At 57.5% G+C, this 136,718-nt stretch overlaps 4 protein-coding genes across 6 annotated transcripts in view; 3 read left to right on the forward strand and 1 right to left on the reverse strand.

The window, feature by feature from the left end:
* The first annotated feature begins 729 nt into the window (after positions 1 to 729).
* ZCCHC14 (zinc finger CCHC-type containing 14) lies at positions 730 to 52,507 on the forward strand. The gene is made up of 13 exons (XM_080827890.1): positions 730 to 1,318; positions 22,976 to 23,099; positions 33,228 to 33,301; positions 41,200 to 41,271; positions 43,959 to 44,068; positions 44,718 to 44,812; positions 44,895 to 44,949; positions 45,882 to 46,161; positions 47,895 to 47,986; positions 48,641 to 48,768; positions 49,622 to 49,762; positions 49,849 to 51,366; positions 52,355 to 52,507. Exons 1-13 carry the CDS (start codon positions 758 to 760, stop codon positions 52,408 to 52,410), a joined length of 3,306 nt encoding a protein of 1,101 aa, XP_080684016.1. The 5' UTR covers positions 730 to 757; the 3' UTR covers positions 52,411 to 52,507.
* Positions 52,486 to 70,202, reverse strand: MAP1LC3B (microtubule associated protein 1 light chain 3 beta). 2 transcript variants are annotated; one of them, XM_080827891.1, is made up of 5 exons: positions 70,026 to 70,202; positions 62,831 to 62,886; positions 59,985 to 60,091; positions 59,045 to 59,215; positions 52,486 to 52,797 (listed from the first exon to the last, which is right to left on the reverse strand). In XM_080827891.1, the coding sequence occupies exons 1-5, from the start codon at positions 70,063 to 70,065 to the stop codon at positions 52,722 to 52,724; spliced, it is 450 nt and encodes a 149-aa protein (XP_080684017.1). In that variant the 5' UTR covers positions 70,066 to 70,202; the 3' UTR covers positions 52,486 to 52,721. The 2 variants fall into 2 exon arrangements, with proteins under 2 accessions (XP_080684017.1, XP_080684018.1); XM_080827892.1 differs by lacking the exon at positions 52,486 to 52,797 and having other exon boundaries at positions 58,740 to 59,215.
* Positions 70,203 to 76,652: 6,450 nt separating this feature from the next.
* Positions 76,653 to 117,197, forward strand: FBXO31 (F-box protein 31). 2 transcript variants are annotated; one of them, XM_080828322.1, is made up of 10 exons: positions 76,653 to 77,007; positions 89,082 to 89,153; positions 92,412 to 92,498; positions 98,312 to 98,388; positions 104,057 to 104,224; positions 104,844 to 104,918; positions 110,456 to 110,565; positions 111,141 to 111,294; positions 112,440 to 112,810; positions 115,584 to 117,197. In XM_080828322.1, exons 1-10 carry the CDS (start codon positions 76,659 to 76,661, stop codon positions 115,804 to 115,806), a joined length of 1,686 nt encoding a protein of 561 aa, XP_080684448.1. In that variant the 5' UTR covers positions 76,653 to 76,658; the 3' UTR covers positions 115,807 to 117,197. The 2 variants fall into 2 exon arrangements, with proteins under 2 accessions (XP_080684448.1, XP_080684449.1); XM_080828323.1 differs by lacking the exon at positions 92,412 to 92,498.
* An 8,984-nt stretch (positions 117,198 to 126,181) lies between these two features.
* LOC308357941 (uncharacterized protein C16orf95 homolog) overlaps positions 126,182 to 136,718 on the forward strand; it is an 11,415-nt gene continuing 878 nt past the window's right edge. Inside the window, exons 1-7 of the mRNA XM_080827837.1 lie at positions 126,182 to 126,519; positions 127,089 to 127,140; positions 127,763 to 127,903; positions 131,222 to 131,368; positions 132,112 to 132,148; positions 135,287 to 135,491; positions 136,120 to 136,190. Of these exons, the coding sequence (XP_080683963.1) occupies positions 127,763 to 127,903; positions 131,222 to 131,368; positions 132,112 to 132,148; positions 135,287 to 135,491; positions 136,120 to 136,180 (591 nt within the window). The 5' untranslated portion in view covers positions 126,182 to 126,519; positions 127,089 to 127,140 and the 3' untranslated portion in view covers positions 136,181 to 136,190. The remainder of the gene's footprint in view (positions 126,520 to 127,088; positions 127,141 to 127,762; positions 127,904 to 131,221; positions 131,369 to 132,111; positions 132,149 to 135,286; positions 135,492 to 136,119; positions 136,191 to 136,718) is intronic.

Below are 136,718 nucleotides of genomic sequence, written 5' to 3' on the forward strand. Positions count from 1 at the left end.
CGAGGCCGCGCGAGTGCCGGCGCAGATCCCTCCGCCGCCGCCGCCACCGCAGCCGCCGCCGCCGCCGCCGCGCCCGCCAGTCCCTGCGCGCTCCGCGCCCGCCCGCCGCTCCCGACGCGCCCGCCCGCCGCCCGCGGCCTCCGACCCGGCAACGGCCGGCCGGCCCAGGCGCGGCGGCGGCGGCGGCGGCGGCGGCGGCGGAGGACGAGGAGGAGGAGCAGCGGCCGCCGCGGGCGGAGGAGGAGGCGGAGGCGGAGGCGGAGGAGGAGGCATGGCCCGGGCGGCTCCGGCGGGGGGCGGCCCGCAGTGACAGACCCTGCGGCGCGGGGGGAGATGGGGGCGGCCGCCTCCCGGGCGACGACGACGACGACGACGACGAGGAGCGGCCGCCGCCGCCGCCGCGCACCGGCCGCCGCCGCTGGGGACGGGCGCGGGCCAGGAGCCCGCCCGTGAGCGGGGGGCCCGCGGCCGCTCGCCGCCCCCGGCCGCCCCGGCCGCCCCGGGCCCCCCCGGCGCCCCGCGCGCGCCCGCCCGCCGGCCCCTGGCGGGGGTCCCGCCCGCGCCGCGCGTCCCCGGCTCCGGCCCCGGCGCGGCCCGCGGCGCCCGCCCGCCCTCGCCCGGCCCCGGCCCCGGCCCGCGCGCCCCCGGCCCCGGCGCGCCCCGGCCGCCCGCGCCCCCCGCCCGCGCCCGCCCGCGCCCCCGGCCCCGGCCGGCGGCGGCCCCCGGCCCCGGGGCGCGGCGCGGCGCGGGCGGCAGCATGGTGGAGAAGCGCTGCCCGCTGCAGAGGGACGGCGTGTACCGCTGGTTCTCGGAGCTGCCGTCGCCGCAGCGCGTGGAGTTCCTGTGCGGCCTGCTGGACCTGTGCATCCCGCTCGAGCTGCGCTTCCTCGGCTCGTGCCTCGAGGACCTGGCCCGCAAGGACTACCACTCGCTGCGCGACTCGGAGATCAAGGCCAACAACCCGGCCGACCTGGGCAGCCTCACCAACCTGACGGACGAGGTGGTGCGCAGCAAGCTGCTGGTGTCGCTGGCGCTGCTGGGCTCGGAGCAGCGCGAGGCGGCGGGCGTGCTCTACCGCACGCTCACGCACATCGACTCCATCATCCACAACTACGGGCTGCAGCTCAACGAGGGCCGCACGGGCGATGAGTTCCTGCTGCTCTTCACCATGGCCTCCAACCACCCGGCCTTCAGCTTCCACCAGAAGCAGGTGCTGCGCCAGGAGCTCACGCAGATCCAGAGCAGCCTCGGCGGCGGCGGCGGCGGCGGGGGCCACGGCGGCAAGAGCGCGCTGCCCACCTGCCCGGCCTGCCACAAGGTGCGCGACCCCCGCGTCCGCGTCCGCGCCCGGGGCCCCTCGGGGGCGACCCCCGCGTCCGCATCCGCGCCCCGGGGCCCCTCGGGGGCGACCCCCGCGTCCGCGCCCCGGGGCCCCTCGGGGGCGGTCGCACCGCGCCGCCTGGGCCCTGGGGAGGCCTGCCCGGGCGCAGTGCGCTGCCCCTTCGTGGCTCTCCCTCTCGCGTGCTGCGGCCGCAGGCGCGGTGAGGCCTTTGTCCCTTCCTCGGGCCCTTGGGCGACCGATCAGTCACGCTTGGTGTCGCCCCGGTTCTCCAGGCCTGGTGTTTCTTAGCGGGAAGGGAGGGCGCGGTGGGGAGGGGGCCTTAGCGGAGGGCGCGGGCGCCGTGCGGGGCCCTCCCGGCCTGCGTGTCCTTTCCCCTGGTGGGCCGGGTGCCGCCGCGGGGCCGGGTGCCGCACCGCACCGGACCCGCACAGAAACACGTCCGCAGCCTCGGACGCGTGCGGGCCGCCCGGAGTCCCGGGGTGCTGGTCTCCTAAGGAATGTTGGGTTCGCGGCTCGGTCTCCAAACTAAACAGGAAGGGCCTTGTGGTCACCCGCTTGGAAATGTGAACTTTTGTCTGCATGTTTTGAAACTATGTAAACACCAAGCGTTTGGGGCTCAAACTCCTTTTTCACAGCTCCTTGGGACCTAGTGCCAAAATGGTGCCCCGAGAGAAAGGGTTTCCCTTTGACCCGGTGCGGCCTGTGTTCAGATGACAGTGGGACTCCGGGGGACAGACTGCAGTCAGGACCCGTCGGGCTGTGTGCCTTTCTCCGTGTCAGAGCCGTTCTCGTGGAACCCTTGGGTTCTGTCCGTTTGCCGCTGGTGGTGGTCAGGCTGTCTCAAGCCTGGGCTGTGGCTCTTCTCCGGTGTTGTCTTCGGAGATGTGGTTGTGCCGTCCGCATTGGTTTGACCTGTGCCTTGTCTTTCTCCGGTGATGGGGAGCTCCGGGACGGTGGCTGTCCTGTCCTGTGTTGTTGTTGGCGTGTGTTTAAATGCCAGTGTGCACCTCAGGTTGTGCCCTGGTCGAAGGACGGTGATCCGGCTACAACAAAGGAGGAGCAGCGTCCTGGTAGGCGGTGTGGCTGTCGGTAGGGTGCCAGTGCCGGGTCCCCTGGTGGGCTCTCGGGCCCCGACGCGACGGTCAGCTGCACGAGCTGCCGGCCTCCTGTTGCGACGCCGGCCACTGAGGTCTGGGTTGCCCTGTGCCTGTTCGGCTCTTGAAGGCAATTCTTTGTGTCTACACATTCACCTCTTACAAAAGGGGAAGATGGCGATGATTATCTTGGTGGGGCAGGAGCTGATGTTAGAATGAAAATGTGCTTTATGAGAGAGCCTTTCTGTCAAGTGAGAAATCGCTCTGATGACCCCAAGGGCCAGGCTCCCCCTCACCCCTGCCCACGCGCTCAGAACTGGCCAGCTGTGTGACCTTGGCCAGAGTCCCGCCTCCGCTTGGTGTTTCCCTGTGGAGTCGATGGCAGGTTCCCTGCCCCCGGGCCTGTTGGAGGGCGACGTGCCATCACGTGTGACGTCCTCAGCCAGATGTGCAGGGACTGCTCCCTTCTCTGCCAGGTCCGGCCCCTCTGGGTTTTTGCGGAGGAGTGCTGACTTAGGCGAGGCCCGTCTTTACAGACTGAAATATTTATGTCTCAGAAGGTTCCTGTTTTCTAAATTGATTTTTGAATAGTCACTTGGAGCTGACCGTGTTTTCTCTTCATCCCTGGGAAACTGGAGAATTCTGCCTGACCCTTAATAACGACGTTGCGGTGAGTAATCTTAGGGTTGTTGCTTCCCTGGTTCAGAGCCACCGTGGTGTCTAGTTTTCCCTGCGTCCCCTCTGTCAGTCTCGTCCTCTTGACTTTGTTACTCTGGAGGCCTGGGGCACCCTCTGCGGCTCCTGCAGGCAGTTCCTCTGCCGAAATCTAACGGCCGAGCGGCTTCCCTTCTCGGTGTCTCAGGGTCTCACCTGTGCTGTCCCCCTGGGAGAGCAGCCCCGTTGGAGCCCTGCTCGCATCTGCTCTGGGAGCCGCTGTCCTTCTGTCTTGAACTCTGAGCTCAGAGCCCTCGCGTTTGTCCTTTAGGGATAAAGACACGGGTTCGATTTTTTTCTTCACTTTGTTTAAAGCGATAGTTCTCATAACCATGTTTTCTGAGATAGTCACGATTTGCAATCGCACTTCCCAACCCTCACTGTATTATTTGATCATTTTTCCTGCTCGGCAGACGAGCAGAAGGCGTTGAGGGAGCGAATGCGGTAAAATAGACGTCTTCATGTCCAGAGAGGAAAGCAGTCGGCGCGGCCAGGCTGACAGTAGACAGCAGGAGCATGGCTGTCCTCGCCGGCTGACGGGTGCCGGTTGCCTTAGGTACACTGTTTCTCGGGGTTCGGTGTGAGCATGTGATAAAGGTCGCCTGGGACTCTCCTTCTCTTCTTAGTTAAGTAAAAAGCTATACTTTGGGGAAAAGTTTAACTTTACTCTTTGCAGTCTTTTCTTTGTGTAAATGATTGTGGATTAGAAGTACATGGTTGTATTTTTTTAATTTTTGGGATTTAATTTTTAAAAATCATAAAATTCACCCTTTTGAAGCGTACATTTAAGTAGTTTTTAACATACTGACAAAGTTGTGTGACCATTACAACCGTGTCCTTCCAGAACAGTGTCATCACCCCCCAAAGAAACTCCACACCTATTGAGAATCCCTCCCCATTCCCTCTCCCCAGCCCCTGACGCCCAGTCGTCTGTGCTGTGCCTTTGCTTGTCCTGGACATTGTGGAAGTGGAGTCAGCCAGTGGGTGCCCTTCCGTGTCTGGTGGCGCTCACTCAGCATCATGTTCTCCAGGTTGACTCCTGGGGTAGCGTGTGTCAGTGCTTCTCTACCTTTTTAGGGTTGAGTACTGTTCACGGTGTGGGGAGACCCCGTTTTGTTTACCCACGTTTACCCACTTGTCCGTGGATGGACACTGGGGTTGTTGCACGAGCTTATTTGTGGCCACCCCCCACCCCCCCCACCCCCGTGGTTAATAGGCGCTTTTTCTCATCCCTTACCCTGCACATGGAACGAGTTGTCTTTGGAGCGCAGTGCACACGTGGCCGTCCGAGGGACCTCCTGGCGGTGATGCGAGCCCGCCTGGGGGGTGCGGGCGCCGTGCAAACCGTGGCCGTGGGTGGCAGGGAAGGCGCTGCTCTGACAGTCGAGGCCCGGCGCGGTGTGGAGTCCACATAATGGTCCAGAGCTGGGTGGCCGCGTCCGCTGTCGCCGGGCAGGGTGGCCGGAAGCTGCCCCAGCCTGGTGTTTCCCGATCCTCAGGACAAGGATCACAGCCGAACACCTGCTTGAGGATCTTGCCAGGGTATGGAGCCTCTCTGAAGGGCTGGCGGCGGGAGCGCCGTGGGCCCCCTTGGCGGGGGGTGGTGTTCTCTGGCACCCACCTGGGGCGCTCTGGAGTAAGCACCTTGGGAGCGGTCCGCACATGGTCCGCACATGGTCCGCACGTCCCGGCAGCGGGCCGCTAAGCAGGGCTGGCCCCGGGCGGGCGGCGCTCCGTCGCACTGCTTCCCGCCAGCGGTCGGAGATCCTTGGGTTCAGAGGTGGAAGCGTGGTCGTTTGTGCGCGGGTTGCTGCGTGAGGTCTGCATGGCCCCTTCCGGTGCTGCCGCTGACAGTGACGTGGCCCTCCCCGGGCAGGACTTTGTCGGGGCCGCCGGTGTCCGCCTGGTGTCCTGGAGGAGCTGGGACCTCAGGGCGCCGCGGGAGGCTCCAGCTTCAGCCCTCGTGCTCTGGCTGGGGGGGAGGGCGCGGGCCTGCGCTCACGGCTCAGTCTGGCTGCCTTCGCTTCCTTGGCTTTGTTGATGACGCTCCAGGAGATGATGTCCTCCCGTGTTCTGGATTCTTCATCTTGGGCCAGCCTTTATAGGCTCCCGGACTGCCCTCTTTTGATGGTGCGCACGTGATAGGCTCGCTGAGACGCGCCGGCATGCAGGGTTGCTTGGTGCAGGGGCCTCTCGTGGTGGAGATGGCGCTCCTCAGCAGATGTGCTGGGAGCTGGTGCCCACCGGAGGGGGAGCCGCCCCCCTGCAACATCAGGACCCCCATGTGCGCTGGTGCACCGGGGCTGTGTCCGACTCTGCCGAGGCTCGAGCCCCGCGGTGGAAGCTGCAGGTCATCTGTCCGCCTCTGCCGTAAGAAGTTAGAACGCAGTTACAGACCCACGTCCCGGTTACAGACCCACATCTGCCCTTGCCGAGTTCCTGAGGCGCTTGACCTTTACCCAGTATTGGGCTCGGGTTTGCACACTCCCTCCATTCTGCACACTTCCTGTACCTTCCCTTTGCACCGAGGACATTTGGGACTGATACATATTTACCCCCAAATCAACGTCTTAGGGCCTCAGCGGCAAGCTAGCAGAGGGTACATTTTTGTTGTTCAGTTGGTGGCCGCCAACCGCCCTGTTAGTAAGAAACAATTTCTGTTACGTTTGGGGAAAAATAGTTTCTATATAAGTGTGCTCGTTTTTTTTTTCCCTTGCCTTAGATGGATTATACTTCAGAAAAAAGATCCTTTGGAAGTTTCTTTCCTTTTTTTCTTATTTATTTATTTATTTATTTATTTTTGAGAAACCACCATTTAGGACACCAGTTCTCTTGTGGGTTTGGGACACGTTGCCACCAGCTCTCGGCGAGCGCACAGGTCACTTGAGGGATTCTGGTTGGACTCCAGCCCGCCCTGTGCCCTGCAGGGATCAGTGTCCGCCAGGTGGCTCGCCCCCCGCTCCTTGTAGAGCTGCTTCCCGTCGAGGTACAAAGCCGTAATCAAGAGCCTCATGAAATAGGTTAATGCTTACTCCTCTCTTTTGTTAGTACAGCCAGAGTTTGTCCCTTCTCTCTTGCACTGAGCAGATGGGCGTAAACTAGGTTCATTCTTAAAGTCTGTGTCGCGCTGAGTTAACGAGGCCTGGGGTTCTTTAGACTGAAGACGAGGCCGAGACTGATCACCTTTCCCGTAACTGACCCGCTAGCAGCCCCTTGCTAGCAGTCACCAGGGTGTAAAGAGGGGGGCCTGCACTCACTGTGCGGCCCCCAAGGACTGGCACAGACTTGGGGTCATATCCCAGCAGCAGCAAGGAGCACTCCGGGCCTTGGGGACGCTTCTCACCGAGTCTTGCCTCTGAATGGGGTCTGGGATTTTAGGTGGGTGTTTCTCAGGTCCATAGGAAAGTCATGAGCCCCTGGAAGGTCTCGTGGGTGCCCTTACCTTCCTCCCTTTTTCTCCTGGTTCTGAGACAGAGCGTTCTTTTGGTCACAGGCGAGGCCCCCAGTCTCTGTTCTGGTCACATCTCTCTGTTTCCTCAGGGGCGTTGCTAGCTCAGGCGTCTGGGCTTTGCCATTTCCTGCCCTCCCTGCTTCCCCCACCTCAGTCTTTGACCTCTGTTTTTCCACTTGGCACATAAATACGGTCACGGTTCCTCCCTTCAGCGTTGTCTGCCTCTGTCCGCTGCTCCTCTGTCCCATTGTCACCAAGTCCTGCCCCAGCCAACCTCACTCCTACTTGCCAGGGGTGGTCCGGTTTTCACAATCTGGTGTCTGTCCTTCTGATGTTTTAACGCACAACTGTGGTTCTTCTAAAACATTTAGTGCATGTATTTAAATAATACACTGTATACATGTATATTAAATAATACACTTCTGACGGGTGCCCTTGTGCATGCTGCCCCTGCCCCCCGAAACGGTGCACTGGAGCTCGCTCCCCTTCAGCCTGTGCCGCGGCCTCCTGGAACCTGGCTTTTGCCCCCAACTTCTTTGACGAAGTCTGTTTATAGTAAAGGGAATTCGATGATCTCTTTAAGTTAAAAAAAAATTAGATAATATAATCGGGTAAAAATTGATAAGATACAAGACAATATTCAGTGAAACATCTCCCTTTTCCCCCACACATTGGAGAAGGGCATGTGGGACGTTTCAAGGTGTGGGCAACGTTCTGTCCCTTCACCTGGGTGTTGATTCCTGTTACTTTGCATTTTAAAAGACAAGATTTCCTCCCCTTACCCCAGTCTGTCCCTGTCTTTGTTCCCTGTAGAAGCTTCCAGAGAAACTTGCTTTGTATTTGCAAATGGGTACTTGGCGTCTTCCTCCCGACACAGGCATGGGCCCTGCTTTCTTCTCCTGACAGCTCTGCTGGCCGTGCAGTCCGCGGCAGGCCGTGGACCGTCTTTATTCTGGTTCTGGCCAGCTGTTGAGTGAGTCCCTACCGGTGGACCTGTGGTTCCCGTGTTACTCTTTCGAACAACTCAGTCATTTGCAGATGATGTACGTGTCACCTGTACGGCAGGGTGTGTGGCCTTCTCGAAGCCTGGAGGTGGGGTTGATAGCGGACCAAAGGGCCGGAGCCTCTGTAATGATTTCGGACACTGTGGTGGCCCTGCCTCTGGCGCCCCCCAGCAGCGTGTGTGAGTGCCTGTCGGCTCGCCTCCGAGCAGTTTGGGGTGTGTGAGCTCCCCGCATCCCCGTCCCCGCCGGGGGCTGCCCCTGGCTGCGGGGGTGCCTCTCGGGGGCTGCAGTTTGCTTCACGGGCCCCCGATGAGTGAGGTGGGACATTTCAAGCGAGCTTTGTATTTTCGGCAGCTCGCCATAACCTTTGCCCATCGCGCTTGAGGTGTTGGTCTTTTCTCTGTTGTTAGGAACTCTTTAAGTTCCAGGGAAATTGTCCTTCTGTCGTTAGTAGAAGTGGCGGGAACTTGTTTTCTTGCCTGTTGACGTTACCGTGCAGTTCCTTTTTATCGGTCTTGCGCGGCTTCTGGGGTGCGCGTGTTACGGCTCGGGCCTCGTGCAGACTGCGGTGTGCGTGTGGCCGGGCGCGCCGTGTGCGCGGGGCGCGGTGGAGGCGTCCCCGTGGCGGCGAATAGCACAGAACTCCGGGGGCTTCTCATCTTTGGTTCCACAGACCCGTCTGGAATTTATTTGGTGGGAGGTACGGAGCGAGTTTTATGTTTTCCGAATGAAAACCCAGTTGTCCCGGTGCCACTTGCTGGATAATCGGCCTTTTCCCTCTCGCGGTTGAGGTGACTGGACGGCCTCCCGTTTGCCTGGTCCACGGCGCGCTGTTCAGTCCTTACCTCTCCTCGCTTCTGCGGGCTCCCACGCAGTGCGATGCCCGGGGGAGGGTGCTCTTCTCTACGTTTAAGCAAGCGTGGGTGTGGAGGTGCCTCCCGCAGACACTGGCTGTCAGGAGACTGGGCGAGGCCTGAGTGTCCCACGCAGAGTCCCGCCCCGTCCGTGCCCAGCTCTGCTGGTGTTGCTCTGGCTTCTCTGAGCGGTCTCAGTGTCTCTTGGCTCTCCTGCCCTTCGCGTGACGGTGTTCTCACCGACGAACCTCAGATCTGCCTGCCCAGCCAGACCCGAGCTCCAGCTGGAGGGGCCAGGTGACTCCGGATGTCCAGAGGCAGGCTCCCCTGTCCGTCTGCTTGACTGCTCTCCCGGTCCCCCAGCCGGAAGCCCGTGCCTCTCCTCCACTTGACTTCTCTCCTGGTCCCCCAGTTAGGCCCTGAGCAACTCTGCGGGTTTCTTTTCTGTTGACGCCACCACAGCCCGAGTCAGTGTTTCCCCTTTCTGTCTGTCCCCCCTCTCTGTGTCTTTCTCCCCATCGCACTTGACATAATGGTCCCGTATATGGCACGCTTCTGTGGAGGAGGACTTAGCTTTTGGGCCATTTGCCGGAGAGCCAGGGCATAGATTAAAATAGTTTTCAGGGAACAAGCACAACCCTTGCCTCACGTAAGTTCATTCCTTCCCCTGAGTCAAGAACGCATGCTGGCAGGCGAGTGAGTGAGCACCTCCTGTTAGAATTAAGCTGATGTCATTGTTTAAAGTCCACAAGAAATAACTTGTAGCTGTTCTGTTGGGTCTTTTCATGAAATGATCCAGAAACTTTAGTGCCTTAACTCTTAGAAATAACAGTGACGTGTCCAACTTCTCATCTTGACCAAGACCCCTGGTCTGGCCTGGTCTGTTAGGACACCCTGTCCCCCGGTCTGGGTCTAGTCTACTAGGACAACCTATTTCCTGGCCTAAGTCTAGTTTACTGTGACAACTTGTCCCCCGACCTGAGTCTGGTTTATTATGGAAATCCATCCTCCTGGCCCAAGTCGAGTCTACTGTGACAACCCATCCCCCTGGACTGGGTCTAGTCTCCTACCGCAAACCATCGCCCCTGGTCAGGGTTTAGTTTGTTATGCAAATCTGTTCTCCTAGTAGCCTAGCCCCAGTCGAGTCTGCTGTGACAACCCCCCCCCCCCCCGCCCCGGCCCTGCTCTTAGCCTGTTGCAGCAGGTCCCATGGTGTCCTTGGAATGGTCTTGGTCTCCAATGTGCAGGTCTTGGTGGTGTGTCCGCCGCCTGTCCATACTCACCTCTGTCTGTGCCTGAGGCCCCCTTTGTTTGCTACAGTCCCTCCCCCGAGTCTTGTAGGCACTGTTCTCTCAGACAGGACACCTGGTACTTGGGTCCCGCCAGTTCTTGGCTCAGACTTACAAGCCTTCTGTGGCCTTCTTCTGTCCTAGACCTCGTCGTACTCCACTGAAGGTGGGTTCCATTAAATTTCCGTCACCGGATTTGACTTACTGGGGAGCAGAGACGGTCTCTTTTAGTGCAGAGCCTCGCGGGCCCGGCCACCCAACAGGGGCTGCATCCTGAGCATCTGCGGGAGCCGAGTGGGCGGGAGGTTGGCGTTTATGAAAGGCCACTCTGGGGGAAACGTTTTTTTCCTTGGTGCTTTTGTTCTTGTGGTCCTGCCAGTAACACCTATTAGCAAATGACACTCTCCTTAATGGCGTTTGTGGGTGTTTCTCTTAGCCTGACATAGCCGTGGACTCTAGTGGGTTTTTAATATCCGTATTCTACTTTGTTATTTTTCAAAAGTTGGTGTGCAGACGCTTCCTGGGGGAGCAGCGCTCTGGGTGCCGTAGTTCCCGGGGTGCTGCCCACGACAGGGAAGCGCCCGGCCCGGGCTCTGGGCGCTGGAGAGGCGTGGGCCGACCGGTGTGCCGGGCCCTGCCCCCGGCGGCCGTGCTGTGGGTGGGCTCCGCCGCGTGCGCCGCTGGCTCCCATCCTCTCCCGCTTCCGGAAGAGTCACCGGTGCTGAGCCTCGGGATCCGAGTTCACCGGGGAAGATGACAAGCCCAGCAGGCGTTCCTCGTGCCGACCGGAGTGTAGTGTGGCCGCCGTCAGCAGGGACAGCAGAGTGGTTAGGAGGGAGCACTACAGAGTCGTGTCCTGACTGTTGGGGACTTGGGGGTGAAAGCTTCAGTAGAATTGCTGGAAGGAAATCACATGCGCAGGTTTCTGCCTCACGGCGAGCCTCATTAAAACGTGCGCACGTAGGAACGCCTTCTGCAAATGCTGCCTAGACTAGAAGAAATTAACCTTACGGAAGGAGGAGCATTGATTTATGGGAAAGAGGGTCCCTCCTCCCCTCTCTTTGGGGCATTTCAACAAAATACAAAATCTCGGGACCAGTGCCACTGGCCTAACCCTGATCCGGTCAGTAAAATCCGGGCGGTCCTCGAGAGAACCGGGCCAGGAGCTGTGTAGCGACGTGGCGAGCACGCTGCTCCCGGATGCCTTGTCCTGCACCTGCTGGCCCCGGGGCTCCCGGCGGCTCCCGGCGGCTCTGGCTGTCCCGAGCAGAGCCCTGGCTGCGCGGCGCGGCTCTCCGTTCTGAGGCTGAGGCAGGAGGGCGGGAGCCAGGGCACTCCGGTACTCGTTCCGCTGCCACGACCTCGCCGATCACAGGAGTTGTCCTTCCGGAACAACCAGGAACAGAGGCTGCAGGGAACAGGTCCGAGGGGACCTTCCCGTGCGCTACTCGAGTGTCAGAGCGTGTGCACCGGGTCCCATCCGGCTTGGTCGCGTGTAGCCGCCACAAGGCGGGCGCCGGGATGTTCGCTGGAAGAGTTTGCCGCAGGCGACGTCAGAAGTGGCTGTTCTTACGACGTGAAGCTAGAAGTGTACTTAACAACGTTTTCACATCTTTGTGAAAAGTGAAGGGCAAAGCGGAGGTGGTGGCACGAGAAGGCGTCTGGGGCCCTGGTGGCCCGCGAGCCCCTGTGCGTGGTGTGAGCCCCTGTGGTGCGCAGGACCGCCACCGTGTTGTCACTGTCCAGAGAGCCGGATGGCTGTCCGCGCCGTGGTGGTGTCCCTTCCTGCTCCTCCAGCGGCCTGTGGGGGTCCTCGCCCTGGAGCCCCGCGCACACGTCGTGAAAGGCGCGCGGTCGTGTCTATCGCGTCGGTTGTTTCCGTCTTCGGCACGCGGTGAGTGTGTGGAGCACCAGGACGCTCCTGTCTCTGCCTTTTCCTGGGCAGTTCCCAGGCCCCCCACCTCCCCACCCCCCTGTAACCATGTTGTCGGTGAGTGTCACTGTGCTCGCTCCTCCCTGAAGTCGAGTCCTGCAGTCCCGCTCCGGCTTTTGGCTCCTGCGCGCCCTGCGGCCTTCTTCTCTGGGTCGGGTGTCGCCAGCGGCAGGTGTCATCTCCCCACGGCGCACCCCCAGGGCGAGCGCTGCGACTTGTCGCGCAGTGACACGTGCACCGCGACCGTCCACCTCCTCTGGCCTTCATGCCGTGGTCATCGCGCCAGTTACTTGTACGCGCGACACCCCGGTGGTACTGAAGCACTTTCTGCTTCTGTACGAATGTGGATTCAGAGATTAAGAAGAAAACGGGCGCCCGGCAGGCTCAGTCGGGCAAGCGTCTGCCTTCAGCTCAGGTCATGGTCTGGGGGTCCCAGGATCAAATCCCGCCTCGGGCTCCTTCTTAACAAGGAGTCTGCTTCTCCCTCTGCTGCTGCCCCCGCTTCTGCCCTCTGTCAAGTAAAGAAATAAGATATTTTTTACAAATTGAGAAAACACGGTCTTGTATTCGTCCATGGTTGCTCTTCTCAGCACGTTCCGTTCCTCACCAAAGAGCTGTTCGTGGCTCTGGACCTTCAGTCTGGGAAACTTTCATTCAGCTTTTTTAGGGAGTCTGAGTCTGTGGGTTAGAAATTCCCTTTGTCTCCTCTCAGCCAAGAATGTTTTGCTTCTACCTGTGCTGTGATGGGCACTTGCCCCGCCCGTTGGAGCCTCTGTGATGGGCTTTCTCTGGCCCTGAAGGGGGGGAGACCATGGCTTTCTGGTGGCCACCGTCCACGTGCCTGTCCCCAGCGTGCACTGGCCTGGCTACGAGGCGCCCGAGCGCTGTCGGCTTGAATCTGTCTTGCTTGGTGTTCTCTGAACTTATTGGATCTGTAAGTTTATGTCTTTTACTAAATTTGAGAAATTTTCACTCATAATTTCTCCACAGTTGTTCCTGTCTCAGTGTGTCCTTCCCTGTGGGACCCCGTAGGGACGTTAAGACTTCTTCTGATGCTCCTCCACGGGCCCCGGAAGCTTTTCTTTCCTTCCCCAGGTTCCCCCTCCCCGCCTTTTTTTTTTTTTTGGATTGGATACTTTCAGTTGATCTGTCTTGAAATTCTACAAGTCTCCTGTTAATTCTGGACTGCTGTTAAGCTCATCCAATAGACTTTTTCGGTTCATAACATTTTTTTTCATTTTAGAATTTCTTTTTAAGTTCTTTTTCGTGATTTAAGGCTTTATTTATTTATTTAGAGCAGTTTTAAGTTCACGGATAAATTGACTGTCACGATCGTCCGAAGTCTGTGGTGTCCGTCAGGGTTCCCTCTCGCCGTCGTACGGGTTCTGGGTGCGGACAGACATCCCCCACCGTGGTGCCTCGTAGAGTATTTTCACTGTCCTTACAGTCCTCTGGGCTCTCCACCTTCTTACCCCCGTCCCCCCCCCCCCCGATGTTTCTCCGTCCCCGTAGTTCTGCCTTTTCCAGAGTCATCCAGGTGAGGTCATGCGGGGTGCAGACTGCCCGGCGCGCATTTCATTTTCCTCAGCGCCTCTCCAGGACTTGACAGCCCCTCTTATACTGCTGCGGGGTGTTCCTGCATGTGGAAGGACGCACGCGTCCAGGTGCTCATTTATGTGTCCCCGGCTGCGCGCATCTTGATGGCTTCTTGAATTGTCACACATTAAGAGTTTCCCGTTCTCTCCTGAAGTGTGCGTTTGGTTGTTAGATCACAAATGTTCTCTTTTCTTCTGCTGAGCTCCGTTTCACCGGCTGCGTCATGCTGCTCGCCTCTGGTCCCGGCGTCTGACCCACCTGGTGCCCGGCCTGTTGCTCCTTGTGCGGGTCACGTTGTTCCCTTACGTGTCTGGGAGTTGGGGATTGCTTCTTGGAGTTTGTGAATGAGACACAGTAGAAACCCTGGGTTGTGTTTGGTCCTGTTTGCTTTAGCAGGCGGTGAATTTTGCTGGATTCCGACCCCAGAACTGCCTGCCTCTGCCAACAGCCGCCACGGCCTCTGCTGTGAGCCTGCCTTGGTCCTGCCCCGCGTGTGCCTGTTTCAAGGGCTCACACAGAGGTGTGGGCAGAATTGATATGCAGAATTACACGTTTCCTTCCTTTTTTTTCCCTTTTTTAAAGATTTTTATTTGTTTGAGAGAGAGCAAGAGCGCTCGCGTACAGGCGGGGGCCGGGCAGAGGCAGAGGGAGAAGCAGACTCCCCACGGAGCAGGGAGCCTGATCTGGGACTCGATCCCAGGACCCGGGGTTCAGGACCTGAGCCCAGGGCGGCCGCTGCACCGATGGAGCCCCCAGGTGCCCCAGGCGCATTCCCCTTCTAAGGCACTCTGGCATCAGGGGCTCCTCCCTCACTCTGCCGCCGGTCTCGGTTTCCAGAATTCTGATCTCGGGCTCCTCGGATCAGCAGGACCGTGGAGCTGGAGCCGCGCTTCAGCGGCTGCTTTTCCCGGCGTGTCCGCAGCGCGGGAAACCCACCCGGTGCGTCTCTGTCTCCACGTGTAGAACTTCCTGTAGTTTCCGCCTGCTTTGGGCCATGTTCAGTTTCTACATGGTCCGTGGCGTCTGGTCATCTGGGGAGGCTGGTCCGAATACTCAGCCCTTCTGTAGAACCACGTGCTTCTGGTCCCCGCGTGTTGTGGTAACTACGGGCCGTGCACGGTAGGAAGGATGAAATTTCTGTAAGCAAGTGTAGCTGGGAAGGAGGGTTTTACAGTAACTGTGACATTTGTCCTTACAAAGAATGAGGCTGTGTGTGGAGGAGAAACGTGCTGGCCCGGTGCCTCGAGATCAGAGGGTCGTTGGAGGACGTGAGTGGGGCGGTTATCGGCTCTTGTGGTCGGGAGTAGGGAGACGCTGAGGAGCTGGGAGTGAGCTGGCGGGAGGAGCATGGCAGGGTCGCGTGGGCTGTGGTCCCCCTGCTGTCGCAGGGCTCCCGTGCTTACATACCGGTTCCCGGGCAGATGTGGGGTTTTATATCTGCTGGAGGAGGTCAGTCTTTTCTGTCCAGTCCTGCTGAGCCCTTCCTGGCCTGACCTTTCCCCGCGTGGCTACCTGTGGACGTCTCCTCTCTCGACTCCCTGCGCGGCTCTGCCTCGCTCCTGGTGCGGGCCGGTCGGGACTCATGACGTGGAATGAGTCTTCTGTGGAATGTGGCTTCTGTGGAAATAAAACCCACGGGCGTGTGTTACTGACGCTCTCTGGACTCTTTCATCCGCTCTTGTTCGCGTCCACATGCTTCCTGGTCGTTTCAGGCTTTAGTGCTTGTCCTTTTCCATCCTGGACTTCTGGACACTGTAACTGCACTGTCATGGCCAGTGTCTCCTGGGGGTCCTAGAGAAACTGTCGTCCTGCGCTGACAGCCCGGCACTCCGAGCCGTTCGTCTCAGCAGTTGCGTGTCACATGGGGACCCAAAGTGGTCATCACAGCACTTACCTCTCAGTATTAGACACGCGGCCAGTTTCTCAAAGAAAACCCCGTCACTGAAACTCCTGTCGACCAAAATACACATCACAGCAGCACCGGGCATACTACCCTCAGTGTCAGAGGTCCTGACGGTAGGAGCGACCTGCAGCCGATGCCTCCCGCTGCCCTTTGGAGGTGGCGTGTGCGGAACCCGGCCCCGCTTTAGTGGGCTCCGTGCGGCGGGGGAGGGGCCGCAGCCTGGGCACCTGAGGCTCGAGCTAGTGTTCACGTCTTCTACAGCAGGCTGGCCGCACGATTTAAGTGTTTCTGGAAGGGACTGTCTTCCTGGACGCTCTGTTCTGTATTCTCACACGGTGTTGCCCTCGAGGTTATTAAAACTGGGTTGTTCCCGTATGGCTGTGCCTTTTAAGTGTCTGTCACTTGTCGCTCCTTCCTCCTTCCTCTAGGAACCACTGGTTTCTTTGACTCCCCTGCCCTCACCTTAAATCCGCTGCCTGTTCTCTGGAGAACACGCCCCCCTGTTGGCACACCGTGTTTGGAGTGACCGAGATGCTGCTCGTGTGGCTGTTGGGGGCAAGGGCCTTCCTGCCACACCTGCTCTCCAGCGGGGCCTCTGACCTGGGTCCTGGGGGCTGTTTGCGGAGCACCTGCTGCGAGACAGGCTCCACGAGAGCCGCTTCCTAGGTACTAGCTGCTCTAACCCGGCACAAGCCGAGGAAGTGCGTTGCGGTGCTGCTTTAACCCCTTTCCGTAGGTTTGCGTAGGTGGAAATAATCGTCTTTAGCCAACTAGAGCCCTTGACTTTGAACCCAGTCTGAGTCTGCTCTGCAGGGTCTCTGGGGCGGCGGTTCTGGGCACTTGCGGAGCTGTTTGGACCTGACCCCTCCTCTCACCGCACAGGCTCTAGTTTAACTGGTCTGGGGGGGGCGGTGCCCTGCAGTCTGCATCGGTAAGAGCTTCCTGGGTGGGCAGGTGGGGGGCCGGGAGCTCCGGGAGAGGCCGCCCTGCTTTGAAGGCTGCTGGCGGAAGGACGTGGTTTTACAGTCACTTTGCGGGGCTCATTTAGCCAAGTACTTGGTACCTTTGCCGAGATTTTGCGCGGTGATCTTTTTCTCTTTTTTAATGAGTGCAGCTCCAGGGTAAGAAATTTTAAAAGGAATGTTTTTACGTGGAGAATGGTTTCTGGTTAGCACTGGCTTTCACTTGGGCTAAGTCAGCAAATAGCTTTCACGACTAAACTGTCTCTTTTCCTTTTCTGGTTTTTAGAGACGCATAATTACTATTTTAGTAAGATGCTTACAAATCACTTTTCTTTTTGATTTCACGTATTTTTTCCCACTGAGTTAAAAGTATTTAACAGACGATACTCTTTCTTGTATGGAGGTGGGTTGCTTGGAAAACAGACTGAAAATGAATGAATCCGTTTGTCGAACTCTGGGGCTCAACACCCTGGAGCCCGTGTCTGAGCCTGAGGGCCCAGGCCCCACTGCCCCTCAACGTTTACAAGCTTCAGGCAGGGAGGCCTTCCGCCTCCGGGCTCCACACTCGCCACTCCTGTGCCCGGAAGGCCCTTCCTCGGCCTGGCCCGCTCCTTCTCTGGTTCAGCCTTCAGCCGAGCGGCCCCTGCGTCTGCGGAGTCCATGCCCTGCCGCTTGGAGTTGCCGTAGTTGTCGCCCTGTCTGCCCCCACAGCCGGTCCCCTGGCAGCGTCTGCGCCGCCTGCCTGGGCCGCTCAGCCCCTCAGCGTGAGCCATTTGGTTCTAGAAGCTGCTTCTGTTTTCCTGTGTTGTGTTCTTTTCTCATAGGAAGTTACTTACACTGAGACTTAGCCTCTAACTTGTGTTTCCGGTTCTAATAGTAACTGTTCCTTGCAGAAGCAGAAAATAGAAAAATACTTTTTAGAAAAGCACCCAAAGATGATAAGTGCTGTTAGTATTGTGGTATATTTTCTTCTGTCTTCAGTGCCTGTGTGCACGTACCGGTGACACCTTCTGCCTCGTTCCCAGGATCCGAGTGTGAGCATTCCCGGAAGCCTTTGTTTTGTAAAATTATCTTTTAAAAGATGCATAATGTTTAATTATATGGATATAAGTTTATTTATGTGTTTAGATATTAATCTAACTGGGTATTTACATCATTTGTAGATATATATATTTTGCTCTTTTAAAGCTAAAATGAACCTTCTTGTGTGCAGACGTATGACTGTATCACTGATTGTGTTCTTAGGATAGATCGTTCCCAGATGGGTTAGTAGATCCAGAGCTGGACTGGCGTAATAAACCTAATTTGTGTGAAGAGTTGCCCCGTTTTGTCCTTGCTGGTTGGGGCTGAGGTTGCTTCCCTTGTAACAGTAGGAACATTGACTCTTACAAATGTTTTGTCGAACTGTACTTTAAATGATACAGGACCTTTCTAGCTGCTCTGTGCTGGTTCTAGGATCGGTGATCGCTGGTCATGGTGTAGTCCGTGTTGCGGTGGCCTGTCTATGGAGAGAAGGCAGCCCCCAGCTTCCGGTAAAGGGCCACGGGGAGTGGCGGCTGTGGCCACAGACCGTTGACTTGCTGTGTGCCCAGGGAGAGTCAGCCTCGCGGAAGCAGGTCTCTGCCAGGACGTCAGAGGTGTGTGTCTCTTCCAGGTGTCCCCACGGAGCCGGTGTCCGCCGGCGCACTCGTGCTTGTCCCACCACATGCCAGCCAGACTGGCGGCCATGGGGACGAGAGCAGCCAGCGTTACGTTGAATGTTGACTGTCTGGTGAGCACACTCCTTCCAGTGCCTTTTTTATATGAGGTACGCGTCGTTATCCCCACTTTGTGCTGGGGGAGACTGGACCGGAGCCGCATGGATCCTGGCCACCCATCACAGGCAGCAGGGACTGCTGGAACCGGCGCTGTGGCCTCTCTAGGTGGGCCCTGCTCTCCCCGGGTTTGACCCGCACCAACCACCCCGTGAAGCTTGGTCCCTGCGGGGCTGCCCCTACTGGTCCGGTGACCTTGGGGAAACTCCTGGTGGGCCCTGTGGCGGCTCCTGTGCAACTGGTGAGGATTCCAGGGGTCGAGTGGCTTGGCGTGGTTACAAGCAGGTTGTATCCATGACGGAAATGGTGTAAGGTGTGCTTAAACTCTGGGCGCTTTCATTGTTTTTTCCTCTGTGGTCTCTTCCTGCGTGTTCATGTCTTGGGCATTCCATGTGCACGTGCGCCGTAAGCTGAGCTGCTGTCTTCACTGCCCCTTGCGGGCACAGCCTGGCTCACCATGCCGTGGGCAGCCCCGTCCGCAGCTCGGTGCACAGCCGTCGTCTGTCTTCCAGCCCTTGGGAACGCACTTCATCATTGCAGGGGAGACCCTGAGAGATGTCCTGTCGAGTGGGTTCGGGTGTATCTGAGGGTAGACTTTGGAACTGCTGACTTCATGGGGGGGGCGGCCGTCATCTTTTGTAGGCGTTCCCCAAGAGATTGTTTGCGGGGCGCTCGCCATGGAGAACCATGCCCTTGGGAATAAGTACCCGGGGCTCTCCCGTTGCCTGCTGCAGCCTCCAGTCTCTTACCTGGATTACTGAAGGCTCGTTCCCACGGCGGCACGGCTGGGCACTGAGTCTTTGGGTTTTCAGCAGAGTCACTATCACTCTGCCAGGTTTTTCTTGAAAAGTCCCTGGCATTACTCAGATGTTGAACGTTTGCACGCTTGCTGCCTGCTTTGCCCTCTGCCTGCCTTTGTGCCATCCGATGACTTTGAAGGATCTTTAATGAAATCGATTTTTAAAACTGAAACCTTTCTGCTAACAGTTGTGGTCCCGGTCCCTGAGTCTTTAAGTGAGTTTTCAGCGCAAAGCCTCAGGCAGCCTGTGTTGCTTTGGTCTCTCTGGCCAGAGCCCAGCACTGAGGAAGCCTTTGAGGAAAGCACCTCTTTAAGGGAGCGCACGGACAGGCAGGAGCCCTTCGCGTCTCCAGGCTGGCATGGTACGCTTTGGTGTCTCCGTCCCTTACCCGTGGAAGCAGCCTCGAGCTCATCGGATCCAATCTGCGCAGCGCTGCGGTTCTGGTGCGCGTTCCGCCCGGGGAGGGGTTGTTGGGCCTTTGCACGTTCTGACCACAGCGAGCTGCTTTACCTTGAAAGTCTTGCAGTACCAGCAGCGCCTGAGAGGAATGCAGAGTCTCGGGCCCGCCTGACCTTCTCAGTCTAATCCTGCACTTCAGAAACTGCGGAAGCATCGTGCACACAGCCGTGCACGCAAGGGGGCTGGCGTCCCAGGGCCGGCGCTCAGGCCCATTCCTGCCTGCTCACCGTGCAGCGGCTGGTGGGCCACATCACTCTCCTGGAGCGTGTGCCTCACGCCCAGGAGCGCACTCTGGGGTCCGAGTGCACTCACGCTCAAGGCCCGGTCCATCCTGTGTCGGCGCCGGCCAAGTGCTCTGCCGGTTGTGTCATGTGTCACTGAGAAGGCACACATTCTGCTTTGGAGTACAGGTGCTGCTAGAACTTGGGGAAATGGTCTGATTGTACAGACACCCGTGAGGCGCCTGTGTCGTATCAGGCGCTGTTCCAGATGCAGAGGGTACAGCGGCAAGTGAAACAGACAAGTCCTGACTTCATCGCGGTTGGACAGGTCCTCACTGAGAAGGTCACACAAGTACGGACGTGACATCCGTGAGGGAGCCGTGCGGATACATATGGGGTCCGGGGCCACTGCAGGCAGATCCTGGCTGCCAGGCCCACCCTGGTGGCCATAGTGCATTCAGTGGAGGGGAGAAGTGAGAGATGACAGGTCCCCTGTAGGTCGTGGTAGAAGCTGTCTGGCGGTGGGACGCTGATCAGCTGGTCCCCGGGGGCACAGGGAGTGTCCGTCGGGTGGGAAAGCCAGGTGCTCGTAGGACAGAGGGCCTGGAACTGATGGGAGTGGCTGAGTTGGGCTCCTGTTGGTGAGCATCTTCTCGTTTGCCCTTTGGGCCATAGCCAGAGGCGACATTTGGAACTGATCAAGTCTTTATCCTCGTGTCCGTCAGGCTCATGACTGGAGCTCTGCTTGTGAGCGTGAGTCAGAGAGCATCTGAGTTGAACTGTGGAGGTCACATGGGGCAAATTAACTTAACCAAAAATAACCCCAAACACAGCATTTCTGGGAAATGCAGGGGAAGAGCGCTTTCAGTGTAAACAGAGGAGCAAAGCTGGGATAAAGGCTTGGTTGGAAAAAGTGAGCATCTGGAAAACTAGGAAGAGATGCTCTGGTATAGCACAGTGGGGCGAACACGTCCTTCCTTCCCGCTGGTTATAGTCTAGAGTTTTCTTTCGTGTGTTTGTGTTGTCGGCACGGCCTGCGCTTCCATAGTGTGGCTCCTAGGCTTTCCCCTTCTCCTGGGAGCCGGGGCGCGTGGACCTCCACCCTTACCTTCCCCGTCAGCCCACGGAAGGACGCGCTTCCTGCCCACGCCACTGACACTGGTCCTCACAGGGGCTGGCCAGACCACGGGCCTCTGGTGCTTCGCACCCTGGCTGAGGCGTCCAGTGCACGAGACAGAAGAACACCGCGGCCACTGTCCCGCCCCGCTGTGGAAGTGCCGACGGGTGGGGGTGGGGGACCCGCGTTCGTTCCAGGCCTCTGGGGTTCCGCACACATCAGGGTTGAGAACCACCCGTCCCGTGCAGCCGTCTGTACCTCCCAGGCTGTGCTTGCGGCTGGCGTCCTGGCTGGGGTCCCTTCTCTCCCCATCCCTGCTTCTGCCCCCACCCCCCCCCCCCACCCCCGAGGCTGGTTTTCTGTTTGTGGCTGTTTGGGATGCTTTTGGCAGGCGTTGGTGTGCGCGACCGTGTTTGTGCGGGACCAGTTTGTCACCGGCGGGGCCGGCACTTCCGTGGTTGGTTGTCCGGACAGCTCAGCCTCGCTGTCCTGCGGACGAGGACTCAGCCGTGATTCCCAGGGCAGCCCAGGGAGCTGGAGGCTCATGTGGCCAGGCCAGACCCACTGGCCTCCGCTGTGCTCACGTTCCTCGCAGGAGTTAGAATGTTAACCTCCTGGGCTGTTTCCCAAAGTAATAGTTCCTGTTTGAAACTAGGAACCTTGCTCTTCGAGTAATTACTTGTAACTGTTGCTTCTGTGACATTATTTCATAGGAAAGAAATTCATTTCTGCAGTACTCAGACCTTTGGATGAAACCTTGCCAAATCTGAGGGAAATAATCCAATTTAGTTAAATGACAAATAAAAGTAATTTAAAATTTTAACTGTCTTGATAACATCTTGATAATGTTATCTGAAAAATTGACTTTTTAGAGGAGTCGTGGATGGTTAGGATTTATTTCCTTGGGCCGTGTGAACTTCCAAATTTAACTGGACTGCTGGGCGGCTTTTCTTGTGTGACGTGGGACCCGTCGGTCCTGTGCTGTGTGCGTGTGGGGAGGCCTTCCTGCCATGGCTCGGACGTGCTGGGTGGCTGGGAGGAGAGGGGCTGGCTCGCCGGGTGCCCGCAGGGTGCTGGCTGTCGCTGTGGTGCGGGCTGGTGGCCTGTCCGGCCCCTCCTGCTGGCTCTCCGCCTCTGCTGTCATGGCCCTCCGTGCCCGCACTGGGCTCCCAGGCTCCGACGGGCCACCCCGTGCCTTCCAGGGAGCGAACTGACTGATGAAAACTGGGGGCCCGCGAGGCGTGCGTGCCCCGCGCCTCCACATCAGGATGAGACCCGCAGTCACGCTCCTCTCCTGCAGACCGTGCGCCTCCTTGTGTGTGTAGCACAGGGTTTCTCACCCTCTCAAACTCACACCTCTCTTGATAAACTTTAAAATCTTAACTTTCCTTTGAAATTTTTACATACTGAATTGTGGCTGTGAGGAAGTCAAAGCGTTGGTCAGTTTCATTCTTCTCAATCTTACAAGTACTAGATAAATTTTGGCTGTAAACTTTCTAACTACTGATCCTTGTTAAGAAGGAAAAATGGAAGTTCTTGCCCCTGCCCCAGGCACCCGGGGGTCTCCTCTCTCCGAGGTCACTGCGTTCACCACTTGTCATCTCCTTCCACCGTGTGTTTGCACCGAGACACGCTGGGCACGGGCGGGAGCGGGGGTCGGGGGCAGCCTGCGTGAACTTGGCGGGGTGCTGCAGAGCCTGGGCACCTGCCGGCCTTCATGTGGCCGGAGCTCTGTGCACAGCTGTTTCGGGGGCTTTCTGCCTTCCGCTCTTGCAGAAGCTGCTGCTGTGAGCACCCCCAGCCCCGTATTGTCTCACGTGTAGGAATTTTGTGTGACGAATTCCTAGACGTGGGGTTGTAGTGCGTTAGGATGTGTACCCCAATGTCGATCGAGTTGTAGTCTCTTCTTGACTGTTCTTTTCAGAGCATTTTGTGACTTATTCAAGATTAATAGGACAGCGTTAGGTCCAGCTGTGTAATTAATTTTAAAGGGAACTCTTTGATCTGAAGAAATAAGAGAGAAGGGTTTGGATCAGGTGGAGGTATGTAATGCACGGAGAGTGTGAGTCCGTCTGCCCCGAGCGGGCAAGCGGGCACCCGAAGCAGCGGCATGGCCCCGCTCCGACGGGCACTCAACCTGGCTGGTTTTAAATCTCAGTGGTAAGCAGGAGACGGGTGATGTTGTTGTCTTTGGCAGGGAGTGGTTATTGTTACATTATCATGTCAGGGAGCGGTTATTGTTATACTATCATGTACGTACTGTTTTATATAAAAAGTTTTTATGTAAAATTTTTATATGCATGTTTTACATGAAAATTGAAACTAATAAGCAGCATTACTCTCAGGTAACAATGAAAATCATTCCACACGGACCAGATGGAAGAAAATAAGATTTTTTTTTTGTTTTTTTTTGTCCTTCCAGGTAACGCCAAGAACCGAGGCCCCGATCGGCAGCGTGAGCACCAGTCTGGAGAGCGCCCTCCACACATCGGTCCATTCCACGGAGGACTCGCCGCCCAAGAGGACTGTGGGGAAACACGCCAAAGGTGAGTGCGTCTGTGCGAGGGCTCTGGGGGAGGAGGTGCACCAGGCTGGGGAGCACAGATGTTTGTGATGCTCTTTGGTTAAAGACTTTGAGAGCTTTCGTCAGCCGTGGTGTTTTTTAGTAAGGTACATGGTTTCTCTAAGTTGTGCACGTAATATGTGAACGTATCTCTGCTGTGAAAGTCTCAAATACGGGTGTTTACTCGGGGGAAAAACAAAGGTTGTTACACTCTCCTCCCTGCCCCATACCACAGAAGTCCTAGGTTCCAGAGCAGCACTGTCCTGTGGAACTTTCTGCGGAGACCCGGAACGTTCTCTCTCAGTACTGAGTCTGTCGCCGTCAGCCACATGTGCCTTCTGAGCACTTGAAATGTGCCTCAGGCAGCCAGGGACCTGGCATTTTATCTGTATTTCCTTTCCAGTGGCACCGCGATAGCTCTGCGTGGGTCAGGACCACCATATTGGACAGTGCGGCTCTGGGGATGACCGAGGAGGGCACATGTCATGCGAGGCTGAGTCTCCTTGGTTCCTGGGCTGGTGGGACAGTCATAGCATCACACTTACCATACAGTGTAGGCTGAGTGTCGGTGACACCTGGGGCTCAGGAGGCCTGGGGCACTGGAGGCCACTCACCCCCGCCCTCCCTGGCCTTTGTTCTCCGTTTGTCCGCATCTCGGGCACAGTGTGCCTCACGGGTGTCTCATTAATGCTTCGTTTTCAACATAAAGCCCCACTGTGACGAGATCGCAGAGCCAGCCGTCCCCGCCTCAGGTCACAGTTGGCCTCCGCACTGCTGCCCTGTGCTCATGTGCAGAAGCGCGCGCTGGAAACTGAACCGGAGTCCTTGTAGGTCAGCTCCTGGGTGGGGCCGCGGTTGAGAAGACGCGGCAGGGGCTCGCTTCCCGGGATGGGCACTTGTCGCTCAGGCTTGGGGACTCTTCTTTTTTTTTTTTTTTTAAAAAGATTTTATTCATTTATTTGACAGACAGAGATCACAAGCAGGCAGAGAGGCAGGCAGAGAGAGAGAGGAGGAAGCAGGCTCCCTATGGAGCAGAGAGCCCGACGCGGGGCTCGATCCCAGGACCCCGGGATCACGACCCGAGCCGAAGGCAGACGCCCAACAACTGAGCCACCCAGGCGCCCCAGGCTTGGGGACTCTTCTCCCCGACATTGCTCTTGTCCTTTTCCCTTAGACATGTCGCCCTGGGGCACAGTGTCCTCTGTCCCTCGACTGTCCAGCGTGGGGCCTGCACCCTCTTCGTGTCAGGGGGAAGGCTTCCTCTTTCGCACAGTGCTTTTTCCTCGAGACATAATTATCAAGACCCCCTCATTCTGTCTTTTAAATATAAGCGCAGGATGTGTGGTTGTTCTCTCTGTCCTTCCCCCTGTCCGCGAGCTGTGGGGCCCCGCAGCTGCGGCAAACGAAGCCCGGCGGGCCAGGCGTTGTGAGTTGTCCTCCGTATTCTCCATGGAGTGGTTCTAAGTAGTTTCTTCTGCCCAGAATTTGGCAAGCAAGTGAGGTTGGTTTTCTTAGTCACGCTTCTCGTGATGCTCTGCCGGGCCTGGGCGGTCGCTCTTGGCAAAGCCTAAAGTCACTGCGAGTGTTATTACTATAGAGTTTTCTTGCTGTCTTTTCTGTATTCCACTTGGGGTTTGATTTTTCCCTGCCTCTTTGGAAGTCCTCGGCGAAGAAAGAGGTTAGACTTAGGTATAAAAGTTCAGGGGACAGCACTGAGGACAGCCAGAAACTGGCCGCTCGCGTCGGGCGCCGTTGAAGGCGGCGGTCGCCCTTCCCTGTGCTCTTTGTTGTGAAGATTTTCAAGCACGGGGGTAGAGGGACGAGGACAGTAGTTCCCAGCATCTGGCTTCAGTAGCAGGTGTGGGCCTGAACTCCTCAGGACCAGCAGGCAGCACTGCCCTGCTCGCCGAGAGCTCAGAGCTTCCCCCAGACCCACGCATCCCGGCCCACTTGGCTGACGCGTAGGGGAACGTCGTTAACGAGCAAGATGAGGTCGAAGTTAACTTTCGGTGGCGCTGTCTGTGAAGGGAGTTGTGGAAGGAGTTCTGTAGCTTGGCTTTCTGGGTTGGAGGAGTTACGTTTCCGAATTACCCTTGTGTGAGACTGAGTATCGCAGGACGCGTAATGACGCCGCAGACCACTTTCCAGACCTCTGTCATTCTTAGAACTTACGGATTCCTAGGAGTTTTTGTGTATGTAGGTTATACCTATAGGTGTTTATCATATTAGGCGTTAAAGCTGGAATTTTTTTTCCTAAATAAATGCTTTTTGTCGGGTGTCATTGTGGGTTTGTGTTTGTCGTGTAGCAGGGTTGTGACACAGGGTAACATCAAGTCTTGTCCACCACAGAGAATTAGAGTAGGGATTCTGGTCAGAGGCATGGCAGTAAAACCTGGCTTCTAGAAGACTCGTGGTCGGCCGCCTTGCTGGGCCGGCGCTGGGGACCGAAGGTGTGTTTGCGGTGGAAGCGTTTGGGTAACTTTGTCTATTCGCTCTTTCAACATTTTATTAAGACTTTGAAACCTACAGTAAAGTTCAGAGAATTTTACAGTGAACACCTGTCCTCCGGATCCCATAATTTCATTTTATTTTACCTGCTTCTTCCCTTAGCTGTCTCTCCATTCACGAAGACTTTGTTTATTTTTTTTTTAAGACATTGCATTTTTTGGTCCATTTCAAAGTAAGTTGTCCTGTAGCCTTTTTTGCTGTTTTCTTGCACCATTACTTTTTGGAGACTGGTTGTTTGCAGCCTTCCTCAGCCAACGAGTTTCATCTGAAGCACAGAACAGAGTTGTCTGAGTGACGGTTCCTTGTTCCCTGAAGACAGGGCGACTTGGAGAGATAGGAGTCGAGCTGACCATCCCACGATGGCTTCTTTCAGAGAGCAGCTCTGTCTGTGTCTCCATGGAGGAAGCATCCAGGGATTATGCATCTGTAACTTTTCGGGCCTTACCTTGAACTCCTAGCTGACCTCTTGATGGGGGACGCGAGAACTTGCCCTGTGCTCAGGGCTGTACTGAGGCCAGGGCTTGCTTGCCAGTGAGGTCAAGGCTTTTAGCCTCTTGATGATCTGTTGATGGCTGGAAATCAGCCATGGCGGGAGTATTTATACCTTGGAAACGGGTACAGGCCGCAGACGAGGTCCTGTCCCACGGCCAGCTGTGACACATTGTGCAGAGGGCCCCTGCGGCGGCCCGCCCCCCGCCTGTCCGGTCTGCTGCGGTCGTGTCCCTCCCGTGTGTGCCTGCAGTGCACCCGCAGCCCGGCTCTGGGAGGAGCGGGTGGTGCTCTGTGACCTGTGAGCCCCTGCGGCCTGACTGCGGAGGTCACGACAGGTCAGCCTTCATCTGCGCTTGGCTGACCTCCCCCCCCCCCCCCACTGTGTCCTCTCTTGGTTTCTTCCCGTTTTTAAACCACGGACCATCGTACCTCCAGAAGCACTGGGGTGGCGTGCTCTGTTGGTCCCCTGGTGACGCACGTCCCGGTTCTCTTGCCTCTCCGTCTGCTCGTTTCCTGTGAAATCCCCTCTCTGTCTGCCCCGAAACGCTGGTGCGGTCAGGGCTCCTCGCTGGCGTGCACTCACGCTCTGTGTGAGTGTCTTCTGTGCCGCTGGTGACTTTGAGATCGGAGAGAGCTGTCAAAGATGGAGCGGTCTCTGTTCCTGGCCCGGGACCCCGAATCCCTGTGAGTATTTCCATTGAGGTGGCCCGCTGGTGCTTCTGCCGTGTGTCCGGAATGGACCCATCACTCCCATTGTTTCCAGTATGTGCGACTGGTGCCGACCTTCAGGTGTTTGGAGCCACACCTGCAGGCCCAGCCCAGCTCGCTGCCCCACACGAGCAGACGCACCCTCATAGCCCTGGCAGGTCTGGCTCTGCGCGCTGTCACTGCGGCTGCCATCCTGGTTCAGGCCTCCGGCCCGTCTGCCACCTGTGAGTTCTCCTGTCCGGTCCATCCCCTAGCAGGGACCTGCACTACAGCTGGACCACAGTGTCCTTACGTAGGAAGCTTGTCACAGCGCTCTCAGCGGCAGCTGCTGGCAGCTGCTGTCACCGCACTGATCAGCATGAGGTGTCCCCTCCGTGTGTGTGCACCTTGTTGGTGTCACACAGGCCCACGAAGTAGGGACCAGTCTTCTTTTTGCTCAGGGATCCAGTAACTGCCCAAGGTCACTGAGCTGGAAGGTGTCTCATCTCTAACAGAACCCTCTGACAGGAGAGCCCACATGCTTACCTTGACCTGCCTGGAGGAGGCCTCCTGTGGGGTTTGTGTTCTGGCCTCATCCTGTCCTCGTGTCCCTGCTCTGGTCTCTTGTCCTTCCTCTGAATTGGTGGCTCTAGCCATGAACAGACTTCCTTAGACGCCCCACACTGTCCTGCCCGGGCCCTGAGCATCACGTCCCTCTGCCCAGACGGGCTCTTCCCTTTGAAGTCCAGCTCACATGTCACTGCTGTGAACTTTTGTAATTTTTGTGTCACTTTTGGTTAGTGCTGTCCCTAGAACATACTAATGCTGAATAAAATGTTTGCCCTAATATTTAAATAAGTGAAAACTCCTTGGGCCCTTAGGTTCAAGTGCCATATCACTAACCCTTCAAGTAGAAGATGCGTGTGTTCACTTCCTGTTGTGCTACTTGACAGGTACCCTGTATTCAGCGTCATGTTTTCCAGATCATGCCATGCACTACTCTGGTTCCTATTTATGTTTTTGGAGAATTCACAAATCAATTAATGCAATGTAGCTAGATGATAAAAAAAAAGTCAAAGAAAAACAAATTAGGGGGGCGCCTGGGTGGCTCAGTGGGTTAAAGTACTCTGCCTTCGGCTCAGGTCATGATCCCAGGGTCCTGGGATCCAGCCCCAGGTAGGGCTCTCTGCTCCGTGTGGAGCCTGCTTCCCCCCGCTCCCTGCCTCTCTGCCTGCCTCTCTGCCTGCTTGTGATCTCTGTCTGTCAAATAAATAAATAAAATATTAAAAAAAATTAGGGAAATCTTAAATATAAGGTGATGGGTCCTAGGAAGGTGTCGGAGAGGAGGCAGTGCAGGTTGATCGGCAAGTAGCGGAGTCTCCGGTTTTAGCAGGAGCTGAAGAGCCACTTCTGAAAATGACCCCCACTAACCCAGACAACCAGATGGAAGGGAGACGCCCGTCGGTATTTGAGGAACATTATTACTCAGCTGAGACTTTTAAGAATATAGTTTTCCAATTTTTAGAAGAAAACTAGATTTCAGTTAAAGAAAATTTAAGCAGGAAGCATCTTGTTTTTTTTTTTTTAAGACTGTATTTATTAGCACACAGGCAGGGGGAGCAGCAGGCGTAGGGAGTGGGCGAAGCAGACTCCTTAATGAGCGAGGGTCCCAGTGCAGGGCTCAGTCCCAGGACTCTGGGATCATGACCTGAGCTGAAAGTAGACATTTAACCAACTGAGCCACCCCAGCGCCCCTAAGCAGGAAGCATCTTAAATGTTATTCTGGTTCATTTTCTTTACTTTAAGTAAGAAGACGTTGAATCCTTCTGTTTAAGACTCGGGCGAAGGGGGTGTTTGTGCGGGGGCTGTCTTGCACCTTCTCCCGCAGTCCTGACTGTGGCGGCTTGTAGCACAGTTTGGGCAAGTTTTGAAGTGGTTTCCTATGTGGGGCACATCGAAAGTAAGCTGTTCGACGGAAGGTTTACTTGATCGAAACCAAGTAAAGGATCTATGGCAGGAAAGTGCCCGCGACTCCGTTTCTTTCCAGAAGAGTTCAGGGTGGGAAGGGAAGATGTTTCAGAGGAGTGACTCGTTCTTGGAACACATTGAAGCTGTTAGCTATACGTGTCTGAGATAAACGTGTGACATCACAGCTCTCCTAAGTCACTGGAAGTTGCTTGGCGTGAGGGTGACCCTTGGAGCGTGGCAGTTTGAATTGGAATTCCCAGGACTGCGATCACGAGAGTGTTTCTGGTCCTGGTTTTGGTGCTGCTGGCTGAGAGGCCTTTGGGTCTGGCTCAGCCCTAAACCGTCTGCGACTTTTTGCCAGCCCCCTCCCCCATTCAGATGCCCAGTCCCGTTTCAGGATGTTTCGACCCCTGGCTTGGACTGCTCGAGCAATGCCTGTGAACTTCCCTCCCACGCGAATTCCCTCCTGCCTTTTCCAATTATGTTAGCACGCTGGTTTTTGAAATTAGGTATTGATCCAATTATAAAAGTGGTAGTTTGGTGGAATTAGATATTTTATCGAAGGCCGTGTGGTCTGACCTGCAGGACCGGAGGCAGATTGCTCATGTGCGTCTTGAATGAGAAAAGAAAGAAAGTTGAAACAAACTGTCTTAAAAGGAGAACGCCCATCCTGCTTTGCTTTCTCAGTTCAGCATGAGCGAGCAGGCTGGCCTGGACTCGGGTGCCCTTGCCTGGGCCCCATCAGTCCTTGAAAGACATGCCTGCAAGCAGTCCAGACCCGAGCCTGTTTGCCCCACGTAGGAGCCCCTCTTGCCTGTCCACCTTCCCAGTGTGCCTCTGTCTGTGGCCCTTCTCTCTGGGAGTCTTCGTGGGCGATGAGAATCCCATCCCTTCCCTATGGATCGATTTCTAGCCCCCCAGACTAGCCGTGACCGCTTGCACTCTTCAGAAAATCATGAGACTTCTCTGTGCCAGTTAGATGACCGTCGGCAGGACCGACCGGGGCAGCGTGAGGGACAGGGGTCGCTGTGTCCGTCAGGAGAGAAGTGGGTCGTAAGCAGATGTTTGTTTGCACAGGGGAACAAATACCCTTTAAAATCATGAAACTGCATGATGGGAAATTTGGGATAAACTACTCGTAATTCCCACCACCAAGCACAATGATTCTTGTCAGCTTTGATAACTTATTTTTCAACTTTTTTTTATATTTTAAACGACTCTAGCCATGTCACACATACACTTTGTAATTTCTTAGTTAATATTACAAGCTCTTTTCATGTTTTTGTTCTTCTTTTTTTTTTTAAGATTTTATTTATCTATTTGACAGACAGAGATCACAGGTAGGCAGAGAGGCAGGCAGAGAGAGAGAGAGAGAGGAGGAAGCAGGCTCCCCGCTGAGCAGAGAGCCCGACATGGGGCTCGATCCCAAGACCCTGGGATCATGACCTGAGCCGAAGGCAGAGGCCCAACCCACTGAGCCCCCCAGGCGCCCCCATGTTTTTGTTCTTGAAATCGTGGTCTTTAACGTGAGCTCCAGAACCGAGAAGCGGCTTCACCGTTTCTGAAGTGTAACGGAAGGCCCCACAGCCCGTCAGCCGCTCTTGCCCCCACAAGCACTGCAGGGCCCGGTGACCACAGGTGCCTCCACGGGGACACGTCCCTGCAGGCGGAAGAGCAGAGCCCCCCGCGGTGCCCGGCAGCCGAGCCATACACACTGCCCACACTGCCCGCGGTGTGGCTCGCTCCGGCCGCCGCCCTGGCCAGGCCGCCCAGCCTGGAGCCGTGGCGTTCCAGACGCCTGGGTTCCTTACAGACGGCTGAAGAGCGTTCATCTGCTTTCCGTGCTCTCCTGTCCAAGCATGAGTCACTTCCGCCTCAGTCCAGTTGGGGTTTTCTCTCTCGACTTTTTTTTCCTGAATCCTAATATTATCCAGTCCTGGGACATTTAGGTTCACGTCGCTGTCTCATGGCAGGGAAAATGCTGATGACATTTTCCTGTGTTCATTGACTTCATATATTCTGTTGTTTAAAAAAAGGGGAGGATCTGGATTAGAGTGATGTCATTGTGGGTCAGTTTTAAAAAGGTACAGATTGGGAAAACATGAAAGCTGTTTATTTGCTGACAGTCTGATGGAGGAAGCCAGACAGGAACAGCGAGTGGTTTCACTGAGTGAAAACAGGGAGGTGTGCAACCTCGAAATGTGTTCTTTGTTTTTCCAGAAAGGAAACAAACACCTTTTTTTTTTCTTAAGAGTAATTCCTTCCTGTAAGGTGCTATTTTAAGCTTAAAAGACTTCAAACTGAGTGGGTTCTTGTATCTCCCAAGATGCATATTGAGCCTGATGTGACTTTACAGAATTAGGGAGGCCTAGGAGAGGAGAGTTTAGCAGGTAAAGGGTCTTCTCCAAAACAGCCAGTAACCTCCGTGAGGGCAAGGACCCATCTGTCACGTTCTCCACTCTGTTCCCAGCCCCTGGAATTTGACCTTGTGCACAGTGGGAATCTGATAGGACATGTCGGTGAGCAAACAACTGTTGGTTTTAGACAAAGATTGCACATTTTTCCGCACAGGTCCAGATAGTGAATATTTTTGGCTTCGGGAGGCGTGGCGTTTCTGGCACAGCGGCTGGGCTCTGCTGTCGCCGGGTGGGAGGCAGCCACTGACGACACGTCAACAAATGGTGTGGCTCTGTGCCAGCAGAGCCATTTGCACAAACAGGCCCAGGGCAGCCTCCCGTCTGCCAGCCCCGCTTTGCCCGCGCTGTCCAGGAGAAGTCTCGGCGGTGATGGAATGTTCCGGGTCTGCTCTGCAGCACGGTGGCCGCTGGCCACGTCTGGCTGTGGAGCGCTTAGGCTGAGAGAAGCACAACCCGAGAAGTAGATCTTTAAATCTGTTCGGTTGTAATTAATACACATGTAAAGAGTCACGTGTGGTTAGCAGCTGCGGTGTTGGGCATGGCAGGGTTAGAACCTTCCCCGAAGCGCGTTGCCCAGAGCGGTCTGTCGTGCTGGGAGGTGTGTACACGGTGGAGGAATAACGAGTTCTGTGGCACAGAAAACTGGGGACTTGGGAATAAGAACAGACTCGTGCCCTCGGGACCGCAGGAGCCTCTGGCTTTCCGTTGTGCCCAGTCTCCCAGGAAGTCTTGGGATTTTGTCTCTGAGCTGCTTGACCGTGAGGCTTTCTAGGCGTGTCCTTGAACACCTTAGAGCACCTGCGTTCTCGGGGAAGACCTTGGGAGATGCGGGTGTGGCAGGCCGGGACGCCGGCCGTCTGCAGGATGTGGAGCTTCATGGTTTCAGGGGTCCTGCTGGGTGCTTGGACAGTTAGGTTTGGAAGGTCCGTGGGACTCTCCGTAGTCCACGGCCCAGCGTTGTCCGGGACCAGGAGCACTGACACGGAGCAGGGTGTGTGTCACACGCACGTTCCGAAGCGCCTGGTCTGTGGTGGGCTCTCCTCCGTGGCCGCACGGGGTGACTAGACTGCCCATGTCCGCAGACAGTGTAGACGCGTCAGGAATCCGTTCCCTTAGCACATGAGAGACATTGTCATTACGTGCACACCTCAGTGTTAGTGGGCAGTTTGGAGCCCACACCACCTTTGTAAGTGGCTGTTCTGTGTTCAGCAGGTGTTTGTGCTCAGTCGTTTGCATTTTCACCCCGATCTAAGTGTCGGAGAACTTAATCCCACCCTCTGAGAAGTTCTGAGGGGCTGCAGCAGGCGGCCGGGTCCGTGCCGGCGGTGGTTCGTGTCCTCCGGCACCGGTGCCCCATGCCGCCGCTGCCTCCCGGGCTGCCTGCACGGTCACTGGACGGTGACGCCGTCACTGGGGACAGGAAGCTCCCCCGGGACGCTGTGTGGGCGCCGGTGCCCGGCACTGTCACTGCCCACAGCCCGGAGCGTGAGTTTTGGCGAAGCCGGAGCGGATCGTCCCTGGGCTGCCCTCATCGCTGGGGTCTGTGCCCTGGTGCTCCTGTCACTCCTGCTCTTTCCAAGGACCCTGCTCTTCCTTCTCTGCGATTTGTTCTGACGCTCGGCCTGTTGTCCCTGCCACCCCCGTTCCTGCAGGTGACGACTGTCTGCTTCCCTCTCCAGCCCCTCCAGCGAGCACTCGGCGGAGGAGAGCCAGCGGCGCTGGCTTCCGAAGCCGCGTTTTGAAAATTGTTAAAATATCAAATGCTAGGGGCGCCTGGGTGGCTCAGTGGTTTAAGCCTCTGCCTTCGGCTCAGGTCGTGATCTCAGGGTCCTGGGATCAAGCCCCGCATCGGGCTCTCTGCTCAGCAGGAGCCTGCTTCCCCCTCTCTTTGTCTGCCTCTCTGCCTAGCTCTGATTTCTCTCTGTCAAATAAATAAAATTAAAAAAAAAATATATCAAATGCTAACTAATGTGTACTTCAAGGTTTGATTTCATTTTTATAATCTTGTTTGTTGTTGTTGTTGTTTTTTGCTTTTACAGTGAGTGTCGAAAAGATAGACCTGAAGGGATTATCACACAAAAAAAATGACAGAAATGTTGAATGTTCCTTTGAGGTAAGATGCCAAGTTTTTTTTTTCCTTTTTCTCCTCGAAGGGGCAGGAAGGAAACATTTGCTCTGAGTAGATACTTAGATTGATCTAAGTGGAAGGTGGGCCGTCTTGCCAAGCACCGTGCTGGTGCTGGGGACGCAGAAAGCCGGGCCTGGGTCCCGGGCGGGCCGCTTCCCGCCTGGGTGCTGAGGGTTGTCTGGACTAGCGTGCTCAGCTGCTGCTGGCCAGTCACCAGAGTTGGCTGACATAGAGACACTGTGTGACAGTTGAGACACACTGCGATTTCGGATTGGAGGCCCCCAGGAACCGTGGCTCGTCGGCCTCACAGGGTGCCGGGAGCTGGGCTCTGCGGGGTCCTTGGGGGCCCGGGCTCCCCGCCGTTGAGTGCTTTGATACCCTTGGGGTGTGCGCCCTCAGCCTCACGGTCCAGGGTAGCAGCCAGGGCGCTAGTCTTCACGTTGGAATTCCAGGTAGCAAGACGCAGGATGAAGAGAAGGGAAGACTTGACTTTTCTCTTTCTTTTAAGAGAGAGAAAAGCGGCCACTAGACATTTCCACTTACGTTTTGTTGACCAAAACTTAGTTTCTTGATCCTACTGAGCTGCGGAGGAAGCTGGGAAATGTGTCCTGGCCGACCATCCCCCCGGGGTTCTGTTCCATGGCCGGCCCGCGGCGTGAGGCTGTCCTTTGACTGTGCACCTGCCCGAACCCTGAGTGATAAGGAGAACCTGCTTCCTGCGCTCCCAGGGAGTGTTCTCAGGAATCAAAGCTTCTGGTTCGTATCTAGTGTCCGTGGTCCGATCCTGTGTGTGGTTCACTGACTTGCCAGACGTATGGCTGCCTCAGAATACTTCAAGTAGTTTTGCCACTGAAAGGGTGACCTCTTCATTTGATTCCCGAGGGGGACCGCGTTGGGAGAAGCCCTCGTTTCACCGTGCACGTGTCTTCAGAGCGTATGGGAAGGCTTGCAGGCTGTCGAGACTTGGGACCAGCACCCAGGTCTCAGCACCTGGAGAACCTTGGAATCCTGACGTCTTCAAGGCCTCCCAGGAGTGGGAGCCCATTGGGTATCTGGGACCCCGAGCGTATTGATCCCCTCCACCACGCTCTGCGTCTCATGGCCGGGCCTCCCCTCGCGGTCACCACCTCCACAGGCCTGAGCCGTTCTGGGGGCTGGGCCCCACTCAGCCCGTCTGGTCGTGCCGGGCCCACACTCTGGGCTTGTACAATGTGAGACGTGGTACCTGTGGCCAGTGTGACTGCCTGTAGCTTCTCTTTGAAGATGTGAGCTTTGGCAGGATAGACGCTCGGTCTCTTGTGGCCTCTTGTGCCTCTGAGGAGGAGATGGGAGGGAATGGGGGGGCAGCAGGCTGGTGAGAACAGGGACATGGTGCCCTGAGTGCTCAGCAGAAGGAGCCTGGAGCCCCGAGCTTGCAGCGCCAGACTCGGGAGTGTGGCCTGGTGTCGACGCCGTCACGCGGCGGGGAGGTGTGTGGTTGAAGACCCTTCTGCCCCGGCGGGAGAGCCAGCGTGTTCCGCGACTTAAAGCCAAAGCCTCGGTTACCTGCGGACCTTAACTTTTCTTGAAGCGGTAACTGACAAGAGTATTCTCGTATTTAGGAAAGTGAGAATTCTTCTCTCCTCTAGAAGTCCAACCTTTTTTTCTTTTGGGGTACTTTTTTAAAAGATTTTATGTATTTATTTGAGAGGGCAAATGAGCAGGAGGAGGGGCAGAGGGCGAGAGAGAGGGAATCGCAAGCGGACCGTGACTCGGAGCCAGGCCTGGGGCTCCGCCGCTGAGATGGGGACCTGAGCCGAAGTCGGGAGTCGGACGCTCAACCGACTGAGCCACCCAGGTGCCCTCTGGAGTACTAACTCGATGTGCCCTCAGGGATTCCCAGCCCGAACCGTGTTTGTTGAACGGTAACTCCGGGCACAAAGGAAAGATAGGATCAACGTTAAAAAAATTTTTACTTTATTACAGTAGTAACACTGTTCATTTACGTAGCGGAAACCGTGTGCTTGTTTTGTGCGGGGCTTGTGGGGAGCTGCTTGTGGCTGTCGTTCGCCGGTCAGGCTGGGGACTCCTGTCATGCGAGGAGGGGAGACTCCTCGAGGCTGTGCACCTTTGGCAGTGAAGGTGCGGGGGTGCCGCCAAGTGCTGCCAGCCCCGCACTCCGGAGAGAGCACAGCGGCGAGCCCATCCATCTCCCCCACCTGCTGTCGTCTGAAATGACTCCCTCAAAAATAAGCCCCAGGAGGATTTTTCTGTCTTAGAAATCAACAAGCTAGCCCTAAAATATTTACGGAAGGAACAACAGAGTAGTCAAAACAATTTTGAGAAGAAGGATTAAGTTGGAAGCTGCCATTGCCTGTTTTGGAGACTCGCCGTCAGACTCCGGGGATGCTGGTGCATCGGGTCGCGGTGAGCTTGGGGCATCTGTGAGTGGGCGGGAGAGAGTCCAGAGTTAGACCCGCAGGTGGGTGGCCGACTGACGAGCACGCGGTTCGGGGAAGAAAGGACGATCTTTTCAACAAATGGCTCCGGAACCCTTGACCAGACCTGTCACCTCACATAGAAAACTAAGTCAAAACTGATCATAGTGCGGAATGTACAACCTAAGACGATGAAAGTTCTGGAAGAAAGCATGTAAGACTGTGGCTAGGCAGAGATCTCTTTGCTACGGTACTGAGAGCATGGCCCACGAAAGGCAACACGAACACGCAAGCCTTGATCGACTGTCGGACTTGCTCCTCTAAAAGCACGGGAGATGGCCGAGCCGGGTGCAGCCTGGGAGGTATTTGCACATTACGTGCTCGACAGTTTTCATCCCAAACGAGAACTCTCACCACTTGGTATGAGAGAGCAACCTGGTAAAAAATGAGCCGAAGATTTGAACCGACACTTAAGCAGAGAGTGTTCAGAGGGTGAAGGTCCCCCCCGAGCAGATGTTGGGCCGTCCTCGTCAGTGGGAGGATGACCATGAGAGGCACGGGGGGCGCTGCTGTGCGCCTGCAGGACGGCCGAGCGGGGGACCCCGGGCCGGTGGGCTGCTGGCAGGGGCGCGCATGGCCAAGCTGGGCCCCTCTCCAGCGGTCGGCGCCTGTGCTCTGGCCTGTGGCCTCTTTGCAAAGCTGTCTGGGAGTTTTATAAAAAGCTAAACGTTTCCCTAAAGTATGTCCCATTAGTGCCACCACCAGGTACTGACCCACAGGAGAGGAAGGCACTGGGTCACACAGAGACTTGTGTGTGAACGTTCACACCACTTGAATGTGGACCACCTTGAGCGGCCATCCTCAGGAGAATGGATCAGCGCGGTGGTTCCAGAAATACTGCGGAAGGACCGCCCGGAGCGGAGAGCTCTGAGCTAGTGTTACACGAGCAGTGTGGAGAAAACTCACACTGTGTGAAAAAACCAGACCTTTTGCCAAAAAAGATGTATGGTGTGGGTCCATTTACATAAAACTAGGAAATGCAGATTGTCCAGTAACAGAAGGCACACAGTGGCTTCCTGGGGGTAAGGGACACGCTTGTGGTATTGATGGGAGTGGTGGTTTCCTGGACGCAGACACAGGCCTAGACTGAGCACTTTATGCCCTTTAGATGGGTGTGGTTTATGGTCTGTTATCAGTCAGTAAAATTAAAAAAAAAACAAACAAACTTATCTGAGGATTAAGCCTTTCCTTTTGTCCACAGAACCCTAACAAATGAAGATTACATAAATTGTCCTTTAAGGAAGGTGTCTTTTCTATGTGGAAATAAACAACTACCCCTCTGGGACCGGAGCCATCAAACGCCATCCTGGGCCGCGGTGGGACGGCCGTGCTGGCTGCAGAGGGAGACGCAGGGAAACCTCGCCTGCCGGCCTCCCTGGCTCCGGGGGGCCCGGTGGCCTCTGCCCACCTTCCTCAGTCCCGTTTATCTCTAGTTCCACTCTTTATGGTTCAGTGTTTTCCAGGATACAAACGAGAGGCTTCTCTTGTAGCGGAAGGGAGATGCTTCTGGTACGCCGGCGGGCACCGCACGTGGGCGTCCGCGCTTCCCGCTCGCTTCCGCGGGGTTGGTGGGTTTTCACGGGCGTCGGAGCTGCTCCTTCCCGGCTCCTGAGGGGTCAGATCTCAGCATACAGGAAGCCAGTGCTGCAAACGCAAAGTCCGTGCGTACGGACATGCGTGGGAAATGTCCACGTTTTACCTGTTTTCCCATATTCACTATTGAAAAACTGGAAACAGTTAAAAAAAAAAAACTTTAATAAAAAGATTTCTCGTTCAAAGTGAAGAACAGAGAGGGAAAATCCCAGAAGATGAGTGCAGACCCTTAAAGCGCCTCCTAGACCGCAGGATGTCAGCTGCGCAGAAGGGACTGGAGAACCCGGCGGATCTTTCCTAAGAACCCAGGCATCCGTGTGTCCTTTAGTGCTCTGTCTTTTCCTTGAAAGTTTTATTTTTTTCTTTTCAAGATAAGCTTACGTGCTCTGAATATCTTACTGCAGTTAGCAGAGAGGAGTCCTGACCACTATTTTTTTTTTTTTAATGCAGTTTTTGTTTTCATCAGCTGGTCTCGCAGAGTTCAGAGCCCGGTAAACCTGTGGACGTGGCCACGAGCAGCCAGGAAGTGTTGGGACGCGCACTTCGGCGGCTCTGTGGTGTCCGTGTGCTGTGGGAGAGTTGCTGATCCTGGAGCCGCACGGTGCATGCTCGGGCTTTCCCTCCAGTCGTCTCTTTGTGTTTGCTGGTTTGTTTCTTGCTTGGGAACAAGTACTTAGAAAGGACTTTGCCCCAAAAGTGCTGCGATGATCTGTGAATCCCCCGCCTTGTGCTCCGACAGGCCCAGAGCCCTGTTGGTTCTGTCTCAGAGCTGTGGTTCTGCTGCCATGTGCCCCGATGGTCCCTGGTGGGCCCCAGATCTGCCCCTCATCCCCACCCCCGTGACCTGCCCCTCCTTACAGGCACCGCCCCCCGTTCTCAGGTCTTCCGTCATCCTCTGTCTGGTCGCTGCTTAGGAAGGGCACTGGGGAGCCCGCGCTCCTGAGGCCTTCCCTGTGTACACGAGCCTCCACCCTCGCCCTCCCCGAGTGTGACCGAGGGCACCGGCGGAGCTGGGCGCCGCTCTTCCTCGGGGGCCGAGAGCCCTGCTGGCTTCCCGCCTGCTGATCCCGAGCTCGTGCACTCGTGCCAGTTTCCTCGGTCCTGGGTGTTTGCGTGCCGCTCGCCCGTGCTTGGCTGTGGGTCTGTCTCCATCACTGTGCTGGGACTCGGTGGGCCCTTTTAACCTGAAAGCTCACATCCGTAATTGAGGGGTCCCGATCTGAACCCTCCTCTTTGATTTCCTCTGCTCCGTGTGTCTCTTGTCCTTGCTTTGGGACTCCTGCTCTCCGCACACTGGACCTCACGCCTGGTCCTTTGTTTGATTTCTTTCTCTGTTTTCTTTCCTTTGATATTTTGATCTACTTCATGGAGGACTGTGTCATCTCCCCTCTTCGTCAGTGGGATTTTTCACTCCTGTCCTGGTTTTAATTTCAAAGAATGCTTGTCCTCTGACAATTATTTTTTCGTAGCATCCTGTTCTTGGGGATGGTTTTCTTCTCTTAGACCGCTGACGATATGAACGGTAGCTTTTGGTTTTCTGAAACTGTTTTCTTCTCCACACAGGGTCTGTGTTTCTGCCTGGCTGCCCTGAGCTCTCCGCGCCCGGTGCGGGGTGTTCAGGCGCTGGGCTGCCGGCTCATGGCCGAGATGCGGGCGGGAGCCCTGGGCCGGGCCTCCGGCTGGGCTGCTCCCCGTGCAGCGAGAGCATTCTGCTCCGCGTGCCCGAGTCGAGTGCCGTGGGTGACATGGGGACGTGGGGATTGGAGCTGACCAGTGAGTCAGAGGATTGATATGTAGCGTGCTGTAGTCCTGAGTGTCTGTTTGGGGCACGTTTTGATTTTTGCGTATATTTAGGGCATTTACGGTCTGGCTTAGTGAGGCTGCGTAGCTGTTGGTACAAGGGACAGGAGACCACAGTGCCGTCATGCGTCTGGCCAGTGTTTCCATGGTGGCATATAACGTAATGGGGTAGCCTCCATTTGGTGCCGCCTTGGATATGACGGGACACATGGGTGGCATGTGGCATGCCGGGAGGCTGCTCCGTGTTCCGTGCCCCTCCTGGGACCTGTCCCCTCCTCTGGGGTGGGGGCCTGGCCTGGCGGGTGAGGCCGAGGGTGAGTGTGAAGGAAGCCTGTGTCCACCGCGAAGCCTGGCGGTGCCGCGGGCGGCCTGGAAGTGAGCCCGTGCTTTCTGTCTGCCCTAGACTGGCGTTCCCGCGCCTCTGGGGAGTACGAGTGAAGCGTCAGGAGCTGACGGCCTGTGGCAGCGGTGCCTGCGGGAAGCACGTCGTTGTCGGGAGGCGGCGTGTCTGTGTCCGCGTGACCCGATGTGTCTGTGCTGCGCATGTTGCTGGGGCGTCGGATGTCGTGTGTTGGGCTTCGCGCCACATTCGTGCCCTGTGAATGTGGACAGCGAGAGAATCGGGTTTGCTCTTGGTGTGAGAGTCACCGGGAAAGGGGGGTCCTGCGGCACGTTCTGCACTATGACCAGCCAGGACGTTGCCTGTGCTTTGGGGCCGACGTGGGAGGACCGCGGAGTTTCCGCCTCTGTCCTCAGACGGTGCTGTGGTTCATTGGGTGGCATCTTGCCCCGCTCGAGCAGGCGGGGGTCTGCTTCATTGGGTGGCATCCTGCCCCGCTCGAGCAGGCGGGCGTCTGCGACTTGGTGCAGGTCTGTCTGGGCAGCGAGGAGCACGGGCGCCGCGCCCCTTTCTCCCCTGGTCTGCGAGTCCGCGGAGCCCGAGGAGACAGCCCCCTTCGCAGTTGTTCTGTGGTGCGCCGGCCGTGGGGACAGAAGGGCCGTGCGTGGGCTTCGGCAGGGGAAAGGGGGACGGGCGGTCCGTGGGCAGCCGCAGTGGGCTGTTGGTCAGAAGGCGCAGGCGGGTGGCGGGAGCAGGGCGTCTTCCAGACCACCGCGCTGCGTCAGCGTCATCGCTGAGAATACAGTGTTTGCTTTCTGGTCGTTTGACTTCCTGACTTGAAACCCTCCTGCGGCTCCTGGATCTGAGGGCCAGGTTCCTGCTTCGTGGCGTCACCCTTCTTGTGGCCCTCCCCCCTCGCCCCTGCTCACCCCTTGCCGGATTCCCTGTTCCCAGCCCAGCTCCCACCCTGCACCCACGTCTCTGTGCCGCTCTCCCTCCTCCCCCCCGTCCTCAGCACCCTGAGGTGGTCAGGAAACACTGGAGAAGCACTGGGAAGACGGAGGGAGGAGACCTTCCCCCAGGACGCCTGCGGTCCACCTGGGGGACTGGCCGGGACACGGTGACGACACGAGGCTGCCCGCCCGCCACATGCAGTGTGGACATGCGGCCGTGTGCGGCTCGGGTCTCGGGCACCTAGAGCTGTTTGCTGAGCCCTTCCCACTGCTCCTTCCGGAAGGTGTGCACCCCGGCCTGCACCCCCGCTGCTCCCCGAGCGCTGACCGCCCCCCGGCCCCCTGTTCGGTCGGATTCCCGAGGGCGCGGGCCTTGTCTCGTTTTTCGCTGCGAGGAGGTGCCCTTGAGGACGGTGTGCCTGGCACACACGAGCTGTCGTGATTGTCAGTGACTGCGTACACCTCGGGGGAGCAAGTCTCCGACTCGGGGCTGTTTGCACGATTGCACAGAACAGGAAGTGACGCCGTCAAGGACTTGAGTGACGTGAACTTTTCTCTCGCGTGTCGGGGGCTGTGTAACGACCCCGTTCAGCGGGTGCTCCCCACGTGGGGCTCGGCACGCTCACTGCACCTGTGCCCGCAAAGACTCCCGCACGGGTGTGTTGTGAGGGACGTACGTGGCGTCTGTTTTTAAGGTTTGTTTGTTTGTTTGTTTTTAAGGTCTTGTGGTCTGATTCTTCAGTAACATCAGTAACCAAATCTCCCTCTGAAGTGACTGAATTTATTTCAAAGGTAAGGTGCTTCAGGGCTCCTCTGGAAACCCCAAGGCTCTGTGTAATACCGCAGTGACGGCATGGCCTCCCCCAGCTGGCAGAGCCGGTGACGCGTGCGTGACCGCCCGGACAGGGTCCTCGATGCCACGGTCTGTGCCCCTTGCTGTTGTTGCGAACGAGAAGAGGCAGGACGCGGAGGCCAGTGCAGGCGGCTGAGGGCGGTCTGCCTCGGTTACCCTGCGGAGACGGGCAGAGTCCGGTCCCGGCGCCGTCTCTTGACCATACGATTCGTTCTCGGGTCGCTTCTGCAAGTGTCATCCAAGGAAAAGCTTCCGCTACCAAGTAGATGCAGACACCACCCTCCCCTTGCTGCGCGTGCGCACCCCCACGGCTCACACGTGTCTGCCGCCCGCTGGCCCGGGCCGTCGCGGTGAACCGCGTCTGGCATCTTCGTCAGTCCTCTGTGTCTCACGGGGTGACGTACTGGAAGTGTCTCCAAAGTGAGTGTCCGTCTCCGCGCTAGGGTCAGGATGCCGTCCGGTAGAGGGGTCCGGTTGGCGGGCCGTGCTTTGAAAGCTTGGGCAGGAGTCGTTTGCTGACGCCTGTCCTCTGGCCTGTCAGCCGCGCTGTCTGGAATTACCCCGCACTGGCATTCGCAGTTCCCTCCGTGACGCTGAGAACGCGGCATGTCCTCCCTGCGTGCCCACTCGCCTCTCCACCTGCAGAGCGTCCACGGCTCCGGGCTGTGCTGGCGCTGGCGGGAACGCTGAGCCCCCTGGGCTCTGACGGTGCGTCATGCTCCCCTGGCTTTGCCTTCTCTGAGCTTCCCGAGAATCTGGTTCGTTGTCTCTTGTTCATTTTGGAGAATTCTTCCCCATTCTCTCTTCAGATGTCTCTTCGCCCGCCTCTCTCGTGTCGGGACTTGAGCTCTGTGCACCTGCACCTTTGACGCTGTTCACGGCTCTCGGTGCCCATTTGTTTTTCTGGTTCTTTCCACGGTGTGTTCTGGCCAGACGGTTTCCACTGCCCTGCTCTCCAGCTCCCTGACGTCCAGCCCACGGCTCTGCCCGGGCTGATGAGCCTGTTGTGTGCACTGAGTTCTTCATCTTTGGGATCATGGTTTCTGTTCTGATTTCTCGCTTTTCCTAGGCTTTCCATTTGACACATCTTTCAGTAAAGTTTCCTCTCTCTGCTGGGGTTTCCATTCGTTGTCCTGCGTGTTGTCTGTTTTTTCACGGAACCCTTCAGTATGTGAGTCGCGGTCGTTATACAGTCCCGGCCTGGTAGTTCCCGCATGCAGTTATCTGAGTCGGGCTCTGATGATTTTCTTCACGATACTTTTCATTCCCCCTTATTTTTTTCTATGTCGTGTAATTTTTGATGGAATATCAGACATCACGTTTAGAAAACGTAGAGACCGAGGGAAAGGGTACATCTGTCTGGAAAAGGGCGTGCTGCCACCTCTCCCAGCCCTCAGTGGGGTTCTCGATTTGGTCTGATCAGCGGTGGGGCTGGGGCTGGGTTTTGTCGCTGCTGCAGTTGCATCCAGCCCCCCCCCCCCCGCCCTTGGAGGCTTCAGCTCCCTCTGGCTGACGGCAGCGGGTACCTTGAGCCTGGGGAGAAGGGCCTGCAGTGTCAGAGGTTCCTCTCAGGGGTCTGGCCTCACCTTGGCCCTCAGCTGTTCTGTGTGTCCCTGGCCTGGAGGGTCTCTCCCTGTTCTGTGGGGAGACGGCAGTCACTTACTGCCTAGTGGCAGACTGGTGCTGGGGGTGAGACGTTCTCCGTCCTCCTGGTCCGGGCTCGGTGCCGGGCACAGGGCCCTTGGGCTTCTCAGCGTCCCTGCCCCTTCCTTCGCCAGCAGCAGCTGGCCTCCTCTTTGTACTGGTGCAGTACCCTCAGCCCAAGAGGGCTTTTGCCCTTTCTTCGGGGCCAGCGGGCTGGCTTGTTCCTTCCCCCGGAAGCAGGGCATCTTTGCCCGTGGCCTGGTGCCAGGAGGACTCCCTCCCCACCCCTGCCCCAGGGAGGCAGGACAGGAGAGCTTCTGCCTCATCCCCGGAAATGGAGGGTCTGCGTGGGCTCTGGGAGCAGGAGCAGTCCTGTCCCTCCCCGGCTTACGGGCTTTCGTCTTGCATTTAGAGAAGGCTCCAGGGAAGGCTTGGGTCGGGCTCCCAGGAGCAGCCAGCCCCCACCTCTGCTGCCTTGGAGGCTCTCTCCAGTCTCCCGTGGAAGTGAGCTTGGGAAGGAGGGCGCACTCCCCTTGCGTCTGGGGCTCTTGGCTGACCGGTGTCTGGCCCACGCTCAGCCCGTGGGAAGTGTCCGTCTTCTGACCTCTTTGCCTGCTGGCATGGCTGCCACCTCTTCTCGTGCTGTACCACAGCAGACAGGGTCACGGTCTTGTCTCTCCTTGGCGGGGCAGGTCCCTCTTGGAGTTCCGTTCACGTGGTGACCTTGCGGCTGAGTTCCCGTGGGCCCACGGATAGGTACGGTCCTGTCGTCTGCGGAGGTTTTTACTGATGCCGTGGTGGGCGTGATGTTCTTTTGTGGCTTTCCACATCCTCAGCGGAGGGGGAGCCCCGGACGGCTGAGAGCAGGGTGGGTTGTAGCGTCCCGCAGGTGTCAGTACCTGGCGCCTGCCCGTCTCTCAACCAGAGGAGGCCCGTGTCAGGTGAATTTTGACGACGTCCCGCGCTTTTCCATCTGTTTCAGTTATCCCAGCTGCACCCTGAGGACAACCTGGACAAATTCACTCCTTGCTTAGCCGGCCCGGATTCCTTTTACATCGAGCGAAACCACGTGGATCTGGAAGCGGACCTGAGGTCAGGCCACCCGCACCTGCCCGTGGGGTGACACGTGGCGGGGCCGCGCACCCGAGCTGCCTGGTCATCCCCGCAGTCTGGGTCCCGGAGGTGTCCCTGGGGGTTTCCCTCGCTTACGGAGAGCCTGGTGGAGGTGGCCGCACGGGCGGGGCTCTGAGGACGCGAGTGGCGCTGCCCAGCGCGCTCCTGCTCCCTGTGGTCCTGAAGGTCGGAGGGAGTCGAGTGCGGTTACTGTCTCTGTTCTGCGCTGGAGAGTTGAGGCTGCTGCGGGACAGCGGGGGGGCCGGGTGGAGTCCCGTGAACCCGTGCCTCCTGGCCGTGGAGCATACTGTGGACGGGGCAGCAGGCAGAGGGGGCCGGCCTGCTTCCCGGGTCTGGGCCCGGCGTGCCAGCACCGGTGACGCGGGTGCAGCCTGGTGGCGTGCACCGCGCGGGACACCACCACTGGGCCCGACTCTGCCCTCGTGCCAGCGTGCTGCCCCCCGTGCTGCCATGTGGTGCACGTGGGGGAGCGAAGCAGGGAGAGCACCTGGGGCTTCCGTTCACTTTGCTCTCCGGTGCGTGTGTCTCTAACTGAAATCAGACTTGGGCTTCCGGTTAGTTTTCGGTAGTAGCGATTTTAATGCTGATAAACCACTTTAATTTTTAGGTATTTGGCTTCATTACCTCCTCACGTGTTAAAAAATGACCACGTCAGGAAATTCTTCAGCACTTCCTCTCCCACCCAACAGCTTCAAAGTCCAAGTGAGTTTGCAAAAGGGGGTGACGTGAAGATAAAAACATCTTTATTTCCTGCATACGTGATGACGTTTATCTCGACTTGCAGGTGCCGGCACCCCTTCCCTCTCTAAAGTGGGCACCGTGCTGGGCGCGTCCGGAAGGTGAGGCGCCTGCGGCAGCAGCACATCTCCGTCAGCGGAGAGGTGGCTTGTCGCTGCGTATCGATGGTTGTTTGTACAGTGAGGCCGTCCTCGCTCTTAGTCTTGATACTGTCGTGAGGGCAGTGGGACGGACACTCCAGTTGACGATTTCTCTCTGTAAAGAAAGTGGTTGTCTGAGCCCCTGGAGTTGGAACTCCCCAGGACTCTTAGTGCAAAAGCCAATGTCTGGGCCCTGCACATCCTAGGAAACCAGAATTTCAGAGACTCTTCATTTTTATAGGCTCCCGGGGAGCGATTGTGCCCGTGAGGTGGCAGGGCCACTGCTCCAAGGGTCCTCCGTCAGCAGGAGCCTGACGGTGACGCTGGCAGTGCTCAGGTGACAGGCTGCTGTTGCTGTGGGCCGGCCTCACGGACTGTGACGCGCACGCGCACACATGCACGCGGTCTTACGTGAATGCGGGGCTTCCCGAGGGCTGCCTTGTCTCTTCGCCCCGGCCTGCTACCTCCCGAGTACACCGTGAACGTGGGGGTGTGCAGTCTGGGCTGGAAGGGCCAAGGGCAGAAGGCAGGACGCCGAGTGCTCCTTCCAGCCCGCTGCTGGGACGCGCGCTCGTTCAAACGTTAGAGGGTCAGGAGTCGGGTGTGACTAGGATCCTCAGGATTCTGCTCTGACAGAGTAACAGAAACCGGGCAGCTTGGCCCGAAGTCTGGAGTCCGGTGGTGACACAGCTGCACACGTCCCCACATACAAACACGTGCACATCTCCAGGGGGTGGTGTTAGGGGGCAGTGGCAGGAAAGGACAATGGTGCTGCAGTGGGCGTGGCCTTGGATACGGCCCAGCACGGGGAGGGCCGGCTCCGGCCCACTGCCCGCCCAGGGGGCGGGGGGGCCTGCGGTCCTGGGAAGACCACCTGTCTGCTGTCCCCACAGGCCTGTGTGTGGCGTGGCTGGCATCCCCTCGTCTCAGAGCAGCACCCAGCACCACCTGCAGCACGTGGCCAGCGCGGCCGCCTTGCCCCACTGCTCCCACACAGGGGGTGCAGGCTCGGCGCTGGCCTACCGTGCCCAGATGGACTCCTCGCCTGCCATCCTGATGCCCTCTGGGCTGCAGACCCCTCAGACCCAGGAGCAGAACGGGATCCTAGACTGGCTCCGGAAACTGCGCCTGCACAAGTACTATCCCGTCTTCAAGCAGCTCACCATGGAGAAGGTATGTGGGTGAGTGGGTGGACAACAGAGGGCGGGTGTCTACACTGCCCCTGACGGGGAATTCCCGCCGCCTGGTATTCGATGCCTGTGTGTGCGCCCCGAGTCCCACACGCCCCCCGGGGCTGGGGGCGGCACTGGGTGTGGAGTGGAAGTCCTCTTGCCGCCGAGGCAAAGACTCCAGCCGGACGGGTCGTGAACAGCTTTGTTTCTGTTTTTCCGTAAGACAGGCCGGGGGCTTCCCGCGATAGGTACTCTGCGTGATAGGAAGGCCATTGTGTCTCCTGCAGCCTTTCCCGTAGACGTGGCGAGCTCCGGGGCACATGTGCCCTTTGTTGCGTGCCCGCTGCCTGTGCGGGGGCGCGGTGCCCCAAGGGCCTGCCGTGCCAGGCACCCGGGTGCTCGCCTCCAGGGAGGCTGCTGCTGGTGGTCCGCGGATTGAGGGTCGCAGAGCTCCAAGGAATAGACGAATTTTATATGTCTCTGAAGCAGTCGTACAAAGATTTTTTTTTTTTTAAGAGATGGGGGGGCGGGGCAGAGGGAGGCAGACTCCCTGCTGAGCGCGGGGCCTGTCCTGGGGCTGACCCAAGGACTTGGAGATCACCTGTGCTGAAATCAAGAGTCGGACGCTTAACCCACCGAGCTACCAGGTGCCCTGAAAATTATTTTTTACAACAGAGTTCTAATGAGCATATTTTTGTTGTTAAAGAAGATTCTGGAATTTCTGAAGTCTTGGCGTCACTGAGAAAACGGAATTTGACCCACGGCCCTGTTTGAGCTCTGATGCCCCCTGCTGGATACAGTCCCTTGGTCTATCTCTATGAAAATCTTTGTCGAAAATCTGCAGTTGAACCTGGACGTCAAGCTTTTAGTACAAAATAGACAGCTTCTAAGTATATTTGTAATACTCTTGGCTTAAGATTCGTAAATCCTAAGAAAACAACAGATACTGCTTTAATGGAATGTGGGAGTCGAATATTAGCTGTAAAATCACCAAGCGCGTTGTGAGCCGTCGTGAGAACCGGCGCGTTCTGTTTGCTTCGTAGAGGACGCGCGGGTCAGTCCCGGCCGCTCCAGGGCCACTTGCTTCCCAGCAAAGTTGCTTTGCCCCTAAAATGAGGGTGATTTTCACACACAGGTGCTGTTAGGGGCTCCCCTGTTTACAGGAGGGTAAACGGCTCGCACCTGAGGGGGTGGGTCCCTGGACGGGAGAGGCGCAGCCCCGCGGACGCACAACTGCAGGGCATTGTCTTTAGCCCCCGCCCGCGCCGGGGCCCTTCCAGCTGCCCTGTCTTCTCCAGGCCGCGTGCAGAGGGCCCAGGGGACAAGGCCTCTGAGCCTCATATGCAAAGTGAGCGTTTCATATTTTGAACAAGGGACACTGTGTCTTTAGCAGTGGACTGTTTTGGTGTTCCCAGGGCCTTTTTTTTCCCCTCAAGATTTTATTTATGCATTTCACAGAGAGGGTAAGCAGGAGAGAGATCAAACACAAGCAGGGGGAGCGGGAGAGGGAGAAGCAGGCTCCCCCTGAGCAGGGAGCCCAAAGCGGGCCAAAGGCAGACGCTTAACGGCGGAGCCCCCAGACGCCCGACTCCCAAGGCCTTCATTATCTAGTTAGAGTTGGTCTGTTTGGATACACTACTGGGAGAATATATTTATTAAATAATATTTCAAGTTCTTTGTTTTCAAGTCCTAATTGAGTCTCAATAACTTTGTAATGTGTTTCTTCTCTGGAAGTTTCTGAGCCTCACGGAGGAAGATTTAAATAAGTTTGAATCCCTCACAATGGGAGCGAAGAAGAAGCTCAAGACGCAGCTGGAGCTGGAGAAGTACGTGTGACACCACGGACGCGTCCCCCTTCCTTCCCCACGCGCTGAGTGCGCTCTCCCGGTGGGCTGTCCTGATCGGATGGGGGCCCCCAAGTGTGGGTGACCTTCGGGTGGCCTGGGAGGTGAAAGACTTCACCGGCGGCGGAACACAGGGGACAGGGTGCTGAGGAGAGGCTGTCCGCCACGGCGGTGGGGCTTTATGGAAAGAGGGGAGGTGAGAGAGTGTGGCATCTCCCCCATTTTTGGTGCCCGTGCCGGTCGCAGGTCGCCCAGTGGCCATCTGGAGCCTCAGGAGGTTTTGAGATGGGTCGCCTCGTGGGCCTGCGTTGAGCCCGAGGGTCGTTCCAAAAGCCCCTCTGTACTGAGCCAGGGCTCATGAGCACTTCCCACCAAATGCCCTTGATTGGACGGCATGGATTGGTGATCAAAGCTTCATTCATGCTGTCACAGTCACACGGGTGTGGTTTGGGTCTGCCAGGAAAGGCCCTTTGCACCCACCAAGTCAGAGTACATCGCATCCCGCCTATGAGGACAGTTGGGGGCGGTCACCCTGCTATGGCCCCTGGGCCCGGCAGCAGAGCCGGGGCCACGGGAAACGGTTTTGTGGCCAAAGACCCAGATGCTCACTTGTTCACGCGCTCTCTTGTGGCACAGGGAGAAGTCGGAGAAACGGTGCCTGAACCCCACAGCCCCGCCCCCAGTCACCAGCAGCGGCGTGGCCCGTGTCCCCCCCACCAGCCACGTCGGGCCCGTGCAGGGCGTGCGAGGCCCCCACGCTGCAGGTGGGTGAGGGCGGGGTGGCCTTCTGAGGGGAGTTGTCAGAGCACAGCACACACGCACCCTTTCGCCACTTGCGTCTTTTGAGCATTTATAGTTTCTGTTCATTATTTTAGCTTTTATCATTTCCACCGTTAGAGAATAGAGGGGCCGTTTGGGTTAGGAGCTGGAGACCGGTGATTCACCTGGAGTCGTAGAAGCATAAGAATTAGATCCAGAAGCTGCAGCGCAGGAGGGAGAGAGGAGGAGGAGCCCCGAACAGATGAAGATTCGCTTCCTCCCTGGGAGGGCCCAGACGGGTCTCGCGTAGGTCCCTGCCTCGGAGGTCTGTCGAAGCTCCCAGGCTGCGTGAGCGCAGCCGCCCCGTCGCGGGTGCTGGGAGCCACGGGGCCGCCTCCGCTCCCTGCTTCGCCCGCGCGGTCGGGGCGCAGGGTGCTCCGCACGTCCTGGAAGCGTTGAGAGTGACAGGACGCCAGGGAGAAAAGCATGCCAGTGTGTCTTTTCAGTGGTTATTCGACTCAAAAGCTCTTCCGTCCCTTGGCCTCCTAAAATGGGGTGTCTCTCGGTGCCGGAGATGACTTCTTTCACCCTGTCATGGCCGGGGACCCTTGTCTGTTCCTCTGCGGCCTGTGAGCCGGGCGGCACCGCAGCCCCTGGCCGGAGCCTGGCTGTGCCCCGACCTGTGAGGAGGCGGGCGTGGGGCCTCGGGCTGCTCGTTGCCCCCGCATCTCCGGGTCCCGTCACCCCCGCCTCCCCCGGGCTGGCGCGGGGCTCCGCGGGACCGCGTGCTCGGAGGCGGCCGGGGAGGGCGCGGGAGCCGCGGCCGGCACGACCCACGCCGGCGCCCCTTTTCCGCAGCGCTGCGGGTGGAAGTGGAGCCGCCGCCTCAGCAGACGGCGCGGGAGGGCAGCTCCTCCGAGTGCTCCAGCTCGTCACCCAGCCCGATGGGGCTGCAGGCCCGGGACGAGAGCTCGGACAGCGCCGAGGAGAGCGACAGACGTAAGGACGCCCGGCCGGCCTGGGAGCGCTGTGCTGCCCCTGCCCAGGCCCGGGCGCCGCGTTGACCGCTCCGTTTCTGCCCGTAGGTGTGGACGTGCACGGGGAGGGCCCGGAGAAGGAGAAGCCCGTCATGCTGCTGAACCATTTCGCGTCGGGTTCCGCCAGACCCACGGCCCAGGTTCTCCCCGTGCAGAACGAGGCCGGCTCCAGTCCGTCGGGCCACCACCCCCTCCCTGCCCAGATGATGGCTGCGGCCTCGCACCTGGCGCCCATCCGGATGCTGAATTCCGTGCACAAGTCGGAAAGGGGGGGCGCGGACATGAAGCTCCTCCCGCCCTCTGTGCACTCTCTGCTGTCTCTCGAAGAAAGGAGTAAACTGTCGGGACCAAGAGGCGGCATCAAAGTGGACAAGAACTTCGGCCACGCGGTGATCGACGCGGCACCCACGCCCACCCCCCAGCAGCCCCTGCAGGTGTTGTCTGCCCTCGCCGAGAGCAGCTCCGTGTCACCCACGGTCTCCTTCGGTCCCCGCGCCAAAGTCGTGCACACGTCCGCGCTGGACAGGGTGATGAAGTCGGCCCCGCAGCCGGCCCTGGCGGGGGAGGCCAGCACTGCCGCCGCGGGCGCGTCGGGCGCCGTCTTCCACGCGGCCCGGCCCCCCCTCAAACTTCTGGTGTCTTCATCTGTCCCCGCGGATTCTGCTATTTCTGGGCAAACCGCCTGTTCGAATAACGTGCAAATAAGCGTGCCCCCTGCAATAATAAAGCCGCGGGCTGCCGTGTGCGCCGCCAGCACCAAAGCCGCCTTCTCCGCGATGGGCAGTGTGCCCCTGGGCCCCCTGCAGGCCAGCTTCTGCGCGAGCAGCAACACTGCCTCTTCCGGCAGCCACCCCTCCGCGTCCTTCGCCGGCATGGCCACCGTGCCCAGCTGCCCGGCCCCCAGCTCCAGCCCCGCGCTCTCCTCGGCCCCCGAAAGCAGTTTCTACAGCGGGGGCGGCGGCGGGGGTGGCGGCGGCGGCGGCGGCGGCGGCGGGGGGGCCGGTGGGGGCGGCGGGGCCTCCCCCGGGAACCTGCCCGCCTCCGGCCAGAACCACCACCACCACCACCACCACCAGCCGCAGTCGGCGCCCCAGCAGCCCGCGCCTGGCCCGCCGCCCGGCTGCGTCGTGTGCACGTCATGCGGCTGCAGCGGTAGCTGCGGCTCGGGCGGCCTGACTGTCAGCTACGCCAACTACTTCCAGCACCCGTTCTCGGGGCCGTCCGTGTTCCCCTTCCCCTTCCTGCCCTTCAGTCCCGTGTGCGGCAGCGGCTACGTGGGCGCCCAGCAGTACGGCGGCGGCGCCTTCCCTGTGGTGCACTCGCCCTACGGCGGCGGCGTGGCCCCCGAGCCCGTGCTGGCCGGCCAGTCCGCCTTCGCTGTGCCGCCCATGCCCGGCTTCATGGCAGGCGCGGCGGGCGTGTACCAGGCACCGGGGCTGGGCGGCGGCGGCGGCGGCGGCGGCTCCGGCCACAAGAAGAGCGGCAACCTGTCGTGTTACAACTGCGGGGCCACCGGGCACCGTGCTCAGGACTGCAAGCAGCCGTCCATGGACTTCAACCGGCAAGGTAAAGGGGGGCGGCCGCCGAGCGGGCTGCGCTGGGGCACGGAGCGCCCCTGTGCGCGGGCGCCGTGGTCCGCGGGCTGCCTCTAGAGCACAGACGCTCCTGGGAGAAGCGTGTCCTTGTCGCTGGGCTGGCCGTGAAGGCCTCCGGAAGGGTCGCGTGGTCTCCAGCTGCCCGTCGCTGCAGCCTGCTCCTCTCTCCGAGGGGACCGGCCGGCCGGGGAGAGGGCACACTGGCCCTGCGAGCCGGGCAGCCTGTGGGGTCGACGGAGCGCCCCGCGGGCCTGGTGCGGGGGTGTGGGGGTGCGGGTGCTGCCGCGGGCAGCCCTGGTTCTGCTGCTGCTGCTGCTGCCGGGGGGCCTGGCCGGCGGGGCGAGGAGGCTGCGTGGGGTTCCCTGCGGCCACACACACCAACCCCCCCCCCATTTTTACTCCCACTCGCTCTGTTTTGTCTCTAGTCCAGGTCCGGTGTGTGTGTGATGTGGGGACACGGGTGTGTTCTCGCTGTTGGCTTGGGAAGGGAGATGAAACCAGGCAGGAGGCGTCTCTCCCAGCTCCGTGGTACTCACGGCGTGGCCTGGGGTAGTCACCTGGGCTCTGGAGACGTTTGATGGTTGCCCCAGACCTGGGATTCCGCAACCCGCCTGTGCCTCGTGGTCAGCCAGAGCGCGTTCGAGGCGAGCCCGCTCTGGTGGCAGGTGGGCCGGGTGTCGGTGTGCTCACCGCGCGGCCGGCTCCCGGAGCGGTCAGCCCGGGCGCTGGCGAGGGTCAGGCCTCCCGGGGACCGGCCGTGTTACCCCTGAGGCTGATCCGCCCGTACGGCTTAGATTTGGGAGCGGGAGCGCGGAGCTGGGAGTGGGTCCGACGGGTAGTCCAGGCTTCCCGCGCCTGCCTCTTGACAGCGACTGTAGCAGGAGCTTTGGGCAGCTCAGTTGTTGGTAGGAGTTGCACAGTGATTCAAATCTGGTCTCTTTTCCCCCCCCTCTCTCTAGGTACTTTTAGGTTGAAATATGCCCCTCCAGCAGAAAGTCTGGACTCCACAGACTGATACTTTTCTCTGGCAACAGAACACTATTAAGCCATGGAGACATAAGGAAACTTAAATACAAAACTGAGAAGTCTAGTTGCTGTTGAGCTTAATATTTTTAATCCAAAGGTGCTTTACTTTACTAGACTGGATAGAAAACCTAGCGTAGGAGTGCATCAAACTCAGTTTTATTGCCAAAATCCTAGATGGGAGCTTGACGTCAGGACTCGCCTGGTCGGGGTCTCCACCGTGGCTGCGATGCAGAGACCTCCGTGTCCCGAGGAGCTTTGCCGCCGTCGGTCCTGCCAGGCTCACACGTAATTCCCGGGCAGCTACGCAAGATCAGAACCGAGAACTGCAGGTCGGAGCGCTCCGCGCGGAGTTCCAGCAGTCGGACTCTTGATACCCCTGCGTGAGGGAAAATGTCGCCTTTGTTTTGTTTTGGTTTTTTGTTTTTTGTTTTGTTTTGTTCCTCAAGTGGTTGGACACTAATCTCTCTGGGCTTTTTAAGGATTGCACTACCGAAGAATGTAAACTGATGTCACTCTCTGCCGTTCTGGGAGACAGACTCCCTGAGACCAGTCAGTGCAAGACACTCAAGAGAATCCGTTTTTAAGGAGTTGGCACCAGCAGGCTACGTGACTTGGTACACAACAGAGATTTTAGCATTTCCTTCCCTCCTTAAGACACTCGTAGCAGTTTCAAGGTTTTAACTTTTTTTCCTGCAAATAAATTTAAACTACGTTATTAAGTAGAAATAGTTACTCGCAACAACTTAACGTCTAAGGGTCCAAGTCCCAGAGAGTCCCTAGTTGTCAAAGCCTTGAGAATCCCTTCCTTCCCGGCCCTGCATAGCTTGAAGTCCTGTCGCCTTCCACCGCGACGAAGCTCTCGCAGAGACACGGTGACCGCTCGGCCTTCGTGAGCTGGCTCTGAGGGTTGCTACACGCCCTTAGCAAAGTTGACAAGTTCTTTCCTCTCCACACGGATCTCCCAAGGACCCCAAGGCTTACTGCTAACGGATTCACACTCGAGACAAACATTTCAACAGTGATACAGTCCTATAATTACGAGCAAAAGATTTGAAATGTTCTCCTGTCAACTTCTTTTGTATTAGGCTGTGTATTAGTGGTTAGTTCTCTAAAAATTACCTGAAAACTACAACAGAAAAGTGGTAAGACTCTGAAAGAGCCCACACCAACAGGACAGAGCTCCAAGATCTGCAGAAGTCTAGTTTTATCCAAAGTGGGAAATCAGGCCTCACCATACAGCTCTGTTTCACCCCAGGACAATGAAAGCTTCTTGGTCCGAAATTTAGGGACTTAAACCTTTAAACATAAAAGGGAATTTTCTGCTCAAATATTATTGCTTTAAACACTAAAGCCTTCAGTATTAAAATATTGATTGGTACGGCCTTGCCCAGGGATTTTGCAGTTGAATATTTATTTAAAAACAGAAAAACGTAATATCCAGACCTTTCTTAAAATGGGACAATCAGCCTCATGCCGAATTGGTGTAAATCAAAAGAATACCCTAGAATGTGAGGCTCTGTGATGTGAGGCTTCAAATTTTATGATCAGTTTCCTGGCTGAAGGGAAACTAGAGCAGAGTTGTTACTTTTTTTTTTTTTTTTTTTTCCCTTAAAGGCTTTTGGTAGAATTTTTTAGAGCTTTATTTTAGTAGAGTTTCATTTCTATGCAATGCAGAATTGACAGACCTCTGTATGCTTCTCTCTCTTCCTGGTACACAGTATTACATACAGTTTTGAAGTGATGGTGATGCTTACAACAACTTTTTTGGGGAATGTTACATTGATCTCTTAATTATAAACACTACAAAATGTCAAAATAATGAGAACTGACACAACTTTGCCTTAAAGAGTAGGAGCCTGGAACTTGTCATATGATGTTAAAGGAAGACTTGGGAGTGTCCGCTGATGTTTACGATTTTAATATTTCTGAAGGCCGTTATGGTGGCCTGGACATGTGCTGAAAGCCAAACTTTTAAATTTTTTGGTTTTTTAAACAAAGAAATATTTTAAATAAATCCTATTTCAACACAGTGAAATTGTTGAAAACTGTCTCATAACAAAAGAAAAAAAATCATATTTAGGGTTTCTGTTTTAGTGGTCAGTATCGGGGAATGAAAGTGTCTGTTGTTACCCTTATGACTATTTTGATAAATATTAGAGGTTAGTGTGTTCCATACAACAAAAGATTAAAATAGGAGCTTCGATTCGAAGTAGGACATTCAAATGGAGGTAAATAAGTCCAGACGTTGTGCGGCTGTGTTCCAGTCATCAAAGGTCTTAGAAAAATTCCCACTTGTCTTTGAAAGTGCATGTGCGGTGTGATGTCTCCGGTGAGGCCATTCCAAGGTGACAATTGAAAAATGTAAACGTGAGCTACACGGGACACAAAGCATCCAGCTGCCCATCCGTGAGACTCTTCCCAGGTGAATGCTTGGACTTGGGGATGTTTGCCGGCAGCGTCATCTCTGATCAGTTTCTCTCCAAAAGCAACCAAAGTCCGTAAGCCTGAAGAGCAGTTTTGCATTTCCTCAGACGTCCTCATCTTTTTAGAAACACAGATCTGACTGACCCTTTCAACTACGTAGTCATTTCCTTGAAATCATGGGCTCAGTTTGCAAAGGCTGTAGCAACCGGCAGGTGTGGCACAGCCACTTTGCTCTGTGTCGTCTGTCATATATCAAAGTTTCCATCCCCGTCTTTTTGTCTCCAAGAATGGGGGAAGTGGAATGTACAGATTGAAGTGGAATACAATGTTGGGATAAAAGAACTATGTAATCTTTTTTTTTTAAGCAGACACTCAGTTTTCTACCTTCTTTTCTAATTTTTATTTCATGGTAATATTGAAAATTGGAAACATGTTTAAATGTTAAAACTTGTAATTGCTGAAGAGCACTGAGGAAATGGGAGCTAGCACTTACAATGACGACAAAATTATTTTCTTCAAAGCAGGTATGTGTGATTGGATATGAAAAACCACCACCAACAACCAGCATCATCTGTAGTCTCCAGATGACAGGAGTTGGCTTGTGAATATGGTAGCTAGTAGGTTCCGTGTTTTAATTCACTATTTAGAAGTCACTGTAGCTAGTTTGCACTACACTGTGCAGGGGCACGGAGGCCCAGTGGCAGCCCCGCGCAGCGTCACACAGCTGCTGTGGCGCGTCCCCGCGGGGGCACCGGCCGATCTGATCCGTCTGGATCGGACCGCGGCGTGCTCTGGGCTCGCTCCAGTGTTGCTGGAGAGCGCTGGCCCGGTGGGATCAGGTTGCGCCCCCCTCACTCCGTCATTTTGTACTCTTCCTGCTTCCGTGGTGAGTTACTGGATGCCTTGCTAGTTTCACGTACCGGTTAGCGATGGCGCACGTATTGAGTCTTAGGGATGGTAAGGGAAACCGTGTCCTTCCCAGAGGATGGATGGGCCTGTGGAACCTGAGCGGGCGGATGTCCTTTTCAAAGTGCAGATGACTCCCAAAGAGTGAGTCAGGGGACGTTTCAAGCCGTGGGTTCTGAAGAGGCTCAGTTTGCAAAATCCTGAGGTTCTTGAACGGAAAAATTCAGTCAACACTCGCAAAACCACTTACTTGCTGGTTGAGGCCAAAGGTCAACTTGACTACACTGTTCTTGGGGGAGGGGAGCTCAGTGTGGCTCAGGGGTCGGTCCCGGGGATTTTACAAGCCTCTCACATGCATTAAGTTCTTACATGCACAAAGATGAAGGCTTTGGTACTGAAACCAGAGACCTCGTGTACTCGAGAATCTTCACAGCTAATCTTGGACAGATTTTCTTTTTAGGAATGAAGGAAAATTCTCCCATTTTTGAGCCATTCTTTTATGTCAATTCTACAAAATTGCATGTAACTTTATAAATATTTTTAAAAGATATAGTTTTGTAAATATTTAATATTCTGCTAATTTGATTTTGAATTGTAAATGTTAAGTATTGTTTTTGAAGTTTTTATGTTTTATTATACTTTGTTAAAAAGGAAAAATTGTACATTTTTAGAATGTTTTTATGAGTAAATTTAATGTACTGAAAATAAAAATTTAAAAAAGCTGTTTCATTTTATTAGGTCTTTGTCTCCTAGAACATGAAGCACACACCCTTTCAAATAAATCGCCAGTTCCTGATCTGCAAACTAGGGCGTCAGCCCTCTCCGCCTTCTCCACTTGGCAAGAGAGATAGATAGTTTCAAATCCATTCTCTGTCAAGTTCCCCTGGTTTTAAAAAAATATCCTTGCTATGACCAGAAACATTAACTCTTGATTTGGGATGTTCCAGCTTTCCAGACACAGAGTACACGCGGTACGAACATGCCCTGGCATTTAAAGCTCCGTCCTCTTGCGATTTGGGTGATGGTGATGGTCTAATGAGCATAAGCTGGCGCAGGACCGTGGTGGTCTCATGAGCCCTGCCAGACACCAGAGGGAGAAACCTGGTGCCTTTCCCCCCACCCCGGAGGTCCCCAGCGCCTCTCGTCAGGCCTGTGGCTACCCAGAGGGAAGTGTTCATGCAGCCCGTGACTTGCTGTTTGGTCAGGCCAGGCCTCTGAAGGTGGGGGCCACCGAACCAGCGCAGCAGACTCGGGGAAGCAGAACATTTCCTCCTCTTGCCCCCGCATTCTTCCACGGACAGCTGAAGTGCCCGCTTAAACTGGGAACGCGTGCAGTTTTTCCAGTGAGTGACGCTGGCCACTCGGCCGACGTCTGGATGTATCTTTCCCCGCCACGGTGTGGCAGGTTTTCAAGTCGCTTATTCCCACGAAACACCCAGGTCCCACATCGGTCCGCTCGCTTTGTGCCACGTCTTTTAGTTCTCAGGAGAATTTACTTGTGCAAAGACAAGACCAGCTGACAGAACCTTGACCGAGGTGAGGAGGGTGCCTGGGACAAAGCAGAGACCTTCAGAGGTGAGTGCCGCTGCCCTCCCCGCCCGCCCGCCGCCACCACCTGGCGTGGGACAGCACAGACGGTACACGGCGTCGCGCGCATCAAACACTGATCCGTTACGCTGAGCTTGAGGACAGTTTTTAGTTGTGCCTTTATTCACCTTAGTTCATTAAAAATGTACTTGGTTCAGAGAGCCTAGTGACCACCCGCTAAAGTGGGGTAGAAGTCACCCCTCCTGCATGGTACTTGTGTTTTTAAAAAGCAGGATTTCTTCTAGGAATCTCACTGGTCACACAGCAGTTACAAGAATGGAAGCTAGAATGATGTGTACAATCTAAACAAGACAGGCTGATGCGGAGTTTACATACTGTGAAAGCACACGTGTTCCAAGGGAGCCGTGTGGACAGACACGTGCAGCGGGAAGGTCGGGGTCAAGTGCGCGCAGGCAGGACTGTGGCTTCCCCCACCTCCACGAGGAAGTGACTTCTACTGACAGGTGCAGGTGTGCCGCACACGCCGGAAGTACACAAGCCAAGGCGCGATCTGCTACAGTCCAGCCTGAAGCGGTCCGCGGGCTCTCTGGGCTCCTCCCACAGAAACGGGACGCAGTGAGCCCCAGGCAGGCCGCAGGGAGCGCTGGTTATTCTAGCCGAACTCGGAAAAGGTTTACCGCCTGACACTAATTGTCTGCGAAGAACGCTAGGTCTCCTTTCGCTGCTGTTTTCGTCTGACGTGCGCCCAGTGGGGAGGAACTCGGACGGTGGGACGACCCACAAGGACAACGGAAATACTCTCAACACGTGGTAACTTTTTAGTAAGAGTCACACGCTTAACACAGAACACGGATCATCTACAGCTTTAAGCCAAAAGGTAGGGGGCGTGCATCTGAACGGGGGCGCTTCAGTCTGTCCCGCGGTGTCCGGCACTGTCCTAAGAACGAAACTGACAGACCCGCTGGTCCCCTTAGGGACGCGGGCGGCGGGGTGGACTCCCGAGGGACCCCACAGACCGGGAGAAACGACGCACCTTCCTTCTCTGGGCGCTTTGAGAAACTAGACCAAAATTTTAAATGATTCAAGGTTTGTACTGAGCAGTGGTGCTTTTCTCTGTTACCGTCTGGAAGAGCAAACAAGAGTTCGCTGGCACCGCGAGAGCACGAGCTCGGGCGCGTGCACACTAGGAGCGGGAACCCCGAGCAGCGGTTCAGAGTTTTCCCGCCCTGTTTTCCCTGCTTCTTCCCCACGACTATGGCAAACTGGGCAGGCGGTGGGGTTGGGGGAGGCTTGACAACTCATGCTTACAGATCCTCTCACAGGCATTTCCCCCGTTCAACAGAAACCCTCTACAGAGCGTCCGCTGGGTCAGTGAACCTAGTGAAGAAAGTGTCTCTGAAGGCTTAAGTACAGGCTCCTAATAGGGGAAGAGCATTAAAATAACGTGAAGGTCTGTTTTATTGGCAACTCAGAATGCAAAGTGTTTTATTTTTAAACTTCTAAATTTGAAAACAAAATAGCCTAGGTTAAATAATAGAGTTTTCCAAAGCTGGATGTGCTCACCGAGCTCAGCTTTCCTGCTTGCGGTACAAAACAACTTCCTAAAACTCCTAGGCAAGAATACTACTGTTTGGATGATCTGTGACTGGATGATCTGATCAACCTCAGTTGCTAATATCCCTTTTTTTTTTCCCTTGGTAAGGGTTTAAAAAAATTGAAGAACAGATGCATTTTTCTAGTCTTACACAGACAATTTCACTCCAAATGTCTCCTGAGAGGCGTATACCATATACAGGAATCCGTCTTCGTCCTTCTCACTTTCATACACTTCAGAAATCGGTGTGGACACACTCACCATGCTGTGTCCGTTCACTAACAGGAAGAAGGCCTGATTAGCGTTGAGCTGTAAGCGCCTCCTGTTGTAAGAAGACAACGTGAAGAGACACCAGCACATCAATTTGCAAGGGAAATGTAAAAATATCACGTACCCCCTTTGATACAAAAGTATAAAGCTTCTGGAAATGCTGCTTCTGGCAAAATAATGCATATGCCTACAGACTGACTCTCGTAGCTACAACTTCTCATAAAGCACAGGACATTTCTAGGATCACGGTCGTGACTAGTAGTAGCGGTAATGCTTACATTATCCTTACCGTGACCCCCAGGCCAGCTTTAAATTAGTACGCTCTCTGAACAGCCATGAGTGTCCAATGAGAGAAAGAGTTCAAACTATAATTTACAAACTATTTATTACGATTCTATCAAGTCTGCATTGTCTTTTACTAATTTTGCCATACAAAACTTTGGGGGGCGCCTGGGAGGCTCAGGCAGTTAAGCCTCTGCCTTCGGCTCAGATCATGATCCCAGGGTCCTGGGATCGAGCCCCGCATTGGGCTCTCTGCTCAGCGGGGGGCCTGCTTCTCTCTCTTTGCCAGTGGCTCTGCCTACTTGTGCTGTCAAATAAATAAAAATCTTAAAAAAAAAAAAAAGCATCTACACTAGATGTTACGATGAAAAAAATCAGAGGGACAGGAGATTCAGGTAAGAGAAGAACTCAGAAAGGAGGAAATATCTTTAGGTTTTATTAAGCTTGCAGAGATGTTGATCAGAACTAAAGCTTTATCTGTAAGTCTGATACACAATGAGCAGTCACCCAAAGAAACAGGAAAACCAGTGATTAAATACCTAATGATCTTGATGAGCTCACTCATGTTGACGTGGTCCGGTACAAGGAATTTGGTTTTGTCCAGGACAGGAAGCTGCTTCTCACCCTTGTACCGTTCGATGATCACCTAGAAAAGCAGCCAGATGAGAGATTTTAAAATAACCATTAACAATGAAGAGATGAAATACTTCCGCATCGTGCCCGGCACATACCAAATGGGGTTTGAGACAGAAACAGCACATGTCAGTTCCCCACAGATCTCCTGCGAAGAGCGACCCTTTACCCCCAACCCTCACAGGGAGTGAGCCTCCAGGGAAGGGAGCAGGGGCTGAAAGGAGCCGCTCCGTATTCTCTGTTATTTGGAGCCATGAAAACACTAACTGGTCCGAGAAACACAGCAGATGCCAGGAGCCAGCTTGGATCTATGGCAACTGCGGAGCCGCTGTCTCCTCTGAAGCGCCAGCGACCGCGATTCCGCAGTCCACCCCTGTTTCTTTCACACGAGACAGGTTTCTCTGCCTGATGTGGAAAAAGTCCTGAGTAAGTATCTGATAAGCAGAGACTACGATCAGCTGGTTCTGGAGACAAACTTTGTGCAGAAAGGCTTGAAGATCCTTTCATTTTGACAAACTACTCCTGGTATTTCTTTGATGGGTTTTGAGAGTCAAGAATCTTGCACTATGCAGGGAACAAAAATACTTCCGCATCAGGAACGGAAACAAATCCACGAGCTCCTTGCCAGACTTCCTCTCCACAGAGGACAAACAACTTCTACTTCTCGGCCGCTGCCAAAGCCGGCCCCGGGGTGTTGTCTGTCCGTGCCTCACCGTGTTGCGGAGCACCAGAGACACTCTTCTCCGGGTAAAGCAACTCTCCACCTCCCTGCAACAATGACAACTTGAGAGGAGGAGGGGAAATCTTCGCATCCTGTCTCCATTGCCCAGGAAAGGGGAAGATACTCGTCTGCACGTTGTTCCACTATATGGGGTCCACAGAAGGTCCTGTACGCCCCAATCAAACCGCTGTTCCCTTCCTTGGTGAGACCAAGGACTGTTATCCATGGGGTGTGTTCAGAACATGGGAGCCACAAGGCAGATTCACTACACAGACTACTTTTGCCTGGGTGTGACCAGCATCAGAGCTCAGAGGCAATACAGAAATCTTACATTACTGGCCCAGGAAGAGCAGAAGCAGAATGAGAAGAGAATCTCCTGACCTTAGACCGTATTCATTAAAGGAAGACAGAGCAGCAGCCTTGAGACAAAGGACAACATGGCCTTGGGCACCTCCCTCCTCCTCTCAGGTGTCCCTGATTCTACAGTGCTACTGAGCTCCACGAAAACAATCCCCGGTATAAATGACTGGTGGACTTTTCGGTTCTTATTTTTTCTTTTTCCTGAACTTTAATTTGGGAGAGAAGTCACGTCAAGTCCCGAGTAAGGCATCTGGCTAGACCTGAAAAGTGCCTCGTCAAGTGCTACGGGCAGGATCACAGAAGACAAAGCCGTCCCGGGGAGTGGAGACCGGGATCTGGAGAGCCAGGGAGCTGCCCTGCCTTCTCTGTCCGGCTGCGCTATTCCCAGTAAGGCGTGCCTCTAACGCTGTTCAGGGGCCAGAAGCACACATGGGAAGTACAAGTCTGTGATTTCTGCGAAAACCCCGAACTGCCGGCAGAGAGGAGGACCACTAATGTTCGCAGATAATCACGTTTCAAAGGAGACTGCAGAAGCAGAACGAATCCTGGCAGACTGCTGGGCTTTTCCAATGGCACCAAAAAGTGAAGAAAACCTTAATGAGGAAAACCCCCAGGCCATACATCGACCCCAAATATAAGGAAAGACTGAAATTTCTAAGCTGTCCAAGGGAAACCGAGACTGTGTCTTACTGTCGAGTTCTACAGCTGGGAAAGTGCTGGGCAGACCGATCTTCTCTTTTCTGTGCCCCTCACAGCCCTAAGCCCTGGACCTTCTCTCTTTCCTCAGTTCCATCTGAGAGGACACGTCAGAAAGCCAAACGGGAAAGTTTCTACAGAATTTCTAACAGCGGAGTATCTTTCCGAGTGGGCTGCGGCATGTGGAGGAGGTCACAACCGTGGACGCAAAACTAGGCTGATCTTTCCAATACTGTGTGGGGTGGGAATCTCTTCCCACCTTACAGATTAGGACATGGCAGCCCCTTTCAGAATTTTAGTAACGAGCTCAGCATCACTCAGCAACCCTCAACGTCACTGAGGCCTGAACTCAGCCTCTACCCGAAACCGGAAGCTCCTCTCACCCACTGCTCCCAGACCTGGCGCCTCAGCAGGTACCGTTTCAGCATCTGTCTGCAGAGGCTGGGGATAGAGGCGCTGCTGCTTGGGCAAAGCAGGAAGCACCCGAGCCACGCACACAGGACAAGGGAGAGCAGGGCTCCTCCTCCGTCTCTGCAAAGCAGCCAAGTACAACAGGCCTGTGCGGGGCCTAACAGAGCCTGGAATGCCCAGTCCCACTTCAGTCCTGACAGCTGGTTTTCCTACCGCAGTCCCCCTGCCTCTAGCGGAGCGGACACTTCCTCCTGCTGATAAAACCCCAGCGGTCCCAGTCCCCCCGCCCCTTTCCCCCCAGATGGATACATCGGACTTGTGTGTAACATTAGGGCAGCCAACTCGGACTCAGGAGGACACAGAATGGGACTAGATGAAGGAGCTGCATGTTCAAATATCTCCATTCTAGGTCACGAAATGGACACTGGGCGTTCCTTGTCTGAAGAGCTCTGCAGAGACCTGTCCCACGGTCACACACCGCGGCACCTTTCTGGAGGACTTCAGCAGTGCTCTCCTCTGCGAACATTACCAACGACTGAAACACAGGTGCTGGAGACCACCTACTGGGATTTTGGTAGGATGCTGCTCTCGGATAAGTCGGACATCTTCTACCCTTTGTTCTGCAACGAGAAGGAAGAGACACAGGCATTATTAAGGGCCAAAATGTAGCTTCTTTCCTGCATTTTTACTGGTGGTTTCTATATCTAAATTCAGCTATTCCTAGCTGTGGCAAAGCAGTAAAGACATCTTCCCTAGAACTGAGAGGAACCACACACTGGTACTTCATCGTTGTCTGGCACAAGCTGATATTTAAGGTCAAATGCCATTTCCATGTAAACCAACATGCAATTACACAGCTCTTGCGGGTGGTAAGACACAAGACCAAGAGTACAGAACTCCTGGTTTCAAGGGTTTGGGACCCCAGGCTTGCAGCCAAATGTAAACAACAAATTAATAGCATGGCGTTACCAATCTTTCCTCCCATGATTCCAACAACCTGTCAATTTTTGTGAATTTTCCAAAGTTGAAGTTGGTATAGGAATCTCAGATAAAACATACGCTCTTCAATGCAGTTTTCTCTTACGGTTTCCCACTTTTCAATGATACAGTGCTTACTGGAAAAGAAACTGCCCAAAAGAGATGGGGGCTGGGGAACAATGCCCTATTTGACTTTTAAACAGTTTTGCTCAGGGATGCCTGGGTGGCTCAGTCATTTAAGTGCCTGCCTTCCACTCAGGTCACGATCCCAGGACCCTGGGATTGAGTCCCAAGGCAGGCTCCTTGCTTAGCGGGGACCCTCCTGCTCCCCTGCTTGTGATCTCTCTCTCTGATAAATAAAACTTTAAAAAAAAAAAAAGTTTTGCTCAGTGCCTGCCCCCTCCAAAAAGGTTTTTTTTTTTTTTAAGATTTTATTTATTTATTTGACAGAGAGATCACAAGTAGGCAGAGAGGCAGGCGCAGAGAGAGAAAGGAAGCAGGCTCCCTGCCGAGCGGAGAGCCCAATGTGGGGGCCCGATCCCAGGACCCTGAGATCATGACCTGAGCCGAAGGCAGAGGCTTAACCCACTGAGCCACCCAGGTGCCCCCCCACATCCATAAAGTTTTAAACACAAAGTCTACTGCTGAATACTTTTTTTGAAAGATTATCTCTGTACTCTTCCCCCTTAGTATAATCACTTCTACGAATGATCAATGTCATGGACCTCCTGAGAAGTCCTGGTGGCTTCATAAAAAAAGATATGGTCTATATAAATATATTCTACCACTGCCTATATTTTTGGCTCTAAAAAAATACCACTTAGTATCATTCTTCATAAAAATGACTGAAATAATTCCCATGTTCAAATACAAGCATATAGCTTCTATTTCCATTTTCCCACCCAGCATTTCTAAATCAGCCTCTAAGATAAAATCACCAACAAATCTGCTGTAGAAGACGACTGCAAACTCAGGCCTATTCGGTACGTGAGAATAGAGATAAATTTAGTTATTGTTAATAGAGAGCTTAGCCTAGTGGTTCACAATGCATAATAGAGATCACTAACAAAAAAATATGTACTTGGTCCTGGCAGAGCTTCCAAAACCCTTGGAATTTTCTAAATACCAAGAGTGGTATTGATAAAGAGCCATCTTTTTTTATTCACGGCAAACCCCAACCAACCATATCTGAGTTTATGTTAATCCAGTAACTTTTGGAAGGCTCCTAAGGATGGGGGAATGGTTGCCATGGAGAAAGAACAGTGACTTGGGGTTTGAAATGTTTAGACCCACCCCAAACACCAGGGAGGGGAAAGGGGCTTGGAGGACGAACTAATCCCTGGTGGCCAATGCTTTAACCAGTCAAGCCCATATAATGAAATCGCCATCAAAAGGATGGGACTCAGGGCTTCCAAGTGCTGGGACAGTGGCACATACCAAACTGCCCAGGGACAGAAGCTCCTGTGCGCAGGACTCTCTCGAGCCGACGCTACGCACCTTTCATCAGGCCATTCGTTGGCGTGCTTTAGTATTTTTCGTAGTAAGTGAGCAACCTAGCAAATGAACAGTTGTCCTGTGAGCCACTCCAGCACTGTAATTAACACGAGGGGGTCATGGAACCTCTGAGCTACAGCCTGCCGGTCAGAAGCACAAGTGACCACCTGCACCGGCAGTCAGTGTTTGCAGTGGGGAGGGCAGCACTGCGGGGCGGAACTCAACCCGCGGCATCTGAGGCTATCGCCAGGTAGACAGAATCAGAATGTAGTTAAACTGTAGGAGTCATCGACTCGATCTCAGGGCTGCGAGTTCAAGCCCCACACTGGGTGTGCAGAGATTACTCAAAAAATAAAATTAAAAAAAAAATTTTTTTTTTAAACTGTAGGACAGCCAGCTTGATTGCATGACTCTGAAAAACCCCCACGTCTAGGGTCCAAAGTGAAGCAGCTGATTAGGAGAATCCAGAAAGTAGAGAAAACAGGAGAAGGAGGATTTTTTCCGTGGCATAATCCTTCAAATCCCTCTCTATTTGTGAGGGTATCACTGATTCCCCTTCAGGGCTCCTCTCAGCTTTGAGACCTGTCCCTATGTCTCTCCTACCCCCCAGGAAAAGGTGCTATGCCACCTAGACTTAGCTATCAACCCTATGCACAACAAAACCCTCCATTCTGTCAAGGTCGTTTATTTCAGAGTTTAGAGGAAATCACAGTTAATTCACTCTAGCACATGAATGATAATTCCTTAATATACCCTGGACTCTGCTTCACACTTAAAAGCTTCTCCTAGGGGTACCTGGGGGGCTCAGTGGGTTAAGCCTCTGCCTTCGGCTCAGGGTCCTGGGCTTGAGCCCCGCATTGGGCTCTCTGCTCAGCGGGGAGCCTGCTTCCCCCTCTCTCTCTGCCGGCCTCTCTGCCTACTTGTGTAAATAAAATCTTTAAAAATAAAGAAATAAAAGCTTCTCCTAACTGGGGCGCCTGGGTGGCTCAGTCGGTTAGGCATCTGACTCTTGATTTCCATCCTGGTCACAATATCAGCATCATGAGACTGAGACCCCTGTCAGTGTCTGCACTCAGCGCAGAATCTGCTTAATATTCCCTCTCTCTCTCTCAAATTTAAAAAAAAAGCTTATCCTAATAAATCTGAAAGGTAAGTGGAAACATTCAGACAGAAGGGGGAGTTTCTTTTTAATACAAGGAAACAGGTTTATTTTGGCAAGTGGAAAAGGAAATAAGCAAAACAGGCTTTAGACGTGAGGCTTCAAATCAGAAACTATAATTTCTATACTGTTATCAAAAGTTTATCCTGATTTATCCCTGAAATATGGCCCAAAAAAGACAAAATCATTATTTTTATTAAAGGTGGAAAAAGCCAAGGTATGAAACGAGGTACTTCCTTGAGATAAAATCAAGTTAATACCGAAGTCATGGTACGACAATAGGACCGTCCTGAGTATCCTGACCAGCTGCGTGAAAACCCGTGGTAAGCCTGGAGTAACCGAGTGAGTAAGGTGTGCACCTGTGCCGCACTCTTTCGAGTCGACACCTACTTCCAGAGACTAATCGTGTATTTAGCGAAAACATCACTAACACAAATCAAAGGCACACAGGAGCAATTCTTTTACTCAAGTTTTTTTTTTTTTTTTTTTTAATTTATTTGTCTTCAACAGCGCGCCCCTGGCAGCCGGGACCTGCTTCTACTTGTCTCTGTATTTGCCAGGGGCTCAGCCCTGCACACCCAAGATGGTTAATAAACAAATTAAAGTTGTACAATGGAAATAAACACTCATCCAAATGTGTATCAAGATACACTTCCTAGACTCCTTTTCTCCTGTCTCTGAGAACCCTTGCAAGACTTAGAAACCTACAGGAAGAAAGCAGTCCAAGGTGTCTTATTTTTACCAACAGATCATTTGCAAAGCTGCTTCGAGACCCGCCAGGGCATTCAGAGTAAACTTTATTTCACAGAGTGAAAGGAAGCACAACAGATGCCGCCCCACCTGTGATTAGCAAGGAACACGCCGCAGTCCGCGGGGCGCTGCCTGTGCTGGCATAACCCTTGCTCTACTGTCCACCTATCGGAGTAGTCTGAGCTACTTATTTTATTTTTTTTAAAGATTTTATTTATTTATTGGACAGAGAGATCACAAGTAGGCAGAGAGGCAGGCAGAGAGAGAGGGGGAAGCAGGCTCCCCGCTGAGCAGAGAGCCCGATGCGGGGCTTGATCCCAGGACCCTGAGATCATGACCTGAGCCAAAGACAGAGGCTTTAACCCACTGAGCCACCCAGGCGCCCCTGAGCTACTTATTTTAGACCAACACATAAACTTCCCCCAAGACATGCTGACTTTTTTGATATTAATGGAGAAGCTTAAACCTGCCCACCACTAAACCACAGCAGAAAAGTGTCGTTAAGTAAACTAGGGCGATCCGGAAGCTGAAGCACATTACTCCACGTGAGCAGACCAAATCCAGAATTATTTGCTGGAACACAACTCTGGGAGTTCATGAAATTCTTCCACACACCTGCAGACACACACTACGCCTCCGGACTTTGTGATGGGCATCTCGTGTCCTGGAAATGACAGCCACCTACGGCAGGCTGGGAGAGTGCCGGACAGGAGACAACGTGCAGGTCCAGACATCTGCCACTAGATGGACCGCGATCTTCACCTCTCTGGGCCCCACCCAGTTCTACAAAAAGGGGCTGTTTTGGGTGAGCCCCAAGGCCCACTTCAACCCTCTCAATCCTAGCAGAATCAGCAGAGATATATTCGATTCTGAGTAAACCTAAACTCATTAGCTTGGAAGAGAGAAGAACCGCTCAAGCTAAGTGGGGCCGCTCTTAGGTTCTACTGAAGAGGTTCTCTCCGAAGAATTGATTTCCCTCGTTTATTGGGCTGCAAATCAGTGAAAATGGTCAGCAGTACCCATTAAATGATATTCGATCCTCTGTAAAATGACTATCAAAGAGATCTTTTTTCAAAGGGGGGGGCGCGCAAGTGGCTCAGTTGCTTAAGCGTCTGCCTTCTGCTCAGGTCATGATCTCAGGGTCTGAGATCGAGACGCACATCGGGCTCCCTCTCCCTCCGCTGCTCCCCCTGCTTGTGTTCTCTCACCATCAAATAAATAAAAACAATCTTAAAAAAAAGTGGGGAAGGAGGAGTAAAGGTGAGCTAAGGGGCAAGCCCACGAACTGTCCGTAAGATGAACTAATAGGAAAAAATGGGGGCACTCCTGGTTTACCCTCAGGGCCACGGGTTCCAGGTGAATAGAATACGTTAGTCTCACTTTTCTTACTCTTACCATCGACTCTTCAGATATTTTTCTAGAAAAACCTAAAAATACTCTAAGCTAAAGGAAAGTAACTATATTTCAGTCATGAGAAAATAACCATCTTTCCCACACAAATGTCCCTGGTTAACTTCTACTTTTTTTTTTTTTTTTAAAGTAAGTTCCATGCCCAACCTGGGGCCAGAACTCACAACCCCAAGGTCAAGTCACATGCTCCGTCCCCTGGGCCAGCCAGGCGCCCCTCAGTGAGCTTGAACGTGTAAGAGTCAGTGGGGACCAAAGCCAGACCCGAGAGGAACCGTGCTTCCGAGGCGGCTCTCAGGGCTGCACGGACCCAAACAATACTGAGTTCACAGAGGTCACCGCGGCAGATGAGCAGCCGCGCCCCCCCGAGTTGAGAAACGACACCCCCTGAGGGGCTGAGGAGGAGCCGCGCGCTTCTGCGGACCGAGCCCTCGGTAGCCGCCGGCGACAGGTCTACAACCCACGCCCAGCTTTCGCAGACCCCAGGCCAGGGAACAAAACGGGGACCCCGGGCCCCTGGGCTGCGTGAACACCGCGACCGCACACCGCGGGTGGGGCCGGCAGGCTGTCGGCCCAGGATTCTCCTGCTGCCGGGGACCCCGGTCACTTGGAAATACTGTGATAACGTGACTTTCGGTTTCACCCGAGGCTGGGACGCTCGCGCGGGTCTCGAGCCCGAGGCGGGGAGGGCGGACCCACCGCCCCGCTGAAGCGCGCGCCAGGGCAGGCCAGAAAAGCGCAAGCCGGCTCTCCCGCCGCGCCACACCCGGGCTACACCGCAGCGCGCAGGGGTGGGTGCGCCGCTCCCGCTCAGGGCCACCGGCGCGCACACCCCTCCTCGCAAGCAAGGGACGCTCACCTGTCAGCCGCCACGTGCGACCGCGGCCACTTAGCTGCACACCAGTGTCCTCCCTCCACAGGGAGGGAGGCCGCCTCCACGGGCCCCCTTCCCACGAGGGTCTGCGCCTCCCGAGAGCCAGCGAGCCCCAGGGCTGCAGGGCTGACGCCAGAGCCCAGCAAACAACCGGGCCACGGCCGCAGGGGGCCAAAAAGGTGATTCAGCAGCTCGGCCGCGGCGCGTCCTGGAGGGACCTCGGCGGTGACCGGGCCGGGGAGGGGGCGGCGGGCCTTCCTGGGTCGCGCCGCGCACTGGCCCTGACCGCGACCACCTGGACGGACCGCCGCGGTCGGCCGGGACACGGTCGGGGGGGGGGGGTGCCTAAAACGGTCCTCCCCGCTCAGGCCCCCGGCCCCGACCCGCAGCGGACGGACCGCCGCCCGCACCCAAGCCCCCGCCCGCGGAGTGGGGGGAGAGCTTCCTGGGTTCGCCAGCGACACGGCCGCTGTGTGTGGGGGGACTCCGTAGGCCCCACCGCGCAGGCCCGGCCCCCCAGCCCGACCCCGACCCGAAACCGACAGCCGCCCCTCGCCCGAGATCCGCCCGGGGAGGCGGCGGGGGGGGGGCTCCCCGGATTCGCCCGCGACTCGGCCGGCGGGGAGCTCCCCCGGTCCGACAGCTCCGGCCCCCCGTCGGCCCCCGGCCCCGGCCCGGAGCGCATGGACGGCCGCCCTCGCCCCGGGACCCGGCCGCCGGAGGGAGGGGGCTCCCAGGGTCCGTCCCCGCCCAGCCGCCCGCCCAGCCGCCGGCCCCCTCGGCCCCTCGGCCCTCCCCCGGCCCCGGCCCCCCTCAGCACTCCGCCAACCCCGACGCTCCCCGCCGGCCGCACCCCGCCGTCGGCCCCCGGCCCTCGGCCCTGCTCAGTCCTCCCTCTGCCCCCGGCCCGGCCGCCGCCATCCCCGCCCACCGTGGGTCCCCGACCTCCGCCCCTCCTGGGTCCCTGCCCGCTCAGCCCCACGTCCAGCCCCGTCCCCCGCTCAGCCCGCCGCCGGCGCCGACCCCGGCCGCCCCGGCTGCCGCTTCAGCCCCCCCTTCGGCCCGCGGCGCCCCCCCCCCGCCGCGGCGGCACCCACCGAAGGTGCGGCGCTGCTTGAAGGTCTTCTCCGACGGCATGGCGCGGGCGGCGAGGCGGAGGCAGTGAGGCGGAGGGTCCCGGGGGCGGCAGACGGCGACGGCGGCGAAAGAAGACCCGACTGTGGCGACAGCGACTTCCCTTGTGTCTCTTCAGCCCGCAGCCGCGTCAGGTGACCGGCGCGGCGTCCTGGGGGGCGGGGCCAAGGCCTGCTGCCTCCGCCGCCATGGCGGGCGTGGCGGAAGCGGGGCCGCGCGCATGCGCAGCGAGGGCGTCCGCGGTGCGCAGGCGCGCGGGCCGCGGGCCCGGCGCGGAGCTCCCGGGGAGCGCCCGCGAGAGGGTGGGGTGGGTGCTCCCCCTGTCCCGGCGCCGAAGTCCCGCGTGGCCCGGCTGCTTTTGCGGACCCCGCGGCCCTGGTGCGCCCGCTCCGTGTGCCGACGCCGAGAACGCTCCGGCCCGAAAGCACGGTCGTTGCGCGCTCCCGCCGCGGGCCCGGGAGCTGCGGGTCGCTCGTCCGGATCGCGCCCCTGTCGCCGTCGTGCGCGTGGGCAGCGGCTCCCGGGCGGCCCCCGCTCACAGCCCTCGGGAGCCCGGGGGTCGTGGGCGAGCGCGCGGCAGCGTGGGGGGGGGCGTGTGCTCGGGGGGGACCGTGCGCGCCCCTCGGCCGCCGGCGCCGCTTTGGGACCGCCGCGCCGGGGAGCGCCGCCCCCGGTCCGCAGGTCGCGCTCGCGGGGCCGCTGGCGGGGTGTCCGCAGACGCGACACCCCGCACCCGTCCGAGACGTCGTCCTCGGGCTGTGACAGCGTGGCCGGGATTTCGGTCCCGCGGGGATGCCCCGGCCGGAGCCACGGGGTCAGCGGCGGCTCGTCCTTCCGCGGCCAACGGCGGTGTCCGCGGGTCACCTGCCGCCGCGGTCCTCCCCGCGTGGTCGCGTTCTTCACCTTGCAAAGCCCCTGACCGGCCGCGCTGGGACATGCTGTCCGCTGTCCAGAGCCACAGAGGAAGGTCTCAGTTCCACGGTTGCGCACCTGCCTTCTGCCAAACAAAGTAGTCAGGGTTGAAGTCTTTTCTTTTTTTCTTTTAAGATTTTATTTATTGGACAGAGAGATCACAAGCAGGCAGAGAGGCAGGCGGAGAGAGAGAAGGGAGGAAGCAGGCTCCCGGCCGAGCAGAGAGCCCGATGCGGGGCTCGATCCCAGGACCCTGGGACCATGACCTGAGCCGAAGGCAGAGGCTCAACGCACTGAGCCCCCCAGACGCCCTAGGTTTGGAGTCTTAAAGAGACCGCGGGGGCACCTAGGTGGTCAGTTGGTTGGCCAGGGGCCTCTTGACTTTGGCTCCTGTCCTGATCTGGTCGTGAGATCAGTGTCAGGCTCCCCCGGGAGCAAGGGGTCTGCTTGAGAGTCTGATTCTCTGTCTGCCCCACACCCCACTCTTTCTCTAAAATAAATTAAAATAAATAAATAAAAAAATAAAAATAAAATAAAAAAAATAAATAAAACTTAAAAAAAAAGAAGAAGAAGAGCATGGATTGTGCTGCTTTCTTTTCTGGGGTTTTGTTGTTGTTTTTACTAAGTATTGACCGGTGAGCAGCTTTTTTGGCTTAATGGCTATTTTGTAAGAAATGGACTTTTCGTTCTCTTGCTGGACAGTTGTTCCAAATGGAAAAAGGAAAAAAAAAATCAATTATCTGGCATATGGAGGTTGGGGGAAGGGAAGGAGAGTTTCATATTTCCCCCGTCCCTTGGGCATCCATAAAGCTTTACCAAATTACCCCAGACCTTGGGTTCACAGCCACAGAGGGATAGATTTCAAGGGCTGTGCTGGTGATGGGACAGGATCACTGTGACTTTCAAGTACTGACGTCCACGTTTACAGTGACTGCTAAAGTCATCCACTAACCTTGAATTCCTGCTTGATCTGAAACCGCATCTCCCTGTATGTTTCTCAGAAAATCATCCAAGGCCGTAGGCAGGTAAAGGTGTCTCATACGCATAATCTCCATGTAAGAATAGCATATTCGTAATACATATATGTGTGTGTGTGTATACATACATATATATATGTGACTTATTAACTTACATTAACCTACAGATAAAGAAGTAGCTTAGAAAAATTTCATGTGCCCTTGGACTGCAGTTTCACAGAAGTCGGATGTAGTGAACAATTTTCAGAGTGGTAATATTATTCACGAATTACTTTAAGCTCGTTAATATAAGCATAGTACGATGTATTTTTAAATGAATAACAAATAATACTGTTTCTTAAAATAATCCATATAAAGTAGGGAAGCAAGAACACATCTTTAAATTTATTAAATGTTTTCTCCAGGAATCTCATGGTGCCTTTAAACTACCAGACTATTATTCTAAAAAGCCAGATGGTATCAGTTTTAAAATAACTCGACCCTCTTCCCTTTCCCATAATAGGAAATGACCATAATTGTGGACAAAATAAGGTAACCTGAAAACCGAACATGCTGCCTCCAGCCTTAGTGACCTACCATGGCTATAAATCGTGATGTCTAGCTTTTCCTACGAATCTGTTAAATGAGGCAGGAAACATTAACCTGCGGTGCGGGACATATTATTTTTGCCACACGTGACATGGAAGACAAGTCAAACCAAGAAGCTGTTCAGCTCCCCCGGCCGGCCTGGCCTGTCCCACCTCTCCTCCCTCTGATTGGAAGAGATAGTCCAGCCTCGGGGACGTCTGGGCAGCTATTGGCCCACTGTCCTATCAGTCCTGTGTCAGCTCTCCGCTCCTTAGAACAAGTACACAAACAAGTATTGCTCAAGAGGGCGGGGGGCAGGGGCTATTCTCAGAAAGGATTTGGTCAGGAGGATTGTGAGGCTGCCCCTGGTGGATGGCCAGTCCGAGCAGCGTCTCCGCTGGGTCCTCACAGGCCCTGTCCGCAGCTGGGAGAGGCACCTTGTGCAGCCCGTCCTCTCCCGGCGAAGCTGGGTCTGATGGACCTTCAGAAACCCGCAGGCAGTCGCAGGCAGGAAAGCCGTCACCAGTCACCCACACAGCCTGGTACTGTTTCCGAAACGAGCGTGAACAGCTGACTTGGCATTGCCCAGGTTTTCCTTGCAGCTTAATTCTAAGCAGACCCTCCAGGGCTGCTGTCGGTCCAGCTTTTGCCCGTATATGGGACTGTTAGGGGAAGCATCTCTTGAGAGTCTACGGCCCTCTTGTTTGGCCTTTGAACATTTTCCTTTCTTTCCATTACCTCGGCTGTTTCTTCTGAGCAGCGGGTAGGATGTCACTCTTCCCATCTGGGTTGTGAGAACCACAGTGGGTAAAGTTAACAGTTTACTCAGGTCCAGGAAACACTAGTTTCTGGGACTTCTGGGGAACCCACTGAGAAATAGCCTGCCCTGTAATCTGCTGATCTCCTTAGCCGTGATGACTTTTCCATAACAAAGAGTTCATTATTATAGTCCCATCTAGTGTTAAATGGTCACTTTTTTTTTAAAAAAGATTTTATTTATTTATTTGACAGATAGAGATCACAAGTAGGCAGAGAGGCAGGCAGAGAGAGAGAGGAGGAAGCAGGCTCCCCCCGAGCAGAGAGCCCGATGCGGGGCTCAATCCCAGGACTTTGGGATCATGACCTGAGCCGAAGGCAGAGGCTTTGACCCACTGAGCCACCCAGGCGCCCCTAAATGGTCACTTTTATCTAGTTTTTTCTCCTTTTGCTCTGACCGTATGTATCCTCCTTAGTGTTCTTAGTATGGGATATGTTATACATAAGGGATTATAAAAGTGTTCAGGACAGAGAAAGCTTTCGGGGTTGAGTGTGTAATAATTATCTGCTACCCGAGACCTTTCTCCTTGGGTTCCTTCCTGCCTAGGGATTACCCGCGCTCCCACAGCTATGTTTCTAACTGGTTAGCACGAATTCAATCCTTCCGTGTCTCGGGGTGGGTTATTGTACACGGCCTTCTGTTGGTCCTGCTCTCAAGGATGTACAGATTCAGGTCTGCCTACCTGTGTAGTTGCATAATCCAAACCATAAACAGAATAGTTTAACCATTTGGGGCGCCTGGGTGGCTCAGTTGGTTAAGCATCTGCCTTTAGCTCAGGCTGTGATCCTGATGCCAGGGTCCTGGGGTAGAGAGCCCTGGGTCCAGCTCCCTACTTACCTGGGGAGCCTGCTTCTCCTCCCTCTCCCTCTGCCCCTCTCCCTGCTTGTGCTTTCGCGTGTGTTCTTTCTCTCATGAATGAATAGAATCTTTAAAAACAATAGCTGAACCATTCTTCTGATGAAAATTTGACCAGATTACTCTGTACAAGAATACTACTCTAAGCTCCTCTGGGAGAAAACTGCCTACTGGGGGGTGGATAGAATTAGAAACCAAAACAAAGCAAACCAAACAAAAATGTAATAGTGGCAAGGATTATCCTTTATAATGCATAGATCTACACAGAACATAGCACACAGGCAGGCTAGTCGGGCGTGCTGCAGAAGTTTACCCCATGAGTTCATGCATTTCTGGTCGCTGAAATCCTTCCGAGCTGGGGTTATAACACTGTCCCACAGGCTTCTCTAAATCTGTTTGGTTCCTGTTTCTCACTTTTTAGTCTTTTAAGCCAGTTTTTTTTTTTTTCCACTCAGCATTTAGTAAACACTCCTTGACGGCTTGGTGTGTGTTAGCATATCTATCACGTGACAAGGGAGACATCTAGGGAGATTGGTACAAAAGGCAGCAAGTGTTTATAATAAAACAATGTGAAAAAGAGAACATCCTTCCTAGGAAATGCCATCTGGGGACAAGGAGGAGGAGGGCTGGCTTTCTAATGGCACAGGGTCAGGAGACGGGTCTTCCTGGTAGAGGAGACGTGACTTGGCTGACGACCTTGAATTATCTGATGGCTTCCCTGGAGAGATGGGTGTGGGGGGGTTAGGCCTGGAGGGCAGACTGGGCAATGATGTGTGACCTGATCAGGAGTCAGTGGGGCCATTAAATACCTTTAAATAGGTTAAGTGCCACAAGGAGTCTGCTTTGGGGTCTGTGTTACTACCGGCAAGAGCACTGTGAAGCCGGTGGGGAGGCTGGACTAAAAAGCCAGGTAGGTGCAGAGAGGTCAGGTACGTGTTGGCTTTCAATTGTGTGGGCCCAAGCGGGTCAAGATTTATCTAAGACATACCGTTTTGTCATTTTTTAAAAGATTTTACTTATTTATTTGACAGACAAAGATCACAAGTAGGCAGAGAGGCAGGCAGAGAGAGAGGAGGAAGCAGGCTCCCCGCGGAGCAGAGAGCCCCATGCGGGGCTCAATCCCAGGACTTTGGGATCATGACCTGAGCCGAAGGCAGAGGCTTTGACCCACTGAGCCACCCAGGCGCCCCAGTTTTGTCATTTTTCTTAGAAGATGTGCTTCCCTGATTACTGGATTCCCTCCCCACCTTGAGATCTCCCTATGGAGGCGGTCCTGACTACTGAGGAATTTGTGGGAACCGGTAAGGTCATTAATTTTCTTACTAGCAAGACCGCCACCCTTGCCCAGAAAACACTGGGCGCTGGCCGGGCATTCTAGGCCTCCCTTTAGGCTCTGGCAGTCCCTCCGGGCTTCAGGGCTGCGTCCCTCTGACCTCAGGGCTGTGGAGAGCGGTTCCTGGAACCTCACCCACCGCCGGGGCCTGACTCTGGAAACAAGGAGTGACGACCGGTTCTTGTTGCTGTGAGCTATTTAAGGCAAGCCGTGGTCACGAGACGGCTGTACAGTCTCTCCGGTTGGGCCGCACCTTCTGGAACACACGTGCCCTGGGTCACAGTAAGCAAGGTCACCAGGGCCACCCAAGACGGCTGGCGACGAGGCCGGAGCGGGTGTCTCGGTCCACGAGCCCGATTTCCCCCTCATTGCAGCGCGGGTGGAAGCGAGGGCACGTCGGGTCTCAGACAGAGGAAAGGAGTCCGACGGGCACACTTCGGGCTTCTCTCCGGCTTCGCGAGGTCCGGAGCGCTGGACAAGTCCGCCCCGCTGCCCTGGACAGGCCCCGGGCGCCACCCTGCGTAGAGTCCTCGCGGCCGCGGTGCTGGCGCTCTCGGGACATCCTCCGGAGGGGTGCCGGGGGTCGGGGGCGAACCTCCAGGGGGTCCTCGGGGGCGTTCTGGGGAGTCCTGGGGGATCTCGGTGCGGTCCTCAGGCCGTCCTGGGGGTGGAGAACGTCCGGTGGGATCCTCGGGCCGTCGTGGGGGGGGTCTCGGGGGACAACCTCGGGGCTCCTCGGGCCGTCCTCGCGGCGTCGGTCACGCCGGCCGGACCCACGGCGCCGCGACCCCGGAGCGCAGCGGGGAGGGCGTCGGCCCGTTCGCCGCAGGCGCGGCTGTGGTCGGCCGCGCACGTCGCCGGTCGGGAGGGGGCTGCCGTCGTGCGAGCTGGAGCCGCTGACGGGGACTCTTCCCCGAGCCGCGTCCACGCGCGGGGCCCCGGCCCGACACCCGAAGGCGTCAGGCCACCGCTCGGCCGCAGCGAGCAGGTCGGTCCCGCCGGGCGGGGCCGACGGGGCGCGGGGGCGTGGCCCCGGCTCGTGGGCGGGCCCGGCGCGCCCCGCCCCGCCCCCGGAGGCGGGGCTCCGCTCCCCGGCGGCGCGTGCGCACAGGCGGCGGCCGTCCCTCGCGCCGGCATGGCGGTGTGCGCTCGGCTCTGCGGTGTGGGCCCGTCGCGGGGGTGTCGGCGCCGCCAGCAGCGCCGGGGCCCGGCCGAGACGGCGGCGGCCGACAGCGAGCCGGACACGGACCCCGAGGAGGAGCGCATCGAGGCGGGCGCGGCGGCCGTGGCGGGGGCGCAGGGCGGTCGGGGCGCGGGCCCGCAGCCGCCCCCGCGCTGCTCGCTGCTGGAGCTGCCGCCCGAGCTGCTGGTGGAGATCTTCGCGTCGCTGCCGGGCACCGACCTGCCCAGCCTGGCCCAGGTCTGCACCAAGTTCCGGCGCATCCTGCACACCGACACCATCTGGAGGCGGCGCTGCCGGGAGGGTGAGCGCGCCGGCCGGGGTCCCGGCGGGGGGGGGGGCGCCCACGACCGGGGGCGCCGGAGGGTCCCGGCCGGCCGCAGCGGGGACTCCGGGGCCCTCCCGCCCCCACGGGGCCGGGGCGCGGGGTCCGGGGAGGCGGAGTCCCCGCTGCGCCGCGGAGCCGGGTCCACCCGCTCGGGGGCGGGGGGCTCTGAGGGGCCGGGGGGGTCCCCCGCTGTGGAGACCGCGCGGCGACTCGGTGGCCGCCCCGGAGCTGGGGCTGACGCGCGTGGACGCCGCCGCCGGTCCCCGGGCCTCGGGAGGCGGCGCTGAGGAGGGCGGAGGGGTGCGGCCGGCGGCTGCGGCCGGCGGGGCCCGGAGTGCGGGGGTCTGCGGAGGGGCCGGGGCTGCGTCCCCGCGGGGGTGCGGCAGGTCCGGGAGGAAAGGGGTGCGTCGCCGGCCTTCGGGGCTCCCCGCGTCTGCGCGTCGGTGGGCGCCGGTGTCCCCGCGCCCCCTCGCCGGGTGCGGAGCGGCGGCGGGTGCGGACTAGGGGTGCCCCGGGCCCGCCGCCGTCGCGGAGACCCGCTCGGGAAGCGCACGCGTGGGGTCCGCGCGTTTCTCCGCGCGCGGGTCGTCGCCGTCACCTGCCCCCGGACCGCCGGGGCGCAGAGAGCTCGGGGGGCTCCGCGGCGTCCCTCTGCCCGGGAGCGGCGCCCCGCGGACGTCCGAGCGCGCAGCTTCTCCGTCGCCGGCTCGGTGCCGTCCCGCGGGGACGGCTGTTCCTCGCGCCTTCCGGGACGGCGGGGCCCCGCTCTCCGTGCGCTTCCTCCGAGAGCCCGGCCCGCTGCGGGGCGAGCCCGCTGCCCGGCGGTTGGAATGTGCGTCCGCGGACGGTGCGGCAGCGGCCTGTCCCCCGGGAGGCCCCCCAGCGAGGGGGCGGCCGTCCTGTCCCTGCGGCCAGGCTCAGTGCTCAGGCGTCGGGTTCGCTCCGCAGGCCGGGCTCGGCGCCTGTGCTTTGAGATGCTGGACACGCTTCGCCTTCTTCCCAGGGGTTTTCGGGAGGTGCTGCTTCTGTAGGGCCGCTTGGGGGTGAAAGGAGATGGGCACAGGAAGCGCTCACCCCCTTATTGAGACTTCCTGGCCTTTTTATTGCATCTCCTGTGATTCCTTGTTTGTGTGTTGTTAATGCGTCTTGTTTAGGGTCTTTTTTATGTTAGAAATTTGTAAGAGGGGGCGCCTGGGTGGCTCAGTGGGTTAAAGCCTCTGCCTTCGGCTCAGGTCATGATCCCAGGGTCCTGGGATCGAGCCCCACATCGGGCTCTCTGCTCAGCGGGGAGCCTGCTTCCTCCCCTCTCTCTCTGCCTGCCTCTCTGCCTACTTGTGATCTCTCTCTGTCAAGTAAATAAATAAAATCTTTAAAAAAAAAAAGAAATTTGTAAGACCTCTCTGAAGGTGAGCAGCATTAGCCTCTTGTCACATACGTGGCCCGCGCATTCTTTGGACATTTCTTTGTGAACTCTACCTTTCCCTTTGCTTTGTTGTCCGCTGTCATCTGCTTTCCGCACACTTCTAAGACCCAGACCCGTCGCAGGAGGTCATGGTGCTTTGAGAAGTTCCTCGGTGGGTCAGCCAGACTTGGGTGCTGGTTTCTGGTGAGTTTGTCTCCGGGGAGCTGGAATGCAACTAGCTCAACTGTAGGAACAGAGACTCACGGAGACATTTGTGTAATCAAGGCTTGAAGGTGTGGTAGGGGTTAAAACTCACTGGCAGGGGTGCCTTGGTGGCTCAGTGGGTTAAGGCCCAGGTCATGGTCTGAGGGTCCTGGGATCGAGTCCCGCATCGGGCTCTCTGCTTGGCAGGGAGCCTGCTTCCTCCCCCCTCTCTCTGCCCGCCTCTCTGCCTGCTTGTGATCTCTAGCAAATAAATAAATAAATAAAATTAAAAAAAAAAACACCCCACAACAACACTCAGTGGGGTTAGAGTTCAGGGTGAATTCTCAGTGGCTAAGTCCCGATGAAGATGTAGAAGGAAGTTGGGGGACAGATTCAGGACTGCAGTCCTTACCTGCTGGGGCACTTCTGGGGACTATTTTCCTGGGGCAGGAGACAGTGTGACGATAGAAGCAAGGCATCCTGTCCACCAGGGCGGCCAGGCATGCTAGGAAAATTTCCATTTTGAGAAATTAAAAAAAAGGGAAGAAAGACAAAAATGATAAAACAGGCGTATTTGTAGTCACCCCCAATAAATGTTCATTCTTTTGTTATATTTGTCTTTGATTCCTTTGCCTTTTTAATTTTTTAATGCTTTTAGGTTTTTTATGTTTCTAAAGACTTTATTTAAATGAGAGAGAGCACTTGTGAGAGCAAGCTCAAGCAGAGGTGGGGGCAGAGGGAGGAGCAGACTGCCTTTGAGCCAGGACCCCGAGGTCATGACCCGAGCCAAAGTCAGACGCTTCCCTGACTGAGCCCCCCAGGCGCCCCCCTCTACCTTCTCATCAGCGCTGCCCTTCTGAGAAGCAGCCAGTGTCTGGGTTTAATTTAGTCGTGTGTGCATATGCCTGGGTACATCCCCAGCTACAACATTTTGTGATGTGTGATTTTTAGAAATAAATCATGCTGTAAGTCTTGTGTATCTGCTTTTTTCCTTTGTGAACTTATGTTTTTAAGTTCTTCCCATGTGAATGCATTTAAGTCTGGTTCAGTCTTTTTAAATGCAATGTGGTGTTTCGTCATTGGAAGGGACCACACTTTTTCCTGCCCTTATTTTTGTTTATGTGTTTGTTGTACTCAGTGAACAGCGAGCAGTGTTCCTGTCTGTTGGATGGGGGTAGCGGACATGCGGAAGCACGGCGGCCAGAGCGGGGGCGTGAGCCCTGCAGTTTGACTAGGTACTGCCGAGGTACTGCGGCTGGGAAGCTTACCCTCCTGACCCGAGAGCGTGACCAGATGAGTCACGAAAGGTGACACACACACGTTTGGCACGCACAGTCTCATCACCAAGCAGCTGTCATTTCTAGTCCAGCTGCCCGAAGTGACCCCATTTAATCCAGTAACTGCCAAAATCTCTCTACTCTGAATGACCCATCTTTAATTATTTCAGTTCGAATGTGTTCAATGACTAGGGAGGGGGCACATTTAAAAAATATTACTGGCAGTTTGGATTTTTCTAATTTGCTTATCCTTATTTTTTGTCCACTTTCTACCCTATTTTTTTTGTTGTTGTTTTGTTTTTCTTACTAATTTTTTGGCTTTCTTTCATCTGGATACATTTCAGTTTAATATTTCAGGATATATCCTTAAAAGTCTATAGCGATGGGGCGCCTGGGTGGCTCAGTGGGTTAAAGCCTCTGCCTTTGGCTCAGGTCATGATCTCAGGGTCCTGGGATCGAGCCCCACATCGGGCTCTCTGCTCAGCGGGGAGCCTGCTTCCCCCTCTCTCTCTGCCTGCCTCTCTGCCTACTTGTGATCTTTCTCTCTGTCAAATAAATAAATAAAGTCTTAAAAAAAAAAAAAGAAAGAAAAGTCTATAGTGATATGCTGGTTAACCTCATTTCAAATGACTTTCGTGAAAGTTAGTTTTTTTTTTTTTAAAGATTTTATATATTTATTTGACAGACAGAGATCTCAAGTAGGCAGAGAGGCAGGCAGAGAGAGAGGAGGAAGCAGGCTCCCCGCTGAGCAGAGAGCCCTATGCGGGGCTCCATCCCAGGACCCTGAGATCGTGACCTGAGTGGAAGGCAGAGGCTTAACCTACTGAGCCACCCAGGCACCCCAGAAAGTTACACTGTTAATCAAACTTAGTGTTTTGGGCTTAAGTAATGATTTTCTTCAGAAAGTTTTGAAGCTGGTCGCTAGGTCTTTGGCTTCACTAGTTTGTTCTGGTAGCCCCAGTTTCCAGCTTACCTGTGTCAGAAATTGGATGGCCGGCAGTGCCCTCTGGTATTCACAGATGTCTCACAGGGTTAGCCTCATTATTGTATGAGAACCGTCAAGTATGGGACGGGTCTGGTCTTAGTTCTCTTAGCTCCCCTACTTCATCTTTTCTGATCTAGACATTTGGTTAAGGTGAGTTGATAGGGCCAAAGCACCAGGTCCATTTAGGTAAAAACCAAAGCCCTCCCAGCCTTGGTGGGCAGGAGGCCGGATCTCAGGCTGGTTGAGGGGTGAGTTCGCCCCTCACGTGTCCTGGAGTGGAGCCTCTGGGTCTGGTCCAGCCCTGATGGGTATAATGGTGGCTCCATTTTTTAGTTTCTTGGGAGGATGAGTGAGACTAATTAATGAATTTGCATGTTTATGTGCTTGCTTTCTGTCTTGCGATAATTGGATTTCCCAGGACCGAAAACAGGCCACAAAAATGGGAAGGGGGAAAGAGAATAGCACATACCTGTGTTGTACTGCTTCGAAGAATTTGGGGCCGTGATTGACTTTCAGGGTGCAGACAATGCGTGTGTGTTTAAGGGCCGTTCCTCAAACGACAGGATGAGTTGGATAGAGCTAGAAACTTACAACGGGGTAACTATATTTATGATGTTTGGTGAGACGCTCACAATTTCCAGTGCCCTAGCAATGAATCAGTTATTTTTGTAGGACTTTGGCCTATCCAGTCTGTTGCATACCGGAGCTGTTGGGTTAAATATTTTCTAGTGGCATTTCTCTAGGGAGGCGAAAGGTTGCTCCTGAGCAGCCGAGTCTGCCGAGTCTGCGTTCCTGATTTTGGGGCAGGCACCAAAGGACTAGGTGATACTTACCTCCTTACAGGAACCAACCCAAACTGAGCCCAGCCCCCAGGGCAGGCCCAGGCCAGGGTGAGGGTAAACACTTTTTTGATGCATCACTGCTTTGGCTGTGGACCGCCTGCAGTTACTTGCGTGTGGGGCTATAAATAAGTCATCATTTCTCAGACTTCTGAGGGTGGAAGCCAAGTGCGTTATTTTATTTTGCCTTTGACCCCGACAAGGCTTTTCTGCGTTAGTAAGTCATGTTTACTTGGTGAATTTTGAAGTCTACATTCAGACCATAGTTCTAAATCAGAATATTCAAATAGTAACCAAAGAAAATTAGAAACAAAGGAAGTGCTCATATGTGTATTTTCTCCTTACATACTGAGCTTTAAATATTCAGACACAAGGATTTTATATTATTCAGCTCAGTACCTGTCGATGTCTGGTTTTGAATTTATAATATATTATACTACATATTATGTAGTATTATGTATTATATATTATACTACATAATATATAATTTGGCCATTTCTGCCCTTGGTGTTAAGTGTTTTTTTTTTTTTTTACAGAATATTTGTATATAATATTTTAATTTGTTGTAAAGTGGGATTAAATTCCATCATAATTAGGAATAATTCTTTTCCAAAAAAAAGAATAATCCTTTTCTAATAATGTATGGTTTGTTTTTTTTTTAAGATTTTATTTATTTATTTGTCAGAGAGAGAGAGAGCGAGAGAGAGTTAGCACTGGCAGACAGAGGCAGAGGGAGAAGCAGGCTCCCTGCCGAGCAAGGAGCCCGATGTGGGACTCAATCCCAGGACGCTGGGATCATGACCCGAGCCGAAGGCAGCTGCCCAACCAACTGAGCCACCCAGGCGTCCCAATGTATGGTTTTTTATGACAGAAATGGGGAATTAAAAACCAGTATTTGATTCTGTTTTTGCAAACAAAAGAAAATGTTTCTATTCTATATGATATGCTGATGCAAAAAAATAAAAAATGTGGCTTTTGTTAAATACGACTGAAATTGGAGGGTTGTTTTGGGAAGAGGTAAACTGGGCAAGTTGTGCATTTTAAGCTTGGCTTTAGGGATTTTTTTTTTTTTTTTTTTTTTTTTTTGGGCTTTAGGGATTTTTATGATTCCTCTAAAGCGGACCCTTGCTCAGCCCACAGGTTTTGGCAGTGGGGAGGGTGGGTTGGCAGGTCGATAAACAAGACTGTCCAGGCGGTAGGGACACAGGTCTTAACCACGGGAAGGGGAAACCAGCCCTCCTGTAGCAGGATCTCAGAATTTGAGGGGGAAACCTTTATCTTTTTCTTCTGCTTTGCCCTTTGGAAGGACTACAGTTCTCTGTACTTTTGCATGTTGAATCTGTTACTCTGGTTTGTAGAGAAACCTCTTCCTTTCCCTTAGCAAAGCAGGAAAGGGTAAAGGGCAGTGGTTCCTCATGGGGAGCATTTTTCAGACTTCCTTTATTTCAGCCCTAAAAAAGTAAGCTAGAAAGTGAACCTGGTACTTAGAGAGCATCAAGTAAAGATTTCCCCCGGCCATATTTAATCGGAGAGACAGTGGTGCTTTGCCAAGAAGAATGGATTGGTTGTTAGAGGACCAGGCACGGCCATTGTCACTGTTTTCCTGTGCTTATAAGATAATTACGTAATGCACTGATGCTCTGGGTTTGTCTTTCTGGCTGGAAAGGGCATGGGAAGACAAGGGTGTCTTTGGGACTTTGCAGAGAACAAGTGTCCTCTCGAAAACGAAGGCCCTTTCCCGAGATGGGCAGGGTTTGGAATACATGAGTCAGCATCCTTTGCCAGCGATACCATCGGTGTCCACCCGGTGGCGATGGAGAGGCTGGTACACCCCAAACGGCCAGGCGGGTGGAGTTTTAGTGGAGGAGCAGGGAAGTGTCGGAAACACCAGACAACGTCCAGGGGGAGATGATGGCAGAGTCAGGCTCACAGGCTTCTCTCCTGGTCTCATACATGGGTGGTGGGACAGTGGGTGTGCAGCCAGGAAGGGTGGGTGTCTCAGGGTAATAGAGGGGCCTTAGTAGGCATGGGTCTCCCCGGCCCAGCAGGTGCTCGTCATGGGAGCTGGACTGCGGTTGGAGTCGTCTCGCTGCAGGAGTGCGGCTTCTCACAGTGTCCGTTGGCACAGGGACTGTTTATCTTTGCGTGGCCCGGGCTCTTTGAGAACGAGTCACGCTGATCTCGTAGGCGGTTTCAGCCGTCCTGGGGAACTGTTTGTTCAGCCTCCCAAGTGTTCCCGGTGTTTATCTGGAGACACCTGTGCGCCGTGTCCAGATTCTGAGTTTTACAGTCTTGCCTCCTAAGATGAGGTGGCTGCAGGGTGTTTTTCCAGATCTCCTACATTATTTAAAAAAAAAAAAAGGGCATTTCATCCAGTTACGGTAGTAGCTAAGTGGAGCAGTTGTGCTCTGTGGGTGGAGGGGCGTCCTTGGGTGCTGGCGCCCACAGCTGTGCTGGGAGCCTGGGCCTGGTCGCCCGACCCTCCGCCCTGCCTGGCGGGGGCCCCTCCCCCACCAGCCCTCCCCCGCCCCGCCTTTGACCTCTTTTTCAGCCTCAGAAGTAAAAGTGTGAACCATATTTTACTGAGGAGTATAATTATCCCCTGATTTAGTGCAAACAGAATTTTACTTAGAGCACAGCAGGTGGGAAGGAGGCCTCTGGCGCACACTCCGGCCCTCCTCCCTGGCTCTGTCCTGCTTGCCCGGCACCATGTCTGGCTCACCATCTCCGTTCCTCCTGCCTCGGACTTACCAGTGGGGCAGCGGCCTCCTTGGACCCCCCGCGTCCCCACATTTCCTGGTATATTGCTGCCTACGTTGGAACCTCTGTCCATACCTGAGACCCTTCTTGTGGACTCCCGTCTCTGCCACCCAGCTCCCCATAGTGCTGGGGGAAAACCTCCCTTTCCGGATGGATCTTGTCTGCCCACAGACTCACTGCAGGTAGTGTCTTAGTGCTGCGCCCGTCCAGCGTGGCGGGGCGCCCCCCTCAGTGGCGGTGACAGGGAGAATGGGACTAGGTCCCCGCTGTGGCAGCCTCCCGGTACGACACAGGGCCCCGAGGAACGGCGCTCACTCTGTCAGTCACATTCTGCTCCACGCATGCGCACATCCCAGCCCCGCTGCCACGGCTGCCGTGTCCCTGAATCTCCACCTTCTCCTCCAGGGAAGGAGCCTTGGGAAGCAGAGCCGGGTCTGCTGGGTTCGCCCGCAGCGGGGAGGGAGGAGAGAAAACCTCTAGCCCACTCCCACCTGCAGAGACTGAGCGGAGTAGTGCATGTTGAGGAATGCGCCCGTGGGGCTGGGGAGTTTCTGGTCCAGCCCGGCCCGCGGCCCTGAACTCGTGGGACAGGAAAGAGAGGAGGGCGCTTGGCAGCCCCGGGCCGTGAGGTCACACGAGGCTGCCGCGTATGTGTTGATCCGACTCTGCCAAAGTACTAGGCTGTTCCTCCCTCCTGGCAAAACGTTTTTCAGATAGCTCTTCGGAAATTTTCCGATTGGAATATTTGAAGTGGCAATTTAATTTTTTTGTTATGGTAACACATACGTAAGCAACAGCGGCCGTTCGCATCGGACCGTTTGTAAGCGCACGGCTCTGATGGTCCGCAGTTTGGTGGGTTCACCTGGACCCGCGGCCGCCTCCCTCGCTTGCTGGTCCTGCACACCTCGGCTCCATCCCTCACACACCTGCTCCCCTGCTCCCTCCCGCAGCCGCCTTCCGGCTGTCTCTGGGAGTCTGACTGTCCAGGTGCCCCATACCCTTGTTTTTCCCTGAGCGTGATGTCCCCAAGGTTCGTGCCTACTGCAGCAGGTGACGGGGTTTACTGCCTTTTTTAGGCCGAGTAACAGTCCACCGGTGGATGGACCACGGGGTGTGATTTGCTCAGCTGCCCGTGGACGCTCAGGTTGCTTCCGTCTCTTGGATGTTGTGAGGTCCTGCTGCGAGCCCGGGCGTACCCATATCTGAGCCCCCGCTCTTGGTTCTTGTGGGGCTGTACCCGGAAGCAGAATGATAGCTGGCTCCCTGTTTCTCCACAGCACGGCCGTTTCATTTTGTAAATTCCCCCAAGTCTGGCTGACCCGTGCTCCTCCCTTCCCAGCTTTTTGTTTTGTTTTGTTTTTGCTGTCTTCGGAGTAAATATTTCCGGAAAAGAATTACTTAAGCTCCTTTATATAATAGATTAGCAAGGACTTTTTTTTTTTTTTTTTAAGTTTTTATTTGTGTAATCTCTGCACCCGTCATGGGGCTTGAACTCAGGACCCTGAGCTGAGGAGGCGCGCTCCACTGAGTGAGCCGGCCGGACGCCCCGTCAGGGGGCCTTTTTGAACCGACAGCCTGCAACACCAAATCCAGCGTTGGATTGAGAAGCGCCTGTAGGCGGCACGGTGGCATGCCCGCTTGCCGTCAGCGGGGACAGGACCTGTGCCAAAGGGCAGAGTTCACACTTGGTGGTTTCTGGAAGGATACACGGTGCTGGTGAGTACGCAGGCCTTCCAGCTATTTTAAGGACCGGCTCCCTTGATGACTTACGGGAACGTGGATAGAACAATCAGAGGATGTGGCGTTGTTCTGAGTCCCTCCTTAAAAACAACAAAGGTTTTCTGGTCAGGTGGAAAATAGCAGACAATTCTTGTAGGAACGGTTGGGTCAGAGTGACATTGGTGGATTTAGTCTGACTTTTCGGGAACATTAAGAAGAACCCACCAAGGATGGCTCTGTTAGCACCACGCCCTGATTTTGCTTTCCTTCTGGTTGTTGGAGGTGTTTGTGGTCCCCTTGTCTGCTTGTGCAGCTTTAGTTCCTGTGCCGTATGACCAATACCATTTCTTGACACACGTGCAGAAATTTACTTATTTTTATTTTTTTTTCTTTATTTGACACAGAGAGAGAGAGAGAGAGCGCAGGAGCAGGGGAGCAACAAAGGGAGAGGGAGAAGCAGGCTCCTCCCTGAGCAGGGAGTCCCATGCCGGGCTCCATCCTGGGACCCTGGGATCATGACCCGAGCCAAAGGCAGACGCTTCACCAACCGAGCCCCCCAGGCGTCCCAGGTGCAGAAATTTAGAATGAGGCGGCAGTCCTGAGGACAGCCCTCACAGCCATTCAGAAGCATTGTTCCTGTCAGGCTGGAGTGTGAGTTGGAGTCTGATTCAGAAATCGTAAGCCAGGTCACCAGTCTTCACCGCCTGGGCCCAGAGACGCGCCCAGGCACCAGGAGCCGTGCCTCACAAGGGCCTGGCCCTGGGCCTCGGGTGCCGTCAGCCACGGGAGCATTTTCAGGGCTCTGCCCCGTATCTAACCATTGGCACCGAGAGTCACGGTGTCTTGCCCGCAGCATTACACACATGACAGGAGAAGACCCCTGCCCCCTGCAGCCACCCGCTTCCTCACCGAGGCAGTAAGAGACCCGTCTGTGTCTGTCCGGGCAGCACCAGTGGCCGCTGGAACCGAGAAAGGGAGCTGTCCATTCAGAACCCCCGGGAAGCAAACCCGGAGGGCGCGGATCTTGTTACGCAGTAACAGGTTTGAAGTGCGTCGTTTGCACAGGAGAAAGCGAGTGGCTATGGGGAGCCTAAGTGGTGGCCCTGCCCGGGTTTTCTGGGGGAGCCACCTGGCCACCGTGGGCAGCACGGAGCCAGCGATAGGCGGTGAAGAGAGCTGACGGAGAGCAGAGTGCTTCTCAGTGAGAGTGGGGTAGACCGGCTCTTCCGCATAGTCTCTCATGCTGGGGTCCCCCTTGGACGGGGGTATTGCTGTGTCCCTGCCCTAGGCGCACGGACGGCATATTCCTCTGTGTGTGCTCTCGGGTTCCTGCGCTTGCATTGTCCTGCGGGAGAGAGTCCACGTTCTTCTTGGCAGCAGGATGAAACGCTTGCTTTTTATCTTTTCGCCTCGTAGTGAGCAAGGCCGTGATTTACATGTTAGGAATCTTCGGCTTCACGTCTCCCTCCCTCCTGACGAGGTAGGGAAAAGCGCGGCTCCCTGGGAGGCCCGTGGGTGGAGACTTTGCCCAGTAGCTCCCTCGCCTCAAATACCTTCTCCCCTCTGTGCCTCTGGAGCTTTGCCTGTAGTACTGCTGGACTCCCGTCCGTGCGTAGACGCGCTCGGGCTGATATCATCCACGTAGGCGCCGTCGGGAGTGACATCATGAGGGGACAGCCCTCGGCCACTACTAGCCACGCTGCGTGAATCCACGTTTCAGGGGGGCCACTGAGCTCCCCGCCTTGCACAGCCCTGGGATGGGGGCAGAGTGCTGCTCGCGGCGGTGGCTGGGCACAAGGCCCCGGCTGGGCCCTGCGCCCCGGACGAGCACCGAGTCCTAGTGGGGACTCTGTGAGGGCTTGGGTAGCGGGGGCGCTGAGCACGCTTCCTGCCCCGGCTCTGCTCACCCCTGCGCAGCGTCCCCCCCGGGCTTCAGCTCTGGGTCCCGCACCACGAGCTCGGCTGCTTTGTGCAGGCCGGGGCCTCTCTGTGCGTGTGTTCTCCTCGCTGGCGTGGACGAGACGGTGGCAGTGCTCAGGCCTGCCAGCCAGGTCGGATACAGTGGTGCCTGGTCCGCGCGGAGGCTGGTACCAGGCGGGCTGGTCACTGTCAACGCTTGGCCCCCTGGCAGTTCTGGATTCATGGTGATGAGTTCAGTGTGGTGCTTTCCTTGCAAACCCTCGCTGGGACCCGACCCGAAGGATCTGAGGTTTCAGCTGGGAAGCTGAGGTGGGTGACTTGGAAAAGTGGGGTGGGGTAGGGACAGGGAGGAGGAAGCAGGAAGGTGCTGTCAGCTACGCGAGGTCAGGGAGGCGGGAGGGCATCCAGGGTCTCCGTCGCTGGTTGAGGTCTGGGGGGCCTGGTGCCAAAGGGATGTGGGTGGGCGCGGCTCCTCCTTCAGGCCTCCGTCCAGCCTTTCGCCCGGGTCCCCCCTCACAGGCCCGTGGCTCTGTTTAATAGAGCTGGTGGCAAGGGGAGCCGCAGTGCGGGTTCGGGGGCCTTCGTGGAACCCTGATGCCAAGGACGATCTCATTTCCACGGGCAGTTTGCAGACCCCTGAGTCTGTGCCATACTCGCTTCATGAGCTGGGGATTGTGTAATTTGGGGTTTGTGCATTTAGGCTTCTGGAGGTTCTCGGGATAGTGTGGATTGTTGCTTTGTCAGGTGTGGTCTAAACACAGAATGGGGGCCTCACTGGTGAGTGTGGGTGCTGCCTGCATGTGGAGCGGCGAGGGACCGACTCTGCCTTGGAAGACAGGGCCAAGGCTTCGGCGTGCACCTTCCCTCCCTGCCCTCAGTCTGTCTGTCTCTCTGTGGCCTCTGACTTCTGGCCTGTGATCTCCAGCACGTGTTTCTTGTTGCAGAGTACGGCGTTTGCGAGAACCTGCGGAAGCTGGACATCACGGGCGTGTCTTGTAGAGACGTCTATGCCAAGCGTAAGTGAACCTGTTGCCCGCCACAGCCCCCTTCATTCCAGAGGCAGACGCAGAGTGAGCACCCACGACAGGAGTGCGGAGAATGTGACCCACAGCCCACAGTTCCCTCCCGGACGACGGCGCTGGGAGCAGCAGCCCTCCTACGAGGGGCTCTTTTCTCCATCTCCGGGGGTGTCTCGTCCTTATTTTCAGCCCGTCACGTACAGTGGTGTCTTCTGTTAGGTGTGGAGAAGCGTTAGGTGTGAGGAACTGGCTGCCCTGGGGACAAGCCTGGGGAGCTCCAGAGGTGCCTTTCCCTGGATCCTGGGCCCACAGCCCGAGGGGCACAGGGACAGCAGCTTCACTGGGAAGTGTGGCCGCTTCTGCAGGCTTCCTTGGCTGCCTGCCTGCAGCCCCATGTCAGGCTCCGCCTTCTGGGGCTCCATCTACCAGGCACCCTCCCATCCCCACGTTGAGCCCTCCAGTCCCCCTTTCCTGTTCTCTGCTCGTTTGCTTTCTGCAGTCACCAGGGACACGCCCCGAGCGCTCCGACCCCCCCAGCCCCACATGTCTTTCCTCAGTGCCCCTTAGCGTGAGGCTGTGAAGATCTCTGCCCACACAGACACCGCCCAGGAGCTGTGGCCCGGCACCGACCTGCGGGGAGCAGCCGGTGGGTTCACCCCTGGGCGGCGGTCTCATGCGGTCTTGGCTCCCCGGGGCTGGGGATCAAAGGACAGAGTAAGAGATGATGGGGACCAGTTCTCTTTGGCTAAAGTTGACTGTTCACTGCTCCTAAAAGGACCTTAAGGGGACGCCTAGGGGGTTCAGTCGGTCAAGCGTCCGCCTTCGGCTCAGGTCATGATCGTGGGGTCCTGGGATCGAGGCTGGCATCGGGCTCCCAGCTCAGTGGGGAGTCTGCTTCTCCCTCCGTTCATGCTTGCTCTCTCTAAATAAAATCTTTAAAGAAATGAAAAGGACCTTCAAGTTTCATTTTAAAACAGTCTTGGTAGATTTGGGTTTTCACATCTTGGAAATGTATCCAGTGAAAGCAGAGCAGGTGCTGCCCCTTCCCAGATGCCTCACCGGGAGCAGCGGCCACGGTCTGACTCAGGACTGAGACGGAAGCAGGTCTCCGAGAGCCGCTGCAGTGCCGGCAGCCCCCCCTCCCAGGGTCTGGGGCGCGCCAGCCGCAGCCTCTCTCTGTGTCCCCGTTCTAAGTGGGTCTGTGACTCAGGATCTCCCTCTGAGAGAGGGAGGCCGTGGGGGAGCGCGGGGTTTCCACGTAGGGCTGGCTCTGTGGGGGACGCGGGCCGTGCTCCCTCCTTGGATGTGGCTGGTTTTGCCCCGTCTGAAGCGTCCCTCCGCACCGTGATCCATGGCAGCTTGGGGCTGTGCGGCGGTTGGTGTTCTGAGGGGACTCGCCCACGTTGGGGAGCACTCCTGTCAGCGGGCTGCGGGTTCTTCATGGACCTTCCTCGGGGGAGCTGGTGCGCTCACGACTTGCAGAGCTCGTGGGGGTCAGCCGTGCCGTCTGACCCACCAACTGCCGCTGGGAGCCCTCTACCCTGCCACGCCCAGCACCCCGCTTTTCCCTGCCCTCCTGAGGCCTGGGCTTCATCCTTGCCCCAGCTGCCACGCCCAGCTCGCAGTTGCCTCCTGAGCCCTGTCCTGGGACTCAGCCCCCGGGTGCAAGGCTGGCAGCTCGGGACCTGCCAGCTCCTCCTTCCCTGTGCTCGCTCACACTTGCTTCCTTCTCTTGCCTCTGTTCCACGTTCCACCAACGCAGGAAGACACGTCTCTGGGGACACGGGTCTGGGGGCCCTAGCGGTCACGTGTCCTGATAGCCTGGGGACACGGGTCTAGGGGCCCTAGTGGTCATGTGTCCTGATAGCCTGAGCGCTTCCTGTCTTTTCATCTCCGCAGCCGGGGCAGTGCTGCTCTGCACGCTGCAAAGCCCAGAGTCCAGAGGCAGAAAGCCAGTTCTGCGCCTGCCTCCCGTCCTCCATTCTGTGGGCACCCACATGGCCTTGGCTCCAGCCTTGGTTCCTCCGCGGCTGCCCAGAACTCAGCTCTTAAATCCAGCCAGAGCGTGGAGTTGGAGGGACTTGAAGTGGCTGTCAGCCTTGGTGTTGGAGCAGGACCCGGTTCCGCCCACAACAGTCTCTGTACGCGCACATGAAACTGCTGTCCCGGCTTTCCTGGATGGTCAGCTGGCTTCCGGGGTTTTGTGACCGGACTGCCTGAGTTAGTTAGGTTTGGGATATCGGATTGGGTTGGATGTTGGACGATGTCACCTGAAAGGCACTTGAAGACAGAGTTCTCTGCAGGAGCTTAGGAGTTACCATTCCAAACAGCACCTGGACGAAGGCAGGTGCGGACACCTGCCCGGTGTGGGGGCAGAAGTGGGAATAAGGCCCCCACGGAGCTCAGCTTGGTTATGCTGTCTAGTGGAGCACAGGTGGGCAGTAGTGTGAGCAGCAGGTGGTATGGCGGGGCGTAAGCTAGGGGTGGGAGAGGGACGGGGCCAGGGAGAGGGGAACAAGCTCGCCTGCACATCTGGACGGCTGGGAACATGGACAGGCGCGGACGACATCTGGAGATTTCTTTTCATTGCTGAATCTTGACCCCTTAAAAGTGGTTTCAAGATCCAGGGAATGATGACCTTTTTCAGTGTCTGGAAGTGTTGAATCTGCTCCAGTCAGAGCCAGCTTCAGTTTTCATGCTCATGATGCGAGAACTGTGTTTTTGTGAGTTTGCTCTGAACGCCCTTATCAAGGAGAAAATTGCTTAGCCTCTGGAACGGGTGGTGGAAGAAAATCAAGGTTGGTTCCTGGCATAGACGGGTTCAGGAGGGAGGAGGCCTGAGTTAGGAGGCCGCAGACATCACCCTTAGAAATAAAACAAACGCAGAGAAGTCAAGGGGAATGCCAGGTGTGCACCAGGCGAGGGAGAGATCGGAGTCAGATACAGGGGTTCCCTAAATGGCCCCCCAAACATCCCCTAGCCACAGCCTTGGCTTCCCACCTCCGTGTGCTCCCTTGATCTGTGGCGGCTGAGAGAGGAGGGTCCTGGGCTTGCCCGCCTCCGTGAGTTTCTGGTGTGGCTCCACTGGTTAAAGGAAGACAGGTCACCCCTGGCAAATGCTTGCACCCTGAGGTTCTGGGGGCTGAGTGTGCAATGGGAGATGTCCTTCGTCAGTGAGGGAGGGCGTCGAGTCACGGAAACAGACCGTTCTGGAAGCAGAGCCATCTTTACCCTTTCCCTGCTGTGTCTGTTCAGGTATAAACCCTCGCGTGAAGTCGGGACGTTTCATGAAAATTCTTCCCGATTACGAGCACATGGAATACAGAGATGTTTACACCTGCCGTACGTACCTGCTGCTGGCTTGGGCTTTCGCGGGCGAGCACGGCCGAGAAGCTGCATGGAGAGGGACCTCTAACCCCGGGCACAAGGACTGCTTGGGTGTTTAAAAGCGAGCTGCCCTCCTTGGCTTCTGCTGTTTTCTTACCTTTGCTGTTTTCTGTGGCTTGGCCACACCTGAGCCGTGGCCCTGGGTCGGCTGCACACGTGGGCCGGGATTCCGTGGCAGCTTTGGGGTTCTTGGGTAGTACCAGCAAGACCACTCTGTTGGTGCACATTTTAGTATTTATCGTTCATGGGGCTGAGAGGACAGGGTAGAAGCCTTAAAACACTTGTGCTCCAAAATTAAGAGTATGCGGTTTGCTTCTGGATTTCGTTAGTCACATTGTAACAGCATATGTGAATTAAACACTGGGCAGAAGTGAGCTGAAGCACCTGATTATTTAGAACCTGATTCCCCTCTCCATGGGTGTCACCTGAGTCTGGAACTTTCCCTGAGCCACACCGCACACGTGTGCACGCTCTTAGGTTGAGCCGAGGCGGAAAGTGAGTATTTGTTGCCATGAAGTCATCGCACATACCTGCTTGTGCTAAAAGGGGTTGTTATGTTCCTGGAAGCACACGGCCCATTCCCTCGTTCCTCCCACCCCTCTGAACCCTCCACGTGTGTCGCCTGCCTGGAGTAGACCCGCTTCTCCGTCTCGTAGACACACAGTTTCTATCAAAACCTGTGGGAGCAGAGGAAACAGTTGCGCACGGGATCGCTCCTAACCCCCGTCCGACGGTGGACACGTAGCCGGTGTTTTTGCTGGTCCTGTGGAGACCATCCCGGTGCCAGGGCCCTAGTTAGCCTGCTTTGGGGGGTGCAAGGATGGGGCGCAGCTCCTGAGCACGCCCACCTTGCTTGCGTCATCAGGCCCAGAGCTGAAGTGGGGTGGAGACGGGTGACAAGTGGCCTCGTCGGGAGTGTGTCTGAGCAGCGTGAGGAGCTGGCTGGGCTGTCGGCGGGGGGCCGGGCGGCTCGGGGCTGGCCCGGGAGGCCTGAGTCGGGTCCCTGCTGAGCGCTCCGGGAGGTCGCCTCCAGCACATTCCATCCTGCGTTGACTCCACCCTCCCCGTTAGCAGCCAGTGAGCACGGGTGCCTCATCCAGCCCAGCCTTCCAGAACTGTCCGCGCTGCCTGGCGTGTGAGGACCTCGGGGCCTGGCCCCGTGGTCTCCCGTGTCCACTTGCCCTGTTCCTGGAGCTCTTGAGACCCCGTGTGCCCTGGTCCCCTGGTCCCCTGGTCTCTGCTGACCAGAGGCTCGGCAGCCTTGAGCGGAAGACGCCGTCCGGGGAGCGGCAGACCGGCCCGTCCAAAGCGAACCTTTGAGGAGCTCTGTGGCCCCACGGGAGCTTCAGCTGCTCACTTTTGCCCACTTGGTCAGGCCGCATGTTGTTGGCTGACAGTCTGGCTCGTCCGTGTCCTCGAGGGCGCGGGCAGCATCTCAAGGGGAGCGCGTCGTGCTCACGGCGTAGCGAACGCGTGTCCTCGGCGTGGACTGAGAGCGGCTGTCTGTGACCACAGGGCTCTGGGTTTCGAGGTTCCCTCTAGAGCTCTGGCGGTGCCCCAGGTCGCTCCAGGGGGTTTGGTGGAACGTCACGCACCCCGTGGTGGGGAGATGGAGAGGCCACGTTGAATCCTTGGGCGCAGGTGACAGGGTGTTAGGCTGCACAGGGAGAGTCTGACCGGAAGGCTCCTCCAGAGTCCAGTCGGCCGGGGTGGGTGTGGGTGGGAATGCACCGAGGGTTGTGAGGAGGGGGGAGACCCCGGGGAAGTCTGGAAACAGGAAGGTGCCCGTGGAGGGGGCAGGGGCCCCGGCAGGAAGTGCAGCTGGGAGACGGAGTCCACCTGCCCATCACCTGGCCGAATCCTGGAGCCCTTGGGGTTGTCTTCCTGCTCCCGCTCTGGATGTCGATTCTGGTCCTGCTGCTTGACGTGGTTCCTGTATTAGTTCCGAGGGCTTCTTACGGTGGAGCCTTTGGGATTTTCCGCCAACGGTGTCATGTCGACTGCAGACGGCGAAGGATTTACTTCTTTCCAGTCTGGATGCCTGTTACTGCTTTTTCTGGCTGGTTGCTCAGGCCAGGCCTCCAGCACTGTGTAGGATACAGGGGGTGAGGGGGGGCGTCCCTGCCTTGTCCCGACCGCAGATGGCGAGCTCTCGGCTTTTCCCCGCTGGGTGTGACGTTGGCTGGGGGTTTCTCACCTGTGGCCTTGTTCCGTGGAGGCACAGCCCTTCTCGACCCGTTTTGTGGAGCGTTTCTGTCCTAAGTAGATACTGGATTTTTTTCAGATGCTCTCCCTGCATCTGTCGAGGATGTACGATTTTTGTCCTTGATTTTGTTAAGGTGCTGTCACTGCTTGGATTTCTGGATGTTGAACCATTTTTTAATCCCAGGATAAACCCCATCTGATGATGGTCAGTGACCCTTGTAATGGACTGTTGAGTGGGATCTGCTTGTGTTCTGTTGAGGATTTTTGTATCCACGTTTATCGGGAGATTGGCCTGCAGGTCTCTGTCCTTGTGGCCTCCTGGTTTCGGTACCAGGGTCGTTCTGGCCTGATGAGCTTGGACACGTCTCCTGCTCTGATTTTGTTTTCGTTCACCAGAAGCTACTAGCAAGTGGCGGGAGATACAGAGGTTGTCTCTGTGATGATCTTGGGGACCAGAGTGACGAGCGGGAACACTCATCACCCAGAAGCCCGGCTCCCCAGCCTCAAGCGTGGTGGTTCAGGCACGAGTGAGGGCCGTGCCGGCGGGGGGCCGGCTGTCTGTGTGCGGGCCATGGGGAGGAGAGCCAGCCCCCCGCCCACACCGCGCTGAGGACGGCGGGATCTTTTGGGTTTGGTGCCTCCTGTGCCAGGAGTTTCCCGCTTGCCTACTCCAGCGGCCTTCCCGCTGGCGGATGAGAATTCACTGGACTGACTAGGACGGGCTGTCTTCCCGTCAGCGCTTGAGCGGGGAGGTCCCTTAGCCAGCTCAGATGGTTCCCCCATTTTGGGGAAGGGAGGGCGGTGTCTTAGAGCTGGGACGGTTTTTCTGAATATGGCCACACCGACCTCGGGGACCGGTGGTTGGAACAGCCTGCCAGCTGCCTTGTTTGGAAAAAACACGAATTATTCTGAAAGGCCTGCTTCCTGCCTTGTGGGGTGGAGCAGCGGCCTTGCCGCCGTCGTCACGGCTACCGGGGTTCTCCCGCGTTCAGGCTGTCTCTGCCCGTGAACTGAAGCTCCGTAGCGTCCCAAAGCCCCTGACGGTAGAGCACCCGAAGGGCCTCACGCAGCCGCCCCCACGTCTCGGGTCTCCTGCCTGGTCTCTGTGATCTGACCCCTGGTCAGCGGCTGCTTGGAAATCTTGCAGGGAGGGCTCTGTGAGTGGGGGTCTTCATCTGGGTCTGGGGAGCGCCTTGCGCCAGGACATCTCAGCCAGCCCCCGCCCCGCCCCGCCCCCCCCATCCCCCCACCCCGCAGCCTCGTGCAGGGCCAGGCAGAGGGTCCAGTGGGAGCATGAGGGAAAGTGCATGGACACGTGCACTCTCCTCGTCTCGTTCAGGGGTTGGCTCTCCCAGCAGGGCCCCGGCCGTTGGACGGTAACTCAACGCGGCCCCCCTGCCGGCGTGGACACCTAGTGTTTGTGTGACTCAGGTGGACACTGTCAGTCTGGAGGCGCCCTGGGCTCTTCCTGGACCCTGTTCTGGGTGGTTGTAGTTTGCAAAGTGTCTGCCCTAAAACACAGACCTTACACCTGCATGAGGAAACGGCTTGTCTGCCTAGGGATCAGCTCAGAGGTTACCTGCTTGCAGCCCAGGGGGCGATGCTGGGCTCCTGCTCTCCCTCGGACCGTCTTGAGGGTGGTCCCAGGCTGAGCGAGTCGGTGTCATTGCATCCGTGGGAGCCACGAGGGGCACGGTGATTTTTCTAACATGTGTAGAGCTCATATGTCCAGAGGGGGCTACCACGCCAAGCAGACACGTGGGGGGCAGCGTGTTTATTTCAACGAGCTGTAGCTTCTAAAGCAAAACAGGGAACTCTTAGAATCGCCAAGTCTCGCATGTTCTTTGAGCCGTCCAGGGGCTCTGAGATCGTAGACTGGTTTCAGAAGAACCAGACTGTTGCTGGCAGTCAGACTGAGGGCGGGGGGGGTGGGGAGGGGAGACAGGAGGGGATGGTCGCGCTGAATGGGCTCATGTATTGTACTCACCAGTATTTTATCATGAAAAATTTAAAAATCTATAAGAAAGAAACGTGGACAGGATTACAGAGCAAATACCCACTTAGCATCGCCAGATCCTACAACCCTCCGCAACACGTCACATCACACAGCTGTTCGTCCACCATCTCTCCATCGTTCCAACTTATTTTTTGATGCATTTTAAAGTCAGTGCCAGATACTATCACATTTTGCCTCTAAACCCTCGAGTGTGCGTGTCCCCGTGGAGTTCATTATCTGCCGAGCTTCTGTTTGTTTATGAAACACAGAACCTATCAGGGTATGACCGGAAGATAACAGACTGAATTTCCTGTGCCTCTTGTAAACTGACTCAGAAGGTGGCACACAGGATGAATGGCAGGTGTCTGGGAGACAGTACGTGCTCGTTTAGGAACTTGTGTTCCTAGGCTGACACCTCGGGTCTCGGTGGTGGCCAGCCCCCCTGTCTGCGTACCTCAGAGGCCTGGGCTGCTCCTGGCCTCACTTTCCTAGTCCTTCTACCCCAGACCAAGGCGGGGGAGACCTGATAGCCGCCATCCTGTCTCCGTCTCTGTGTCCCACTTGGCCCTGCTGGCCAGGGCCCCCTTCCCGTGGAGTGGAGTGATCGCGTAGCGTCAGCGCTCCAGCCCATCCCTGCTCCCCCTGTGTGTTCGCCAGGGTTCACCCGACAAACAACCAGTTTTCTTGGATGAATCTATCATAAGGAGTCGGGTCCTGCGGTTAATACAGGCCAGGAAGTCCCCAGACCTGCTGTCATTAAACTGAAGACCCAGGAGAGCCAGGGGCGTAGTTGGGGTCTGAAGGCTGGCAGGCTCGACAGCTTGGAAGAACCCACGTTTCCGTTTCAGGTCCTAAGTTAGAAAAGACTGATGTCCCAGCTCACACAGACAGGCAGTCCCTGCTTGTGGAAAACCTTTTCTTTCCAGGCTGTCAACTGATTGGACGAGGCCCACCACGCAGGGAGGGTAATCAGCTTTACTCGGGGCACTGATTTAAATGCTAATCGTACCTGGAAACGCCCTCACAGGTACACCCAGATGTGTGACTGGATGTGTCATCGTGGGTCGTGGTGACACCTGTTGCCAGGACAGGGCTGTCGGGCTTGTGTGCCCAGCAGAGCGAGCCGTTCGCTCTAGTGATACTTTTTAGTCTGATTGCTTTAGAGACACACCTCATGGGCAGATGCCAGGGTCCCAGCATTAGAAAAATCTCGTCCTGGCCATTCTGAGGAAAGCGGTGTCCCAGTCTCTGACGCCCTCACTGATGGGAGGCTCACCACTTCACAAGGGTGCTCACTCTGTGTCTTTCAAGGCAGCGCCGTTGGTGCCGGTCACTTAGAGCCTGGGCTTCAGAGTGGCCCTGTGGCCTGTGTTATTATGGTTTTGAAAGACATTTTCCTTCCTAAGATTCTTGAGAAACTTTTTGAACGATCTGCTGAAATCCACATTTATGTCCAAAGCTCCGTCCCCAGCCATCACGAGTAGTTTGTCCGCGGTGCCCGCCGTGTCACTATGGAGTGCAGCCCGGCCGGCCCCCGCGTGAAGACCTGCTCTCTCTCTCCCTGTAGTGCTCCATCGGTACCGACACATTCTGGGATTGTGGCAGCCGGACATCGGGCCCTACGGAGGACTGCTGAACGTGGTGGTAAGTCCGAGAGTGAGAGCGTGCTGCCTGGGCCTTCGCACGCCTTTCCCAGAGGGGCCTGCCTGCCGTCGCCCGTGGGAGGGCGGGTTCATCGTCAGGGGCCCGAGGCTATTCTGTGATTGGTTCTCAGCCTTCTCGCTGCGTCCCTGGACTTTGCGGAGCTGTGAGGCTGTTTTCCCTCCTGTACCCTGGCCCCTGCCTCCTGGACGCCTGCGGCCCTTGTGCTCACGCCCGTGGGGCCCTCTGGGATTGGGTTGTGCACTAGTTTGCTGTAAATGAGGAGCCCCAGGAGCCTCGGACACTTACGCTCGGGCCCTTGGGGCCACATGGAGTCATTGCAGCAGCCCTGTCGCTGAGCCCCGGGGTGCACCCCAACTGTGACTTACCGAGCGCCCCTTCTGTCATTCCACTAACATGTGGGGGCGCTAGTCCTGGGAGGAAGACACAGTCCAGTGGCTGGGGAGGCGTGCCAGGCTGTCGGGTCAGAGTGAGTCACTCAGCAGCCACGGCGGCCTCACGACCAGGCTGGGCCTCAGAGCGAAGTCCGAAAGTGGGGCTGTGAGGCCCCGGTTTGAAATCTTTTCTCACCCACCATAGTAGTACTGGGGTCAGGCCAGTGTCCTTGATGGGCTGGGGCACTAACGGTGGGCAACTTTTTGGGGAAATGTGGTTTCCACCGTCTGAGAGCATCTCCTGCAGACGCCTTACCACTCACTGTCTTAGCTTCCAGCGGCCGTCGTACCAATGACCACACACTGGGTGGCATAAAATGACAGAAATGTGTTCTGTCGTTGTTCTGGAAGCCCGATGTTCTCAGTCAGTGCGTCCGATGTTTTCATTGTGCCCAGCATCCTCCGTGTGCCCGATGTCCTGGGTCAGTATTCCTGATGTCCTCTGTCAGTGTGCCTGACGTCCTTCGTGTGCCCGACGTCTTTCGTGTGCCTGATGTCCTCAGTCTTTGTGCCCCACGTCCCCTGTCCGTGTGCCCCGCGTCCTCCCGTCAGTTCTCCCGATGTTCACTGTCCACGCGCCCGATGTCCTCAGTCCGTGTGCCTGACGTCCTCCATCGGTGTTCCTGGGCTGAGACCAAGGTGTTTCCGGGTCACCGTGCTCTGTCCGAAGACTCCAGGAAAGGATCCTTCCGCCTCTCCCAGCTACAGGGCCTCGGCGGCCCTTGGCTGCGGCCGTACCGTGTACCTCTGTCTCCGTCCTCACGTGGCCTCTCCCCTTCCATGTGTCTCAGACCGCTCTCTGCCTCCCTCTCACAGGGGTCCAAGTGATGGCATTCGGGGCCCGCCTAGATGAGCCAGAAACCTCTGCAGATCCTCAGTGTCACGTCTCTTAATCCTTCTCTTAACCCTTTCTTTGCGGTGTAAGGTGATGACGTTCACAGGTTCCGCGGATTAGGACGGGGACTTTCTTGGGAGCCGTTACTTAGCGATCAAGATTACAGGGAGAAAGTGGGGCCTTATTGGGGAGAGATGTGGCCAACAGTACCCATCCTGGAGACCCACGTTAACTCGCCAGCAGTAGGACTCTGTTTCGGGCTCCTCCTGGTTTCACGCGAAGCACGAGCCCCACTTCTCTCCATCGCCTGCGAAACACACATAGCCTGAGTCTAATCATGGGGACCTCTTCACACAGACAGACCCCGAGGGTCGGGCCCTAGAGGCTCTACCCTCTGCCTTCCGAGTATCAGGCTCACCGAAGGCCAGGAGGGCTGATGAGCTAAGAGCCATGGTCTGGGGCCCGCGGAAGAGGACCGGAGGGGACAGCCTGCCCAGTGGGAGTGGAGGCTGCCTTGGAGACAGGCGTCCGTCCTGCCGGCAGCCTGACTGACATCCCACGAGGCCCCCCCCCCCCCCCCGCCTGGCTGCTGCTGGGAGCACAGTGTTTCTGGTTTCAGCCGCCGTGTCTTCCTGACTCTGGCTGTCTGCTCTTCCCCGGCCCTGTGCACCTGCCCTTCTCCCTGCGGTGGTCAACATTGTTAACGAGTTAGGAGCTAGATGATTCCCATCCCTCAGATGGGGTTGGTCTGGTCAGGCAGACAGGGTGTTCGGGAGGACCACTGGGTCTCTTAGGGATGTGCTATAGCTCTGTGTCTAAGGTCCCAGTGCTGGGGTCCCCCTGCCCTGCCCTGGGAGTTCCCTGAGGACTCCTGTCCCCAGCTTCTCGGAGCCGGGAGGTCCAGCATGCTGCCCAGCTGACACTGGGCTCGGTGAGTGGTTGGAACCCGGGTCCCTCGGCGGATCCTTGGGCTCTGTCTTCCCACAGCTCCTTCCTCTCTTTTGACCCCCCACTCCAGCCCCGCCAGCCCCCGAGCTCCAGTCTCTGTTGCTCATGTTGGAGCACTGCCCAGTTCTGCCTGGCCTCTGAGCCCTGGGGTCTGGAAGGTGCCTCTTGCAGGAATCCAGGGGGACGTGGGGATCACCTCTTTCATTCTCTTCTGTGGGATCACAGCCCCGCGTGGCCTGTTGTCCGGGGTCGCCTCGGGGTTCACGGCAGTCCCTGTTACTCCACTGTGGTCAGGATGTAAGTCTGGCTTATTTTTTCTTTTTTGGTGATGTTTGTTTTCCTTACGTGTCTTCTTGAATGTATCAGATTTCCTGTAAAGTCCGTGATCTCCGGTTCAGTTCTCAGTTCACTCTTACCCTCTGGGTTTTCAGGCGTGGCCGTGGGGCTGCTGGTGCGCTCACACACGCGGCTGTGGACGCTGCTGCCCCCAGAGGGTGCCCGGCCTCTGGCCTGGGGTCCCAGCCAGCAGAGTGCCTGGCGCCGACCAGGTGTGGTGAGGGCCAGTCTCGTTCCTGGTGGCCCCTCCACAGCGTGTCCCTAGAGGGCTGGGCGCCTGCCGCTCTCCAGGGCCTGCGTTTCCGCTCCCGGGGAAGGGATCCTGCCTCTCCGTCCTGGCGGGTTGGCCTCTTGGCAGCCACTCTCTGCTTGGCTTCTGCACCTCCCGCCCCTCACAGGTTGGGATCCAGAGCTGTAGACACTGTGGGGCCCTCTTCTTTGGGATCCTGCCTGAGAGCCCTGGCCTCTATGGCGGCCTGGGAGTTCAGCACCCTGCAGTCGGGGACCTGGGGCAGAGGGGTGGGAGGCCCTGCCCCCTTGGGCTCGCCTCAAGCCTGTCCCTTGTTTTCAGGCTCTTGGTTCTTGTCACGGGGCCGCTGAGCTTGCCCCCTGGTGTCTTCGGGGGCGTTTAGGCTGCGGCGTGGGCGGCCCTCACAGCCGGTGGCAGCAGGCGGGGCATCGGGTGTAAGGCCCTGGGTTCTAGGCTGGAGGAGGTCCTGCCGTCTCCTGCGTAGATTCTGCCCAGTCGCCTGCCAGCCGTGTTTTGAGAGGGAGATGCTCCTTGTTAGTGCTTTACGGGCACCTGGACCGTAGGATGTGGCACTTTGCCGGGTCTCTCTGGTGCGGCCATCCTCCCTCCGCCGGCCTGCCGGGTGCTGTCTGCATAGAAGCCCCGGGACGGGGTGTCCAGGAGCCTGGCCCATGTTGCTGCAGCTGAAGGCCCGCTGGGAGTGAAGCCTGGTGCCCGTGGGCGGCGCCGGCGTTCTCATCTTGCTTCCCCTCTGGGTGCTTGCACCCTCCGCAGGCCGGAGGCCCTGGTCCGCGGGACCGGCCACAAGTGCGTCTCACAAACGGCATGTCGGGGCCTCGGTGTGGGCCTTTCCCAGCTTGCCTCGCGTGGGCGCCCGGGGACTGTGGGAGCTCGGCCACTCTGTGTTTTGCTCACCAGGTGGGGTTTTGGACGGGGGTAAATACTGCTTCGTGTTCCTTATGATTCGGCAGAAACCTCCATGACGAAACACGCTTTCTGTCTATGTCTGACATCGCAGGGGAAAGCCTTGCGTTTAGAACGCTCCCCGCAGGACAAGCCGGACTGCTCCCCGCGTGGGCAGGCTGCCCTCCGTGCTGTAGGCGGGGAGGGTGATCGTTGTTTTTCTTGCTCGTGGTGACTAATAAAGTTAAAAAAAATACTGCAGCTTCTGAAAGCAGGGGATAATCAGGGGAAACGGAGTCATGCCCGAACAGTGCCAGGTCGCATTCGTCAGATCTGACCGGATCGCCACGGAAGTGGGTGAGACAGAGCCAGCCGCTGGACACCCAGGTCCCCGACTGCGGGGCTGGCCCTCCGGCGTCGGGGAAGGGGCCGCGTGCTGTGCCTGGGGACCACCCCCCACTCTGACCCTACGTCCTCCACGGCCACCCCGTCGGGTGCCTTGGAAGAGTGACGGCAGCGTGGACGCCAACTGTTGTCGGGCATGGCAAAGCCCGTGGGACCTGCCTCCTCCCTTTGCCTCTGATTTTCAGGGTTTTTAGAGCGGATCCCAGGCCCATGGCATTTCGTCTGTTCATACTTCTGTGCGGATCTTTAAGGGGTGTGGGTGTTTCCTTGCTCGTGGGCCTTGTCCCTGCCCCGCCCTGCAGATGTGGCGGGGACACTGTGACACGGCCTGAGGCCTGGTCTGCACCGTCTTCCGGAGGGCCGCAGAACGGCCTGTGCACGGCAGCTTGCTTAGAGCCAGGTCTGCAGCGCTGGTGTGCGGCATCCGTGTGTGCCTCGCGGGGCTCTGCTGCCCGAGGCAGCCCCCTGACACCCCGTATTTGGTGTTGCCTGGGCGCCTCCTGCTGTGGTCCGATGCTGACCAGCCTGTTCCTCCAACTTCAGACCTGGCCCTGCTCTCCACGAGGCTTGCTTTTAGGTGTAGGTTGAACTACTTTTTTTTTTTTTTTTTACCTTATTTTTAAAACAAAACTTGCCTATTTTTTCTTTCGGAATTTTATTTTTTACTGAGGCGTGGCTGACCCACGGTATCACGCGAGTTTCAGCTGGGTGACACGTCCGTTATGCTGTGCTCACAAGCGCCTCTGCCTTACCCTGTGACCCGCTCACTGCGCAGCCGGCCGCCGCCCCTCCCCTCCGCCCATCTCGCCCGCATCCTGCCCCGGTGACTGTCTCTTTGTTCTCTGTATCTGTCCGTCTCTTTCTGCTGCTTTTTCCGTCTTGTGTCTTAAACTGCACGTGTGGGTGACACTAGTGTGTCTTTGGCTGACGCCGTCCACTTAGCACACGACCCTCTAGGTCCATCCGTGTCATCGCAAGTGGCAAGATTTCATCCTTTCTGACGGCCAAGTGGCGTGTCACGGTACATACATGTCTTTGTCCGTCCCCCCATTGGTGGCACTGGGGCTGCTCCCGCATCTCGGCTGCTGTAGATAAGGCTGCGGGCACTTGTCCCTTTATTTCCAGTTTTCCCAAGGAGTAGCGGGCAGGTGGGATCGTAAGGTGTGTGACAAGCCCCTTGCCGCGGCTGGTGTCTTTCCCCGCTGGGCAAGGATTCCTGCCGTCGGGGCGTAGTGCGTCCGCCCCTCACGCTGCCATTCCCTCTGGGTTAGAGCATGTAAGTCTCGCTCTCCCAGAAGGTCTTGGTGTCGGCGCAGTGCTGTCGGCGACCGTCGCCCCGTCTCCATCCAATAACCACTTCTACTTACCGGGCACTGGGTAGGTGGGCTGTGCTGGTTGGGGTGGCTAGGTGGGCTCCTGGCCCCGAGAGTCTCTGTGGGGCTGCCGTGTGGAGGCCAGGGTGGTCCTTGGGGACCTGGTCCCGTCCTGGCCCCTCGTCCCGAGCCCTGTGTGGACTCAGGTCCATTCTCCTCCCCGCAGGTGGACGGCTTGTTCATCATTGGCTGGATGTACCTACCCCCCCATGACCCGCACGTGGACGACCCGATGCGATTCAAGCCTCTGTTCAGAGTCCACCTGATGGAGAGAAAGTCGGCCACGGTGGAGTGCATGTATGGCCACAGAGGGCCGCACAACGGCCACATCCAGGTGAGCGGGGCCCCCGAGGCCTGGCAGCCGGGTGCAGGTGAGGGGCTGGGGCCCTTCTGTCCTTCCCGGTCCCCGGAGCAGGTGGGATGCGGTGCTGGCTGAGTGGCGGTGGTGTTCCCAGCTACAGACCCGTGTTCACACCGAGCAGTGAACGTGGGAGGAGGTGGGGGCTTGGCCCACCTGGGGTGCGTTTCCCGTGTGCTGTGACGCCCCCGCCCCCCGGGATCGTGTGTTCAGTTGGAACCGATTGCTGTTTTTGTCGTGACTCCAACCCCTCTGGGCTCCTCTTCGCAAGAACGTGAGCTTGGACTAAGACGCTCTGCCCTCTGGGAACGGTCTGGCAGACAGCTGCCCCAGGAAGCATGGGTGTTGCCTAACACATGACGAAAGCACCAGGCCCCCTTTCCCGCCGCAGGGTGTCCTCCTGGGAAGATGCACGTCACCTTCCCCTGGGAAGGAAGTGCGTGCTCAGGTGGCTCTGAGCTCCCTTCTTTGGATGGGCCGCGATTCGGTGGTTTCTTGGGCTCCGGGATGCGTGTGGGGGGTGTGGTTGCGGGAGAGGCTGACCCTGCCGCCCGTGGCTAACTCTGTCCCCTCTCCTCTGTGGCAAATGCTCAAGATCGTGAAGAAGGATGAGTTCTCCACCAAGTGCAACCAGACGGACCACCACAGGATGTCTGGCGGGAGGCAGGAGGTGAGCCTGTACCCCTTCTGTTCGCAGGCGCGGGCGTGAGGGTGCACAGTTTCACGTCGCCAGTGTGCGCCCAGCGAAGGGCCGTCTCCCCGGCTCAGCTCGGCGCGTGCATCTGACCCTTTGTCAGGGCGTCCCATGCATGTGTCCGCGCAGACGGACTTTTGTTCCTTGCCGCCCCTTGGATCGATCGAGCCCAGGAGGAATTGTTCCCTCTGATTGGCTCTCTTTCACCCCCTTGGCCAGAGTACCCGTGCTGCTGGAGATTCCTTCTTGGATGTGAGTTGGCGGGGAGGCTCTGTGTCCTCTCCACAGACGGGCTTGGGGCTGACTCCCGGGTATCAGCGGTGCTGCCGGGAGGCTGGTCTCTGAGCCACACCGTGAGTTTCTTAGGATTTCCCTTTATCCGCACTGGGTGCTGTCTCCTCGCCTTTGAGTTTGCCTTTCCGGAGGATCCGGGTCACACATACAGCCATTCCAGAACGTTCTTAAGAAAGCTGGACTTTTGGGGCGCCTGGGTGGCTCAGTGGGTTTAGCCTCTGCCTTTGGCTCAGGTCATGATCTCAGGGTCCTGGAATCGAGCCCCTCATCGGGCTCCCTGCTCAGCTGGGAGTCTGCTTCTCCCTCTCTCTGCCTGCCTCTCTGCCGACTTGTGATCTCTCTCTCTCTGTCAAATAAATAAGAAAGCTGGACTTTGGAAATGCAGGGTCCTCGTTGAGCTGACAGTTACTCATCGGCCACGTATTTCTCAGGTTCTGAGTCCGACGGCTTCCCCGTGATCGCGGAATTGCAGGGAGGTGCGAGGTAAAGTCATACACACACGTGTGTGTCTGCAGAGAGCACACGGGCTTGCGGGAATGCCTTGAAGGGAGAAGAGGCCCTGTTTCGGTGACGGGCGGGGCAGACGCAGTTTTCCCCGCGACGGTGCCAAGGACGACGGCTCGCACGGTCGTCACGCAGGCGGGTGCTCTAGGCCGCGTTGCGGTGGAAAGGGCCAGTGTGTTTTCTGAGAACAGCAGCCCCTCAGCTGTGGACTTAAAAAGCCGTGCAGTGTGTTTCTGGAAATACACACACCGGGACCCGAAAAATGTCTTGCAAGCCGCGTCTGAGCGGGCTCCCTGGTTGTGAAGCGGATTGCTGTTTTCTCTGGTCGTGAGAGCCCTGACCCGAGTCCTTCGTGGAACGTAAGAGCACGTGTAGCCTGGATGGGAGCAAAGCTCTGCTGGTCTCGGGACTGTGGCGTCCGTTTGCATTTCTGTGACCGTGACCGAGGCTGCGGTCGGGGCTCGGTGCCGGGCTCCCTGCGGCTGCTCCTCCGCCACGCGCTCTCTGGGAAACCGCCGCGTGGCTCTAGATGCTGGTGTGTCTCTGGTGGATTGATGGGAGCTTTTTTCCTCTTAGAAAATCAAAATCAGGCATGAGTTGCCAGTATTTTTCCTCATGTTTTGTCTTTTAGTTTGGCTTCTCATATATTTTTATCCAGGGGTTTCTCTGTTTTGGTTCTTCTGTAGTCAGAGGCGTCTGTCTGTCCTGCGGAGTCCGTCAGGGGAGGGCGGGCGGGGAGATGCTGCGTCTCTAGGCAGAGCAGAGGGAGAACTTGCCGTCTGGCCTCCTGGTCATTTTGTCCGTCTCAGCTGCCCCTCATCTCCCGCCTGCTTTTCTCTCTGTCCCTCCCCTGTCTTGCCCCTCAGTCGTGTGGGGAAAGGGTCTCCTGTCACTTCATGAGTCCGTCAGAAATGTCTTCACTTTCTCGTGGAGTCTTTGAGACCCAGGGAGTGGTGTCAGGCCCCAGGGAGAGAGGACAGGCCATGGGGGGGCAGCGCCACGTTCCGGATCGCTCTGCACACTGAGCTGAATGGCTGAGCCCTGCCCTCTGACTCCTTGTGCTCTGATGGCTGATGGTCATTTAAAATTCTGGGGCCGCATGGCGCCCCCAAGGGAACGGAGGGCTCCTGGCGGCCAGCAGGGCTAGCAGGGGAACAGGGCGGTGAGCGCGGTCTCCTCCGAGGAAGGAGGGAGTCCTCTCGTGCCCCCAGGGGCTGGCCCGGTGCTGTGTCCCCCTCCAGTCTCCGTGGCCCTGTGTGACAGCCCCCTCTGTCTGGGGGCCATGTGCTCTGAGAAGTGCTGGCCCCAGACCCGCTGGGCGTGCTGCCCACGAAGGAACCAGCGAGTCTCCCACCCTTGCCCTGTGAAGGCCACAGCTGCCCTGCAGGTCTCTGGCTGACACGCTCCGTCTTGCTCACTGGCCCTCCCACTGCTCACACCCAGCTCCAGTCCCGGGGTTTCTGCCCCCGTGTCCACTTTTGAATGCCAGGTGCAGATGGCCGTGGCGTGATTGGATGCTCAGGCTGCGGTGGCCTCAGCCTGCCCCTCACGATGCCTCCGGGTGACCTGTGTGCTCTGCACCGTGCAGCCCCTCTGTGGGGCTTCCCCCAAGCCTACCCAGACTCATCTTCCCTGGCCTCCTTCACAGAGACGGCAAGGCCCAGCTGGCATCCTCCCTGCCCACCCTGTGTCTGTCCTGCCCACCGCCCCCCCCCCCCCCCCGCCGCCGCCAAGGCTTCTGAAAGCTGGGGCCTGCGAGGCAGAGCAGAGACTGGGAAGAGAGGAAGGAGGGAGGATGGCCCCAGCCCTGCTGTGCTTGTCCCTCCTGACCAGGCCGTGGGCTTCTGCTGGCCGCGCTCGTGGTGCCTCTGGTGCCTCTGTACTTGGTCATACAGAGAGGCTGTGGCACTAGACTCCTGTCTCTTTGTCTCACTGCTGAAATGATACCTTCTCACTCTCGTAACTACAATCTAACTCCATCTAATTTGAGTCTTTTTTGTTTAGTTTTGTTTTAAAGCTTTTTAGCTCTTCCAGAAATGCTTCCCAGTCTCATTAGAATTCTTTACTCTCTTTATTTTTAAATCACGTTCCGTCCGTCTTCCATGGGGCGATTGCGTGAGTGAACGTGCTCTCCTGCGGCCGGACATCGGGTTTGTGCTCCCCCTGCTGCCCTCCTGACCTTCTGCCTGGTGACTTGCTCTCTGAGAGCCTCAGTCCTCATCTGTGAAATGGGGCCATGCCGTCACCTTGGACCCCTGTGGGGTCTGGAGGACTGAGAGGGCACGTGAACGCCTTCACACCAGGCTGACTGCCTGCAGGTGTCACCCCTGTAACCCCTGCGCCCTGCAGAAACCTTCCCTGGTGTTTGCACCATACGGAATTGGAGTTGCCAGGGAAAAGGCCCAGAAGACGTTCCAAATTCTTGTTACGTGTTGTTAGTTTCCTGGGCCTCCTCGACTGCCCACCAGGGTGGGTGAGCCCCCGGCCTCTGTGCTCCGGACAGCCTTCCTCTTGGCCCTGGCGGAAACAAGGCCACCTAGCCCGTGGCCCGGGGAGTAGCTCTGACTCTGCCACGGACCAGCTGGGTGACTTTGGGAAGGTTGCTCAAACTGTAGAACGGGGTGGGGTGTGTGCACCCATCTCCTGGGCCGGTGCGCACACACAGGTGCTGGTTCCGTAGAGCTGGCACCCGGTGAGCGAGCTCGGATCAGTGTTCTTCCTGTCCTGCGTGTTCTGGGCCCCTGTGTTTTTCCTTGGGCATGCGTCGCTCAGGAGATAATTTCGTAATGACCATATCTCCAAGGTCTGCGTTCTGAGTAATTGGGTCTGGTATTTGGGTATTGGGTAATTGGTATTTCTAATGACTCTGACCTTTCCAGGGGAAGTAAATAAGATGATGACTCCTCACAAGCCAGGCTCGGGGGCGCGGAGCGCGTCTGATACTCAGCACGGGAGCGTCCGGGCTGACTCGCTGCGTTAGCTCACTTCCGTTGCTGGCGCTTCCTTATCCGTTTGGTTTTCGGGGCCTTACTCCATCTGAGTGAGTGGACGGTTTTGAAGTCTAATGTGTTAAGTTTTTTCTTTTATGCTTGTTGTTTTCTGTGTCTTAGAAGACTCTGCCTGTCCCTAGGTTGCAGAGTCTCCTCTTTAGAAGTTGGGTAGTTTCGTGCTGTGTCTGGGTCCACAGTCCATCCAGAATTACTTCCTGTGTGTGGTGTGAGGCAGGGATCGTGGTTCCTTTTCTCTGTGTGGATGTCCAGTTGCTGGAGCATCGTTTGTGGAAGAGACTTTCATTTCCCACGGGTGGACTGGCTGTATTTGTCGGAAGGCAGCTGACCAGATAACAGGGTCTGTCTCTGGGCTCTCTGTCTCGTTCATTGGTGGGTTTATCGACCCCCGTGTTGGTACTGCTGTCTCGATTCCTGCAGCTTCAGAGTAAGTCAGACGTGATCTCGGTGTGGTTCCTCCAGCTTCGTTCTTTTGCACAGTTGTTTTGGACGTTGTAGGTTCTTTTCGCTTCCGTAAGAATTTCACAATTGTCAGTTTGTACAGAGACCCTGGTGGGACTGGGGCTATCATGGCGTTGAGTCCTCGGATGACCTTGGAGAGAACTGCTGGCTTGGTACCGGGTCCTCCAGTCCACGGGCACCTGTATTGTGGGGGTGTCTCAGGTTTCTTCCGCCAGGCCCGTGGCAGTCAGAGAAGGGGTCGTGCACATGCCTGCTAACACGTATTCCCAAGTCATAAGTTGTCGGAGGCTGCTGGAAATGGGACTTAAAACCCTCCGTTGTTTAACTTCGAGCTGCTGGTACAGAAACGTGCAGTCAATCGTTCGTAATGAGCTTGAGGCCCCGAAGCCGTGTGCTCTAGTCGCTGCAGTGAGGGGTTTCCGTGTGTGGCCAGGGTTTGGGCGGGAACATACTAAAGGAACCTACAGGCTGTAGCTCTCCTGGTTTGTCGTTGTTAAGTCACATTTGCTTCTGTTCGTGGGGCTGACTCAGGACGGTCCTTAGAAACACTGTATGGAGCTAGGAACCGAGCTGTGGATTAATTACGGATTCATGACTGAGCTTCGAGGACACAGTGTTTGTACAAGCTCCCTTTTCACAAATCAACTTCCTGAACGTGTAACATAACCGTGAAGGCACGTCTGCCCCACACCGCCAGCCCCGCCATACCTGTTTTGTTCATCGGCAGTGGCAGAAAGCAGCTCTGGGCTGTGTGGCCAGCACGAGGGTCAGCGACAAGAGTCCTGCTGTGCTCCCGCTTTCCTAGAAGCCTCTGAACCAGGCTCGGTGTAGACACCACATGTCCTGTGAGTGGCCACAGAAGTGAGACTCCCGTGGCTGCTACCTAGGAGCTCTGGACACGGGCTGTGGCCCCAGCCTTGCCTGAAGGGACCCCACGGTCCCTGTTGTTGCCTGTTGAAGTCTGGGCCTGTGTGCTCTGGGAAAGCGGGAGCGTAGCCCCTCACCTTCTTCCTTTGGTGGCTGACCTCCCCGGGAAGGAAGTCAGGGACGCGGAGAGCAAAGTGCAGCTGCCCCCGCTCCTGCCCAGCCTTCCTCTCCGTCCTGTCCACCCCGCTGGGACTTGGGCACTGATGTGCCCGTGGCATCACCCCAGCTGTAAGAATGCTGCTTTTGTGCACTTAGTGCCACAGTGAGCAGTCCTCCCTGCCGGTCGTGGCGTTTTCGTGACCTGTGCTCTTTTGGAAGGAATTCCGAACGTGGCTGCGGGAGGAGTGGGGGCGGACGCTGGAGGACATCTTCCACGAGCACATGCAGGAGCTCATCCTCATGAAGTTCATCTACACCAGTCAGTACGAGTGAGTGCGGCCTCCGTGGTCCCACGAGCACAGTCCCTGCCCCTGCCCTCTGCCGCCCCCTCGGTGTCAGTTTTCTGTCGGGTTCTCATCACCTACCAGCCGTGTGCCTGGACCAGCCCGGCCCGTGTGCTGGGGCCTGTGGGTGTTTCCCCGCATCTGCGGGGAGGGGGCCCTCCTCTCTCAGCTGCTCTCCCTGCCTCGGCCTCTGCCCCATGCCCTGTTCCCGTGACCCGCTGAAATAGGCCTTGCGCGGTGACCGTGCCCTTCGCCATCTCCGGGGCTCCTGTGCCAGGCTGGCGGAGAGGGAGCGGCAGCCCCTCCCCGCCTAGAGAGCGCCACCCACCCCGGTTCCCTTGCCGTGCTGCTAGAGCGAGTGTGCGCGCCTGCTCCGCCCTGGCGGGATCAGGGGAGGTGTGAGATGGGCCCTGCGAGCGTTCGGGGGCGAGGAACGCGGTGCCCCCGCTCCGCCCGGCTGGGCTAGGCTGCCCTGCCCTTCCCGCCCGCCCTCACGCGGCAGCTTGGCGAGTGAGCTCCATACCGCCGAACCGCTCTCACGCCACCCGTTCCCCCCACAGCAACTGCCTGACCTACCGCCGCATCTACCTCCCGCCCAGCCACCCGGATGACCTCATCAGACCCGGCCTCTTCAAAGGCACCTACGGCAGCCACGGCCTGGAGATCGTCATGCTCAGCTTCCACGGAAAGCGTGCCCGGGGCACGAAGATCACGGTGAGTCCGGGCGCCGCCTGGCGGGCCCTGCTCTGTGGACTCGGTCTGATGGGCTGCGTGGTATCGAGGCTCGGGCTGTGCCCCGGCTGCTTGGGATGGGCTCTGGACCCCTGGCAGCCTGCGCTGGGGAGTTGGCTGGGAATGCCGATTGGTAGTGCGCCCTGCCCCCCGGCCCCCAGACCCACTGAACCAGAATTTGCATTTCACAACACCTCCAGGGGATTTGGAGCATTTCCAAGGCAGTTTTATCTGCGGCTCCCGGTCCTGGCCACACGCGGAATCCCTAGGGATGTGAGAAAACCCTGAGGCCAGGTCCTGGACATTCTGATTCAGTGGGGAGGGGCTCCCTGAGCACCCCCGGTGGCTCTGAGGTGTGACCCCATTGGAGCCCGCCCGCAGTGTTACATGGGCTCCCGCCGCCGTCCTGGCCCCAGCAGTTGACGAGCACAGTCGGAGGGCTGTTGAGCAGAAGAGGGGTCTTGAAGCAGCCGGACACCGGGCCTGCTCCAGGGGCCCCGCCCACACCGTGCTCACTCGCCGTTCACGTAGTCGGGGTGTGTTTCTGGCCGGCGCATTCACGGGTCCCGGGGCGCAGCGCCTATTCTTTGTTCTCACGGAGCTGCGCTCTTGGACTTGGGTTGGCAGAGCCTGGCGCTCTGGGACGGCTCCTTGCGTGCAGAGCCCAGCACTGGGCCCCCGGTGGGGCCGCCGGGCCTGCAGGTTCTCCCAGGTTCAGGCTCGGGAGCGTTTGTGTCGGGTGGACAGGTCGGGGCCGGCGCTCCCTGCCATCCCTGGGAGAGTCTGTGCCCTTCTCTAAGCCCCAGTGTTCTAGAATGGGAGCTGTTTTACACCAGGAGGTCCCAGGTGCATGCAAGCCACTCCGCCAGGTGTCTGTGCGCCTCTCGAGGTCACTCGGGTGCTGTTAGCCCCTAGTTTCAAAGACGCCTTCGCAGACGAGGAGTGCGCCGGGGCACGTGTTTTTTGAGGACTTCTGAAATGTTCTTACATCAGAAGGGGTGCCGCTAAGTCCGTGGGAACGCTGGAGTGAGCTCGTAGGGCCGGGGGTGTGATTGTGGCAGGACCCATGCAGAGTGTGTCGCTGCCTTTCCCTGAGCCCCGCTGACGGCCGCGTGCTCGCTCCGCAGGGTGACCCGAACATCCCCGCCGGGCAGCAGACGGTCGAGATCGACCTCAGGCACCGCATCCAGCTGCCTGACGTGGAGAGCCTCCGCAACTTCAGCGAGCTCTCCCGCCTCGTCCTGGACGTGCGGGAGCAGCTGCGCCAGGAGCAGCAGCAGGAGAGCGGGCTGGAGGACGGCGAGGCTGGAGGACGGCAGAGCCCCCGAGAGCCCCAGCGGGGCCCTGCCCAGCCCGGCGCGGAGCTGCCTGCTGAGAAGGTCGGGGAGGCCGGGGGAGCAGAGGCCGCGGGTGCCCAGCCCGGGCAGGGGCAGCCGTTTGTGTTGCCCGTGGGCGTGAGCTCGAGGAACGAGGACTACCCCCGCACCTGCAGGATGTGGTAAGAGAGCCGGGGCGGGGCGCAGCGGGCCTTCTGGGGAGTCCTGCCTCCCCACCTGGCGTGGAGACGGGCTGTGGGGGCCGGCTCAGCACTGGCCAGTGTGGGGCTCCCTGCACCTGGGCGGGGAGCCCCTGACCGCTCTGTGTGGGTCCCAGCTTGGGCTCGAGGACAGCACCCTTCCCTGGGCCGCACAGACTTCGGAGGCTCCCGACCTCTTACCGCTGGGGAGCCTCCAGGCTTCCTAGAACCGCTGGGCTGGAGGCCTCCTCCTTCCTAGTGCCTTGTGTCGCTTCAGCGGTCAGGTGAAGGGTAGGCAGGCGAGCCTGCAGGTGGCCTTGAAAGCAGCCGGTGGGGAGGGGCCTTCTGTACCTGTTCCCCGGGGAGCTGGCTTGAGTTTGGCTGGATGTCCTGGTGGGTAAGGCCCCTGCTGAGCACACTTCAGGGTCAGCCGTCCGTGTCTTCTGTGGTTTCTCTCCTGGCTCAGAAAGTATGTGCAGAGGGCTGGCGGTGCACTCCTGCCCCGGGCCCGGCCTGCTCTTGGCTTGACCGTGGCTCTTACGGTTTCGTCTCGGGCCATTGTTCTCAGCCGCTCAGGCCCCCCTGCCCCAGCCCTCTACGCTTCAGGGTTTCTTAGGTGTCGACAAACCAGAACAGATGAAACCACAGACTCGGGTCCTCCGTCGCACTGGCCACATTTCAGGTGCCAGCAGCCACGTATGTATTTGGACAGTGCAGGTCTAGAACATTCCGTCACTGCAGAAAGTTCTCCTGCACAGTTGCCTTAGGGGATGTTCTGAGGTGATGACCTGTCTGTCTCCTGGCGTCATAGCTGCCTGGCCTCCGTGTCTGTCCAGTAGGGTGGAAAGGTCTGTTTCCTTGACTTCCGGGCTGACTGCCAGCTCGTGCCAGTGGTGGTGGTCTGACTGGTATGTGTGGCGTAAGTGTGGCCAGGGCTCTGACTCCCGAGGGAGAATTTAGGTGTCTGTGTGGGCTTGCTGGGTAGACTGGTTCTGAGCATCCGGTGCCAGTTCGGGGGTGCCCCCCACACCAGCACGCAGTTCTCCATGACGCCAGCTTGGCGTCAGGACTCAGTCCTGACGCCGCCCCCCCAGGGACGGTGTCAGACCCGGCAAGACTGCCTCTGTCCCCTCAGACACTGGTCCCGAGTCGTCAGCCGTGCTTGTGACCAACCAGCTTTATGTCGGGGGCCCCCGCGACCTGCTCAGGTTCGATTCATTTGCTGGGGCAGCTCACAGAATTCAGCAAACACTATGTCTACCATTTCATCGAAGGAGCTGAGAAAGGACGCCGGTGGACGGCCACAGGTGGAGATGCGTAGGGTCCCGCGTGCAGCAGCTTCCGTCCCGGGGGACTGGGTGCATGGAGGTGTCCCCCACCTGGGAGCTCCCCGAACCCCGTACTTGGGGAAGTCACGGAGGCTTCCTCACGGAGGCGAGGCCGGTTGTCAGCTCCGTCTCCAGCCCTTCTCTCGTCTGGAGAAAGGCAGGGCTGCTCAAGGTTCCAGGCTTCCGTTCGCGGCCGGTCCCCTCCTAGTGTTCCTATCCCTTGGGACTCTTGGGTTCGGGAGCCGGCGCCAGGCCCTGGGGCGGAGGTCGGTGCTCATGCTCTTCGTTACCTCCCGCGGGGGAAATCCATGTCATTTTCCTTCGTGTTACACAATTACCACAAAAGTGGCTGAATTCGGGTTTTCCTAGAGGAGGCACACAAGTGGTGTTTCAGTATGATTTTGACTGTTGTGAGCTTCTCAGTGGTCATAAAGAGAAGGGCTCTGCTGTCCTTATGAGACTGGACAGCTCGCAGTGTCTTGTGGCCGACCGAGAGCCCCGTGGGCTCCGTTGGGTGCTGTCAGGCCCACCCTGCGGTGAAGGCGTGGGGTGTGCTGCACAGTGGTCTCGGGACCCGGGAGGGGTGTGCTATGGCCCCTTCCCTGCTGGATCTGTGTGTCTGCGAGGCCTAGCCACAGCGCGGATGGGGGACGTGGCTGTCCCCAGTACGAACCTCAGCGGGCATCACTCTGCCTCCCTGTGGATTCTGGTCCCACTTTCCCCACCTGAGAGTCCCGTGAACCACACGCCCTCATGCACAGGCCTGCTCTCCCTCTCCTGCCCACGGGAGCCTGGGCACGGTGGGTGGAGGTCGGGGTGCTGGGCGCCATTCTGTGTGCTGGGAGATCGGGCCATCTCCTGGCTCCTCATTATCTCTATGAGCCCCAGTTTCTTGGCAAGAAAGACATAAATGCATCTCATCTCAGTCCCACATTGCTCTTGAAACTTGAACCTTGGCTCTTACGGGTATTTGAAAAGTTCTGCCGTCTGAGCTCACGATAGTTGCGTGCCAGTAGATCTGTATTGACTGTATTGGAGTCGTTGACGTGCTGACGCAGCTGTCCTGGGAATTCAGGTTTCAGTCCTGGGGCCGGGTTTACGGAGCTGTACTTCGGAGCAGAAGTACACGGCGGGGCTGCCCGAGACCCCCTTTCTTGGGCTGGGTGAGCTGGTGGGAGAGCGGCGGGCAGCATGGTGAGCCTGACCTGGGCCCACGACTCCGCGCACTGGCGCTTCGAGTTGCTTGCTGGTCCAGGCGATGGGCTGTCTGGGGCACCGTGACGTGCTGCTTCCTGCCGGCGGGGAGGAGGACCGGCGCGTGGTATGGGGGGGCTGCAGCAGGGGGCTGACGGGGCAGGACAGGGCCCAGCGCGCTCCTTTCAGGCACTCACTCTTCTCCCGGCGCTTTCCCTCTTGTTTTGGCACAGCTTCTATGGCACAGGCCTCATCGCCGGCCACGGCTTCACCAGCCCCGAGCGCACCCCTGGGGTCTTCATCCTGTTCGACGAGGACCGTTTTGGGTTCATTTGGCTGGAGCTGAAATCCTTCAGCCTGTACAGCAGGGTGCAGGCCACCTTCCGGAATGCAGAGGCGCCGTCCCCGCAGGCCTTTGAGGAGATGCTCAAGAACATCCAGTCCCTGACCTCCTGACGGGCCACATCCCTGCGGGGCGGCTCCCACGGCCCCGGCCCCTGCGCCTGGGAGAGGAAGCAGCATGCACTTTGGAGAGTTGGCCTCTGACCAGAGCCCCCACCTCGTAGGAGTCTCGGCCCAGCCCCCACCCCCGGACTCTTTGTACAGAGTGTGTGACGTTTGCGTGTGTCCTGTCAGGAGCTCACGGAAAGGCTGATTGAGCGTGTCTTACGGAGAGAAACAACCAGACGAGGACTGATGGAGAGGGCCGGTTGCGGAGTTCTGTGAACAACTCAAGTGGAGAAACTGGGTTTGTCCTCGGCCTGCGGATTTCAGGGACAGCCCGAGCGACCCTGGGGGCTGCACAGAGGCATCGTGTGTGGGCCGTGCGAGCTGGAGGCAAGGGAAAGCGGCTGCAGGCTGGCAGGGGCCTGGGGCGAGGGCAGTCTGGGTGGGGGGCAGTGTGTGCATAAAGGGAGCTCCGGGAGGGTCTGGAATGCTGGGCCAGGACCCTGGACTGAATTCCCATTTCTCTACTAACGTGCTTGGATTTTGGACGTGTCTGGGCAGCAGCGCAGGGGGCCCGTGATGCGGGCCGTAGGCAACGGCGGCTTCCTCGCCCTGGTCCCTGCAGCTTTAGAGTCAGGACCTTCCCCGCAGCCAGTCCCACGCGGGCATTTGTTCGCACACCCCCCACCCACCTCCTGGCCACGCGCTGGCGTCAGAACCCCGAGCTCAGCCACTTGTCCCAGGACCTGCCCCGGAACTCGGCAGGGCCACGTCCGAAACAGCCCCGCATTCCCCATGCGCAGGGCGCACCCGGTGCTGCTGTTTGCAGGCCTGAGCAGCAGAGTCGATGCACAGAAGACCTTGGCCCCCCTCTGCAGGTCGCAGGGCAGCTTTCTAGACGTCGCGCCCATGGATGGAAGGCACTGTGGACACCAGGGCCTCTTGGGATCCTCCAGGGCGGGGACCCCGAGGACTGACGCTTCTGCGGGTGCTGTGCCTGTGTGTCCCGCTGACACCTGCTTTTGGGCCACTGTAAGGTCTCTGCTGATCTTAGTGTCTCCTGAGAACAGAGCCGGAATGCACGCAGACCCCCAAGCGTTCGTAGCAGCTCCGCGTCCGGCCCGCAGGGAGCTGTCCCCGCGGAGAGCTGTCCCCGCGCTCAGCTTCCACGGGGCGGCTTCACAGGCGAGGCAGACCGCCCGGCCCCCTCTGTGACGCTCGTCCTTGCCGGGTGGACTGCGCCGGGCCCCCACACTGGGGCGAGGGACCCCAGGGAAGGGGGCAGCTTTGTGGTGCCTTCCTGTAGAGACCAACGTGAGACGTCCCATGAAACATGTGTTCCTGATGAATTTCTCCCTGACTGGCCTTTTTTTAAAAAATAAAAAGTCCCTCTTGCTCTAGCTTCAGTACTTTTGGCAACTCTGGACTCCCTTTGCTTCCCGGAATCGTAGAGTGGATGAGCTCTGGGGCATGTCCCTAAACCATAGGCTCGTGAGGGGGTTCTTACCGGCCTCCCGACTCGGGAGGGAGGCGAGCCGAGAAGGGGGTTCCCTCTGGCCGGCTGTCGGAGACACCATGGCTCACGTCCCACATCCGTCCAGCAGGGCCCAAGGCGCCGTCCCAGTTTTCGTGTCTTTCAAAGGACAGAGCCTCCAGGCGCTGTCACCCCCTGCCCCCTTGTGGCTGTCCCTGTGTGTCCTGTGGCAGGCATGGCCGCTCCGGCGTGGCGTAGCCAAGGCGTGAAGCCTCAGGGAGAGCCGAGTGAAGGCCAGCGGGGGCGTGCGGTGACCAGTGACCGGGGGCGTGCGGTGACCAGTGACCGGGGGCGCGCGGTGACCGGTGACCGCACTCCATGTTCCGCCCCAGCCCGAGGCTCGCCCTAAGGCCACTCCGCCCGAGGCCGCCTCTTGTCCCTTCAGCCTACTCAGACTGAAGATGAGCCTTTCTGATGAAAAACTCATCTTGAACCCAGACAGTGGCACCTGCTTCGGGAGCGCGGGCCTCTCCATGGCTTCCGCTAGCCGCGGCTGTCGGCTCCGTTCCTGTGGGTTCCTGTCTCTGGCGTCAGGCAGGGCCCCAGGGACCTGTGGGGCCGAACGGCTTGGCAGTGGCCTGGGTGAGGCATCAGCCAGGATGGATGCACAGCCAGGCATCCAGCGTACGTCGTTTCCCCCTTGGAAACTGTTTCCAGTTGGGTGGGCGAGCGTGCAGAGCCCGTGCAAACCAGCCCCATTGGGCATGCCTTAGGGCAGAGCAGGCAGTCAGCACCCCCGGGCAGGTTCCAGCCGGGAATTGGTTGCAGGTGAGGCTTTGGAAAGGCAGAGGTTGTGGTTGGAAGCCTGGAGGCAGAAGGGTTTGGGTAGCGCACGTCCCCATAAGGAACCTGAATGACTCAACTTAAGGACTGTCTGTGCCCATGTGGTGCTTGATTCGGGGAAGGTGGCGGGGGACCCGGATCGGTCTGGCCATCTTCCCCTGCGTGGCACCCCCTTTACTGGCCACTGTGCTGCTGTGAGGTGGGGTAAGTCTGTTGCGGTCAAGTGGCAGTAGGGGAGCCTCAGGTGCGTGTCTGCATACCTGGGCACGTGCCGTTCTGCAACTCGATAGGGAATGACATGATCAGAGATGGCAAATGTCAGTCCTTGGAGATTCTCACGCATCGGGGCAGGACGTTCAGTGTGGGAAGCTTTTGCAAATGACCTTTTTTCTGGCTCTGACTCAGGCCTGGTGGTCTGTCTGGTTCTGTGGACCTGCCCAGCTCAGACCTGCAGTGTCTGCTCCTGGGTGGGAGCAAGTCTGGAGGCCTCGTGGTGGTGGGACTTCCAGAATCCTCCCTCCCGCAGTCCAGACTGGGCCTCACTTCCCGGCCTCGCCCCTCGGTCCCTCCGTCGGGGCAGGGCTCACTGCGGCTGGTGCTGAGGGCGGCAGCCTCCCGCCGCTCCCTCCCTCACCTCCTGCCCCAACCCACGCAGCTTAGGATGGGCGCCTGTGCCCCTGGCATTCCTCTTGGCCAAGAAGGAGGACGGAAATGCGCCCGGGGTGGGCTAGCTTGAGAAGCCGGCCAGGCCTCCATTCCTGCTTTATGCAGCACACGCTCTGAGCTGGAGTTGGCCCATCCGACGTTCTCTTGGCCTGAGAATCCCGGGTGTACTGCCGTGGCCTGGTCAGGTAAGGCCCATCCCTTAGCCAGCCGGTCCTGTGGCCCCAGCGGCTGCAGCAGTTCCGGGCTGGTGTTCAGTTTGTGGGCGGCCCGTGTGTTCTCACGCTGCCTTTGTGCCCACAAGCAGCGACGGAGGGGAACCTGCTTTAGTCCTTTGTCTTGGCGAACTCGGTCACGGGGATCTTGGAATTTCTGAGCTTCTGATGCTGCGCTGTCCGGTGTGTTGGAGATGAGCTCCCCTTGTAGACCCGGTGCTTTGAGCAAGCGGCCCTGTTCTGTCTTCGTGCTCTAACTTTTAGGAATGCTTACGGGAACGTTCTCAGCCCTCCCTGGCTTGTGGCTCATGCACCCCAGTCCTCGGCCAGTCCCAGAGGTGACTGTACGTCCTCAGAAGTATTTCGAAAGTAGAAATAAGCCACGGCGCCGTCAGTTCGCCTGCAGCTGCGAACGGGAACAAGACGGTGCCCAGTGACCGAGTGCTCCGTGTCGTTTACGGCTCGGGGGCCTGCAGGCCAGCTTTCAGGAGGCGTGGGTGACTGGCGGTGACCCTGGGGCTTGGAAGACAGCCCCTCTGCTGGGCCCTTTCTGTGCTCACAGGGACACCCACCAAACTATAGGGAGGGGTCAGAACCCTTGCTTTTTCAGCCTAATTTTGCTTCTGGTTGTTCTTTGAGATCATGTAGCCTCCTTGGAGAAGAAACCCATTTCTGCTGCTCGATCTTGAAGTCCCACGGCCGGACAGCTGGCAGCTGAGGTGGGGGGGCTGCTGTCCCTCTGGGGCATCTGCTGTGGCGTAGGGTGGGCTGCAGCGGGGCCCGTGCTCCTGCCGCAAGGCCAGGACCCGAGGAAGCGGCTGCTGGGAGCCTGCGCCCAGTGTCACCGGGGTGGGACCACCGTGTGGGGCTGTTTCTCCATAAATCAGTTTTTGAAACCTCGTCGTGTGCTTTGTAATTGTTTTTTTGGGACGTGATTCAGATGGAGGCCAGAGCCGTGAGCGGCGGGAGGTGGGGGGCTGAGGGCCGAAGGACAGGACTGGATCTGGGTGGGGTGAGGGGCCCCTGGGAGCCTCACACCCGGACCTGACGACATCTTGAATTTCCTCGTTGCGGAATGAAGTGGTGAGCGATCCCCGGATCCCTCCCTCTGGCCTCGGCTTGCTGAGTGTTCCCGTCACCGACCCGGTGCCCCTCAGGGACCCGGGGCCACAGTGGGGTTTCCTCGGGCTAAACTGAAGCGGAATTTGCCTTTTCTGAAAATGGTAAGAACGGGATGCACGAGTGGGGGGGACCGTGCGTTGTGGTGCGCACACAGCTGGGGGTCTCATGTCTGGGTTTTCTGTTTGTAAAGGTAATATCCTCATAAGGAAACGCAAGAATTTTTTTTTTTTTTTTAATTTGACAGAGACAGATCACAAGCAGGCAGAGAAGCAGGCAGAGAGGGAGAGAAGGGGAAGCAGGCTCCCCGGTGAGCAGAGAGCCCGATGCGGGGCTCGATCCCAGGACCCTGAGATCATGACCTGAGCCGAAGGCAGAGGCTTAACCCACTGAGCCACCCAGGCGCCCCAAGAAATGCAGGAACTTAATATAGGCGGTAAGAGTACCTCATGTTCCTGCTCACGGGTGGGAGGGTTCCCCTCTTCTGTCTGGGCGGTGGCTTTGCCCTGCAGCTCCCCTGGAAGGAGGCTGCCTGGTCCTTCACCTGGGGGAGGCTGTGTTGGGCAGGGCCCTAGCCCAGCTCCCCGTGCATCCTGCGGGCCCCTGGGCCCCTCTTGTGGCTTTCTGTAGCCTGGCCTCGGGTGGGGATGTAGGTCCTGCGTGCGACCCCAGCCAGCATGAACTGAAATCCACGAGTGCTGGAAGGGTGCCTTCCCAGCACCTGGTTTTTGAGAACATACGGCTGCAGGGGACGGTCGCTCTGCTTGTTGAGGGCGGCACCTACCGTCCCTTCTCACACCTGGCCCTTCTGTAGATGCCCAGCCCTGGGATGAACAGGAGCTTCCTGGGGAGCAGAGCAGAGGGCAGGAGGTCGTGGACTGCCAGGACACATGTGGGGAGTGCTAGAGGGAGGCCTGAGAAGTAACCCAGTGTTCCCTCCCCAGATGGTCCTGCTCTCCCTGGCGGGCACATGCCTGCGGCCCAGGCCCAGCCACAGACCCAGGATCTTTACGGGGACCAGCCCCCACTGTTGGCTCAGCACCCCGTGACCCCTGGGGCTTTGTCCCCAGCCCCAGCTGCTTGTTTGGAGTCTTCTCTACTGGGCACTGAGTCTCTGTGCGTGGGGCCATCCCATGCTGTAGGGCACTGAGCATCATTCCCGGTCTTCCTGATCATGGCAACCCAAAGCGTCTGCCGACATGGCCAGTGTCCCCTGTGGGGAGTCACCTTGTGGAGAAACACTGGGTCAGTACCTGCACGTTGTGCCCCAAACACGGTGCCGCACGTTGTGGACACAGCAGTGAACAACCAGTGGGGTCTTTGTCCTGCACAGATCACAGCACAAAAATGTCCCCAAATGGGTATGTGCACACTTACTGGCGCCCTGTTAGGGTGTGGTTTATCCCCAGTGCAGTGGGAGGTCAAGGCCAATGTGGACGTGGGCACACTCGGACCTGTGGTACCTAGCCCAGGCGATGCTTGGGCCAGCATCTGCAGGGCCATGGCGGTGGGCGAGGTGCTGTGTCCTCACCCGTTTCCCTCAACCCAGGAGGGACATCACTCCCAGACCCTCAGCAGGGGCCCAGGCGCTGTGTCTGTCTGTCTGTGCTCCAGACTGTGGGCTCCTCCCAGGTCCAGCACTGCCTTCCCTGGCACACTGGCCCTGGTGCCTAGTGGTCAGGAGGTGAGGTCTGTGGGTTGGAAGTAGCGCCGCCGGCCACTTGGACCGACAGGCTGGCCCCCTGTGGGGCGGCCTGCTGGGAGAGAGAGGGAGAAGCCTGCCCCGGTCCTGGGATGCCGAGCCATGGCCCCAGGGGAGAGGGTTTGAGCACCGGAAGCTTCCGAACACCGCCCCCCGCCCCCCGGGTTCTGATGCTGCCTCGTGGTGGCCTGCCTGTGGTTGTCCTCCATGCTGCGCAACCATCCTCTCCTTTCGCAGCATCTTTCGGGAAGAGGATGCAGAGAAACATGGTTTTCAACCAACAGCCGTCCCTAGCTGTTTGGTGAGAAGTGGTTGAGCTGTCTTTTTGTTTCTTGGTTAGACTCTGTCACGTGTAAACGTCTTTCCTGTGTGTGCGTACGGCTGTGAACGAGCACCACAGTCGGACACAGGGCCTCCCATCCCCTTCAGAGTCCCTGGTGCTTCCCCTTCACAGCCGGCACCCCGCCCCGCAGCCTTGCCTTTCTGAGAAAGTTGGGTTTCCAGAAGAGAGCGCGGCCGCGAGGGGCGCTGGTCAGCCTTTTTCCATTATCCTCTCCCTCCAAGGAGCCTTTCTAGACGTTTTTCTCCTAGTACTCCCCAGACATTTTCACACCAGGGATAGGCCGTGTGAATGTGTGGGTCTATGTATGTGCACGTGTTCGCACGTGCCGTGTCCTGCAGGCAGGGAGGGAGGCTGGGGCTCTAACTGGGAGCCCCCAGGAGCCCCGACCGCCACATTGAGAAGGAACTTCTGGTGAGAAGGTGGAGGTGGGAGGTGCCCCACAGGCTGCCGCGAGGATTCGGGTTAGAACTGGCATGGCCTGGGCAGCGACCAGAGTCTGAATGAGTCGTTGACAGTGGGATGTGGGGCTTGGGGAATGAGACTGGAGAACTGGGGTGTAGATAGGATTCCACTCTTGTCTGAGTGTGCTACTCGGCCAGATGTGGTCTCAGGGGTCCCACCTGCTAGTGGCTTGGCTCTGGGGCTCGGCTCACCAGAGGCCCTGTGACCACTCGGTGGACAGCAGGAGCCCAGATGCTGGCTCAGGGATCCTGCCATCCCTGACTGAGGGTCCAGGCAGCAGAGGAGGGGAGCCCTGAGCCCTGCAGTGGACGGGCTGGTCAGCCCTTCTGCAGACTCGTTCAGAGCGTGGCTGCCGAGCACCCCCGTGGACCAGGGCTCAGGAGAACATGTCCCGTCCTCTCCTCAGGCTCCCTCCAGGACCCAGGCTGGGGACAGGCTGTGGAGCCCAGGTGAGTGGCCCTCACCACGGAGCTTTACTCCCCCTGCTTCTAACATTCCACAGTTCCGCTGGGAGGCAGGCTCCCACGTGGTGCCAAGGACTCGGGGAGACATGGTGTGGAGCTGCGGCACCGAGCCCCTCTCCTAGGAGACGCTTCAGGGATTTCATGGAAAGCATTAAGATGTGAGTCCTTGGTGCTGGGGTGAGACAGTGACAGCCGTCTGCAAATGAACACACTCTCCCTGAGCCTGGCTCTCTGGCGTGGCCTTCGTCCCTTTCCTGGGACTCTGATGACAGTAAGGTTGATGGTGGTGCGTGTCCCCTGGCAGAGCACAGGACATGGTGAAGGAGAAGGAAGGGGAGCCCGTGTTCCACAGCACATTGAGGACAGAGTTCTAGAATGTCACAGTTGCGGAGGCGGGGGGAACAAGCAGGGACGGCAGCGCCTGCAATCCCACAAGGAAAGGTAAGGGTTTAGGGCAGCCACCTTGCACAGCGGGCACCGCTCACATACATAGGGCCCCAGTCAGAGTGAAAAAGGTTGTCCTGGATCCTGGGGGCTGTTAATACACCACATAAGTCGGTGGCCCCTGGTGTGACTGTGACTCAGACTGGACTGATAAGGGATATTTCAAAGAGACCCCAAAGGGCCCCCAATGAGGGACATGAGTGTACATCAGGAATGTAACTTTGAGCCCCATGCTGGGTGTAGAGATTACTTAGAAAGTTTCAAAAAAATTTTTTAAATCCCATTTTTACCAAACCCACAGGATTTAGCATTGGAGAGCTCCCCTGTGCCTGTCATGGGTCCATCAGGCAAGGTCGCTATGTGGTCACAAACCCCACAGCTGCCCCACCTGCAGCACAGAAGCTCAGATACTTGTTCCAGGGGCACAAGTCCCTGGCACTGTCGGCCTGCTCCCGGCTCCCAGTTGTCGCTGTCGGGCAGTCACGAGTGGGCAGCCATCAGCGTGTGAGTGCTGTGGGGCTAGGGGCATGCCCTGTGCTGGCTGTGCCCGCCTCAGCGGCCCACCACTTGCCAGGTCAGATGGTCCCCTCCAGTCTGCTGGTCCTCTGCTGGTCCTCAGGTGTCAGGCCTCTGCGGAGCCCCTGCTAGCCCAGGTTGCTCCTGTGCAGGTCATACAAGGTGGCCTCTGGGAGCAGTGGCAGGGGGCAGGCCCAGGGCAAGCCCCAGTCATCATGCTTTCAGCCAGGGACCTTTGGTTGGTTCATGCACTGCACACGGGCACCGCGGCTCTGGGACTCCGCAATGTCTGCTGCTCCTCCTACCTGGGGGCTTTGGAAACGAAAGCCCGACAAGAAGCCTCTGGCAGCCACAGGCTCCTCTGGTCCCATGTGGCTCCTCTGAGGTGGTGGCAGTGAGCCAGCCCGTTTCTGGGGGAGGGAGAAGGAAAACACAGGGAAAAAGTAGGATCCGCCCACTCCTGTGATGACAGCTGACCTGCACATCGGTGGACTGTTCGTGCGGTGGTCTGACCTCCAGGTTCCTGGGGTTTGGTCCGTGCTCATCAGTCTTCTACCGCTGGCCCCAGGCGTGGAGAAGTGGGGTGACTCGCCTGGTACACACCGTGAGGGAGTGGCCGGCCGGGACTGGGGTCAGGCTCGGGTCCCTCTGGACCCTCCAGGCAGGTGTGCTGTGCGGGAGGTACTGGCTTTCCTCCCGAGAGTCACTCACGTGGCGTCCTGTGCCTGCTTTGGGGTCTGGCTTCTCCACACCGCCGTGTGCCCTTCGTGCATGCGTCCGTTCCTCCGTGTGGAAACGCTGCCGACCTGCCTTCCATTCTTCCCAGCCGGAGCGGCCGACGTGGCGGGGGCTGCTGGCCCGTGCCTTCCGGTGCGCCGAGTGCGCCCTTCTCCAGGGTGTACCTGGCCAGGAGCCCTGGGCCACGGGCACTCACTCATGGGCTCAGGCTTCCGAACACCGCGGAGCGGTCAGCCGGCTCGGTGACACTGCTCCGCGGGCAGCCCCCATGGTGACACTGCTCCGGGTTCAGCCCCCACGGTGACACTGCTCCGGGTTCAGCCCCCACGGTGACACTGCTCCGGGGGCAGCCCCCACGGTGACACTGCTCCGGGTTCAGCCCCCACGGTGACACCTGCTCCGGGTTCAGCCCCCACGGTGACACCTGCTCCGGGTTCAGCCCCCACGGTGACACTGTCCGGGGGCCGCACCGGCGGTTCCGGCCGGCACGTCCGCGGTGAACCTGCTGTCCGTTCGTCGGTCCTTCCGGCCATTCCCGGGGAGGGGACGTCAGCGTGCCCGAGCGTGCAGGGCGCGCGAGACTGTCCCGCACCGCGGCCGCGTCCCGGGGCTCCGAGGCGGCGACGACGGCGGGAGCGCACTGCGAGGCCGGCCCGGGCGGGCAGCAGCCGTGGATCCCGGCCGGTGACGTGAGCCGCGCGGGGCCGGGCGGACGTCGGCGGCGGTCGCCCACCCGTCCCCCGGGTCTCTCCGGGCGCGCACCGGGACGAGCCGCGGCACCACAGCCACACCGACACCCCTGCCCGCGCGCCCGTCCGCGTTCCCGACGCGCGCACCGGGACCCCACAGCCGCGGCTCCCCGACAGGCGCGGCCCCCGGGCTCCCCAGGCTCGCCCCGCCCGAGCCCCGGGGGCTGAGGCACGACGCGCGTCCCGGGGAGGCACGACGCGGGTCCAGACGCGGCGCGCGCGGCCGGATCCGAACTCGAGGAACGCAACGGGCGGCTGCACGGCGTCTCGCGGGGAACAGCCGGCGGCCCCGGGGGACGGAGACGCGGCGGCCGCGCCCGCGGGAGGCGGGGGGGGCGTTCCCCGCGCGGGGGAGCGGCGTACGCTCCGCCCCAAGCCCTCCCCGTGACCCATAGACCCCGAGGCCCGCGCCTCCAGAGGCCAATCAGCCGCCAGATAAGGGCACATGCCTAGAAGACAGCGCACGATTGGCTGAGCTCGGGCGGACCCAGCGGCACCCCGGGGCCGTTGGGCCGGAAGGGCGGGGCCTGAGGCGGCCAGCGGGCGGAAGGGGCGGGGCCCTGGACGGGCGGTCCCCGTGAGCGTGCGTGCCTGCGTGCTCGTGCGCGCTCGTGCGCGCGCGCCGCTGGCGGGGAGGAGCCAGACGCGTGAGGGCCGGCTCGGCTGTCGTCACCCGCCTCACGATGGTCACCGGCGCCGCCTCGACGCCGGCCGGGCACTTCCGGGAGCCCTCGGGTGTCCGTTGGGCCTGTCAGCACGCACTCCCCCGAGCGCGGCGCGGCAGGCAGGTGCGTCCCTGAGCCCCGCTCGCCGGGCCGTGGACGCCGCAGCCGGGGCGGCCCCAGCCGCGTCCCCGGGCCCCGGTCACTCCGGCCCAGCGGTGGCCGCAGCGCGTAGGCAGGGCGGAGGGCACGCCCACGCCGACGTAAGCACCGGACGGCCGCGTCGTGTTGCCCGACCGAGAACCCGGGGGAGGGCCTTGAGGCGCGGGTGCGTCCCCCGGGCCGCGGTCAGGGACCGTCCGTCCGTCGGCGGCGCTTCCCCGGCGGGGAGGAGCTCCTGTTGCCCCGGGTTTGGCGCGAAGCCCCGGGATGAGTCCGTCCGGCGGGGCTGGGGCCGGGCCGGGCTGACCCGCGGGCCCGAGAGCCGCTGTCCCCCGCCCGGCCCGGCCCCGGCCGCGGGAAGCAGGCGGCGGGGGGGGGGGCGGCGCGGGGGACCCGAGAGCGCCGTCAGGAGCAGGGAACACGCCCCGGAGCGGCGCTGGGCTCCGGGTTCCCGGGTGCGCCCCGACCCCCGCCTTCTAGCGGCGGGGGCGGGGGCGGGGGCGGGCCCTGGGGGCGGGGCCCTCCCTGCGGGCCGCTCCGGCTTCGCCCCCGGGCGCCCTGGGACCTGTGCGTGGGCCGGTCTCCCGGCGCGGACCCTGCCCGGCGTGCCCGGGGGCGGCGACGCCACTGACGCTGGAGTCAGTTCCGAGGGCGCTGGCCCAGGTCCTCACCCGGCAGCCCCCCACCCCCGCATAGAGCCCGGAACTTTCTAAGCCTCGTGTCCTCGCTTTCCAGGGAGAGCAGGCCGCAGACCTTCGGGAAGGAGGCGTGCCCCGGACGGGCTTCGGTAAGGGCGGCGGGCTCTGGGCAGCCGCGGTCCGCGGGCGTGGAGGGGGGTCGGCGGACAGCAGCTCGCGAGGACGGTCCGACCCGGGAGTCTGTTTCCCGGCGCGTGGGCCGGCCCCCCACCGCCTCCCTCAGCCCGGGCTCCTGAGAACACTTGAAGACGGCGACCCGGAGGCCTGGGACGACACCACCGGCCCCGGCGCACCTGCTCTGGGCGTCAGCTTCTCCCTCTGACCGCGCAGGGGGTGACCCCGGCCCCTTCCTGCCAGTGGGCATGCCGAGGACTACGCGGCATGGGTGTGGGGGCCGTTGTGCGTGTAGAGCACGGAGCGGTACCGGGACAGCCGCCCGCTCCCCTGCAGCCGGTCGCGCTCCCCCAGCCCTGCTCCCTAGCGCGGCAGGACGTGCGGGGTCTGCAGACTCTGCCGGCCCCCAGCGGGCTCTGGAGAGTGAGCCCTCTGAGCCCGCGCTTTCCGAGCTGCAGGCGGAGCCCGCCCGATGCCTGCCCTGGGCAGCCTGCCTCAGCCCTGGCTCTCCAGGCACGGATTCCCTGTCCCAGGGAGCTCCTTGGTGCACGCCGCCCACGAGCAGCGGGTTTGACTCTGTCTTTTGTGTCTTCCCAGATGTGTCCTGTCCCCGGCACTGTCCCTCGAGAGCCCACCTGCTGTGAGTGCCAGGCCAAATTCGGGGGCTTCCTGCCGGTGCCCAAGGTCAAGGCAGCATTGCCTTACTGGGTCCCTTTGTCCCTGAGACCCCGAAAGCAGGTAGGTGACTTGGACCAGGGCTGCTTCATCTGAGTCCAGAGTGAACTTCAGGGGACGGGTCATCTCTCAAAATCATAGATGTTATATGAGTGAGTTCTTAAAATTTCGGGGAGACGGTTTGTATGTTTTTTTTTTTAAATCCAAATTTTTTCAACAATTAGATGTGTGGAGTTACGACTGATACGTGGTGAATGCATGTGTGGACAGTGTTCAGTTTGCTGAGTTTTGACAGACGTCCGCTGGGAGACCGCTGCTGCCGCTGAGCTGTCCTGAGAGGGTTCCTTGTGCCCCTTTGCGACTCCCCCTAGCCCTCCCCTCCCTGGCGTCCCCGGGCAACCACGGATCTGTTTCTGGCACCCTAGATCAGTTTGCATTTCCTCGGGTTTTCTATGGACGGGATCCTATAGCAGGTCCTCTGTGGCCTCGGTCACGCCGCGTGATTATTTCTGAGCTTCCTCCATGTGGTGGCTGCGTGGTGCCGGGTCGTGTCCATCAGATGACGGGACCGCCATGCAGCCCATCGTCTGGTGAAGGAAACGGGCACCGTCTCCACAAGTTCTGTCCGTTGCAAGCAGAGCTGCTCGGGATGCGTGTGTCCAAGTCTCTGTGAACGCGCTTTCTTTCCTCTGGGGCAAATACCTCAGAGCGGCCTTGTTGGACCGTGGGGTGAGCGTGTGTTTAACTGTTTTCCAGAGTGGTTCTATCATTGGACGTTCCCAGCAGCAGCGTGTAAGATGCCGGTTCCTCCATGTCCCTGGAGACGCGTGGCTTGGTCAGTCTTGTTGGTTTTAGCCATCTTGATCGGTGTGTGTCTTGTGGCTTTATTTCGTGTTTCCATAGCGACTAGTGATGCTCAGTGGCCCCTCCGCGTGCTGTGGCATTTGCATGTCTTACTTGGTATGTGTCTCTTCGGATGTTCTGCGCATTTAGAAACATTTGGTTGGGGGCGCCTGGGTGGCTCAGTGGGTTGGGCCTCTGCCTTCGGCTCAGGTCATGATCTCGGTCCTGGGATCGAGCCCCGCATCGGGCTCTCTGCTCAGGGGGGAGCCTGCTTCCCCCTTTCTCTGACTGTCTCTCTGCCTACTTGTGAGCTCTGTCAAATAAATAAATTAAAAAAAAAATTTTGGTTGTTTGCTTTTTTTTTTGAAGTTACGGAGTTTTGAGAGTTCTTTGTGTATTCTGGGTATGATAGGAGGTACTCGGTTTGTAACCATTTCTCCGTGGTTCTGGCTTGTCCTTTCGTTCCGTGGCCGGCATCTTGCACAGACCCTCAGTTTTAAACCGGACGAGCCCACTTGATCAGTCTGACCCTTTTCTGGACCCTGCGTAGCTGTGTCCCGCGCAGCGCGGTGCTGGGGTGTGCTGTCCACGGATTCCTGAGAGACCCTAGCGTAACCCAAGGCAGAAGGTTCTCTCCCGCGTTCTCTTGCAGAGGTGTTACAGTTACAGTTACGTTCAGGTCCGGGATCCACTTTAAGTTCATTTTTGTGTGTGGCTGAGGTGTGGGTTGAAGTTCGTTGTTTCCGTCGTGGGGCCCGGTTGTGCCAGTGCCACACGCTTTCTCCACGGGCCGGGCCTTGCACTGTTGGCAGAAACGAGCCGTGCATGTAGCTGCGGGTCTGTGTCTGGACCCTGTTCCGTCCGCGTCTCTGGCCGTCCGCATACTGCCGTGCCGTCTCTGCTGTGTGGCTTCACAAGGGGCCGGGTGCCCTCCGGGGCTGGTTCTGTTCAAGCTGCTCGTTCTCGTTTCCTTGCGTTTCCGTGTGAGTTTTGGAGTCCGTCTGCCAGTTTCCGCAGCAGCTTTTCTGGCCTGGAGTGTTCTCCCTGCTTCTGCTCCCCCGCACCCCAGCGCTCATTCTGTCAGCAGGACGGCGCCGCGTGGTGAGGCTTCGGGCAGGACGGGTCTGTGCTCCCAGCGCCGTGCGTGCCGCAGGGAGCGTGCCCAGTGAGCACCATCGCTCGCTTGGTGGGGGGCGGAACTGGCCCAGATGCGCCTGTCCCGTTGGGCACTTGTCATGCTGGCAGGAGGTAGGGGTGGACAGAGTGTCCTGGGTTCTCCGGGGCCTCTTTCATCTCCTCCTTCGGGTGAACTTTCCACCCCTCGGCCCTCCCCTGTGGGGCCCTGTGCTTTGCAGCATGTCACACGCCTGCTCTGGGCCAAATCCCCTCCGCCTCGGGAAGTCAGCAGGGTCCGTGCACAAGCAGGTTTTATGGCATTTCTGACATGAGACGTGAGCGGTGGCGGGAACTTGACCGTGGTATGGGGGGATACCCGACCTGTGCTTACCCTGAGGCTTCCCCGTGTGGCCCGGAGATGGGCTGTGCGTGTCTTCTTTCCCTAGGGACATGGAACACATTGCCCAGCTGCCTGCCTCTAGACTGCAGTCCTTGTCATCGTGAGGGGCTCAGCTGGGTGGCCCGGCCCCATCTCTCCCTGATCTTGGGGCCACTGTGCGGGCTCAGATGTTGTAGAGGCCCGTGTGCCTTCTTTGGCCAGACCTGGCTGCTATCAGTTCCCCCTTGTCCATGATCCAAACCAGTACATGGCCTAAGGAAAGTCCGGGGGTGGGCTCCACGCTGCTTTCCTGCCGGAAGGAGTGGGGGTCACAGGGCAAAGGGCAGGGCTGTGGGGAGGGTACAGAACGGGTCAAGGCTGTGATCCCCCACAACTCATGCCCGGGAATCGTGGCACATAGATTTTCTATACAGACTGCACGTGGCAGCATGCTGTGCCCGCAAGCTGTGTCTCCCACTCCACGTCATGCCTCTGCGTTCATTCATGCCAGGGCGGACCGGTCTGCCTTGCCCTTTCCAGAGGCTGTCCCATTCCCTGTTGTCCCTGTGTCCCTCTCAGACAGGCCCCTGGGCTCTTGGGCACTACAGTCGTGCTGCAGCTAGTGTAGTCACGAGTGCCATTTGGCAGATGCTCACGTGTCCCAGAGTGAGATTGCTGGACCAGATGCTGTCTGTGATAGACCCTGACCCATGTTTTCGGGAAAGCTTTGTAGCCAAGAACCCTGAGGCTCAGAGAGGCTAGCTGTTGTGCCCAGGAGCCATTCCTGGAGGCCTGCAGGCTCAGGACAGAGCCACGTCTCCTGCCTGCGATTCACATGTCCCACCATGGCAGATGCAGACCTCCCACAGCAGAGATGCAGGTGGCCCCTGGGAATGTCGTTGGGGGAGGCTTCTCCCTCAGCTGGGTGGTTGGGGTGGGCCTGTGGGAGGGCACAGAAGAGGAGCTCCCCAGGGCCCTGTCCCAGGGTGAAGATTTCTGGGGCACAACTCCTTTGGACCTTCTCTTCCCTCCCTCTTTGTTAGATCCAAAAGATGGTCCGGTTTTATATCCCCAAAACCTCCGAGGCATGTCCCTGCTCATGCCACCGCTTTGGGGGCCGGCTCCCAATGCCTAGGGATCAGGCCGTGATGCCCTACTGGGTGCCCCAGATCCTGAGGCCTCATAAGAAGGTAAGAGGGAGGCTCACGGTAGCGAGGCCCCAGAGGGACCTGGAGATGGGTGGAGGGTGCTGGGTTCTTTCCCCACGGGGGCATCCTCTGGTGTCCGGGGTCTCTTGGAAGGCACAGTGTGGGCAGTAGAGTGCAGGAGGTGGGCGTGTGCAGGGGAGGACCAGCTCGGTGTCCTGGGGGTGCTGGGAGGGTGGGTCGCAGCGCTCTCTGGAGGGGGTCCCTCATTGCTGCCTCCACCTTTAGTGCCATCTCTCCTGCCTCCTGCTCTTCCTTCTTCTCTTCCACCTCCCTCACCTTGCCTCAGTGCCCTTTCCAGCCCTCTGGGCATCCGTGGAGGCAGAGGGCAGAGCCAGGAAGGACCAGCACTCTGAGTTACTATCTCAGGTTTTCTGCTCTGTCTGGTGCTCCCAAGGCTCTGGGTTCCGGGGCAGTGAGTACTGGAGCTGCTGGCCAGGTCCAGCCGTCCTCAGTCCCACGGCCCCTTCTCTCCCATGCTTTCCGGGTGTCCTGGGTGGTCAGGAGAGACTTTCTTTCTGCCTTCACCCACTTATCATTTGCTGGTTTTCTCATCAAGAAGCAAACTGTCCCCAGAATTAAGACTCAGAGGCACATTGGAAGGGGACCATGGCTTGTATTCTGAGCTGGCCACAGCCCTTTCCTGGTTTCCAGCCAGATCCCTGGGCCCCCCTTTCTGTAGGCCCCCAGGCTGGGCTGACACATCTGCCCCCATTCTTTTCTTTTAGGTGGTGAAAAGGCAGCAGAGTTGTAAAGACATCCAAGGTAACCGAGCATACATGTCTCATCCCCTCACTCCCCGAGGAAGGTGGGGTCTTATGGTGGGGATGGGGAGACTTCTCTCATCCCCAGATGTCTGTAAATCAGAGATGGCCGTGTGGTGCACAGACCCGTCTTCACCCCCTTGTCTTACCAGGCGTCGCTAGCCACCTGCCACCTACCATTTTCTCGCAGTGAACGAGAGAAGCCTTACGCTCTAACAGTCTGTCTGCGTTGGCTTCCAGGATGAAGCCGATTTGCAGCCTGAAGTTAGATGGTATCTAAAGTGTATTTTCTTTTAAGCTCGGATCTTGCATAGTTCATGACGTTGGGCGTGTGCGTGTGTGTGTGTGTGTGTGTCTGGTATATACGTTCACACGCATGCCGATGACCTAGTAAGTGTATTTGTTAACGGTCTGGTACGGATGCCTGCGCTGACATAGGCAGGACGCACTGCATGTGCATGGCAGCGTACTGAGCTACTTGTCTGTTCTGCGGTATACGCACACACGTATGTATTTGAGAGCTAGTGTGCATGCATGCGCGTGTTTCTGGCAGCGTCAGTACACACCTCACATCTGTGTGTTCGTGGTGTAGTGCATCTCTGCAACAAAGAGTAGTCGGAGAGGCATGTGTTTGTGAGCTGGTGTGTCCTTGCGCACGCGCGTCAGCTTGAGGGATGACCTCTCCATCCCACCTTTGCTTTGTTTGTCTCTAAAACAAGTGGGTTGGACGGCTCTGGAAGGCCGTGTCTGGCGCTGATGGCTAACATGGATGCTTCCTCTGTGTTGCATGTGAGCCAAGGAGTGGGCCTGCTGGGTGGTTTGGATCAGGTCCTTCCCTTGCCCGGTGGTTCCCATGCTCTGTGTGGTGAGCACCCTTTGCTGGAATCGGTGAAGGAGGGCATGGATGGACACCAGGCTGGGACTGGGAGCTTGTGACGGGCGAGCAGTTTGGCCTGCCCAGAAGCCAGGAGCAGAGGGCTGGGTGGGAGAGTGCCCAGGAAACGAGTGGCCACCAGCCAGCATGCCCACCTCTTAATGCTGCACAAATACATACTTTCCCGGGTCATAAGAGTCACACGATGAGGAGCAGCACGGGTGTACACAGCCTTTGTCAGGGCAGTTTAGAGGCATCTATCAAATTATTTTTTGAGCTCTGATTGCTATAGAATATTATATTAGTTTCAGGTATACAGTGTAATGGTTTGATACTTACTTTTGATACATTTTTGTGAAATGACAAACATGGTAAGTCTAGTTAACATCTGCCACCTTATATAGTTACAAATTTTTTTTCTTGTGATGAGAGCTTTTAAGACCTACTCTCTTCGCAACTTTCAGAAATACAATACAGTTTTATTAACTCTGGTCACCGTGCTGTACCTTAGAGCCCCAGGACGTATTTATTTCATAACTAGAAGTTTGTACCTTTTGACCACTTCACCCATTTCTCCCATCTTTCAGTTTTTGTAATGCGCGTGGTCTTTACTCCAGCAAGCCCTTGTCAGGGTGACGTCTGGTAGACACTCCAACATACGTGTCTGTCTGCAGCAGTGGTGTCCTTGGCAAGGTGTCCGAAGCAGCTGAAACGTGTCCCGGGGGAGGATGGACGTACGTGGGTGTGTGTATGAAATGTGGCACCTGCCATGGAGAGCTCGCAGCCCTCAGGGACGACGGGAGGGAGCCCCAGACACACTGCGGTGAGGAGAAATAAGTTGCTGCCGGCTGCGGAGTTGGCCCCCATTCCTGTGGCCCCGAAAAGCTGAAGCCCCATGTGGATGTGGATGCGGGCTGGGGGTGTGTGTCTGGGCTGACAGTCACGGTTACCATGTGGGTGGGAAGACAGGAGTTCAGGAAGCCACGAGCAAGATGGGGGGCTGGACGAGCAGCAGAGCCGACAGTAGCAGGCTGGCTCTGGTTTTGGGGAGAGAGCCAGAGTCCCTTTACGAGAGGAGCCACAGCGGGAGGACAAGAACCGGTGGAGAAACTGCTCTTTTAACTGTATAATCACACGTTTATGGGTTATTTTTATTGGTGGTTTTTGGCTTTGAATACTCTGCATCTTTAGGAAAGGCTAAAAACTCAGCTTATTGTTGGATCATATGCACCAATTTGATACATTTTCAAAAGCCAGTATTAACTCTTCTTCAGTCCTTGTTTAATAGCTCAGGCAGTTTTTATGAATGATGAGTCAAGCCTTCACCCATTCAGGCCAGAAGGTGTTCCCAGGACAGGACTGAGAGCCCAGGTGTCACTGGTACCAGGACAGTTAGGATCCGTCTCTCTTGAGCTTTGTATAGAGTGATTTAAAAATATGATTTAAGAAAAGCAATATAAAAATACTTCCCTTAGCTTCAAACCCAGATTATTTCCATTTTAAAGAGAAAAATCTGTATTTCTCATCTTATTTTTTTTGTAAAGAGGGGGTTCATCTGCTTTTCTTCCCTATGTTTTTGCAGTAGGATTAGGAAAATAGTGTATTTTATATCAAGCATGCTTTTACCCATTAGTATAATTGGAGTAGTAACATGGTGTGAGATGTGACAAAGTTTGTGTGTGGTGTATGTAATATATAAACATGGTGTGACTTGTAGTCATAGCACATTAGTAGTGTAACGTAAGTAAGGTGTGGTATCAGAAGGGTCCCACATTGACCAAAGCAGATCTCAAGGGCTCGTGTCAGGGAAGTGGAAACCCTGGAATCCCATTTGTGGTTGTGGTTTCCAGATACTCAAACCCCATGTTTCCGTCACTAAGTTGTACTCGTTCACAGCTTCTTGCCGGTCTGTTTCATCGGAGCTGCATCCACTGGGTCCCTCCTCCAAAAACAAAACAGAAGATTAATGGGAAACACATCCCAGCTAAATTCTGAATTCTCTCTTCCATAACTGGTTCATCATGTGGCTATAAGGGATAAAAGCGCTGGCACGAGCCCCACAGTCAGCCCAGAAATAAGTAAACAGCAGTGTTCTCTTCATCTGCATGGGTGTCGGTCGGCGTCCACACTCTCCGGGCTGGGACCAGCCTTGCTGGGACACCTGGCGTCCTCACCCTGGGTTCTGGAGGGTTCTCCCGTGTGTGGTGTGCACGTGCGGCACTCCGTCCCCACTCTGCCCAGGGCCTGACTTGCTTTCTCGCCTAGAACCCCCCCTGGACTTGCACTCCTGGTACAACCGCTGGCGGATCTGCTGTGACGGGAGCCTCCTTCTCAAGTGGCAGCAGCTCCAGGCCCTTCACCAGCACGAGCCACTGGCCCCAGGGAGGGGAGTGAGCCCCCCGGCCCCGCTCCTGCCCTTCAGCCTCCTCACCCTCCTGCAGGTGGTTCTGAGGGTCGTGGTGGCCATTCGGTGAGCAGGCATGGGGCGGGGGCACTGGGGGCCCTGGGCCCATCTCACTCCCCAGGCTGTTTCGGTCAGGGGCTGGGGGTTCGGTTGAGTCCAGGATGTGGGAGAAGTTGGCTGTGGCTGAACGAAGGGTGAGGAGTGGCTGCAGCGGGCTCACCATCTGGAGTTGCTCACACCTTCCACAGGGGTCTCACTCCACCACACACTCAGTGCGTGAGCGGTCCAGGCACGTCCGAGCTGACGGTGGGGCACTGGGCATCTCGGGGCTGCCCGGCTTTCTTTCTTCCGCTCATCCCTGTGGCCTGACACTGCTTCCAGTTTGCACATGTTTCCATCACGTCGAGGTTGAAGGTGGCTGTTAGAAGCCGCTCGCCCAGCCAGCCCGCTGGGGAAAAAGCAGAGCTTCAGGCCTGGGGACTGCGGCCTCTCCCCTTGCCCGTTCCCAGCCATCAAGGCTCCATTTTGGAAAGCCCTTGCCCCAGCCTCGACCCCAGCAGCCTCACTCAGGCCTTGTCACCTGGAACCCCACCGAGGCCCTCCTCCAGGGTGCCCCTCCTCACCCCCTACCCAGGGACAGGCAGGGCTGCTTCGTTTGGTCTCCTGCTCAGGCTCTCCCATCACACCTGTGCAGGGACGTGCAGATACACAAGTGTATGTGGATAGAGGATGTGCACAACTGCATCAGCGTGTAAATGCACACAGGTCAGATTTATATATATTGACTTGTTTGCCGAATTGTCTGTCTTCGTGTCACTGTACGAGGAGTCTTCTAGAAAGTGTCCAGTATCTGAAAATGGTTGTAGGTGTCCCGTCCATTGTCCCCGTTGCTGTTGTTCACAGCAGGGGTTAGCTCTGTCTTTGTCTCCGGTGCTGGCTGGAAGCAGAAGGCCCTCCCCGCTGCACCCTGCTTGTCTGCTCTCCCGGTGTTGCCTCTGACTAGCCCTGTGATTACAAACGGTGTCACAGGGCACATCTGTGTGCAAGTGCCTGTCTGTGGCATGAGCTCTCGGGAAGGGGGCCGGGGCAGGGGGCCAGCAGCTTTGGGTGATCCGTGCGCAAGAGCAGGCTCGTGTTTCTTCTTTGCTGTGCATGAAGATTCATCTTTTGTGTGTGTGTTTGCTAACTTGACCGTCAAAGTGAGTCGGACTCCCTGCGCTCACTCTGGGAGGAGTAAAGAGGGAATCTCGACTGTAGATGATACGTGAGGGAGACGGTCAGGGTAGGCTAAAG

This window comes from Martes martes (assembly GCF_963455335.1).
Source record: "Martes martes genome assembly, chromosome: 17".
In the NCBI taxonomy this organism is placed as follows: Eukaryota; Metazoa; Chordata; class Mammalia; order Carnivora; family Mustelidae; genus Martes; species Martes martes.

What these genes read in the sequence shown, in the direction of transcription:
- ZCCHC14 (XM_080827890.1), top strand. Translation starts at nt 758, where the DNA reads ATGGTGGAGAAGCGCTGCCCGCTGCAGAGGGACGGCGTGTACCGCTGG. An exon ending in GCGAGGCCCCCACGCTGCAG is followed by an intron (nt 48,769 to 49,621) that starts GTGGGTGAGGGC and finishes CCTTTTCCGCAG; the next exon opens with CGCTGCGGGTGGAAGTGGAG. An exon ending in CGCCGAGGAGAGCGACAGAC is followed by an intron (nt 49,763 to 49,848) that starts GTAAGGACGCCC and finishes TTCTGCCCGTAG; the next exon opens with GTGTGGACGTGCACGGGGAG.
- MAP1LC3B (XM_080827891.1), bottom strand. Translation starts at nt 70,065, where the DNA reads ATGCCGTCGGAGAAGACCTTCAAGCAGCGCCGCACCTTCG. An exon ending in CAAGCAGCGCCGCACCTTCG is followed by an intron (nt 62,887 to 70,025) that starts GTGGGTGCCGCC and finishes TTCTCGTTGCAG; the next exon opens with AACAAAGGGTAGAAGATGTC. An exon ending in AGCATCCTACCAAAATCCCA is followed by an intron (nt 60,092 to 62,830) that starts GTAGGTGGTCTC and finishes CTGCTTTTCTAG; the next exon opens with GTGATCATCGAACGGTACAA.
- FBXO31 (XM_080828322.1), top strand. Translation starts at nt 76,659, where the DNA reads ATGGCGGTGTGCGCTCGGCTCTGCGGTGTGGGCCCGTCGCGGGGGTGT. An exon ending in TAGAGACGTCTATGCCAAGC is followed by an intron (nt 89,154 to 92,411) that starts GTAAGTGAACCT and finishes GTGTCTGTTCAG; the next exon opens with GTATAAACCCTCGCGTGAAG. An exon ending in CCCCGCACCTGCAGGATGTG is followed by an intron (nt 112,811 to 115,583) that starts GTAAGAGAGCCG and finishes GTTTTGGCACAG; the next exon opens with CTTCTATGGCACAGGCCTCA.